This window comes from Erigeron canadensis, chromosome 8, assembly GCF_010389155.1.
Source record: "Erigeron canadensis isolate Cc75 chromosome 8, C_canadensis_v1, whole genome shotgun sequence".
Taxonomy (NCBI): Eukaryota; Viridiplantae; Streptophyta; class Magnoliopsida; order Asterales; family Asteraceae; genus Erigeron; species Erigeron canadensis.
Window position 1 is genome coordinate 44,515,101 of NC_057768.1, and position 142,646 is coordinate 44,657,746.

Consider the following 142,646-nt stretch of genomic DNA (forward strand, 5'->3'; position numbering starts at 1 on the left):
GTCAAATTAAATAAAGCTAGCTTAGTATATATGTATGGATAGCAACTTATACCACAGAGATGGGAGCATGGCTTTTCTGTTGCAACAAGTTGCAGGATCCTTCACAAGGCAATACTTTCTTAGAAAAGAAAGTATTATTTAAGGCTTCTCTTTAGACAAAAATGAGCTCTTTAAATGACACTTGTGAAGCTGACCCCATTGAGTTAAGACTCATAAGTTATTGTTTCCATATTAAGAAGGTGTTTGGGGTTCAATAATGTGCATATTATTGATCTAATGAGGTATCCTAGTAGCTGGCTAGATGCTCTTGGGGTTTGCAATTTGAAGTATATATGTTATCCGACTGATGATATTTAATTCGATATTTAAGAATATGACAAATGATTGACCAATCCTAGCCTGTGGTACCATTTGGAAGGCAAACCATACTTGTAATAATTAAAAACAAAAACATATTATACCAAATTATATGAAGACAAAATTGTAGCTAGTCCAAAATACTTGCTTTTAATTCACCAATATATAAACTTAGTTAGATCATAGTTGTGGATTTATTAAACTCTCAAATCGATTTACATACATAAAATAAAAAACGAGGCAACTCGCTAGATGAATTTTTTCCTCCTGATTCTTACTAGTCGCGATCTAAATTTAAACCGAGTCAATACGAGTCGTAAACGTATGATTGTTGTACCTAATTTGATACTTCCGTATGCCATGGATCCTTAAAACCGATCATGACACTGACATTGGAGATGGGCTCGTATATATAGTTTACCAAAGAGGTTAACACTTTGCTACAATGGGGTTGTGTGTGTGACATACAACTAGTAATATTGGGAACCAATTTGTACACCACCGTCAAAAGTCGGTACACCACTAAATATGCTTTACAAAGTTGTACTGTATTGCCAAAAACTTGTGGTGTACTAATCATTTCAACTAATGAGCTCGTTCAAGTCGGATATTTTTCACAATGTATGAAGCTCATTGATTTAAAGGAATATTATGTATATTGTTTGCCATATATGTAGAAATATATAACCTGTATGTATTAGTTCAATATCGTCGATAATTCCTTCTTCCGAATCTTAGATTTCTATGAACGAATTCTACAAAATTTATATTTTAAAAATATCCTGGCCAAGAGTATATTCAGGTGTTTCAGATGGATGATGAAAGTTATTTCGCCTCTAAAAACCCAAATAATGGCTCTTATGGTGGCATCATAAAAGTACTTCAACTTAGTAAGGATTGAGGTGAGATTGTAGAAATCGATAATTAGTTCTGGAATTGAGGTGAACACGGGCAAGAGAACTGTCTGTCACTTGAACACGAAGTCCCAAATATTTTTTTATGATCAGGCAATTGATGGATGAGAGGTGTTGTTCAGGTTCGTGATCATCGTCACAAAGCGGACATCCAAGGATACGGATATGGAGATCAACATTCTTCACATTGAAGTTGCAGACACCTAAAGGGAAGTCCTTTCTTTGATGCAATGCTCCAAATGAGGATGTTTGCTTTGATAGGTGAGAGGGGTTCCAAATGCGGTTCAAGATAAAATTTTGACGTTAATCATTCAGATGATTTAAAGTTGAAGTGGCTCATTTGAACTTTGATAGCTGTTACCATGTTCATTGTTTGTAGGTTATGTAGTTGGTTATAAGCAATGTTTTGCATCCTACATCTCATACACAAGGTTTGGCATTAAACATCACTTTTGTGGATAACTAGTTCACTCACTTACCCTTCAACATCCCTATGTCTACACAGAGAGTGGCTGTGGTTATACACCAGGGGATTCACTATGACTTATCAACCACTTGTTACTTTTGTTCTGTATAATTAATGTATTTATTTTGGGAAAATTTATTGGCCATGACCGGTGTTAAAATTTGAGGCTCACAAGTTCAGTGTATGTGAGGTGGATCGAGTGAGACAAGTTTCAGCCTAAAGCTCTATAACTTGTTTCGAGCTGGATTTTGATCTCATATTTCAATTGCACAACGTTGTCATGTAACTGATGATTGTGTAACCAATCTGTATCGTGGTATTTTGCCTCTCTCCAGTTTAGCATGACCATGAAAATTTGATAAAATACCTGTCAAAACATAAGGAGTGCGTCAGTATTCAAAAAACAAACGCAAACAAATGAACCAAAATGACACCTATTGCTCATTTTCTCAAAGTTCACTTTTAGAAGCAGTGAACAATTCAGCAAACAATGCATATAGAAACACTCCATATATAAAATGTAACAAAAAAATTAATTAATCAAGTATGGGTGATTTCTTCATTTTATAAGTTATATAACTTCACTCTTGATGGTTTACGATAGGTACACTTCCACACTAACCGTTTTAACCATCTGGCACACTGGGCATACACTCGCAAAACTATCACATTCTTTACACAAACTCAGGTGTCTACAAGGCATTACCAAAACCGACACCTCTTTTGCCCTGCATGCTTTACATATGGACTTTCCCACGACAGAGGTATTCAATCCAAGGAAATTTCTATGATCACTGGACGATACTTCATCCGTGTCTCCAAATCCTTCTTTAAGTTGGTTGTCGTTTCCATGAGCCAGTGCCTGCTGAAGGTTTGTTTTCAGTATATTGACCATTGACTCATTGTACTTCGCTCTGTATTGCCAATTCTGAGCTTCATTTGCCACCTGTTTAATTCTTTCCATAAGTTCCTTGTTTTTACTGTTCAAGGTTTCTATTTCGAGTTCTTTTTCACGTAGTTTATTGTCTACCCTTTTCTCAATAGCAGCCAAGAGAGAAGACATGTGTCTCTTCCTTATGTCCCTCATCCCTTTTAACATGTTTTCTTCCTGTCAAATGGCAGAGTAAAAATTAGACAACATTAGAGAAACCGGTAAAGCTGAAATTAATACAATAAACTTATCCATAACAGAATCAGATTAACTTTGAATATCCACCTTTCCTCAACTTTATATCATGGATAATCGTATTTTCTATGTCCTATGAAGGCTCTTTGTTCCCTCACCCGAGCTATTACTAGGAAAACGTTTGGCATAGCAATGCTCCAAAGAATAAGAATCGGCATCTTCATAGAAATTGTTTCCATTCTTCAAAACGTTTTGATACAAGGCATAACAATACTTTCAAAACGTTGGGCATAACAATACTTTCAAAACGTTTGGCATAACAATACTTTCAAAACGTTTGGCATAACAATACTTTCAAAACGTTTGGCATAACAATACTTTCAAAACGTTTTGATATAAGGCAGGGATCTTCAAAACCTTTCATTATGGATATCCAAACTTCCAAAATTTTCAACTTTAGGAGAGTGTCTCAAGAAATGAGCATTTTGTATCAATGCCCGGTTTTATCGAGTGTGTGCGTCAATTTTACCAGTGGGCGAAGATAGATATCTTTTAGGAAACAGAAAATACTACTTTTTATGGGTGGGTCAATTTTACCAGTTGGAAGTTTTTTAGGAAACTGAAAATAATATATTACTTTTTATGCTATTAGCCCAACTTTAGATGGAAAGCCTTTCCATAGAAATCTAATGACTAATAAGGTATAAATCAATAATGAACAATGAAATCCAATATAAATATGAGATACCCATAATGCATAATGACCTCCAGAGGTGAATTATAGTGACAATTAGTGTTTGCACAGATCTCATTTGTTGGGAGAATAAAAAAGTACCTGTATCATAACGTATCTTTCAAATTCTTCTTTGTGTCGATCAAGTTCAGTTGTCATGCTATCACCAAAAGAGGACATAATTGATGGTGTTAATGTCATACTTGCGCTTGCTGAAGTGATAGAGGAGTTCCGTTCCTCGTCGTCATATGATAACTTTAAACCAGTTGACACATGGTGTGGATTCAGGATGCTTGAAGGATAATCAGGATCCTCATGGTAATAGTTGTTATTCAATGAAATTTGAAGCTTTTTCTGCATACAATTATCCTCGGCTTCCCTTGGTCGTTTATTGGACTGAAAACCAGGACTACGATGTTCTCTTGCAGAATAATTTACTGGGTCAGCATTACAAGCAGCTGGTACTGTAACAACAATGACAATCCAACACATCAAGTTTCATATAAACGCAAAGCCTTTTTTATTCAAAAAGGTAATAAAAAAGCATGATTTGTATTACAAATTAACCAAACAGGCCGCGTGACACAGATTGTCAAAAGCAATACTAATGACAAACGGGAAAAGAAATACCAATATCAGATAAGATTATGAAACTGTAGAAACAAATTTTGTAAAATTCTATAACAAAAATTTAAACTTTTCCTTAGAAGTACAAAATTCTGAAACCAAATGTGAAATTTTGTGCTTGGTCAGAACACATATACATACATTGTTTTACCCACAACTTGATAACCGGCAACCCCAGCATCATATAATGCAAACCGATCAACTAGCATAAACAAAAGATACACCACAAGATCTCAGCAAAAGCAGCTTTCGAGGAGTAAATAAGGGCAAATAAAACGCTAACATAAAAATCAATATATATTATCAATGATGCAATGAGAAGAAGACCAACATAAGATATTTAACTTTAAATTCAGAAGGATGGGAACTCACCATTTGTGAATAGTTGCAACTGATTAGATGCATTTGAAGGGTATCGGAAAAGGTTCTCATCAACAAAGACAGGGACTGATGAATTGTTGTTACTTCCTCCCAACATCTCTTACAAAATGATTTATACAATGACGGTCCACCTACAAAGAATTTTGAAAAAAAATTTAAGAATTAGATTTTGAAAATGCTACAAGTTGCCGATGCCAAAAGTAATGCCTTTACACAACCATCCAACAATTTGTGCACCCAATCACATATGATTCCCAAGGAATATGTTTCCATATCAAAAATAGATATGCAATAATTTGAGCAATAATGCAAGTTATCCGTTCGGACATAATGCTATATTACGAAGATTTTCAAAGGATGCCAGGACAAGAATGGGAACAACAACGCAAGTTATTATCAATCGACATAATGTTGTATTTCATTGTATTCACGTGAGTGATGGAACGAAGACAACGTTACGTTTTTATGGAAATACATTTAGCACCAACGTGGCCAAAGTTTACAGTTTAGTACTGGCACAAATAGCAATGTGACATTTGCAAATAGTACGATGCATCCCAACACTTAATTGTCACCGGACTAAGAAACAAGGAATAACACGACCAAAAACTTTATCTTTTATCGCGGTTACGATGCTTCATCCAAGACCAAGACGGATGGAGCAAAATACATCAGCAAATGATGCTACACTCAGTTAGTCACAGCCCATTCTTTAGTTTCAATTAACCCAAAACTCGTATCAGTCAAGTCCTATCAAAAAAAGATGGTTTGTGAGACAACCCTGACCAGAGTCCATTTTGGAGTTTGGACCACTAAGGGGGGGTAGTAAACTAGAAATGAAACCAAAAACAAAGCATTTGTGCTGGGGAACGAATTCCTATCAGTCAAGTCCTCAACTATAATCTAAACTAAAGGGCAAATTTCACTAATTTTATCTACGGTGGGTCGAAAACTAACCGACCAATACATGATACATACACCACCAATCCATTACTGAATTGGTGTTGCATACAACATCAAAATAAAGCCCACTATATATATATATATATATATATATATATATATATATATATATAATTAAAATTTGAGAAACAGTTTTTTTTTTCTTATTACTTTAATAATATATAAAATGAAAAACCAATTATCAGTGAATAAGGAAAACACATAGCATAAGAATTTACCTGAACCCACAAGAAAAGTAATATCTTGAATCGATCCTGCAAATTTTCACAAAATAAATAAATATATATATATATATGTATGTATGAATACAGAAATGAAAATATTATGTATGTACCTGAAGATGAGAGAAAGTGGTTTTAGAATTATTATTATTATTATTATTATTAGAGAGATAAATGATGATGTGGGTGTGGGTGTAGTGTTAGATAGATGGACGTTGAGACATTAAATATTACTCGTATATGATTTCATTTCCATCTTCTTTCTTTCTTTCTTTCTACTGCTTCTTCTACTTCTTTTTATATATAAAACCCTTTTTTCTTTAATACTATTTTCTAAGTTTATTTTATTTTTTCTGACACGAGGGACAGAAATAAAAAATAATAATAATAACAATAATAAGAAAAGGCGTGAAAAATGGAAATGGGAGTAGGGGAGGGGGGAAACTCTCTAGACTGTGGGGCCCAAGGAACACGCGACCCAGCAAATTTCTGGAATCACGCTTCCTCCTCGATCCATCAGCTCCATCTTTCTTTACTCCACATTTCCAAATTATTACTCGTACTAGTTTTTTATAAATCGCAACTAGTATTACCCTAGAAAGCAAAAACCCTTATCAAAATAAATTAACCTCACAATTAAGGATACATATATTACGTGATCCTCCACCCCACTCATTTTTTTATTTTTTTTTTAAGGTGCGGATCATTTGCCCGCAACAGGGAATCTACTTTACGTTGTTTAACCGGGTCCGCAGTAGAGAGTCTCTCACTTAGTACCTAGTAGGAGGAGAAACCCTCAATTAAACCGTCCGAAAGCACGACATTTAATTGAGGTAAAACTTTGCCCCTTCTGCAGGACTCAAACATGTTTCACTGAGGGACTTTATTTGTGAAAATCTCTTAAATGTCTTTCCCGTGTTTCGAACTTGAGACCTGCAACATGTAAATCTGGTGCTCAACTATTAAACTATATGGGAAGGACACCCCATTCATTTTCTATTGGGAGTGATATGTGTACAACATTTTTTTGCCATCCACAACAAATGTACACGTTATACTGTACAATGTACAACTGTATAAAGCATGGATTGTTGTGAATGGCAAAATGTTGTAGATATATCACTTCCCATTTTCTATTATGAGTTTTGTAAATGTTAAAATTATATTTAAAGTATTTAAAATAGTTATACATCTATTATAAAAATTTAACTTTTGATATAAAAAATTAAATTTTTTTAATGCACATTATACACAGCTTTAATACCATATTATACTCTAGATTAAATCCAAAAAAACTTTTTAACTATGTGGTTTTTGTAATATTAACAAATTTTAGAGTTCCTTTTTATTAACATAACAAAATTGATTATATGCTTTAAGTGAGAATGCAAAACAAAAGTCCATCCTACAAAAATGAGATAATATCTTTTTCTTGAGTGATGGTTTTAATATCATAAAGTAGAGATATTGTTTTCAGATTTTAGTGTGTTATAAGTTAAAAAAAAACATCACAGAAGTCATGGGTGATCATTGGTCCGATGCTTCGGGCGGGAAAATGTTTAAAATCTTAACATTTGTTACAAAAGATAAAAGTATTAACTGCATAATCCAAATCAAAACTTACGACCCTATCCCTGATATTATGGCCATCTATCCCCATTTACCATTATGTCTAATGCTTCCAATCGGTAGCTTACGACATACTTCAATGCTTGAATTGGTAGGAATGAGTAGATAACTTGGTAGTTAAATTAATAATACTCCATGAGCATAGCATATATATTTTTCAAAAATTGTTGGACCCCCTCCGTTGGTCAAAATTGAAATTCCGGAGCCATCTGCCATTTCTTTCTTAATTGATTGGGACTTTTCTTTTGACTACACCCCATATTTATTTCTTCAACGTTCAACAATATATACGATTAGAATTACCTTTCCATGTTCTATTATTCATATTCTCTTATTATATATGCTGTATTTTAACTAATTATTATGCTATTTTAATTAAAAGAAAAACCAAAAAAAAACTATATCATGTGCTACGTACAATATACAATCTGTCATATATATTTCACTAGTGTAAGAAAACAATGTAACGTATGAAGTAATTTATGTACTGTACGAATCACTTTCTTATAATAAACCAAGAAAAATAATAATAAAATACTCCGTATCATTGTGGTACATCATGCTGTTTCTTGTTTACACGGAACATTCTCAAAATATACCATCAATCGAGGTCGCTACAAGAGTCTGAAAAGACATGGCGGAGAACAAGAGTTTGGTGACAAAAAGAAAAGTTTATATTGATTTGTGTTATTCATTTTTCAAATGGTAAAATTGGGTTGGAATATTGTCTTTGTCAATTGGCATCTTATCACACCATTCGGATGGTGCGTTACGCGTGATTTTAATAAATGGAATTTACTAGTATAATAATTGTCTATATAGTATATACACAAATTCGCATTTATACTTGAATTTATATCTCTATCGATATGAGTAATGTTGGCATATTGCCTCAAGTCTAGATACAAAGTTTTAGACGTTTCCTTTGTTTTGGTTGACGGTCATAAACAAATTAAACATATTTATCATATCACAAAGAGAATTTACATTCGGTATTAGGACATAGAAATAAACTTTAATACGTTTCCTAAACATTAGGATCAATGAGTGTTAGAGGATGATAAATGTATACCGATAATCTTTGGCGATTACGCTACTAAGTTTATATAAATAAGATTATTCTATATTCTATGTAGACCAAGTCACGTAATTCATAATACTCGTATAATATATAGGATTATTCAAACTTGCATTTATTATGAAAAATTTACAACTTCAAAATATTTTGTAAGTCAAAATAAAATTACGCGGATTATAATCTATACTATATTAATAAACAAATTACTCTCCCCTCATTTCAACTCTCTACCTTTAAAATACTCAAAATACCCTTAATTTTCAACGCATTCCTAACTCACACATAGGGATGGCAACGGGCCGGGTATGGTCCGGGTTTAAGCAATCCCGGACCCGGACCCGATTAAAAATCCTCGTCCCAAACCTGGACCCGGACCCGACGGGTCCCCGTTTACTTACTAACCATCGGGTAACGGATTTCCCCACGGGTAATCGAGGATCCGTTAATTTATATACATATAACATATCTATAAGTATAGTATCAACTGCTAAATTCCTTTATAATTGTGACAAGAGCTCTATTCTATTTCATTAACTAAATTTATGGTTATAGAGCTGAGTTGTGATATGCCAATTTCTTTGCAGCGAACTAAATTTAGGAGCATAGTCAAATATGCAGTTCCATTTAGTCAAGCTATTATTCAAGAAGCACAAGTTCTGTGATTAACTTTTAAATAATCTATAAGTATATTATACATTTAAATACCTACTGGAAATAAAAATACTAATATTATATTATATAATGTAAACTATACGGATTTGGTATACGGGTTTGGGTATACGGTTCGGGGCAGGTTTCGGGTATACGGGTCAGGTATGCGGGTTTAAATCAAAAACCATCCCCAGACCCGCAAGAAAATTTAATAGCATCCCCATACCCGGTCCAAGACCCGCATACCCGGACCCGGCCTAGATATGTCGGGTTTCAAATTTCACCATCAGGTATGGGTTTATTTGTCATCCCTACTCACACACTAAATCTACCTAATATATCCCAAAAATATTTTACACTCATATTTATCCAAACTATATATCTCCTTTATTAATTAATTTAAATATTTCCACCTAATATATCTATATAATATTTTTAATGAAATTATTTACAAAACATACATCCCTTAACCATAAAATACTACCATTTACATTAATTAATTTTAGGTTAATAACCATATCGTTACCACCACCGCAACTAGCACCACCCATTGCCGCCACCGCTGCCGCATTGCGCGGGTACCCATCTCGTCTATACTATATTAATAAAAAAACTACTCTCCCCTATTTTCAACTCTCTTACTTTAAAATATCCAAAATACCCTTAGTTTTCAACGTATTCCTAACTCACACACCAAATCTACCCAATATATCCTTACAATATTTTACACTCATATTTATCCAAACTATCTATCTCCTTTATTAATTAATTTTAAATATTTATACCTAATATCTCTATAATATTCTTAATAAAGTTATTTACAAAAGATACATCTCTTCACCATAAAATAACTACACTATCATTTACGTCAATTACTTTTATATTAATAACCGTATCGTTACCACCACCGCCACTAGTATCAACCGTTGCTGTCACCGCCGTCGCATTACACGGGTACCCATCTTGTATTATCCTATCGATCATTCATTTTTGAAAATAGAAATAAATATGTCGATTACAAGTATTAATAATTGTATCTATACCAAGAACCAACTTTTTTTTTTACAATTTTTTATGCATAACATACAACTATATATGCATATATAACATTCACCACTTTATCTTTTAACCCCTTAAAGTTATAACCTTTACATTTTTGGCTATGTAACTTTTACCTTTTTACCTTTTACCCCCCTAAAGTCTCAATCTCTTACATTTTTATCCATCAACTTTTACCTTTTTACCTTTTACCCCCCTAGAGTTTTAATTTTTTACACTTTTGTTCATGTAATTTTCACCTCTTTACCTTTTAACCCCCTAAAGTTTTAAGCGTTTACTTTTTTTCCCATCAGCTTTTATCTCTTTAACTTTTAACCTCCTAAAATTTTTATCTTCTATATTTTAGCCTATCAATATCATAAAGTATAACTATATTTAACTTTTGCTTCTTTATATTTTAACCCCTAAAATTTCTATATTATGTTCATATGCTTTTATTAAACAACTTTTATTAATACCTAACATTACACATTAACGGTTTTAATTACGTGAGAAGGTTTGTTTTTTTTTTGGAAAATTAGGTCATATTAGTTGTAACCCTGTTTGGTGCGTGTGGTGTAACGTTTATTTTCCTTTAAAGTGATCTTTAGCTATTTTGTCTATATTCTTATAATGTCAAATTAATGTTTGTTAGTGCCTTTACCAAATTTGTACTAAAATGAAACGACTAGACTCGATTTATAAAAGAAACGAGAAAAAAAAAATTTTTTCCAGAAAATACCCACTGCGCCGTAGTGGGAGCACCACACCCCGCAGACCCGAAGATCTCCACTACGCCGCAGTGGGAAGTAGCTGAACCATGATTGCCAAACTTCACTACTTAACACATAAACAACATACATAATACCAATTCATAAATCAGCCTTCCAAATACATCATTACTAGTTACCATCCAATTCAAAACACCTTTACAACATAATCAAAGTACCGATTTAAATCAACTGTCATAAACACCACAATATGGGTCATTTACCCATATTATCCAAGTTGTCAAAAAGCCCTTTTTGAACACCATACTAAATACAACCTTACAATTTTAGGAAATCATGACCCAAAAGTTGACATTACCAAACCTTCATACAAGAGAAACTACTATGTACCAAGAGCCAAAGCTAGGAGGGATGTCTAAGTCTCTAATCAAAAGTATGTCATTCTTCCATGAATGGCCACCTTCAAGATCAACTAGCAACTTCAAACCAATGCTTCCGATCAACTAAACCTAGTTCATTCTTCCAGAACTACCTATAACAAAATGGTAAACAACTGAAAAGTAAACGAATGCTTAGTGAATATGCTTGCATACAATCATATAAACGAAGGAGGGCAATGCACAAGGGATTGTTGCATATGGACTATGACACCGTCGTGTCATATCCATAATGCTCACCCTTGCACCAAGCATTACATGGATCCATATAAGCAAATGATTACAATAACAATAAATATCACAATAACAATGCTCCACATGAGCCTATGGCCACCAATTAGGTCTGTAATCAAACTCAACCATAAACATGGGACTAACGCCAAATCAATTACCACATATGGACACACCCAACATCGAATGGTAATTGACCCAACAAAAATACAAAGATATGCAAGTATACTCACATCCTTCGCGACACAATAAACAATTCAAGATAACCACAATAGCAACAATTCAAGCTTTCAACCTATCAACGTATCATAATGCATGAATTACCATAGTTGGAGTATACTCACTTCATTTAACTAGCCAAAACATCATTTTCATAGTTGGAGTTTCATTACCAACATTCTCATTATAAACAAATTTTAAATAATCAACTCAATAACTAAAACATGATATACATGAATTTGGGGAAATTCATACATAAACTCATCTCTAGCAAAAACTCCCAATTTACCCAAAACAAGAATCCCATTTCCTAGAAAAGAAAGAAATTAGGTTAAGAAATCAATACCTCAAGGGATTCAAGAACTTAATTTAAGACTTAGTTCACAATTTCTTCTTCCCCCCTTTTCTCTTGGATTTTCGGTCACCACCACTAACACCACAAACCCTAACTTCTCAATTTCTAATATAATTGGAGATGATTATTGTTATTATTCTTGGATGATTTGTTTGGATTGCATGAAAGGATAGGATTTAGATTGAATAAAATGTGAAGAAGGTTGGAGAAGAATTGAAAAAGAGAGTGGAATGGTGACCAAGTCAAAACAAATGTGGCTGGCATCTTCTTGTGATGCCACCCCCCCTTCCTTCACCTTTGGGTAATTTTTACCCGCTATCCGTTAAAGTTACAACTAAATTAACCTATATGTATAAAAAAATACTAGGAAATTAATTTAACGTCAAAACTATAAAAAGGGGTTAATTTCCTTACCTTAAAACTTTGGGGTGTTACATAAAACATTGTAATCTAAAAAACGTGTTCCACAACAATGCACGAGGTAAAATACTAGTTCATTTCTAATTTCTATAAAACTTGAACGAATTTGTGAAATTAGGCACAATGTATTATGATTATTACAAGTTTAAATGAAAACGCTTATACTGATAAGGACAAACTAGCATGGTACATGCGCAATACGACGTTGGTGTTGCAATTGTCTGGTGTTGTTGGTGACGGGTGGTGATAACGACGACTATTGGTGATGTTGACGGTGTTGAGTGGTGTAGGTTGATGTAGTATAAATGATGTAAAGGTGGTGGTGGAAATACCTGAGAAGATAGAAGAAACCGTGCAATGCGACAGTGATATGGTGGTGGCACCGACTGGTAGTGATGGTAGCGAGTGGTGATGTCAGTGGCGATGAGTGATGGAAGTAAATGATGTAAGGTAATTGATCTAAAGAGTTAGTGGGATATTATAAAAGATAAGGGACTCATGTTGCAAATTAATACATTAAGAATAAAATGATCATTTTGCAACTCTATTTTCAACAAGGATGCATAATCATTATATTATATAGAGGTATATATAGATTAGCCAAGGGCAATTATAGTTTGGGTTATATTTCCTTTAATTTAACGAGGGACCACTAATCAATTTAAAACAAATAAAAGAGTACGATTGCAAATTTTTAAAAATTGTGTACTATCATGCATCCTTTTAATTAATTATGATATCATCATATTTTATTAATTTAAATTTTAAAATATCCTTCATCTTTAAAATATATCTTATTAATATAAATTTTTATTAAATGCTCACACTAATATGTAAGATTTTAATCTTAGATTTTAAAATATCCCTCCTTTTTTAAATATATCTTATTAATATAAATTTTTATTAAATGCTCACACTATTATATAAGATTTTAATTATCTTTATATCTATATTTAAATTATGTTATAATTTTCGTCAGTTTTGGTAAAATTGATATTACCATAGTAATCAAACTATATAAAATAAAATATTATTATACTATTAATGATCTTTTACTTTTATTGTTTTTATCATTGTTGTTAATTAGATATAAATAATCATCTGCTATCCATAAAATCTCATTGAAACTTAAAAACTAATAATACATTTGTTACTGTTCGAAACAAGCATGCATATAACAAAAAGAAAATAACATATTTACATACATCAATGTCTTATTAGTTTTTAGGTAAAACTAATTATATTTGGGGAAGCATGTATATCAACTGTAATAATTAATTGAAAATTCAATTAATTATGTAATTAAGGTTAGATTAGAACATGTTTCCCTAAAAGCAACTATTTAAAATAAAAGAAAATTTCATTAGATCACCCTTTGGTTTACTGTATTATCATTTTTTTACCCTGTTGTTTTTTATTATTATTACTTCACCCTGTGGTGACTTTTTGTATCATTAGGCACACCTCCCTTTAACGGACGTTTACGTTTATCCGTTAAGCTCCACATTATGCACATGAGGGTAATTTTGTCTTTTTACCATCATCTTCATCTTCATATCCAAATCATCAACACCACCACCAGGTCATTCATCCATTCATTTCATATCTATATATTTACTTGCGAGTCTTCGTTCAGGCGGGTGTGCTTCACTGCTTTGATATGATTGGTAAATATCAAACCTTTATATCTATAAATAATTGATTGTGAATCTTCTGGTAATATGAAGTTTAAAAGGATAATGTCAAGAAAATTAAATTAAATGATTATGAGTATCTGTATCTATCTATACACAAACGTGTATATATAACTTATATACATATACATACATATATATAATCTAGATACACTATCACCGACCACCACCCAACCGCCCCTCTTACTAAATGACGAGAAACCCACCACTCCGGACGAAAAATCCAACACCACCTCCGCCATCTTCCATTGTTTGTTTTGACAAGATTTGAAATCAGTGAGATATCCGGGTAAAGCTAATAACCTAGCGCTCCATCATATGTGGGTTTTATAGATCTGGATCAAAAAATATTTATGTATGTCTTTACTGGCAGTGGTAGAGTGGTGGTGGTGTTGTTAGATCTTGAATATGTTTTCATATATGTATGTTTATGTGTATATATAATAATAGTGGATAGATTACGTATATGTATGTGTGTTATTGATGATGATGAAGAAATCAGATTCGATTTGAGTTTTGATGAAATTTTATATCTTTAAATTGAGTTTTGATCATTTGAAATTAGGTTTAAGTGTTGTAGATGAAAGAAAGAAATAGGCACATGAGGTCATGAGGTGGTTAACGGAGACACATTAATAGACGTTAAAAGCAGGGGTGCCTAATGATACAAAAAGTCACCACAGGGTGAAGTAATAATATAAAAAAATAACAGGGTAAAAAATTGATAAAACAGTAAGTCATATGGTGATCTAATGAAATTTTCTAATTAACTACACCACTTAATATGATTTTCGTACATGAACAAACTTCCCCAGATTGCTAAAAATTAACTCATTGAACATATAAAATAAATACACGGATAAAATAAATACACGGATGAACAACAGGACGGTAAGCCAAAAAACGGAATAACAAATGTCCTTTATAAACAAGTATTGCAAAAGATAAATGATGATATATGATTTGTTTTTTAAACTTTGATTTAATTTGACTTTTTTTTTTGTTATTACAGTTGAACACTTAATTTTATTTCAAAATGTCAAAAATCTTCTGTCTATTTGACATAGGTCAAAAGCCTATATTTACTAAAAAGCAACTGATCTAATAAATAAACACATGTCTAAGTTAATTTATGTTTTTTGGTTTTCCATCACAAATTTACAATTTAATCCAATTTAACCATTTTTTATGGTCTAATGTCTATCTAATAACGAAATACGACTATAATTAGTAACTGTAACCAGACTATAACAAGGATTATCATTTTAGTAATTGAATCAAACTATATTTAAAATACAAATTCTTCTTATATAAACCGAACTATACAAATAAAATCACAACACCCGAAATCATTAAAAACCGACGAACAAGTTGCTACTTATATTGTTCTTAACAACCATTGCTAATGAAAATAAAACTATTTTTTTGCAAGACATAAATAAGAACTCGGTCAATTGTGTAATCAAGATTAGGATATTGTTTCTCTGGAAGAGTTTGTATAAAAGAAACTCTGCTACGCCATCCAATCTTGATATGATTTAGCATTCGGTATTTACATTTGAATGTCTCAATTCTTTTTTAAGTATATTTTTACATTTTACATATAGGCGAATTTTTTGTTTCATAAACTAATTTTATTGATAATGTTGTAAAACCCGTGTATTTGACACGCTTCTAAGATCTAGTATGCTAATAATAGGAGTAACCTACAACTTTATATATGCCAAATTTTTATTTTTTTTTCAACGTGAGATATCCCTTATTTGTTATAAAATTATTAATGATGCCTTTTATTGTTGTAAAAATAACATAAATTTATTATTATCACGGAAAAAAAATAATAATTGATCTGTATATCTGGACAGTATAACACAACCAATTACCAAATACTAATAGTTCGATAACAAGACCATCCACCACTAGGGATGACAAAAATACCCGTACCCGATGGGGAATCCAATACCAAATTGTCTTTTGTTTGGTGGGGTTCCAAAAGAGTTGAAACCAAAATTGAACTCAAAATAATCAAACATTCAAAAAAGAAGTAGCTAAATAAAAAGAATGTCCAATCGATTTTAGCTTTTAAAAACTGAAATTTAGTCTGTGTAGGAAAATAAAAGGCCCAGCTCGATCAAACACGTTCATCTAAAATTTGTCAGACTAATTACTGTAAAAGCTAGCAAAGTAATGAGCAAACTTAACATTAGCTAAAAGAAAATTGGTTGAATACCCGCCCAAGATCAAAACTCTCGATGAACCTATATAAGTGAGTGAGTTTATTGGATAAAACACTGTATATATAGTAAGAAAACTATCTATCTTACTGGTTCTATAATTAAAATTTGGGGAAATTATGGGTATCGTAAAAACAGTACCCATATATGCACTGCAAAGAAAGAAATTTAAAAAGTAGTTACAGATTTAACCCTCAAGTATTTTAAATATTTAAAAATGCACCCTGAAAATGCACTTGGAGTACGAATAACCAAACATATGTAAAGCTGCAATACATATGTTAACCCCTTAAAATTCATGCCATTACAGCTTACAAGTATCAAATTTTGCGACTAGGAATTTACATATAATGTTTACCAGAAAAAAAAGCAGAGGAAAACCGAAAACTACAAAGCATGAAACATTCTCAGAGTAGTTGAATTTAGCATATAATGTTTACCAAATGGTATACAAAGCATACCAACAAACTACATATTCTAAAGACGACAAAAGAAAAAGGTTTAGTCTCTTGCAACTTCAGATAAAAGAATAATAACTTCCTAAAGACATACATGCAAATCCAGACAAACAAACAATGTATTCATTCAATTAGACACATCCATAACCTCTATATCAAAAGCAAAACATCTTTTCAAACAACAGTTTCCAAAACTACAGGTATCACTAGAAGGAGAAACCGCCCAAGATCCACCCTCGTAAAAAGAAACATCAATCAACGCCTTATGCCTGTAAAAAAAAAAGGCAACAAAAATTAGCATATAGAAAAATCAAAATGTGTACACATTACTTGCAAACAAAGAGAAATTGTAACCATTTCTTGCAGTATCACCAGACGATCATTGTAGATTTGGAAAAAAGATGTTTGTTTGGCATCTAGTGTAACATTTGACCACTCTACTATTAAGTTATTAACTACTTTTCAAATAAAATTAATTTATTAACTACTTTGCGTCAAAAAGTTAAACTGCTTTGGGGGTCAGTACATTCATAAAATGCAATAGTATTATTTACTCAAAAATACTTGCCTTGTTTGCTATGTTGTTGGAAAGCCAGTCCAATCCCTCATAAAGTCCCTCTCCAGAGGTTGCACAGGTGCTCTGGATGTACCTGAGCAAAAAAAAACAGCTGGTTAATGATAGAGTCAACAATTTCTTAAAATAACACGCTTCTCTAATGTTGTCTACGTGTAATCTGCAACAGAACTACATGAACCATGGTTAGATTTTGTCCAGTCCAAATAAGTTTGTGTTCCAATCATTCAATACAGAGGTTAGCTGGTAACCAAAATATAATGTGATAGTAGAAGTGTAGAACAATCTCAATAGCTTGAAATACTGTGAAACACAACTATACCGTTCGACATAAACTTTTCCTAATTATTACCAGTGGCGCTGTCGGAGTAGAAATGTAGAACTATCTCAGTAACTTGAAATACTGTGAAAACACAACTATATCATTCGATAGAAACTTTTCCTAATTATTACCAGTGGCGCTGTCGGAGGGAGTGGAGTCCAAGCTTGTCAGTGATTTCAGCAGCATTCATTGCATTGGGGAGATCTTGTTTGTTAGCAAATACAAGGAGAACTGCATCTCTTAACTCATCCTGAAACGGTACAAGTATCGCAATTTAGTCATTGTAGAACTGATCATAATATAAAGTTGTCTGCTCAAGTGCTCAGACCCAATTAAATGTACCAAAGAACTAAAGAAGTAGAACATTGTTCCAACAATTGCAGGAGTAGATGTTTATAAACTCAACTTGTAAACAATGTGAATCTATGTTCTGTTTAATAAATCTAAGTTAATAATTTTGGAAAATAATGACAAATAAAAACTATAAAATCATAATCCATTTATAACTGGGTCAAAATGTCAAATAAATCTAACAGCTCATTGACAGCCTCTTCGTGCAATATCTCATGTTATCAGATAATGTCCAAAAACGGCTATGCAATCTTCACATAATAGCGAACGAACTAGGAACATAATAACATCCAACTAATCAGAAGGCCAGGTTTTTTATGAAAAGAACTCTGTCGGTATAAAAAAAAATTGCAAAGTAGACTTTCTGGGATGGTTTGAGTGCTTCACACTAGATTTGAGCAGATATTAACTTAGTGACATTCTTAGAATGCTCTTCACAGGGAAGGGCAATGAAATTATGAAAGAAACAGTATATAACCAGCATTCAAAAAGTTTATAGCAGCTTTCTGTTTAAAAGTACAAAAAACCAGAGGATAATCATGTAATTGTTGACTACAACATGAATGTAAATTCATATAGAGCAAATACAGTATGGACCATGAGTGCTACACTTGCAAGCAAATTACATAACAAACAAGTTCAGAAAAAGGTTAACAGATGACAAGCCCATTTGCTTGGTAGTAAACCCAATACTTAAGTAACCTATGTCTTTAATGAAAGGCAAAGAAACAGTGGCAGTCGAAAAATGCAAACTTACCTCATTCAACATCCTGTGCAATTCATCTCTTGCCTCAACGACTCTGTCCCTGTCATTGCTATCAACCACGAAGATAAGACCTTGTGTATTTTGGAAATAGTGCCTCCATAGTGGACGGATCTGCAAAAACAACATACATAGTTACAATATGTAATGTATAGAAAAATCTTCCATTTATCCAGCCTTAAACAGACAATAATTTTGCTTCAAACACGATATTTTAAAAGACAGGAAGGTCTGCAAGATCAAAAATCATAAGTTGAACTACATTAGCTATTATTTCTACCTTGTCCTGACCCCCGACATCCCACACTGTGAAGCTAATGTTTTTGTACTCAACAGTCTCCACATTGAAACCTGAAACATATAAACAAATTTATTATTTACTAATTTTGCCTAGTCAAAAAGCATTCTACAATGTAACTCAATAACAGATTTTTGAAATATATAGAAGTATGACTACAGTACATGGTAAACAAACTGGCAATGTTAAAAGAAATGATATGCTTACCGATGGTAGGGATGGTGGTGACAATCTCACCGAGCTTGAGCTTATACAAAATGGTGGTCTTACCAGCCGCATCGAGACCCACCATCAATATACGCATCTCTTTCTTGGCAAAGAGCCGACTAAAAAGCTTGGTGAAAGTTAGCCCCATCCTCTTATACTATCGAGGATCCCTACAGCAAACAATAGCACGCAATTAAAAATGTAAGATCTAAAAAATGTTTGATCTGCATTTATAATTTGCTCTTTAAAAGCTAGCAGTAATACAATCTTAGCAGACCTACAGATTCCAGAAATCCCACAACCTATCTCTAAGGCTAACAGATAAACAATAAATCTGAAAAAAGTTGTTTTTTTAAAAATCATATCGATAAACTCGCCTAATCATCGTCCCTAATAAACATAATGCTGGGATCAAAACATATTACAACAAAATTCAAAGAATGCTGATCATGAAGTCAAAATGCATTTAGAATCCAATACATTTGCCATCAAGGCCATAACAAGACACCATTGAGGCACAGAAGATGAAAATAAAATGCGTTCGTATTTTATAGATCAAAGTCTCAATTTGCAGAAAAAAAAACAATGTCATGGTCTATGAAACTTTCGAGAAACTAATCACATAACAATCAAAATCTACAACCAGATTTAGATCTAACACAAAACAATTACATCATTATATATATATATATATATAGATACATAGATAGATATTCAGATCAGATCAAATCGGATAAAAAAAATCATGCGGAAATTGGGGAATTACATACAGTAATCATGCAAATAGTAAATTAGGTCATGACCTGATACACAAATTGGATGTGTGTATAGATACAGATATAGATATATGAAATTGACATACAAAAATGTTGAGATCTGTAAAAACAAAGAGATCTGGATCTACAGATTTACCTGAGAAAAAGATTTTTAGAGACGATCGATTTGAAGAGAGAGAGAGAAGGAGAGAATATGTGTGTGAAATTAAAGGGGGTGGGGCGAGAAATGCGATAATGAATATGAGGGGGTTATATAACACATCTACTCACTCCCCCGTTTATTTCTATTTACCATTAATTCTACTTACCACCACCTCTTTTCCAAATTAGATCCGACCCGAAATTCGATTTGAACCCATTTGGAAAAATCAAGTTAGAGTCTCTCTGTTTGCCAAGGGGTTTTTTAAGGGTTTTTAGGAGCTTAAAAGCCCCGAGCTTTCAAATATAAGTCCTTTTTAAAACTATAGCCTTGTTTGGAAAAACATTTGAAAAGCCTCTAAAAAGCTGTGAAAGGTTTTTGAAATAAAAACTTGTGTAGTAAGGGTTGAAATAGAAGCTCCAACCCCTAACTCTATTTCTAAACTCGAGCTCTAAGCCCCTAACTATAGCCTCAACTCAAAGCTTTTGTGTCAAACGTCGTAGTTCGTTGAACTGCCAACCAGAAAACTAAATTTTTTGGATCGGGTTCGAGTTGATCATTTGGTATAATACAATCAATTTGTTACTAAAAATATAATTTTATATATACTCTACAATTTATCTAATAGGTACACCTACCAATTTATTTATCATAATATAACTTGTCAAATTACAAACATGTTAACTCACTTGACCACTCGTTTTACCCATATAACTATAAATCAACGTATTGATATAGAACAATCTATAAAATTTACGAAGTTAAAAACAATTTGTTCTATCTTGTTTAATAGAAACTAACCATCAACTTAAACAATTTTTAATTTTCTTCTATTATATCAAATACATGTAAGTAATAAAATAAAAATAAAATAATTAATTCCTTTCCAAGATTGTACATTAATTTGACAGAGTGATAATGCTTAACAACAAAATAAAAATAACGGCGGAGATGGTGACGCCGTGACGGCGACGAATTTATTTACACTTTTTGCTTTGTTTTTGTTTTGATAAATTGTCAAAACTTAAAATTAAACAAAATGAAATTATAGATATAAATATTGCCACAACATTTTCAGTTGCAGATATCATTGCTAACAACCATTAGCAACAATTTTTGAATGTTTGGCAATGTTTCTTGGTAGCCGTTCCTGATGGCAGTTTCAGTTTTTCTAGCAATGACATGACTACATAAGACCCATTGCTTCAGCTTTATTGGTGTATTATCGACAAATAAATGGAGCATATGGTATTGATTTCATTAACCATTTACACTAAAAAACACCTTCACAGGAAATTGCAACCAACAATCAGTTGTAGTCAACTACAATATTGTTGCTTATAAATGAAGCACTTAATTCAGAATAAAAAGTGTAAATCCCACTGACCATTTCGACGTAAATAATGATAATCAAATATAATGAATCTCCAGAAAGTATGATTGATGTTTATCACACACCATAAGAAAATTTATGCAATCCAGCACCATTATATTCCTATTCTCAAATATATATTCATATATGGTGATAATTGACAAAACAAAAAGAAACCGAAAAGCTGTTAGAATATTGATGCAACCCCCATATATTTCAAGTCCTAATTCTTATCAATACAAGTATATAACCTATATACAAATCCCAATATTTTACAAAATAAACCGATCATATACTGTCAATATGAGTACTATATAGTATCTACAACTCTATACATATCTGTTTTTCCATAAGCCCTTTACAGCCTGAAGAAAGCAAAAAATTCAGATAATAAATCAAGGATTTGCACAAATATATACGTGTAAATAAGTAATTACATGGCCAATAATAAATCAAACCTGTGTGGATATGGAAACCCCAACGGGGAAGATTAAAATAGAACTATTAAAATGGCCTAAATTATTCATGATCATCTCCAGTATTGTGCCCAACGATGTATGGTCTCAACCATTTGCGGGAACAAAGCACTAACACTCTCGTTGATAAGATCCTGGAAGAAATGTATACACTCTTCATCATCCAAGTCCAGCCGAAATTTCTCTTGAAGCTATAAAAATCAACAAAGACTAAATTATACTCAAATAGTAATTAAAACAAAGTTCTCCTGCAACTGGTGTTTAATGGAAGTGGGCCCATATAAAGGAGAAAAATGGAACACGGTTCACCTTTAAAATTCCTTTCTCAGGATCAGATGCTATATCAGGGATGTTAGACCCCGCCATGAGGTGAAAGAGGTTTAATATTAAGTTGCTTGATTTCCGAAGGATGTTATATGCTTCACAACAGTAGGATTTGAACCTTGTATAATATTGGCTGCAGGGAACAGAAAGCAAGTCACAATAGGTCGCTAGGCGAGTACGTTGTAGGGTTAAACTTTCCTTAACATGAGTACGATAATACCTTTCTGCACCACCCATTGCCTCCACCATTTCTTTGCAAAGTTTCATAGGTGGAGGAAATGGCTTTGGATCACGACCCAATATGTAACCAAAATCAACATGAAAAAGGCGCCCATCATCCCTCAGTAGAAGATTGTCAAGGTGCCTGTACAGATTTAATGATAAGTAACAGTTTATAAAGACCTTAAACAAAAATCTGAAATATAGCAAGTGAATAATGCTGCATATCTAAAACATGAAGTATATAAAAGGGGAGAAAACTTGAAGCGGAAAATACACATATCTAAATCATAGTACTCACCTGTCTCCAATGCCAAGTATGTATGTGATCACTGAGTAGCCTGCACAACTTTTAATGAATGTCTCAAGACAAGTAGCTGTAATTCCAAAAGGTCCCTCCTCGTCCGGGTGAAACTTCTGTAAGTAGCTTGTGATACTTCGGTGCTCTGACAAGATCTGCAAACAAGAATTGATCAAATCTTGAATATTAAGAAAATGAAGCATAAGTAGAAAGTTTACAAACCTGGGCCAAAGATTTAGATGGGATGAATTCCAACATGCCCTCATCATGTCCTGTGGCCAACACTCCGTACGGAGTTAAATGTAGATCCAGATTCTCCAACTTAAGCAATCGATCCATTAGTGATACCATCTGAACAACCTATATGAACAACCAAATATGCATCAGTGTTTCTAATAGAGTGGGGAATTTTGATCCATTTGCCTATGAATGGGTTGATACGAGTCACATTTTATCACTGATGAGTAACAGGTAAAATCAACACATTAGCCATAAGAAAATAGGTCAAATGAGTTGAAAGAAGTCCAATGTGTATTTTTCATGCATATAAACTCGCAAATCATTTATGTAAGAAAACACATATATTATTAAAATACTACGTAGTATTTTTGTCGTCACACATTGTTGATTTATGACTCATGAGAAGTTTAGACAACTGTTTCAGGTAAAACCAAACCAACCCTACCATTTCAGATAACACCAAAAGTTGCATGTTTTGAGCCAATATCCGGCCCACCCAACTAGGCATCTCTACTTCCTATATGAAAAATTAAAAGAGACCCAACTATATTAAAGTTTTTCAGCTGAAAAGAGAAGAGATCAAAATACCATACCAACTGATCTTGTCGAAGATCATCCCCCTTCTTAAATATGATCTTTAGACATCCACCGTTGGAGGTTCTAAACGCTAGGCGCAAAGGATGTAATGCACTTTTGAATATCGTTGAATCTGATGGGATAATCCCAGTGATAAGAACAGTCGGTGCCAAAGGTGATCGTATAGGCTAAAAATGTTACCAATCAAGAATTTTGTAAGCACATCACCAACTAACATTTTAATTAATTGATAAGATGTTAAATTAGTACCTCCTCAAAGTATGTAAGTTCACTAAGAAGACCAGACAGCAGATGCCGAAGCTTTTCAATCTTTTTTTGAGTTCCCCCTCTTACATTACGAACATCTCTCATTATGGAGCACAGCTGTGCTGTCAATTCTGTTTGGCGAACCAGACTCTGCCACAACTTAATGCCATCTCCAGTATCTGCGGCCCCAATTCCCAACTGTGAAATCAAACATAAAGTATATATGTGATTTATTGATCAACAAAGTACTTTGAGGTTAGGCCAGATTCACATCCAATTTAAAGTTTAGGATATGCAGTTGTTAAATTTGATAAGAGGAAGGGTACAACTGAATCCGAATAACTAGACTTAAGACATATTTGAAAGATGGCAAATGAGCAGATCAGACAGATCGACCAGATCGAAACGGATTATTGTGGTATGGCTCAGGGAGTTGGCTTGACCCCGGAACCAGCTTTGTTCAAATAAACATAATAGAGTGTAAAATATCTTCGAAATGATCTAGTTTCTAATTCATAATGATTTGGGGTGTTTTACACTTTAGGGAGTTCCAACCATTTAACCCGTTTCCTTATTTACGATTTTTGTTTTACATGTGACCCGTTAAAACTAAATAAAAGCCAAATTGACCCATTCATGCATAAACTAGCCAAAATGGACACCTCTATCTTCTAAAGCCCAATGCAAGTCAATGATTAATCACCTGTGTGAACTACGTGATCAGATACTCATTGGACTACAGTGTTTACCCAACAGAACGCACCTTTATCATATTTTCTTCCAGTATCTCATAGGTAGAATAAAAACGTTTCGCATATGCAGGATCATGAAGTTCAACAGCGACGTACCACCGAAGAAAGCTAGCAAACTCAATGTTGGACAATGCTGCAAAAAGCAAAGAAAATGTTCAGATCAGGAGAACAAATTGAAGGCAACTCTAAGAGTCCTTTAGATGAAAATTATACAAGACATACATCGCTGCACAAGAAATTGAGAAAGACGAGATTTATCAGAGCGTTCAAATCGCAGAGCTTGAACCAGCTGAAGTAAATAACACTGGAGCTCTTCATCATCTGCTCTATCAAGGACATGGACAGCATGTGCACGAACCTGTGGATAAGTCGTAATCAATTGAGTGCCATCTAAAATGCGTTTTATCAAAATCATAAATAGGCTCAATTTCTCCTATAAATTATATTACATTATAGGGCAATCTCTTTCAATGTTTGGTAGTTCTTACATACAAAAGCTAGAGATGTGGTGATGTACATAACATAACAATAAAAAGGTTCCTAACGTTTACATTTCAAACAAAAAGGCTGGTATATTCTAGCTAGAAGGAGCTTTATAGAAGCGAATGCTTAATATTAACATATAACAGTGTGAAACTTATATTTCCCTTCTATGCATCAAGATTTATGAGGTTCAGTCTATTTGGATCACTTTTCATTTAAGAGTCTAACTATCAAATGATAAACTGTTGAAATGGACTCAGACGAAAGAGAAGATGGGCATATGCCTAATCGATTTAACCCCTAATAATACCAGAAATGTTCCATATACATAAAGTCAGTTGCTTTCATTTTTAAGACACTGGAATTACATGCTAGAAAAACTATTTTGTTAATTATCATTTTAACATAAAATCCAAAGCTGGACAACCTTGTATGGAACTAGATACAGCTTAACAAAATTAAGTGAATATTAAGTGTGCAGTTACACCGAACTCATATGGACGAGTGTGTGCATTCAACACATACCTCTTCACTCTCGAAAACTGGAGACAGAAGTTCTAATGCATCACATACGTCAATCATCTCCCACCTACCCATCAGTTCAATTGCCTGCTTTGCTTCCTGAAATACAGAAAAACTCATGTACGATTAACTGTCTTATGATAGATGTGAGACAACAAGATGAGTATGTATAAAGTAAACTACCTGAACATCACTCCATTCAACACAACGCAAAAACTTTGTTAAAGCTCTTTTTTCTGACATCAATGAGAATCGGAACTTCCACAACAACTGTCTCTCATCCCCACTCAAAGTTCGTGTTGGCGGATACTTTAGTATCCTTTGTATAGACCTAATAAGAAGAATACAAAGGATATAATAAGATTAAGGCACTAGCCTAGAAGTAAGTGGACTTCAAGCAAGTGTCAATATGCTTATACAACATATAGATAGCTTCATAATAGGACCAAATATTAAATTTGATTTCATTTAAGGAAAAACTCTCAGTTCTACTTATTGAAATAGATGCAGAACCCCACATCAAAGGGAAATGATCTCCTGAACAAGAATAAGGTGTGCTCCTCAGCGCAAAATTAAATAAGATAAATAAACACAGGATGTGATCTATAAAACAGCAAAGAAACTCTTCTACTTTCTAAAATTACATGACCACACATGACACATCCACCTCAACATTCATCTTGTTGAAATATTGTACTTACGTGGTGCATCTGTATATCCTCATTCCTCATCGCCAACTACTTCCCTTAGTGTATATTGCCTGCACATCTACCTTAACACCTGAATAGATCCTTCCGGTGAAAATGTTGTTTTCAGTGGCCTAACATTTATCCTTTAGCTTATCACAACAAACTCTAATCTGCTCGGCATATCTTTAACCCTATTCCTTTCCTATTTATTTTATGGTCTCTCCATGAATTTAAAGACAGCTATGCCACTGAATGTTGATTTCACATACAATATATAGAAAACATTAATCTTTGACGGAAAAGTTAATGAGAACCCACTCAGCATGCAATCACTCATACAAAAAGTGGATGTAGATATTAGTACATACAGTGAAAGAATTAATGATCAAATTATAAGCAAAACTTACTTCCTTTCTGTAGAACTGGGCTTGAGATCTCTATCAATTATACCACGATTCAAACTCCTAGCAAGTTTCAATTGTTTGTGCTCAGAGGGGTTAATTTTCCCCACTTCTGGATCCCATACAGTAACTAGCTCATTTGTTGAAGTTATAGATGCCGGTATTATTAAGTTTGGCCCAGATTCCTAACATATCAGAACAAACTAGTCACAACCGTATTGTTCTGCATATGATAGCTTCATAGCATCGACAATGTAAATCTTTCGATTAAAGAATCTAGTCGACTAGTCCGACGAAGAACATATTTCAAAATTTACATTTCAGCACATAAACAGACTACATAGTGTTGTAAAATAGCAAAAGAAAGCAAGGATGACTTTCAAAAGAGAATTGACAAAGACGCACCTGTAAAACAACTCGATGTTCAAAACTGCAGAAATCAACAAGCAGATACAAATGAGAACTCCCATTCTTACTGCTTTCAAGATCCTTGATTTTATCCATAGCTTTAAAAGCAAGGCGGTCCAACCAATCAACTCGCTGGATCAGCCCTCTCTCATACTTATTCACAAGCTTCTCTAAACGCTCCAGCTCCCCACGCTCCTCTTTAGGGACCTACACACATTAACAATGTGCAAACTGTAAGCAATGTAACCCTATAATTTTTAAAACATAATATGTGAAAAGGTCAAGGCAAGAGCCACAAAACCTTTCCAGGAGTAGTAGAGTGAATTGATCCATCTGCCTCCTTGCCTTGCCAAAGTCTAAGTTTGTGTTTCCCTGTCTTAAGTTGTTTTTTCATATTAAAGAAATGGATGGTTGCCCCGCCAATCAAACCCTCATTTTTTCCACACGAAACATCCCAAACCTAGAAAACAAACTTATTACAATAGATTGTATGGTAAACCAGTTTAACGACGTAACAGTCATACAAAATACATACAAAATTAACTTACGGTTATAGCGAGTTGAGAATTGGTAGTCAAGTCTCGATATTTGATACTCAACGTAACGAGTTCACCCCAGCAAAATGGCGGACCAGAAGACTCTAGCCTAATCGTAATTTCATAATTAACAAATAAAATACTAAAAACCATACGTATCAATCTCTCTCTGTGTGTAATGAAGGCTCAAGTGAAAACCACAAAAAGGTCAAGAACTGCGAGAACGTTAAAATCATGTGTTTGAGATATATCACATGTGATTAAGTCCATTCATATGTTAAAACTAACGAAATTTAAAACCATAAAAAAAACCCTAAAAAGCACGCAGTTAATTTTTAATTCAGATATAATTGAAATTGTTGATAATGTGACATTATATATTCATTTGAACATCTATCACTTTTTACACATGAATGAATATAACGCATGATTTTGCCGCTCTCGCAATCGATGAACTTTTTTCTTTTTTGTTGTGGCTTGGACCTGACCTCTATGTGTGTGTGTGTGTAAAGTAAAGGTTTTGCAGAAACCTAGTTCTCATGGGAAGACCAAACGGAGCACCGTCAATGTACAAGGCACTCTCCACATATAGCTCTGGTTTTTTCTCCTCAATAACATTGCCTATATCCGCAGCTGCATATTATAATCAACCAAATATATATAAATATAAACATTTTTAACGATGATGATGATGATATTAACGGGTAAAACTAGGGTTTCATGTATTACACTACAATTATTAATATTAATAGTAATGAAAATTGAAAGAAAAAAGGAATGAAGTAAACCTGGAAGAGAGGGATTAGAAGAAGAAGAAGAAGGAGGTAAATGGCCTTCTAATCTTTCGATTCTGAAAGTAACAGGAAGATTGATGTCGCATGATAAGAAGAATCTAAACTCGTTCCCTGTCATTTATTTGTTTGATGATTTAACTGGATACTTGAAATTAGGGCATGGAATTTGATATTATGTCATCGTGATTTTAAGGGAACTTGAGACTTTCGATTGATTGCGTGGCTTTCACTTGTACTATCTATGTTCTCAACTATGAATATGATTACTCTTTTTCTTTTTCTTTTTCTTTTTTGGCAGGATCTAAGGGGATGAAAAGCCCTATTATAATACTCCATGTGTTTGTGTACAACTTACGATAATTAATCTCTTATCTTAATTGTTAAAATCAGAAGTTATTTTAGGAAAATATTAATCCTCATTCTGTTAAAAATATATTACATTTAGACATAAAATGAAGAAATTAAAAAGATTAATATCAAAATAAACGTGTGATGTTCTCCAAGTTATTATTTTTTTTTAATGCATATTAGAGCTTTGTTAATGACATTCATATGGGTTGTTTTTAAAGGATATGCTTGATTATATATTTTGTTACTAGCGAATTTATCCGGGCGTTTTAATTAAAATTATAAAACTAAAAAATATGCATGTAATTTTTTTTAATTAATATAATATAAATCGATATGGAAACGATGAGTTGAATAACACAATACTTTATAAATTAAAGTACCTATTGCATTAACAAAACATAAAAAAATTCTACTATATAAAATAATTTTCTTTGTTTATAATAAAAGATTAAGAACTTTAAATAAGCATTTAGTGAGCTATATTTTTTATTTAAAAATATTGTAAATTGTTTATGACATCATAATTGAAATAAAGACATTCTAAGTAAAATTGTAGACTTGCCATATCATATTTTTTCTGAAAATAATTTTGAAAGACAATTATCTTTTATTTATTATAGAGATTAGATAGATTTAAGCTATCAGCTTTTTACATATAAGGTGCTAGTATTTTTGTTATGCATGTTATTGACAACCCGAAAATTATTAGAAAAATCGTTTGGCAATCTTGTAAGAAAAGTTTTTCAAAAAGACGATTACTATGATACGATGCTTCTGTTTCGTGTGTAGGTTTTACACAATAAGAGCCATGAAACCATACCAAAAACAAGTAAACAATTAACCCTATCATGTCTTAAAGGGCTCAGCAAATGTATTCAACTTATGCTACACATTTTGCTTATGTATACACAATACACTGGAAGCTATACAGAACGTCTTTATTTCAACGACATATTATTAAGTTTGTTTCTAATATTTACAAAGGGGACAACAATGAAATAATCTGACCTTGTATCTTGACACCAGGATGACTACTACGACACAAATTTTCTTTTGTGTACAAATTGACCCAATAAAAGCTATGTAATACACGAATAACAACCTATCCTATATACATGTATTCAGCGCTGAGATGGCTTCCTCGATCACTATGTGGAAGGGGAGCAATCACATAGACCCCACGCCTATACTTGCCAAAGTGTATCCAAGTTATTCTGCACACTGATAATTATCGAGATGCATATTGTTTGATGATTTGCTTTGTTGTAAACAATCAATCTTGGGAATGATGGGAGAGTTCAACTTTCCAAAAGCTTGCCAGCAAAATGGTTGAGACATTTCGTGACCGTTTGCCTTTGGCTTGAGTTCAATATTAGATAACTTTAAGTCCATACATGGCTTGCTATCACTGCATGATAAATGAACGGGTTGTATTGTATAGGTTCCCCATATATTTTCATATGCGATATTTGCTATACTAACAGCAGATGTTTGATTTTTGCAGGTGCTATGATCACAATAGTACTGATCAATCATGATTGGGATTTCAACTTCAGAAACTTGAATATTTGAGAACAACACTCCTCTCACCATCCCTTCTGCACCCTGCACAAAGTAATATTTTTGGCAAACTATTTATCTCTCTCGTAATCTAGAAATTTCATATCAATTTTCGATATTCATAATAATTTGTATGTTTTTTCTTTAATTTGCTATTAGTACCTGCCATGTCTTAATCCTAACTCCAGTCATTGTATCGTGGATTTTGACGTTCTTAACAGTGATGTTGGAAACACATGCTGTTGTGCCATCTATCCCCAAGCTCCCAATACTTATTCCATGCCCTGGTCCACAATTAACATCGTGCACAAGTACATTTTCGCATCCTGTTTGTATAGATATACAATCATCTCCTGCACACCACAAGAGTTCAGATAGCCAAACTAGTAGCTGTAGTCCTCGTACAAACTTGATTTTTTACTAAAATCGGTAACGGGTCAATATGGGGTCAGCTTAAGTCAGGTAATTTTTATTATGGGTCCAAATAGGTTGGTTGAATGCTAATTCTTGGAGAGATATCAAAGCTTAGTAGTTGTTTTACATGCTAACAAATAATGTTTAAACTTTAAACATAGAAAAGATAATTTACCACAAGCAAGGTCTGTATGGTGAATTATGACATTCTTGGAACTGCTTAAGTGGATTCCGTCTGTATTTGGACTATCAGCGGGAGATGAAATCCTGATATCAAATACTGTAACTCCATCACAGCTGTCGAATGTAAGGTGGAACTGGGGACTGTTTTGGATGGTTATTCCCGTGATTGTCACATCAGAACCCCCAACAAACCTCAAAGCCTATATGGAAAAGAATTTATCTAATTTTAGTTTTACACTCCACCAAATGGTTTACAAATACACTTCAACAATTACTTAGTCCTACCCATATTGAATAGCTGAGTAGGATTATGTTTTATCTCTAATGGGTCAACAGATAATAGCATTAAGGGAAACTGTGGTCAAACGGGTCTAACAAGTCAAATGGGTCAAAATTTGCCCAAAGCCTATTCAGTTTTTTCATTCAAAAACATTACTATTGGAAAAAAAATATATATATATCATAATTTACATACGATCAAAAATGTAAAGGGTCGAGACAAAAACTGTTTCGGGTTAACCCTACCTGACCACCCGTTTTGACATATATAACCAACCCACCCATTTTCCATCTATATTTGATTCTTACCACTGGCCTGGTTTTGGACACTTTCTCATCCAGTGCATTGCTTACCTGCCAATGGGAGAAAACTAATATCAAGAAATGAGAATGAAGGGAATTATATCCTGATAAACACAATAAAGTAAATTTACTTGTTGATCTTCTGTCTTTGTGATTTTGTCTAATGAAACTAATTTATCGTTGTTGTCAATAGAATCAAGCATAGATCTGGTCCACCAAACTGAGCCGCCTCCATCAATGGTGCCTTTCCCTTGGATCGTGAATCCTACAACTTCCGTAAATTCAAGCCATTGACCAAGTCCTGAACCCCATGCCTTGGAGTTTGTGGGAGCTAATATTGTACCATCAAGCTGCCAATATTATATATGTAGATGAGAGTGTTGATAATCATTGTTAAATTTATATCAATGAATTATCATAATCAAAATATATGCATGGTGTTTTTGAAAGTACTGTGAGTACTAAGTAGTTTGTTGAAGGTTGGTTGATATAGAAACCACATAAATAAGATTTACCTGAAAAATAATGTCTTTGTGACAGTTCGCACCAGAGAACGACATGGGTCCAACGAGGAACTTATAACCCGATGGAATGATCATCGTTGATGCGCCCGCTTTACAAATATCTGACCATGCAGCTTGAAACGCCTGTTTTATTCAAAACATTGGATCATACACCCACCTTTAGTTAGCAACATATACCTCATTTCTCTGTTAATCCTATACTATATCAGTAGATTGTCTTGTTAAACTTTCAAGGTTAACTTATTTGTCATATAATATATATAACATATTGGTAGCTAGTTTGCATTTTCTATACAATTATTGTTGGGAATCTGTACGTATTATGCAAACTGCCATATGTATGACATAAATAATGGTGTCTCCTAATTATTCTGCTATCTTTGCTACATAGGAGTATATAATACTATACACCTTGAATTAAACAAGTACATACTCTTCATTGATAGAAAGGATATAACACATAGAAAAAAACTTTTATACATCAAAAATGGCTAAGCAAAACTAACTATAATATTTTATAGTTAGTTTTGCTTAGCACATTGATAAGAAAAACGTATAGAACATCTTTATAACATGATATGATTAATAAGTAGCTCACCTTTATATCGTCGGATTTACCATCCCCTTTAGCTCCATAGTCGAGCACATTAAATTTCGAACCTCCTCCTTGATTTTGTTTATCAGCATTAACTTGGTATTGACCTCCTCCATGGTACTTAGAATCAAAGGAATGACCTATACTATGCCTCCAATGTTTGTCCCTTCTAGCATTGCTAGTTTCGGTACTTGAAAACCAAACAAGGGCTGCAATTAGAAGAGCAAATGTAATATTGTGATTGAAATTAGAACCAGTCATGTTTACAAGTATATTTGTGTATGTGTGTTTCTTGGAAAAATGAGATGCTCATTTGGGGTTTATATAGGCAAATGAAATCACCTCAATAGTAATTAATGAACCTATGTGTGTATCATCAGGCTAGCTAGCTAGCTAGGGGATTGTTTGTTGGTGCATGACATTCCTTTTTGATATGCTGACTCACATGCATCTCCTTAATTTCTATATATCTTTATTTTCTTTTATGGCAAATATATAGTAAATACTTTTTAGTCTTTTGTTATATCTGAGTCATAGTACTATTCATTATTGGAACAAAGAAAATTTACAACATTTTTTCTGTATAAGATAACAGGAGTTTTGGCACATGCCATTAGTTTTTTGTCATTTGAAATATGATCTGTTTAACAGAACTACTATAATTAGTATGACTGTAAATGTAAATTTATGCTATATATGTATGATTGTCTATATATATCCACATATATGGTCCCATTTTCACAAATGGAAAAATATAATTGCAAGTCAGTTACTTGGAACCTGATGAAGATCAAGCAAATTAATGTACGTACGTGGTTTGCTATATATTTCACTTGCCCAAGAAGCATTCATTAATTTAATATAATTAAATCTATCGATCCATTATTCATGGCCGGTGACTAAGTTTAACAAAATAGTTTCATATTACTATGATGCAATTTTACCCTCATTGGAAACCTTTAGCATGCAGTTGATAATTTGTTCACATATGAGACGGTCTTGCTAATTTGATCGAGTTGATATATACTTATCTATTACATTCCGTTAGTTAGTACCATCTCGATCTACACGGCCGGGGTCGAGTAATATAATGTACGCATCATTCATGAGACTAGTTTCTGATCGAGGTAATCATGCATAATGGTGGCCGAATTGTTAGCTCTGTAGCTAGTTTCATCTTATCATGAGCAACAAATTAAAGGCCGGGGTCCACTAGCCCCGTCATGCATCAAATAATATGTACTCGTACTAAAAAGTTTGATCAACCTTGTATGTGAAAAAATGATGATTTGATGATTAATTTTATCTTTGGCTTTATATATAGTATTATTGGTGTTGGTATGTTACGTGAACCCTTTAGCAATTCAGAGCTTGAACTCAAACAATGATAATATATAGTATGATTAATAATTTGATTACAATGATACGATATATATATATATATATATAATAGGGTCACACTCCGGTGAGGACACTTTTAAAATAAGAACGGTGTGAACACTTAAAAACATCATTTTGATGCATTAAAAGTCTATAAAACTAACATAGTGCATAACTAATTAGCATTACTCAAGTGTTTAACAACACATTAAAAGCACAATATTTCATTTTTATAGTGTAAAATGTGGGGATTATATCGTTCCAAAAAAAATGTGGGGATTATATGACATCTAGAAGACATATACTGATATACGTGTAATCACCCCCTTTCTTATATGTCTACAATATTCCTAAGTATTGGATTTAAATTGTTATTTAAGAAGTGAGTATGAGTTATGTACCTAGATAATTGTCTTGTCTATTTTAACAAATCTAAGAAATTTGTCCGGGAATGGAGATATAGTTATAACATACCAAAATTTTAGTTTAATATTTAAGAAACAAAATATACAAAATCATATGAAAGCTGTGTCTTGTCCGTTAGTATTGTTCATGTTTCTTCCAAACATGGTTATATTTTTGTTGTAGAGGTTTTTGTTAAAATACACAATCCCTTGCTTGCTAAACATGCTCTATAAATAAATTATTGAAATTAGTGTAGAAAATATGTGTAAATTAATACATGAATTTTATATTTTCTCTTTTGAAATATTGTATTTTTGATTAGTTTTTGTTGTGAAAAATGTCACCATTCCATTATTTTAACTCGTATATATGTAAATTGTATGTTAATTAAACTATATACAAAACGTATACTTTTTGTATAAAAGTCGACAAACATGTGTGTATAAGTTTTACAGAACTTGTGAAAGCTAAAGAAATGTATCCAATTAGCACATTAATTAATTAATTACTTCAGGGGGTTATTACTACTTTTGTACTAGAGGTAAATCCAAAGTTTTACCACATATACTTATTATTCGTATTCATTAAATTTCCGTCCAATTAATTAGCAAGATACTTAATCTACTTTGGATAAAACTTGTAATTAAGTGTAAGTTAAGAACACCGTTATATATACAAGATATACGAGTAGTAATTAATATATAGTCGTTTCATGCATTGGGATATTTCTCCTTACAGTTATTTTTACTGCTTACGTTAATATTCGTCCAAATAATTCTTTTACTTTTTCAAAAATGCATTAATATTCAAAACTTTTGAGTTATAATAGGTAAAAAAGACCCACACGTGTTGTCATGAATTATTGACTTTCATTGCATTTAGATGAATACAAGACACAAGTAATCGGGATGGAAAACCTTTTCAAAATTTACTTGATTTTCATGACCACACGAGTTTGGCTCATAACGGTCCTATTACCTATGATGGGTGCATTATTATGTTCCTTGACGCACATATATATGACATATATGCCGTACTTTGGTTCCTAAACCAAAAACCATTACCATATAGCATCTATCATATCGCGTATGCTTCATATCGTATTGTCATGCCTTTCATCCCACGGTAAGTAATGCATGATCAGGAGTAAAGAAATCTGAAAAGACGATTAAAATTAGCCCGCCCATGAACATTATTAGCATTGTAATAACGGGATTACATGTGTATTATAGTCACGGTTCAAGACATTGTTTAACTTAACGCAACCACTTACGCTAATTAGTATTGTTCAGTATATATGGAAAGTCGCCTATTTATGGACGTTAATTGGAACTTTGATGTTACTTCATATGTTCATGTTCTTACCTTTTTACATGTGAAAAGACATTAACCAAATATAACTCTGCAAGATTGTGTGGTGGACCATAATCAAAGACTATGACAATATATATCTTTTTGCTAAGTAACAGTCATATGGATAGATTAGAAATAGAATTATAATAGTGTACCACTTTAATACAATTTCTTTCCTACATGAATGACATCAATTGTCCATTGATGTAATTACTTAAGAAATGTTGGAAAGACTACCTCCAAGTTAAGAAAATTCAACTCATGAACACATGTTCAATAGAACGTAGTTAGTCATTGCTTAACTTTTTGTAACACTTGATATCTAAATATCTAATCAACTGTTAATTAAGGATGGTGGCTTGATGGAGACGGTTAATGCTAATCTGGCTGGTTAAGCAACCCCTGGCTATAACTGAAACAAAGAGGGGGGGCTTTTTAAGGCCTAAGCGGTTGTCAATAAAGCAGATGCGAGCAGCAACTTTGTACAAAATTATATACACTGAGGTTATAATTAGGGTATGCGCTATTGTTAACAAGCTTAATTCAGATATCGATGAACATTACAAATATATAATGTATTTGTGTTGAATTTATAAACATCAAATGTATGTAATAAGCGACTCAAGAATAAAAAGTATGTACATGAAGGAACTATTTATCTATTTAAAAGATGTCTTTGACTACAGATGTCAGCATCTAGTTATACTCATTAGTTGTTACAACTTGAAATGAATACCTTGTATACTCACACGACGCTCAAATGCTTAGATAATATTCAAACCTCTTGAGCAACTAACAAACTAAAGTTCAGTATGGATCAAAAACTCACTCCCGAGTTCATTTCCTTCAGATGGATTGTTGAACGAGTCATTAGAGGGCATCAAACAGTCTGCAGGAGGTTGAACATAGCCATAGATAAAGCCCTCAACAGAGTTGCAGAAAGTTGCAGCAGCTTTCCCATCAGTTCTCCGTAAGTTTATGTTATTGAGAACAATTTGTTTACAGGGAACCGAGTCACTGCAAGCAAATTTCATCGCATTTGGACTTTTTGACGTCCCACTGATGTTTTGATACATAATTTGACTTACCTCCACAGCTGAAGTCTGTACATATATATAAAAAAAGATGATTGTACCTTTGGCAACACTTGCTTTTCTTCTTGGAAACCTAATAAAAGTTGAGGTGATCATAAAATATAAAAGTGGTAACATGAGTGGGTTGGGTAACAGGTCTAAATACCCAATTTATTAGAATGGTCAAGTTGGGTTATGTCAAAAACAGAATTGTCCAGATTATCGTGTTTTCTAACAAATAATTTGGGTGTTACATAAATAACTTAATATCAGATATATTTCATTAGTATTTCTGTATGCAATGGTTTAAGAAGCTACCATTAAAAAACAATTTAGGAAACTTTCAACTGTGCTTCCTTGTAAGCTAATATGCGTATCTTATGAGTTTGACCAGTTAGAGATAAAGCATACCCCAATGGCCCAATGGAGCCATTATTAGTAAATGAGTTGAAATGGTCACCTAAAACTTCTATAGGTACAAAATTTGGTTGCAACCAAAATATTTATCAATTACATATTAACAATCAAAAAATTATTAGACTTGCATCATTTAGGTCTAACAAAGGTGGGATCCCATATACCATACACTTAATTTAGGCTTTGTTAACAGGTAATGACGTGCTTTCAACTTACCAACAACTTAAACTACTTCAATTTTGACTTCAACTTTTTAATCTGAATTACTATTAAGCTGCAACAATGTCATCAATGTGATTCTGCAAATCCATAATACAAATTGTATCTTAAAGTGACCTTTGAAAATAGCGTAAAAGATGGGTTATGAAGATGGTATGAAATTATATCAGAACTACATTCCAAACTATTTCATGAAACACTCATTCCCCATGATGTATTTCATTGGTCCACTTTCATTTCTTCTCACATCATAGAACCTGATCTTTTTCTCACGCCATATAAATAGGACCCATAAATGATCAACGTGATCATGATCCCACTAAAGTTGTGTTTGGTTTAAGAGTTTAGGAACAGAGCAATGGGAATGACAGTAAAACATGGTGTTTGTTTGAAAGGGTTATAGTAAACAAACTAGAGGGGTGGGTTTTACAAAACCACTTTACTATCAAAAACATATGCCCGTAGTATTTCCTATTACAAAACAAATGCCACAAAAGTATTTACAGGCGTGGACTATACCTGATTTTGACAGCTTTTAGGCGAATCGCAATAAAATTGATCGACAATAATGGGGTTAGCCACATCTACCATTTGAACGTTCTGGTAGCGAACAGCTCTAACGTAACCAGATCCTCCCTGTGTCAGAAACAAGTAAACATATGTTTGACAAAAAATCTAAAAATATTCTTCAGCAATGACAAGATAATGGATCTTAAATACCCAATTACATATTCACTTTTTTTTTGTGATCGTGGGATAATATGTAAATCTAAAGTGATACATAGCTAAAGAAAGAAGTGTTGCCGCTTTTAAAGGGCAAATGGTGTAAAACATATTCATCAAGTATTACAACATGGGGCAGAGATAAATCATATGTGCCACTAATGCAATAGTATCTGGGCTTGTGTCAACTTTCAAGAACCACTTGCACCTCAAATCCAATATAACGAGGACCACACATATTGATGAATAAATGATAACTTTCCAAGCAAGAAAGTTACCAATTTTATATGGTAACCCCTTGCCTTTGAGAACAAAGCCACAAAGGTCAAGGATTTGGATCATCAATCCTGGAAAATGGCCAGAAGTCCTCTGGAAGTTGTCTCTCTACCTTTGGGCAGGGTTAAGATGGTCTACATCTTACCTCCCCCATACCTCATGGAAGACAGGATTGGGTAACTATTGATTTGATTTTTTTTTCTAAGCAAAAAATAAGTACCTGCCATGTCTTAATCCTAAGGCCATTTGTAGTGCCTTTGAGGAATGCCGAATCCAAGACTACTGCTGTGACGAAACCCGTAGAGTTATTTTGTCCAAGGCTTCCTATACTGGCATAGCCAAAATGTGCCAAAACCCTGGGATGAGTTTCTGTGTTTGTCTACTATTCCTTATATATTGTTAGAAACCAATTATTCATTTTAAATATATAAATAGTAAGCACCTGATTCCATGACCAGGCCCACAATATATCGTCTTCATTTTGATATTAGAGCAACCACTCACGATTGAGACACAGTCATCACCTAAGTATCACATACAAGACTGATGTATCATTAATTTTTTCAACCCCCTTCATCTGTTTATTGTTGCAAAATCATCTTTCTTTGAGAAGATACCAAAACAATGACATTTCTTTTAACAGTGTTATATTACTGTAGGATATTAAATGTAGTCGTACTTGGCACGTTTTGTCCATAATAGTCGGCTGTTGAAACCTCTAGTGCTTTTTTGTGTAGTAACATGAATGGTGGTTTGGTTAGAAGAGTATTGTTTGACTTCTGAGGTCAAATCTACTACTTGTTGAAAAAGATGTAGTGATTCAATTAGAGTTTAGGGTTTTGACACCAACCTGTTACCATGGCAGTATGTTGTCCAAGGTTCATTGTGGTATAAAATGTGAATCATTCATTTCAAGTTTTGAATTACCTAGTATGCTTACACTTGGAATCAAATTGTACCCTTTTTCAAAAGAGTGGTTAGTATGGAATCCATTCTCATATTGCTTCTTTCAAGGTAAACAAGAATTTAATAAAAAAGAAAAAAAAAGAATAATTAAGAACCTGTCCCAATTTTAGTGTTCTGAATAACGACATTTTTAGATGCAGTAAGATGGATTCCGTCGGTGTTAGGACTGTCTTCAGGAGCCGAGACTACAACATTGAAGATGCGAATAGATTCAGAACGTGATATAGTAAAATGCATCTGTTGGCTGTTCTGGACAGTAAGACCATTCACTTCAATAGATGAACTTTGATCAATTGTTAGTGCCTGCATTAAGTCTTCCATTAAAAAAATTCATTGATAATTGATAGAATATTTAAGATAACTGTTAGCATATTCAAGAAACTAAGAAATTTCTTACCGTGGGAGCTCCTACACATGGCTGCAAAGGACCCCACAAACATTAGAAAGGAAAAATGATTAGTGTCAATATACTATTGATTAAGTTGGACATAACTAAAAATGATTCGGAATATTTATACATTTGTTTTGTTCTTTTTGCAAGATGCAGCCCACCATTTCTTCCCTGATCCATCAATAACTCCGTGTCCTTGGAAAAGGACTCCTGTGAGATTAGAAAAGTAGAGCCAAATTCTAGGGTTTCTAGGATCCCAGTTACTTGGTTCATTTGGTGCTACAATTGTCCCATCAATCTGTATCATGTCGATAGTAAATTGCCAGGAATGTTAATGATAAGAACACTTAAAAGCATACCACTTAGATTCTCGCAGCCATTGTCATCCAAATTGACATATCAAAACACAAAATTTAAAGAGTATTATGAATCTATATAAGAAAAGGTCATTGTTTGTGAACTAAAGCATAAAATATGAACTGTTGAACATCTGGATTTGGTACGTACCCTGAGTCAAATTTAAGTGATGTGTTAAATATGACTTTGATAATGCAAAAAATACAATTAAAGAATCTTTTATTACACATGCAAGTGAAAAGAAAAAGAATATGAAAGTTCAGTGATCATGTAATCGATTTTCTCAAGCTTAAATGTTTGATTAATTGTCAAAATGTAAGAAATTTGACGTATTACAATCTCTCTGAAATAATAATCCCAAAAGATGGAATGTTAACCAATTTAATGGGGCATCCGAAATAATATGTATCGCTAATTTAGCGAGACATGTGGGATATATTTTTTAAGATATGCAGAGGTATAAAGTGTAGATTACCTGAATGATTAAATTTTCTTCGCAGGGTCCTTTAAATCTTGTTGCATTAACTAGATAAGTGCTATCTGGAGGAACCAAAAGCACAGCTGATGGCGTAGAGCATGCTTGCTTCCATGCATTACCAAAGGCCTGTAATGCAAGACAGAAAGGAAAAAAAAAAAAAACAGATGTAATATCCTTAGTGAGTCATAAAACTCAAAATTCAGCATAACAACTTAGTTTATTACAGTCAAAGAATATCCTTAAGACTACAACTAATATCATATTCACCTTTGTGTCATCAGCTATGCCATCTCCAACAGCACCAAAACTATCAACATTCACGAGTACTTTGCTACCATGTTCACTTAAACATGAAGGTAAGTCAAATAACTCAATTTCACCTTCTATTTCCAGACTCCTGATCTTACCCGAGTAAAAAACCAATAACAGGACAACAAAAGAAATGCATAGGGTCTTGCTCATGATTTATGGATTCTAACAGCTTCAAGATACTGTTTGATATGTGTAAATCAAATGAATTCAAGAGATTTATATGTTAATATTAGTGCTAACATGGTCATTTTGATGGGTAATATATTTGGCTTGGCTTTAAAGTCCATGAAGGTGTAAGATCTTCCACACGAACAACACTTCAAATGTAAGAATATACATTTTTTAGATATCTTTGCTTCTCATCAAATACATGTTTTAGTGCAGCATGTCAAAAAGTGTCTCTTCTGTTGGCCCACGCTTAATCACAGCCTTTTTTTGCTGATAGTGATTGTTAACATTAGTTAAACAATAAGTATTTCACTTTGAATCTTTCTGGCTAGTGCAACATCTCTAGTATGTTTAGAGGTTTCATATTCCCCGATTTCTGAATAAAAGTTTGAAGCTTGTAACCAAGCTTCAGGGTTTGAGGGCTCAATCTTTATTAATAATTCTGCAATTCTCCTTCCTACTGCTTCATTTCGATGGACCCTACAATGGTGCAACAATGAACTCCATATGAAAGATTCATCACTAACTTGTGCTTGTTTTAGCAATACTTCGGCTTCTTCAAGTGAACCTTTGCACCCAAGAAGGTCAACCATGCAAGCCAAATGTTGACTGTCAGGGTCAACACCATGTACAGTCTTCATTGAGTCAAACACCATCTTTCCTTCTTGAACCATTCCAGAATGGTTGCAAGCTGTTAATACACATAGGAACATAACTTTATCTGGTTTTAGACCCTTGTTAATCATTTCTTCAAAAAATTTGAGACATTCTGTTCCCATTTTGTTGCGAGAATGTGCACTGATGATTGACGTAAAACAAATTACATTTGGTGAAGAAAGCTGTTTGAAAACCTTGCAAGACGACTTAACTTGTCCAAATCTTGAATAACTATCTATTAATGAACAGGAGACTGCAAGATCTTGATGAAAACCAGATTTCACAGCACAATTATGCAATGATTTACAGTTCGTCAAGCTGGCATAAGATGACCTTGACAATGCATTGATTGAGGTTGATAGACTAACTTCGTCAAACCCAATGTCTTCATCAAGCATCAAACCAAACAGCTCAATCACATCTTCCACAATGCCACACCTTGCTAATGACGTCATTAAGGAATTGCATACCTCAAGAGTTCTGGCAGGAACATTTTCATATATTGACACTGACCTATCTATCATACCACATTTTCCATACATATCAATCAAAGCAGATTGAATGTAACTACTACCAAGATCAAACCCTAGTTTCACGACGCAACAGTGTACCTGTTTTCCAAGAAGAATATCCGCATTCCCACTACACAAATTCAACAACCCCACAAACGAACGAATCGATGGCTTCTTTCCCCATACCTGCATCATAGAAAAGACCCCAACGGCATTGCCTCCAAGCCCATTATAAGCATAGACAGAAACTAAAGAATTCCAAGAAATCACATCGTCCATCGGAATAACCTCAAATGATCTTTCCGCATCACTTAAACTCCCACAAGCACTATAAAAATCGACCAAAGCATTCGAAACAAACACATCTGATGCAGGCCATCCCACCTTTATAGCATAACAATGCATCTCCTTCCCTTCATCAACAAACCTCTCATTCCCAAACCCACGAATCAAATAACAAAATGTGACAGGATTAGGCACCACACCTTCTCTTTTCATCCTAGAATACAATTCCAACTTCTCCGACATCCCAAACTTACAAAAACCTCTCAACAACTGATTCCACGTCGCAACATGCCTTTCGGGTAAATCATTAAACAATCTCAAAGCAACATCCAAACAACCCATACTAATATAAAGATCAATCAATGCAGTTCCAACATACACATTCAAACTCAACCCAAGAACAATCACTCTACTATGAACTCGAAGTCCTTCAAGATACAACCTTTCACAACTAAACATACCCAAAACAGTCGAAAACGTGGACGGGCTTTCGACAAATCCTTGTGAAACCATCTGGGTATATACAAACAATGCTTTTCTTGAAAACCCATTGAGCTTATAACCTGAAATAAGTATGTTCCATGTTATTACGTCACGTACAGACATTTCGTCGAACAGTTGGTGTGCGTGATCAACTGAGCCACATTTCATTAGACTTTCGATCTGTCGGTTACATGCATAAACTGTATCTCGAGGATTTGGTTCAAAGTAAGAGTCCGGGAAGAAGAAAGATGTCGTGGTTGATACGTTTCGGACAAACGTGGGACTGAAGTTTGAGATCAGTGGGGCAATAGCGACCAGTATTTTCCTCCGCATTTGTCACCTCTTTTTGATTGGAACGTACGCGAAGGTTCTCTAGGATTTTTTTTTTTTATTATTTTGAAAGGCGAAGCTTATTTGATGAGTACCACTAATTTTTATACGAGTTTTTTTTTTAAAAAAATGGGGTACTTTAACAAATGTTCTGTAAAATTAGGCTACTTTTATTTTCTTTTGCAAATATGGGTTTGTCTGACAAAGAGTGTCCCACCTATAATATTAAAATTTTCATTTACACCCTTTTATTTAGTATATATGTTTTTATTCTACATTTTATATTAGCTGAAAGTTTCATGACAAATGGTTTATATACTTATATGGCCACTGAGTAATAACAATGTATGAGAGAAAAACTATCAAAATTGACCAAGTTCCAAATAATCTTACTCTCCAACCAAACATTATATAATCTTAACCCATTCAAACATTAGCTACATAATATATACAGCGTAGCAACATACCAAGTTATAATAAAAGTTCATAAATATAAAAGTCATGTCTTTCATAATAAATAAAATAAGATTAATAGCTTCTACCGAAATAATAGATTAGTTAAAAAAAACCTTACATCTTTTACGTCTCGTTGAATCTTGGTTGAAAGTTCGAACAAGCATTCCTTTTATGGCCAGGTTGTTGGCACAATCCACACCTCCGAGGCTCATCAGGATGACGAACGTCCATTTCATTACGAATTCGGTTTGTACGCTTCCTTCCTCGACCAACCGAAACTTTTGAGTTATCTCCTTTAATCTTCCAGGTTGCAGGCAACCAATAATCAGGATGAGGAAGTGGTAAAAAATTTGATTGATACTGTTGTATGTAGGTTCTAGGAGTATACGCACTGTTGATGATGGTGAAAGGGTTATCTCCTCTGTGTCGACAAACAGGTAGAGCATGTGAACACGGAAACCTTTCCATTTGCCACTTACCACATGTACATGCTTGTTGAAAATAATGGACGGTGTGTGTATTTCCACCTGTACCATTTGTCCGTAACTTGGTGATGATTCTGTACACACCTTCAGTGTAGTTAAACTCTGAAAATTGATGGCTTTGTGCACGGGTGTCACGATTATTAAAAACGCGCCACATGCGAGATGGTAACGGTGTATTGCAGTTCATTGCAATCTCACTATGTTTTCTAAAAAGTTGCACAGTTCTGTTGAAGGTAAGGTTGATACAAGCCTTAATTGGTAACTGCCTGGCCCCTCGTAATGCATTGTTAATACTCTCAGATATATTTGTAGTGAGGCAACCCCATCGACGATTTTCATCGAATAAAAGACACCACTTGCTTTTATCAATCTGTTCAAGGTAATGCCAAGCTTCAAGATTGATTTCTTTTATTTGTCTCTTGTATCCAAGAAACTTCCTTTCTTGGGTGGTGCTGCCAATAGCCCAACAAAACCTTTTGAGGCTCAAGTTCTTGTACCTTTTCATAAAATTACTTCTTACATGCCTGAGACAAAAACGATGGTACGCTAAAGGCTCTTTCCACCCATCAAGATTCGTCATTGCATGAGCTATTCCTTTGTGTCTATCAGAAATCACACATAGTTGTCTATCGCGTGCAACAAAAAGTCTGAAATTATAGAGAAACCAACACCAACTGTGTGAAGTTTCCTCGTCAACAATCGCATAAGCAATTGGCAGTATATTGTTGTTAGCATCTTTTGTAACAGCAATTTCCCCTTATAAGAACCTTTCAAATGAGCACCATCTATAGAAATGATAGGCGGGCATAAATGGAACGCGTTGATAGCAGGTCCAAATGCCCAAAACACATATTTAAACGTCATAACATCTGGAGAGCTCTTTGGATCATGAAACCACTTCACAATTGTTGTAGGATTAGTCGATTAGATGCCTCTAAAGCTGCTATATATTTAGGAACTTCGGAAAAATTACTTTCCCAAGTTCCATAAAAAGTCTCTATTGATTTGCGTCTACCATGTCATGCCTTCCAGTAAGCAACATCAACATTCAAACTATTTTTGATATCTGCTTGAATATTTTTTTACCGGGTAATCGACATCCTTTTCAATCGAGTGAAGGATGTATGAAGAAATAGTTGCAAAGTTCAAGTTTCTATTGTTATTGCCGATACACACTCCAAAGCAGTTGTGCGTATCCACCCAACACGTAATCTCCCACATCTCGTGAGTCTTCCTTTTTATTGCACGAACATACCATTCACATATTGGCGCATAGTGAACGTTATCAGAACTTTCTGGTATATCTCTTTTGACACTCTTACATTGTGCTACCCATAACCTATCTTTACTTTCAAGAACTCTATATTCTCTATTTTTAGCTATCAACCAAAGTGTAACTGCCCTTTTGACTTGTTTTTTGCTTTCAAATTGCATCCCTTGTCGAATTTCATTTCTAGATTCGCTCCAAATATCAACACGAACATTATCTTCAAATACTTCAGTGTTATCGTCTCTTACATTGCCAACATCATTCATGAAATCCGTTACTCCTTGAGAGTACGGTTGAATCGGGACTTCACTGGCATCATCGGAGTCAGCCTCGATATCCTTCCCTGACTGACTACTATTTTCACTTTGTTGTGAGGCGTTTTCATCAAATCCAACATCATTTTTTTCATCAAATGTATGATTGTGAGGTAAAAAAGATGGGTCATTTAAGGTGTGGGGTTTGAAACTACAAAGGAGATCAACAAAGTTAGTATTTAATGAATGCATTTTTTTAAAAAAGAAAATTCACTATCATCAAAATAAATAAGAAAAAGAACTAAAAGGTTAAAAATCATGAAAGTTGAAAGACATTTTAAGTCTGGATATGATAATCATGGAATTTTTTTTCTGTGAAATGTAAAAGCAGATTCAAGAAAAAGAGTATTGGAAATTTGCTTATTAAGAAATGTGATATTGATAGCACTTGAATCAGTCTAAAATGAGTTGGTGATAAAATTTAATTGTAGTAAAGATGGTTGGTGGATGACTTGAAAATGTAAATACTTACTTAGTCAAGGGGTGTACATGAAAAACTTGTTAAATAGAAACGTTTCCTGGAAAAAAAAAAGGGTATATATGAAACATGTGGTATTGCATGTTGGTATATATGAAACATGTGGTATTGCATGTGGGGTACCTTTTGTCGGACAAACCTATTTTTGCAAAAGTAAAAAGAAGTATCCTAGTTTTACAAAGCATTTGTGAAAATAACCTATTTTTACAAAAAAAAAAAATCATTTTTATACACCATAACCATTTGTACAGTCAAATTATAAAACATGTATATTTATGATAAATTTATAAAAAACAGTGGTAGGTTTATCATTTTTCTTATCTTATTTTAGGTTTAAACTTATTTTTTGTTATTTTTTTTTGTTATTTTTTTAAAAATTATTTTTAACTTTTAACATTGTTTGATTTTCATAGGGTTTTTTTTGCAACTTATCGTTCACAAATTTTAAAAGAATTTAGGGTAAATTACAAAATCATACCTGAGGTATGTTCGAAACTACACTGATCATACCTACAATTTAAAAATTACGCGAGACATACCCATCGTTGTCAAAAACTTACACTGACCATACCTATCGCTGACGGTCGTCTATTTAGCCGTTAATTCAAATCACGTGTGGTGCATGTGAGGTATCAAAATCGTAATTTCGTGTATACTTCAGGTATCATCTTTGTAATTTTATCCTAATAAAAAAATTATAATATTTATAATTATTTCATTTATTCAAGTGGGTAGATATTCTATATTGACATTCATACACACACATATATGACTATTTCAAATTTAAAAAATAAAAAATTTTTAAAAGGATGTCATCAAACGTAAATAATAATAATAATAATAATAATAATAATAATAATAATAATAGTGATATAATTGAAAACTTTAGTGGTTTTCATGGTTTTCATCCGTGTTATATGTATTATACACATATAAAAAATAATAATCACATATGTATTCTGGTATCAATTATTTATCTCAATACATTTCTCTTAAAAAAAATTATTTTTTCATAATAAATCTTATCTTTTTTTTTTAATATCTACCCAACTTAATAATTGAAGTGTAAATAAATCTCTAAAATTTTTAATAATTTTTTATTAGGGTAAATTACACAAATGATACCTGAAGTATACACGAAATTACAATTTTGATACCTCACATGACGACATGTGGCTTGACTTAACGACCAAATAGACGACCGTCAGTGATAGGTATGATCAGTGTAAGTTTTTGACAACGATAGGTATGTCTCACGTAATTTTTAAATTGTAGGTATGACGAGTGTAGTTTCGAACAAACCTCAGGTATGATTATTGTAATTTACCCAAGAATTCAATATAAAGAAATTTGGGTTAAGAAATGTTAAGTTTGCAAACCAATTAAAAACTTACAAAAGTTTATGTGATAAATTAACTGAATCAATCACTTGTAAAAATATTTTATTTATTTTTAATTTTCTTTTTTTGTTTTATTAATTAAATATGAGTAATTTGTTTGTAATTAATTTGTTATTATAGAATTTACTGGTTTGGATTTACATTACAAATTTTGTGTTTTTTTTTTTATCAAAATTCATTAGAATTTGAATACTAATCCATTTTTAGAAAATCAGTTAATTGGAGTAATTTATCAAACTTTTTTTTTTCTCTCAATGTGAATATATGTTAAAATCAATCAAACAAATTACAATATTATTTCTTAACAGTTATTATCAATATGTAAGAATACAAATTTTACACCTAATTCAATAAAATAACAATTCATACTAAATACAATTCTCTTTCAAACCTATACAACCAATACTACAAAACACCCAACAACACCAGTGAACTAGTGAAGCCAACCAAAAGATTATCATTCACTATTATTGGTTTCACTCCTTAATTGTCAAAAAGTTCAATCACATTGTCAGTTCTACGCACCTTAAGGCCCATTAATCTCATCCTAATTTTTTTTACTAATTTTTATGAATGATGTGACTAATTTATACCCATTATCCACATCGTTATTGACCATTTTACTATATGTTTTAAGTCATTTTTGTATGCATTTGGCGCGTTTATGGTGTTTGTTAGTGTTTACAGGCTCTAAACAGGATGTGCGTTCATTTGGTACATTTTCGGATGATTATTGGCCCGGAAGTGCGTTATGATGATGAGAGTTGATTTGAGTGGAAGAGACGGCAGAGTTTGGCAAGTAATCGAGATCGAAAGAACTTGGCTCTGTACAAGTTTGTGACTGCGCCGCAGTCCTGATCCACGAAAATTAATGGACAAACCCCCACTACGCCGCAGTGAGGATGGCTAGGAGTTGACTGCGCTGCAGTCTGGTTAAGAAGAAAGGAAGCCGTGGAAACTGGCTGCGCCGCAGTGGTGGATATACGAGCCACTGCGCCGCAGTGAGGGAAGGCTCAACCCCACTGTGCCGCAGTAGGTGCACGGGAGAACCAGACTTGCCTTGTTTTTGCATCTGATTTTGGAGGAGTATATATAGCAAACCCTAGGTCGAAAATTAGGCATCAAAAATCTTTCTAGGAGCTGTTCTACAAGGGTTCTTCTTCCTCCAATCAAGATTATTTCTTAGGCGGATTCGTTGAAGATTCACGGGCACCTATCTAGATCGTATCTACTTATTGTCTTGCAATTTATTTTCATCAAATGATTGGTACATCATGTTTCTCTTCTATTTTATTTATTATTGTGGATTGATCATGAGTGACTAAACGTTTAATCATCCACCTTGATGAAACTAGACGGATAATGTGATTGCAATATTTTTAATTCAAAAGGGTTAATTTAATTATCGTTGTTTTGTGATCTTGATGATGTTAATTCTTTTTATTAATTAATTTTGATATTGGTTGCATATAATTCTTCGTTGGTGGTACCAGTTGAATGTGCATGTGATTTTAAAACGGTTACTTGTCTATAAGTAATTATCATTAGTTCATGGTATGATAGATAGTGAATATCATTTTATGAAAAGATTAATTTTGTCAACGTGATTGATATCGGTTGGTGGTACCATGTTATTGTCACATAGGTTCAATTGATAATTTAATGGTCAATAAAACTGATTATTAGAAGAATTGTCTTAGTTTTGGTGGTACCGGCTTGGGTAATTTAACTAGCATTTAGGTGATTCGGTATTTTGTTCACGGTTGGTGGTACCACGTGAGTATCTTAATCTTGTCACAATTATCTTTAAACTCTAGAGAATTTGTTCTTCATTAAATGCAATCACATCTGAAGTTGAGAGAAGTCAAGGTGGATGACTTTTAATTATATTGTCTGAAGTCTTTTTCAGTTTATGCAATTAATTTGCAAACCTATTTACTTTAATTGTCAAAAGGAATTTCAAAGAAACACCCGTTTTCCAAACCATTTCATAAGCAACTAATCATTTCCAATCCCTGAGAACGAACTCAGACTTATCTCTTAACTATATTATAAACGATCGGGTCCACTGCCCGTGAGTGCGTAGTAGTTAGTTTTTAGGTAGTTTTAGTTTTATAAATTTAAAGCTCGATTTTGCACATCAATGAACGACAAAGGTGAAGTATTATTAATAACGAAACACTAGCAATAAGCTAGCGTATATAAGATACCATACATGTGTAATACGAGTAATTAAGAAATGCTAGGTTTGTTACACCAACTATCCCAATCAAACTCCGTCTTTTTAGTTCTATTCAAAATCCAAAGATACGTCATAGCTCGAATCTCATTGAACATCCTGGAGGGAGACACGAAGTTCAGCATGTGAACGACATCATTCCTCGCTTTTCATAAACTCCAAATAGCAATAAGAATTATGGCGTTTATCATTTTCCTCCATTTTTTTGTCCCCAACTAGAGCATTATAAATGTTATGCAGATCATGAACATGGAATGCGAATAAGGGATTGACGTTACACCAAAAACCGATGAGAGCCCATACCTCCAAAGCAAAAGACAACCCGCGAGTAAATGGTCAATAGTTTCAACATGAGTTTTACACCAACCACATAGTAATGACACAGGAACAAGAGTTTTACACCAACCACATAGTAATGACACGGGAACAATGCCCCTTTTATTGAGTTGGAATAATGTGGGTAATCTATCTCGGCCCACTCTCTAGTTCCTTATGTTTACTTTCTTTAGGACCCAATTGTTCCAATGAAAGCTCTAATGCATATTTTGATTAGCACCGGTGTCAAATTTCAGCCTCACATCTGCCACTGTGAACTCACTTGCCCCAATAAATGGTTGTATATCAACACCTTTGTTGGAGAGCACAACTTTGACTTTGTATATCAAACCTGAATTTTCATGAATGGAAACAATTACCCGCCTCCATAGTTTATCAGTCTTATGCTTAAACCGCCACCACCATTTCACGAGTAAGGCAACATTTTCTCCTTTAAAAGAACCCAGGCCAAGCCCACCAGATTCTTAGGAGCCATAACATCATCCCAAGCCACCTAACCAATGAACTTGTGATCTTCATATTCGGCCCAAAAGAATCTCTTGTGAATCCTTTCTAATTGCTAGATGATTTTTTCAAGAGCTTTAAATAAAAAGAAAAAATATAGAGGAAGACTTGACAAAATCAGCCGAATCAAAGTCAACTAACCACTAATTAATAGGCTTTTTGATTTCCATTTCGTGAGATGTTTTTGGAATGTCTAAATAACGGGTTGCCGATAACGACATAAGTTCATATTAACGCCAAAAGGGAAGCCCAAATAATAAAGTGGAAACGAGCCTCGTTTTAGCCCTATGCGATTGGCAGCATAGTTAACCTCCGAGTTATTAATACCAACCCCAATCAAACTAGATTTTTGCATAATCATTTTTTAGCCAGAAACTAAACTGAAACATCTCATACTCCGGACGATATTCATCATGTTTTGAGTCGACCATGTATTTCTTGATGAACAGTCTCTTATTCCCTTTCTGCTAGATGTAATAAACACAAGCATTCAATATTAACTTCTCTATGACAAAACTTATTTAAACTCATAACATTCTATACATAAATATCCTAAAAAATATTTTATTTTATTTTATTAATTTTTTGGTATAGTGTTATCTTTTAACATTTTTAAGATTTATCTTTAAGTATTTTGCTAAACGGCTTTACAAAAACCAATCATATGTCTATGTAATGTAGCGGTGTAATGGCAGTGGCGTGATGATGATGACGATAACAGGTGGTAACGGCAGTAGCAGCGACAGTGATGGTTCGACGTGGTTATTAATGTTAAAGTAGTTATTATAAGTGTAGTTATTAAAAGTCGATGGATGTATGTATCAAATAATTTTATTAAGAGTAATATATGTTTATTAAATGAAGATATTTAAATTAATGTGTAACTTAGATAAAATTTTTTTTTTTTTTTATTTTTTGAAATAAGAGATGATTAGATCAAGTAGCTAGTTGGGTCTCCATTGATGAAACTGATGGAAGAGATGTTTGCATGGAGACTCGGGATAGAATCTTGATTTCCTATGGTTTCGGACATTTATTTTTTGAGCGTGTGTGCATACGTGTTATCACTTATGTGTATGCAGGAGTGCGGCGCTTTCAACGTCTAACAACCTTTCACTTTGGATGTTACTGCTAGGATTCGAATCATTAACATCTAACACTTGTGATGTTTTTTATAAAAATAGTATTTAATGTAGCTAAATATACGTTTAACTTTCATCTTGATCTTATGGGCGAACAAATAACACACCCAAAATAAACGAATATGAAAAAGAAAGAAACTTACAAAAACAAACAAAAACTAAAAGGAAAACGCACGAATTAGGTATCAATTAAAATATGATATGACATATCTATGATAACTGTCAGTCTTTTTACTTCAGAAATGTGAAAAGAATCTTTATACGATGCGAATTCACACGTCAACACGTGAATATTTGTTAGAGATTTAATATTTAAACTAATAAGTAAAAACCTTATATTCATTTTTCACAAATAGCTTATGTGAATTTTATCTGTTGTGTGTAAAAAAGAGACAGCTTGGAACTTTTCTTATTCTAAGAATAAATTAGTTTTATTGTCATTGTTTCTCACAATCTTTCTTTTTTAAAATAAGGTTGTCATACATTATTCTCTTTTCAAGATTTTAGCATCATCTATTACATCTACATATCTACTATAAATCTCTAACATTATATTCTTGAGTTTATTTAAAAAATATGATAACAACAACTTCAAAGGGTTGTGAATAATAACTTATCATATACTTAAAAACTAGTAAATTATATATTAAAGGCTAAAATGTAGATTAGTACCCTCAACTTGGTTGACTATATATTCTACTACCCTGTATTATTAAAGGTGTAGCATAGACACTAAACTTTGTTAACATTTTCTACCAACCTAGATTCATTAATGAATCTTTTAAAAATTTATATAAACTAATTAACTAATACATTATATTAAAATATATTTGATAAACCATAAGTAATCAAAGGCAGTAAGTATATGTTATCTTTAACATGATTATAAAATTTTAAAGTATCGACTTAAAAAAAAAGATATTTTAAAATTATAATAAATAGATATTAAAATTATACTATTATTAAAAACCTTGAAATTACAATTAAATATTTGCAAATTAATAGTCATATATATAATTAGGTTGTTTCATTACAAAAAAATACTTGTACAAAATAAATAATCACCTTCTTATTAAAGTTTTATTAACGGGTGTGATTAATCAAGTTAAAAAAAACTAAGCTATAAAATACAATAATATGTTCTATATTTGTTTTAAATTGTGATATAAGTATATAGTTTAAAAAACATTTAATATATATATAAACTTAATATTCTATATTGAACCATATTTTTAATTTTAATACGTTATTTATAATATTATACTTTTTGTTAACATAGTTTCAACATTTCTAACATTATTATTTTTAAAGTTACAATTTTGAACTTAAAAGTATTTTTTTAGAAAACCAGTGTATATATAAACAACATAAATTAAATTAGTAATTGATGTTATATCTTTAAAAGATTAGTGAGTTAGGGTATTAGAAAACCTTGTTAACCAAATCTAAGGTACTATACTACACCTTTAATAATTCAGGGTAGTAGAACACCTAGTCAACCAAGTTGAGGGTACTAAAACACATTTTAGCCTATATTAAAAAACATCACATTGAATTTCTCAATAGCAATGAACAAATTTTAATGTATCGGGTTAATTTTTACAGATAACCCAAAGCTATTATTAACAAAACCATTTTTTTTTATAAAAAAAAAAAAATAATGATAAAAAAATATACCCTGAAGTTTTATTTCTAGAAAAAAAATTGATTGGAAAAACTACTTTCCGTCCATACAATTCCAATTCCACATTGTTATTTTTCCACCAAGTCTTGGTCTTGGTCTTTATATTTATGGTCTTGGTCTTTATATTTATTACTTAAAAAAAAGTAACAGTAAATGTATTCATCCTTTGAATATTTTATTTTTAATCAATTTGTCATTAATAATTTCATATGTTTGTATAGTAATTGGGTTACTTAAGATAATTGTATATTAGAAATAAAGTAATCAGAAGACATTGAATTACTAAACAAGCGTAAAGTCGACTTCAAGCTTCTAAGACTCGCCATAAGAGATGAGGTTAAACTTTCCTTGTGAAACTTTATAACCAACAATGATTAAGCTTTGAAAAATAAATGAGCTGAGCTCAAGATTATGCATGTTCAAACTTGGCTTGATTTGTTTCAATCTTGATATGTATTTTCTAGTTTGTTTATTATAAAAAAGAAATGAAAAACATAGAGTGAATGGAAAAAAAACTATGCTTTATTTCTTTTAGGTCATATAAAAATTTTTTTACTAAAGTTTTAAAATTTTCAATTCTTTTCATCTCTTTTATTTTTCGATATAACATTTTTTAAGGTTTTTTTAATAAAATAAACGCAAAAATATAATGTAAAAATAATTCTAAGAGCATCTTTAACCGTTTATCATTTATAAATACATTTTGTCCCATTTCATCATTTTTTTTTTCATATTTAATCTTCACCTTCAAATCTAAAAGTAATTTTATCTCAAACCCACATAAACCTAATCAAAATAAAACAATAAATAAAACTTATTATTTAGAAAAAAAGAAGAAAAAAAATCCAGATTATTTACCTATCTCATCTCACTTTTTTAGGCATTTCCTAAGTCGTCGTTGTTGGAGGGTCTTGAGCTTGACTTGAGATGACATGATTGTTACCATCGTTTTTAATAGATATCACAATATAAAAGTTTAATGAATAATGATAAATCAACTTAATTTACATGCTGAAAAATCAACATAATAATAAAATGATGACATGTGAAAAAAGTAAGAAAAGAACTTAATAAAATCAACGTGTCAAAGTTTTAAAATTTTTGATTGATTTTTAAAATATAAATTAAATAGATTAATCATTTTACATACAAAATGTCGTACAATAAGAAAACGACGAATGCTCATTTCCATTTTAATAATGGACTCACATAAGTACAAAGCCGGGTCATTTTGCCAATACGAGTCGGGTGATGGTTCAATTACCTGGACAAAAAGAATATATATATATTTTTTTTAACGGTCAACAAAACCATTTTTATTCGTCACTACATCTACCGGGAAGGTAGATTATATTTTACACGTTACAACTTGCCTCATGCCTTTATAAACATACAATAAAAAACAAAGAATATATCTAGAATCATCTTTTATAAATGTCATAGTAAAAAGTGAATAATAAAGTATAGGGGGGTACTTTGCGTATTTTTGGTATAAAAAGCAGCTCCCCCTCTTCAAAACCTTACTCACATTGGTGTAATCGGACTTAATAACAATGGCGGATGATAATGTTTACGATGTTCAATCGCTCCTTTTTTCATCTGAAAGAAATTACCTTGTTCGCAACAACTCCGATCAGGTATATATCCATCCTTCTGTTTTTTTTTTTTTTTTCTTTTCTATATGAACCGAGTAATTAATCACATTTAGGTGAGGTAATTTTCATCAAAGATTTCTTAATTCTGCCCGGTGGTGTAACTGAAGAAATCTTTTTTTCTTTTTCCATTAAAACTAAGTGAAAAATAAGATTACTTCACCGAAAAGATGAAGATTTCTTACTCAGTTCATACTCGTGTCATAACTTCGACTTATTATAGAATATGCCACCCTTATTTTTTAGCCCTAGATATCATTCGGATCCCTGCACCGACCGAATGTATATACTTTAGTAATACTAGACAAATGACCTCAACGGTGGCCAAGGGTGGTGACGGGTGGTGGTGGTCGCGGTGGTGGGTAATCTAAAAGTGATTGATGTAAAACGGAGCGAGTTATTTTAAAGGTTGAAGGATGTATCTTGTAAATCCGAGGTTAAGGTTTATGTGTGTTGGTGTAAAACCCTTACATCTGTTTTTTTTTTAATCCATAAAAAATTATAGGGGCCAAACATTTATATATACTAGCACTGTACCCGCGCGATGCGGCGGCGGTTTGGTGGTGACGACGACCGGTGGTGGTGACGTCGGTCGTGGTGGTGACAAACTGTTATTGGTGGTAGGTGTAAGTAATTGATTTAATGTAATTGATGTAAAGGGGTAGTGGATATATTTTAGAAAATAAGGGATTGATGATGTAAATTAATTTATCAATGGTAAAATGGTAATTTTGCATTTAACATTTTTATGAGAGAGAGTAATAATTATTATAAGATAGTATATATATATATGTATATATTAAAATATTAGTATGTGAGATTGGGAGGGGTTTTACACCCAAGCTTGGGTGTCTAACAACCACATACTATGTTTTCTTTGTAAATAATTTCATTAAGGGTATTATAGGTATCTTAGATGAAGATGTTTAAATTAGTGAACAAAAGTTTGGTGTATTTTGGAGTTATCAACCACTTAGTTGAAAAAATTGAAAAGAACAAATATTTTATAATGCAGTAGAGATAGAGACTAGTATCGTTTTATGTGTGTGTGTATATATAAAGCAGCTGAGCAGGTAAGTATAGGGTACAATAATCTATGAATTTGTCTTTTATATATATATATATTATATATATATGTATTTTGGTTATGGTGCGAAGTGTGTTATCATGCGAAGTGTGATTTCCCACCGTTGACGGCGTCTCCCTCTTCCCACCACCCCGATCTTCTTTCCCGTTGTCACAACCACCGGGAACTGTGATTCAAAGCAGGTTCCACACTACTACTTTCGCTCCTAAGGGTATTAGATATTAATAAAGGGTAGCTGGTTGGATTGGTGATCCATGATAGGGGATCTACTTGACGAGCTCCGCCCTGTTGTTGTTATTGTTGTACATTGAGTTACTAAGATATATGTCAGTAAATCTTAACTATTACTAACATACAACTTAATTATTACCACTGATATACATTTTAGTTATTACTGATGTCGGTAATAGACTAATAGTTAAGTTTTAGTACTTTGCACGTTTCGTATTTTAAGACACTTCACACAATAACCCACAACGATAAAAGTCAAATACGCATGTCAAATTTTTATGGTATTAGGAAGATTATTAGGCTAAAGTTTTAGGAGGATCAAAAAATTTCCATATATATATATAAATTTTGGTATTAACAGTTGCGGTACCTCTACTGACTGTAGCCGAGATTTGTCGAGGCCATGTGTAAGTATTGAAGTCCTAATATAAAAAATGTTAACGACCCAAACCCTAAACCCAATGATGGTTGTGGAGTCCTAACTTAACTTTCAACAATCTAGATCAATTTTTTTAAAACTTAGACTTCAAAAAAGTTATGTGAATCTTTAATCTCTTTGAGCTTTCTATCTTGTAATACTTTATAACATATTTTCTCATTTTGGTATTGTTGTATATTTACTCATTGATTTTAGTTTGTTGTAGCTCACGTGTATGCTCTGTTATATAAATTTTGGTATATTTTGGAAAGTGAAATGATGGTCCCAAATTATGTCATTGACAGGTTGCAATTAGCACCTTGAGTGGAAAAAAGTTGGGCTTATACTTTTCTGCGTCTTGGTGTCCACCATGTCAAAGGTTTACACCAAATCTGGTGGATGTGTATAATGAACTAGCTGAAAAAGGTGATTTCGAGATTGTATTCATCTCAGCCGATGAAGATGAAGAATCCTTTGCTGGTTATTTTTCCAAAATGCCTTGGCTTGCTGTTCCATTCTCTGATTCCAAATTTCGTGAAGCTTTAGATGCATCTTTCAAGGTCAGTGGAATACCTCATCTCGTTTTCCTCGATGAAAATGGGAAACTGTTGAGTGATCGTGGGGTTGAAATTATTGGAGAATATGGAGCGGAAGGCTACCCGTTTACTCCTGAGCGAGTAAAAGAGATAAAAGACCAGGAAGCAGAATCAAGGAAGAATCAATCGTTGAGATCCATTCTCGAGACTCCATCTCGTGACTTCATCATCACAAGCAACGGCAACAAGGTGAGTCTAAGTTATCTTCCACTTTCATATATTGTATTATATTGTGTTGTGTTGTGATCTTATTAAGAGACTCTTTGCTTTTATGTAAGGTACTCATTGCTGACCTTGAAGGAAAGACGGTGGGTTTATATTTTATACTGTCTACATTTAAGAAATCTTCTGATTTTACTGGTACACTCGTGAAAGTTTACAATGAATTAAAAGCAAAAGAAGATAATTTTGAGATTGTAATGATTCCTCTTGATGATGATGAAGAATCATTCAAGAAAGAGCTTAGTACTGTCCCTTGGTTATCCCTTCCATTCAAAGACAAGAAATGTGAGAAACTAGTCCGGTATTTTGAGCTCTCAACACTTCCCACCTTGGTCATTCTTGGCCCTGATGGGAAAACTCTTCATCCCAATGTTGCTGATGCCATAGAAGAACATGGTGCATACGCGTACCCATTTACACCTGATAAGTTTTCTGAGCTTGAAAAGTTAGAGAAGGCCAGACATGAAGCACAAACGTTGGAGTCGGTATTGGTTTCAGGAGATCTTGATTTTGTAGTCGGAAAAGATGGTGTGAAGGTGCGCTCATATACTCACTTTGGATATATTTACTTTGTGTTTTAGTAGTTAAATCTTACGAAATATTGGGTTCGATAGGGTCACTGGTCATTGTTCGCATAGAGCGTAACGGGCAGGGCTGGACCAGGTTGACACACACTTTTTGTCCATTATGTGTACTTCGAAAATAATTAATGTGTAAACTATGATTGCAAAAACATTATTACAAGACCAAGGCCGCTTACAACTAGTTTCCCTTTTCGCTACATTATACTTACAAAAACAACATTTATTAGTTATCACAAATATAGACCAAGGGCCACTTCAAACCTGCTTGAACCATATAATCACAAAAACAAAGTTATTACAAATCTAGAACAAGGGCCATTTTAAACAATTAAACCTACTTGAACTGTATAATTACAAAAACAACTTTATTATGACCAAGGCCACTTTGATTAGCTTAACCTATAGTTTCAAGACCAACTTTATTACAAAATAGGCTATGTGCCACTTTTGAGCCGTTTTGCTCGTTTCCCCTTTAGTTTAAGTTTGTTTATTTGACCCGTTTAAGATAAACATATTCCAAAATTGACCCATTCAGGGGTGAAGCGGTCGAAATGGCTACATCTTGAAAATTTGAAAATTACATATTTCTATTGTTTTGACACTAACACTGAATTGTTTAAATTTAGATACCTGTGTCTGATTTAGTCGGAAAGTACATCCTACTATACTTCTCGGCACATTGGTGTCCACCTTGCCGTGCTTTTACACCTAAGCTCGTGGAAACATATCATGAGATCAAGGCTAAACATGATGCATTTGAAGTGATTTTTATCTCCAGCGACAGAGACCAGGCTTCGTTTGATGAGTATTATTCTAGTATGCCATGGCTGGCACTTCCCTTTGGGGATAAAAGAAAGCAATCATTGGGCCGCCTTTTTAAGGTCAATGGCATACCGTTGTTGGTTGCTTTAGGACCAACTGGAAAGACAATCACAACAGAAGCCAGAGGAGTCATCATGCTCCATGGTGCTGAGGCGTTCCCGTTCAGCGATGAACGCATGGCAGAGATTGAAGCTCGGTTTGCTGAAATGGCAAAAGGTTGGCCCAATCAAGTGAGGCATGCTTTACACGAAGAGCATGAACTTGTTCTCACTCGTTCACAGGTGTATACGTGTGATGGGTGTGACAAGGAGGGGACGGTTTGGGCTTATAATTGTGCAGACTGTAATTTTGATCTTCACCCTGAATGTGCTCTTAAAGAAACTAATGGGAAAGAGGAGGTGACCGAAGCTGTGGAGGAAGAGAATCAGAAAGATGGGTGGGTGTGTGAAGGAGATGTTTGCCGTAAAGCTCCATAAATAAGACGTGTTATATACGTACTGGATTTCAACTATATACTATAACTATATGAGTGTGTTTCTCTATATTGCAAGGTTTGCCGTGCTTTCTATGTATCTAGAAAAAGGCACTGATGTTATAGCTAGCTGAAAAGACTTCGAATGGGTTGTACTCTGGTTATCCAATAATCCTTTTCTTACATACTCGTTTAAGATTACTAGAATGGTACCCGCGCGATGTAGCGGGGCTTAAGTTAGTCACGGGTTGTTCCAAATCCATAAGCTTCATCAGTCCTGTTCTTTTAGTATATACCATAATGAGATTAATACCCAATATACATAACAAAATCAATGTAAGCTCACAAAACAGATTTGAAAGTTTTCGTAAGCATGCTAGGCATCCAACTAAAGAAGGTATCACACTATCACCTGCAAGATAATAAGACACATCAAGATTAAAAGGATATCAATTCATTAAGTTGATCTTTTGTAAAAGATATATCCATAACCACAAGCATGTACATCTTTTTACATTAATTGTCATACTAATTTTAACCATAATCCTGTCTTTTTATGTTGCTCAGATTTAGAAGAAAAAATTATCAGGTTCATTATATATTATCCATCTCATACTTTTAAAAGATCCATAGCCAATAAAACTAATAAACAAACATCAAATAATGGGTCTCCTGATATTAGTAAGCAGCAGTACTAATAAACAAACATAACCCCCGTATCATGATTCTGATCAACAAATAGCAATATAAAGAAATAAAAATATCGATGTTCGTAAATTGAGGAACTTTAAAAAAATATATGAAGGAAGTCCATAAAATAAAATTAGTTGGTGAAAAACTTAGTAAAAGAAACCTTCATATTAAGTAGTGAATATAGAATCCGCCGCTCCCATTGGGTGTTCAAAAAGTTACCAGAGCATGTCTACCAGACGAATAAATAATGGGAGGGGTGATGGCGGTGACAGATAAAGGGGTGGTGATGGTGGAGAGAAAAGGGAGTTGTAGTTTAATACATCAAAGAAAGGGAGAGTAGTGGTGGTGGTCGTGGTGATGGACGGGGGTGGTGGTGGTCGGTATTGACGATATTCAGATTGAAAGTATGGTGGTGATGATAGACATATGTGGTGTTTAGTGGTGATGATTTGTGAGATTCCGACGGCTATGGAGTTTGGTGATGATGACTGCTGTGATTCTGGCGGCCACAGGAAGAGAGAAAAGAGGGGGATTTGGCTATCAGGAGAGAGAGAATAGGGGGAAGGGAGGGGGGACCCTAAATTTTCGTGGTTTTGTAGGGTATAATTTGTTTTAAGGGTTATTAAGGTAATTCAGGAGTATATGTGTGGAGGTACCTGTATGTGTGAAGGATATATCCAGTATTTCAAAGGTAAGAAAAATTGAAAAAAAAAGTGACAGTTTGTTTATATAGGTAGTATAGATTAAATAGTATTGTGATGTTGTAAAAGTTTTCCGTAAGATTTATCTTCTAGTTATTAGCTAGATCTCCAATTATAGATTTGTAAACATACATTTTAATATACAATTAACAAATTAAAATTCTTACTAATTATACATGTTTGAACCTAAAGAATTATAATTATAATAATTTCAGTAAGCTTCTAAACCATACAACACTCCGGCATATTTTTCTGCCCCAATATCTACAAAATACACATCTCTAATCTTTTGAAACGCATGCCACGTCAACAAGCTATCCGAACCGGCCTGATGACATTTACCCACAACCCGGTTCACTTTTAATGTACTCGCAACCCGGTCCAACCCACCATACAACCGGGTCTGGCAAAACTTCATTAAATGCTTTACATCATATACATGATCCCCAAAAAACACTTTCAAACTCTCCAAAAAATCTACCAACGCGCTTGGCAAACTCCGGCGAGTGAGAATCTTCATCAAATACCCAAAATCATACGCGCTATGAAACGTCACCCAACTCACATTCTCATTACAGACCAACCCCGATGACATCATCAACTCAGCAAACTCGCCCGAGTCAACTCCGTCAGCTTTATTTTTCTCAAAATTAATCCCTTGTCTCTTCAACAAATCGATACTTTCCGGCGCGTGCGCGTCACGGGCCTCATCAAAATCGTTAAAATTAAACTGCCAGATAAACCGCTGATCCGTCGTCCCGTCGATTCGTGGTAAATTTCCATGCGCGTCAGAGAGCGTGAGACCGAGCTGGATGAGATTTAACGCGTCTACGTTAGCCTTAAGAAGCTTGTAGTGTTGTTCCGGCCGGCGGTGACTGTAGGATGATTTCACGGCTGCCGGAGATTGCCGGAAAACGACGCCGGGAAACTCCGTGTCCATTGAGATGTAAGGATATTGATCAATTAGTGATCGAATTATATCGAACTCGAATTGGAGATTGTGAGACCATACTTCTCGAATTGTTATTGTTTTATCAATACAATCTGACATTATTATTATTAAATTAAATAAATAAAGCACAAAGTCTAGAAAAACCCAATAATGAGTATAAATCTAATAATTTATAAATATTGTTGTGCGTGTGATAAATGAAAATTTGAAGACGATATATTTATAGACAGAGGTTATGATGGTGGATGGAAAGAGGGGATGAATTTATTTATTTTAGGAAATAAATAAAAAGAATGGCATGTCTAGATTCAGTCATGGCGTCCAGCTTCGTTTGACTTAATAATAATACAAGGAAAGATACAAGAACATGTCTTCCCTTTATTCATACTCAACTTGCCTTTTCCATACGCTAAATTTAAGAACATTTTTAGAATAAAAACGTTGAGAATACTTAAAAATGTTATTTTGATGTATTAAAAGTCCATAAAATTAATATAATGCATGACTACTCATCATTATTTAAGTGTTTAACAACATATTGATCCGTTAAAATCGAAAAAATCACGTTTTTTGTTGGATGCATCATTTTGATGAATATGCATCCAAGATGGATGCACAAAACAAAAAAACATGATTTTCTCGATTTTAACAGACTAATGTGTTGTTAAATATTTAAATAATGATAATTAGTTATACATTATATTAGTTTTATGGACTTTTAATGCATCAAAATGTAGTTTTTAAGTGTTCCCACCGTGTATTATTATTTGATTACCCCATACATATACATATGTGACAAATTGACAGTTTATCTTTTTATCTCTATCTCTTGTACATTATAAAGTATTTGTTCTCGTCAATTTTTTTTATAACTTTTAACCACTTATTTTCATCCGTCTCCTCAAATCTCAAGTTCTCAACCACTCATTTTTTCTCTCCTCCATAAATCTTTATAATCCTCTAATTTATTCAAAATCTTTTATCTCAAAAACTGTACATCGATAAATTATAAAACCTATATGGGTGTTTTTAAAACTTCATGCTCCTTCATTAGAGAAGTCATTCGATATACTTTCGACGGATTTTTAAATCCGAGACGGAGCTAACGCATTTAGTTATCACACTCTACGACTTATTATCTTCTATGACTTATCACACTCTATGGACTATCACCGCCGCAACGCACAGATACTTTCTCTCACATGACAATAGTGAATATAAGAATATATTAAACTTGAATATTACATCCATATATAGTCCTTCTAAATATAGACACAGTTTCAAAATTGTCAATTAAATAAGTTAATAAGTTATAAAGAGCAATGTGTGGGTGGGGGTTGGGGAGGGGGGGGGGGGGGGATGAATGACGAGTCTCAACATGGCATGTGACTACTAGCCAACCCTTCACCCGGGCTGCATTCGGCGCCACATCACCCTCGGGGTTTTGTGGATGCTCGGATTCTTTTTTCTTTCTTTTTACTGTTTTAATTGTTTGTATATGTACTTAAAAGTATATATATAGGGTAACACTCCGGTAAGAACAGTTTTAAAATAAGAACGGTGAGAACACTTAAAATCATCATTTTGATGCAATAAAAATCCATAAAACTAACATAGTGCATAACTAATTATCATTATTTAATTGTTTAACAATACATTGATCCGTCAAAATTTAAAAAATCACGTTTTTTGTTTTGTGATTCCATCTTGGATGCATATTCATCAAAATGATGCATTTAAAAAAAAACGAGATTTTTTCGATTTTGACGGATCAATGTGTTGTTAAACACTTAAATATTTAAATAATGATGTACTATGTCAGTTTTATGGACTTTTAATGCATCAAAATGTAGTTTTTAAGTGTTCGCACTATGTTCTTATTTTAAAATTCTGCTTATTTGATTGTCCCTTATATATATAGGGAAAAGTGAGTATGGGGCTGTTATGCATCAAACTTGCGTGAAAAACCCCTCACATACTAATTTTTTAATATTTGAATAAATACTTGGGCCCCATATTTTTTACCTTTTAAAAAAAAGTATGTGAGGGGTTTTTTTACCCAACTTAGATGCCTAACAGCCTCATATTCCCTTCCATATATATATTAATTCTCCTTATATATTTACATATAAAAACTCACCAACAAAAATACTAAATAAGTAGATGGTGATATGCTGATGGTTATCAGATCGCCAAGGTGATGGTGATTATCAAATCTTCATGGTGGTGGTTATCGGATCTTCACAATAACGCCACCATGAGGGGTTGGATAGGGATGGTATATGGTAATAATTATTATAGTAAAAATAGATGGTTAACAATGGTTGTGGGTGGCGGCAGTGCCGTAACTGTGAATGTTAGAAAACATAGTGGATTTTTTTATTAAAAAAATGTGAGGGAAATAAGGAATGAATCATAATTGTAAGTAAGGAAATGATTAATCCTTTTAAAAATACCTCTTAAAAATCATCACAACAATAGGATTGTGACATTTGATGAATTCAAATGATGAAATTAGAAGAGAGAATTAATGTAATACACTTAGTCAAGTGGTCATGATATTAAGAAAATTATTAGAAGAATTTTTAAGAGAATATATATATATATATATATATATATATTGTAAGTAAAGATAATAAACTTAAGTAGGTAATACCACATTTTCTAGTTTTTTAAGTCATGTATGGAATTTATTGATATATTTGTTCAAGGGCAATTAGGCCTCTCCTTATGAGGACTGAAGTCCTGGAGAGTCCTGACTGTCACGTCAGCAGGACTCCCCCAGGACTTTCCCTGCCTATAAGACAGCTTCTTTAGGACTTCTTCGTCACATCATCAATTCTTTTATCATTTATTTAATTAACAAAACACCATTCAAATATAATAAAAAAACACATTTTATTAATAACACACAAATTACATTACTTAAAAATAAAAGACAACACAAAATTAATAAAACATAGTACTAGATAAAAAAAAACACGAAATACATAATCATTAAAATTATTCTTCATCTTCATTATCTTTGATTGACATTTTCGTTGATTGATTGTTGTAAAATGATAAGGTTTAAATAGAAAAAAAAAATTTAATTCCTAAAACTAGCCGTTGGAAACAAATTTTAAAAAAATGTTTTTTTTTCCCTTCGTCTGCTCCCTCGGTCCCACGCCTGGTCGTCTTCAAGAGTCCTCGTGAGGACTGAAACCTGGGACGCAGCAAATTGGACGCTCGCTGCCTATGGTGTCCTGCGTCTTCGGCTCCAAGGACGCTCCAAGGACTCCCCTATAAGCAGGGGCCTTAGTATGATCAAATTTAGACTCCATGAAGAATACCCGAAATATCTGCTTGTATGCTACCATATTATTATTTTACAATTTATAAGGTATAAAGTTATATGAATATGTGAAATTTCGTTTGATAGGAATCGTACTAGAAAGTAAAACCAGAGTTACGGAAATGACCTGTTCAACCCTGCAAAGATGCTTATTTTCTGTTACTGCCGTTGGTACATTTTGAGCCCGGCCCCGCACCTTGTTTGCAGCCAAATAAACGGATTTCTCATTATAAACTTCAAACATGTGAACTGATCCGTAAGTCCATATTTTGTAGCCGCATTTCATCAAACATGATCGAATGTAGAAAAATATATATGTATATAAATGACATTAGACGAATGAACATAAATAACCAAAAGAATGATTGAATGTTTAAGGACATATCTATATATTATATTATAAAGCAAATTCATTTTTCAACTTTCAACATACAATTCAACAATATACACATATTAATACATAATGTACCATATATCAATGCATACAACTTTCTCTCTCCTTCATAAATCATTTTATTCCTCTAATTCTTTCAAAATCTTTTATCTCAAAAACCGTACATCGATAAATTATAAAAATTATATGGGTGTTCTTAAAATTTCATGCTCTTTCATCAGAGATGTCATTCGATATACTTTCGACGAATTTTTAAATCCGAGTGTGGAGCCCGTACGACTAAGACATTTGACTATGACACTTTATGACATATAACTTCCTATGACCTATTACCGCCGCAACGCGTGGGTACTTGCTCTCGTATAAATGAATAAACGGATATTTTTTGTTCATGTTCGTAAGTGAACGAACCTCCGACCAAACGGTTTGTACGTAAATGATCCATCGAAAGTTACAAAATTTTGTGGATTTTCGAATTTTGATTTTACACGAAGACATCTTTGGTGTCGATATATAGTAAGGTATTTAAGCATAGATCGATGAGCAATATTTTTTTTGGTCTTATTGGGTCAATATAATATCCACCCGGACCACCCAGTCCAACTAGTACACATACAGATACAACTATATATACAAAGAGATAGTACCAGATTCCTTCATACAAATATAAATTTATATTAGCAAGTATGTGAATGATACCCAATACTCACATTGTTCAATTGAAAGAAAATAAATCATGGCACTAGAGTTGCTAAGACCTTTTGTTGAAACAAAATCTTGGGATTACTGCATTGTTTGGCAGTTTGGCGATGATCCTTCTAGGTATATTTACTTTTGTGTATATATGTAAAAACACTACTCAACAACCTTAATTTTTTTAGTTTCAGTTAAAACAACAACTTTTGTCAGTGAAAATTTCAGGTACATCAAGTGGGTTGGTTGTTGTTGCATTGGCAGTAAAGGTGTTTGTAAAAATGTGAAACAGGAAATTGATCATCACCATTCTTCTCAACTATGTAGAGATACTTACACTAAGCACTCTTTGTATACTAATGCTTGTCAGAAACTAGCCATGCTTCCTTTCCATTTGCCACTGTATTCTGGGTACGTAATATAGTTTCTTTTCTATATATATCTACATATTTATATTTATACATATCGAATACTTTTTGAATTGTGATTTATTTGTTGAATGGATTCGCTTTGATGTATGAATTTTAACTAGGATTCATGGAGAAGTTGCAATGTCTACTCAACCATCTTGGAATCATGTAATATTCTAATTGCAATTATAGTGTGACGAGTTCATATGAATCCCACCTTTTAATGACTAAAGTAGTTTTTTGCGTTTACTTTTAGCAGGATTCTGTTGGAACTCAAGTTTTGATTCCTGTTGATGGTGGTCTGATTGAGCTTTACGGATTGAAACAAGTAAGACCCGTGTGTGTAACCAAAAGTTTAAAAGCGTTTTATACTATTCTAGTTTTCATGGATTTTTTTTGTTAATGTTTAAGGTGCCGAAAGATGAAGAGATGATAGAGACAATTATGGCACATTTCAATATATTTCCTCAACAAATAATGGTTCACCTTAAAACTGAAGGAATAGTAAATGCTTCAAACTCATCACTTGTTTCAGTGGGTTCAACTCAAGTTTCTCCAACTCAATCCATTGATAAGCCGAAACCTCGGAAGAAAAAGGGCCAAGAAGAACTCCAATCTAAGCATGTTTCGGCTGAACAGAGCAGAAGAAACCGAATCAAAGATGGTCTCTTTACTTTACGTGCTTTAGTTCCTAAGATTACAAAGGTTTGTTAATTACTACACCAGCTTTATTTATTTGATTTTTTTTTGTTTGAAATGTGAGATTTCGCCAATTTTTATTTAGTTTTAATTGTAGTATAATCTTACTTTATTGAGCATGCAGCTGGATAGAGTTTCCATACTTGGAGATGCAGCCGAGTATATAAAGGAGTTGCAAATTAATGTTCAATTACTTGAAGACGAGGTTAAGAGGTTGGATGATGCTGCTGCTGCTGCTGATGATGATTCCAAGTCCCATTTGGACGAAGTAGAGGTCTGCAAACCGAAAATATCATCATATCAACAACACTCAACTTTGAAAGGGCATAGCCGTCGTTCAACATCATCATGCAGAAAACCCGAGGTTGAATCTTGTTTTTGAGCAAAATATACTATGTTTAGTGAGAATGAGAATAGATTCTAAATCAATTACAGATTTGCTTATCTTTCTTGAAGGTTGAAGTAGAAGTACACCAAATTGGGCCTAAACATTTCTTGGTGAAACTAACTTGTGGCCAAAAGCGAGGGGCTTTTCAGAGGCTTATGGAGATCCTTAATTCCTTGGGCCTTCAAGTACTTGATGTCAATGTGACTACTTGTTATGGTCGTGTTCTGAACGTTCTTAAAGTTGAGGTATGATTTGACTGAAAAACATGTTTTTGATAACCAAAGGCGTCACACATAGCTATTGCAATGGGTAGTAGCTATTTGTATGTAGTAGTGATTGTGATAGTAAGTACGTGCATTTCTTGTTTGTCATCCCTGTTAAACAACTGATTGTTGATCTGTTTGTGAAGGCAAAAGAGAAAGGCGTTGCAGCCATGAGTTTGAGAGAGGTGTTGCTACATAGTTGGATGTCCAGTATACTTCTGGAGAACCCAACAAGGAGCGGTTGATGCGTAAATTTATCAACTTGGAGATATGAGTAGTTTAAGTATCTTTAATTTAACACATATGTTGAACGGAGAAACCAGTATTGTTGGCCTGCACGATGTCAATGGTCGTTTAATAGCATAAAGGTAATACTCGTAGTATCTATCTATCAGTTGTTATCCAGACATGTTTATTTTTAAGAATACGATTCAGTAGTTTTAGCACAAAGTGTTGCAAGTGAATTTTGTCATGATCTGTTGATGACTTGATGCTTATTTGATGCGATTGTCAAGGAACAGAGGAATTCAAGCAAATTGTTTTTTTTTTTTAGTGAAATATGTATGTAGATGAAATTCTTTGTAGTTGCAAACAGTTCCAAAGAGGCATGGATTGTGTGACGGCCAAACCTTCTTAAGACTTGATGAACCAATATAGGGCTAAAATAACTCATGGAAAGCTAATTAAAATTTTTCTTATACATTTTAGAATTTTGTCCCCCTTTGAAATTTTTCTTTTTTTCTTTTTTAAATTTTGTCCTCTATTATTTTATTTTATTTTTCTGGGTGTCTCTAGATATTGAGAGCCTAAAATAATCTTCTTATTAGGGACATACGTAGTACTATGACTTCTGTAAAATTTCAAAATAATACCATTATTTCAGAATTATCAATTGCTTTATAAGTTGAACATAAGAATAATTGGTTATGGTATAACTGTATAAGTAGGTTTGTGATTATATAATGGACGGTTAAACAATGACTTTGTATAAGTGGGTCCGACTCTATATAATACAACAACTATCATAGATTGGGTTTGCATGTATCACTAGTAGTCTTCAATGCTTCCCTTGTTTACTTTGTAATGTAGTTTGATTTGATATGTGTGTGCAAGTTGAACATTAAACAATGAGTTTATAACTTCATGTCTTCATGTGTTAAACAAAATGAATGGGCCGAGCTCATGTAAGAAACGATGGATCACAAAATTTAAGAAGGTAGATGGGCTTTTTAGTTAACACGAAGCCCAAACGCTATTTGAGTCCGTATTTGTTTTGTGGGCTACTTTTTTCTAACAAAAATAGAAGAAAAAAAAAGGATTAGGCTAAAGAAATTTCACTTTACTAGTTTATCATTGGACAAGTTCGTTTCATTTTGAAGTGTCATTTTAAGTCAGCCTATTTTTATCACACTCTGGACCTTTGGTTATACATTAACTGAGGATCGGAGTACTATTCATTTACATGCTATTGGCTACAAATATAACCATTAGTTATATGTAATTATATATTTGAGGTGATGTATCGTTGCAAAATACTTGATGTGTTTGCAAAAAGTGACAACTACGTCATGCTGTGGACGACATTGTCATTACTTAAAACTTGTTGACTTTCACGGTTTCACCTATTGTGACGACCGTTTTAAGTTGGTCCTATTAAAAAAAACTGGACTTATTTAACGATAGTCAGGATAAAAATGATTTTAAATGAATTCTACGTAAAGTAGTGGCGTGCTGTGCTTCTAGCCTTCTAGTTAGTTATACCAAACAAGCCCATGTGGCTTTTGAGTTTAATCACGTGGATAACATAATGTAATGTGTAGATATATTATTCCACTACCATAGTATAGTATAGTATAGTAGTTACATACTTTAAAAAAGTTTCCCCACTCCCCATGAATGTTGACCACCTTTGACACAAAAACAAAAACAACCACATTATCATTCCAATGTTTTTCTTCATCTGTCAAACTTGTTCTTCTTCTTGCTGTTTGTCCTTACTCTCTGATCCATTTCATCAAACTCAGTAAGTAAAGCCTTACTAATTACCTGGTCCATTTAGTTTTCAAGATTTTATAGAGACTTAATTTCTGTATATATATATATATTTATATTTGTAAAATCTTTGAGATGTACATATTGTGGGTATGTGTGAGTGTTGTTATAGTAATGGGGTATTCTGTACAAGCTCAGTTAAATTCCACTTGCAATTCCAATGATTCAATGGCATTGAAAGGTTTCATGGATGGAATGGAATCACCCATTGATGGGTGGAATTCAAACTCTTCAAATTGTTGTGATTGGGATGGAATTACTTGTGATTCTTTAGGTAAAGTTGTTAGCTTAGAATTATCAAAGAAAAGATTAGTTGGTAGTTTAGTTGATTCATTATCTAGTTTAGACCATCTTCAAACACTAAATCTGTCTAGGAATTTACTTAAAGGGGTCCTTCCAAAGTTAATCTTTCATTTGCCTTATTTACAAGTTCTTGATTTAAGTGCTAATGAGTTTTCGGGGTCTTTACCATTAGTCGTAAACCTGCCTTTGATTCAAGTTTTGGACCTTTCGGATAATAACTTGGTAGGTCCAATTTCATCAGGATTGTGTATGAACTCTATGGGGATTAGGGTACTTAAATTAGGGGTGAATTACTTTGATGGTGAAATTCCACTTGAATTCGAGAAATGTAGTTTCTTAGAACAACTTTCTCTAGATGCAAATCTTGTTTCTGGGATCATACCTGAATATCTATTCAAATTACCAAGATTGTATCGGTTGTCTCTTCAAGATAACATGTTAAGTGGTCAGCTTCAGAATAGTAATCCTTCGAGTCTTGTTTATTTAGATATTTCGTTGAACTGGATTTCGGGTAGTTTACCTGATTTTTTTGATACTTTCCCAAAGTTGAGTTATTTTGCTGCCCATTCGAACTTTCTTAATGGTAGCATACCTCCTACATTGTTGAATTCTGGCAGCATTTCTTCTCTAATCTTGAGAAACAATTCGCTTTCTGGCAAGATAGGTCTAAATTGCTCTCTCATGATAAACCTGAAGTTTCTTGATTTGGTTGATAATAAGTTTACAGGAGCCATTCCTGATAATTTCCCTTCATGCCCAGCCTTACAAGTCTTAGATCTCGGTGGAAACAATATCACGGGTCAGATCCCAGAAAGCTTCAAAAGATTTGATTCCTTGTCTTATCTTTCGCTCTCTATGTGCAACTTGAAGAACTTGTCCAGTTCACTTAATATTCTCCAACATTGCTCAAACCTTAGCACTTTGGTCCTTAGCCGAAGCTTTCAGAATGAAGAAATGCCGTCTGATGCTGATCTGCAGTTCAAGAATCTCAAGACTCTAGTAATTCCATCTTGCAAGCTCACGGGTGTCATCCCCGTTTGGTTGAATGGTTTAAAAATGCTCAGGATATTGGATTTGTCGTTAAACCAACTGACCGGAAGGATTCCGCCCTTTATAGGGAACCTGCCGTCTCTTGTTTATCTGGATTTGTCAAACAACTTTTTAGATGGTCGGATTCCAAAGAGCATAACCCAATTACCCGATCTGCAATTTCATGATATCTCATTAGGGGTTTCTTTAGAGTTCCCTATTTTCATGAAGAGGGGAATGAATGGAAGTGTGTTGATATATAGTTATGGCATTCGATTCCCGCCTACATTAGACCTTAGTAACAACTTTCTCAGAGGACCCATCTGGCCCGAGTTTGGAAATTTGATAAACTTACACGTTTTGAATCTAAAATACAACGAGTTATCAGGTACCATTCCAAGCAATTTGGGGAATTTATCATGCATAGAGAGTATAGATTTGTCTCATAACGACTTGTCAGGGGAAATACCTCCTTCTTTGGCAAGACTCGGGATGCTGTCAAAGTTTAGCGTGGCATACAATAATCTTTCAGGGATTATACCTTCTGGGGGCCAATTTACAACCTTCCCATCCTCTAGTTTCGAAGGAAACCCGGGTTTGTGTGGTGAGTTTGTTTTAAGTTGCCATAAAAACCATGACTCATTGCAAGCTCAATTATATGAGGATATGGAAGCCTCTATATTTAGTGTGCCTGTATGGACTGGTTTTGGAACCGGTTTCCTTATCGCTGTGATCTTCTTGCTTGTTTTTCCAAGATTCAGGGATACACAGGATATAGATAAATTTGAGTAGCTTAATTGGAGTGTGTTATATGTAATTATGTATGTAATGTGTATGTATTTGTTTCTAAATCATGTAGGCGACTTTCGAGTTATTTTTGGTGGCTTTCTATAAGCTATAGTTTAATTCCATGCCAAAGTTATACATACAGTACATCTTATATATATATATTCTAAAGTTTTAAGATTTAAATAAATGCTAAAGCTTAAGAATTGATTAGGGTTTTCTTTATTTTACTTGAAATTTAATTTAATGTGTTAATTTTCCTTCTTTATGAATGGTTCATGAATTATTAAGTGTCTTTTTAGATTTTGCAATTATTATTTGATGTACTCGTATATATATATATATATATATATATAAAGTAATAAAACTTGAACATTGATGACAATAATAATGAGGGTAAATGTTGAAGGTTTTTTACTTTGATGTTGATCGTGTTCGTGTTCATTGATGACAAATAACAGAGTGGAAGTAATGTATTCCTTCAAATTTCATTCGTTGATAATTAACACTGGAAGTGGAGAGGTTCCTCATTTATGATCCTATATATGTAGGTAATGAATTTTAAATATTTAGGTTGATAAATTTTGACAGGGTTTCTCATTTATAGTGTAAAGATTTAGAAAGAATCTAGCTTAAGAAGAAAAGATTCATTTTTAATTTTTTTTAGTTTTTTTTTTTAATTTTTATATTTATTTTTAACATAAACCCATTCAAAAAAAAAAAAAAATCAAAAAAATACAAGTTACAATATTTACATCTATATATGTGTAAGGTATAAAAACTTACATATGTGTAGAGGATTTTTTTTTTTTCTAATTTAATTTTGCAATGGGTTTTCACTAGAAAAAATCAATATATAAACAATTTAAAAATAAAAAATAAAAAAAAATTAATTTTTTCCCACTTCTCTTTAAGCAAACTTTTCATTTGATCTATTTCCCTTATTTCTATACATTCAATAATACGATAACACTTAAATGAATTATGAATTTTAAGTATTTGGTTTAGTGAAAAAAACTTTTTTGCAACCTAACTTTATGAGAATAATTAATGATTTAGATGTAATTTTGTTTGTCTGATATTGAGTTTGGTTGAATCAAGTTTTGTGTTGAATTATAATTCCGGGTCTCAATTGATAAAGAATCTGGTTTCAACTAATAGTTTTACAAAATTTGTAACATGTATTCTTACGATATAAGAGAAGATCGCCAATATGTTTATGTTGGTGTATTCCTCTGTTCATTTGGACTATTGTAATCAGCTTTTATAATATTTCATAAATATAAATAAGGGTATTATTTACTTTTATAGTAAATCTTTTTTCCTTTTGCTGTATGACCCGTGTATAATAAATGACATATGACGTCCGTATTTTTTAAACGCATTGTTGTATCCTATAATTATATGTACTTAACTACAATTAGACAATTACTTCTTATTGTTTGCTTTTAATATATTAGTAAACTCCTTAAAACTGTGGACTATAAGACTTCATCTTTGCTTTGAAATCGATCTCAAAATTGGTTACTGGACTTCGGAATTGGGAAGCAAAAGATGCGGAAGTAATACAGTTTAGGCAAAACCAAAATTTTAAAGCAAAACCAATGTAGAGTTTTTTACTTATTATAATGCACAAGGGTTGCCAATCTTTGTGGAACAATCATTTGCCCCGAAACTTTTAATTTTTTTTACTTATTATAATGTTTATTTATTTATAAGCTGATGAATAAATGGTTTTATGAAATAACTTTCATTAACTATTTAAAAAATCGACAACAAAATACATGCAAACAATAAATTTAAAACACGACGTGTGTAGCAAAGGCTTTTAAACCCTCGTATATGTAAAAAAGGAGGTTATTTAGCCCAACTGGACATTTAATGTCCCTTATGTCTTCTAGCCAAATGTTGGTCACGGGTTTAAAACCTTTGAAAGTCCAGAATGGTAGTGGGACTTCCACCTCCAGTCATGCACTCGAATTGACTGTGCTGGTGACATGGTCGATCTCTGCCGGACGATGAAAAGGAATACTGCTGAGTCCAATCACCACTGTTTTTTTAAAAAAAAAAAGAGGTATGTTTAGTTTTTATAAAATATATTGAACATGGTCTAATTTACTTACTTTTTGGCCGATTAGGCTTCTTTTTTTTTCCTTCTCCCTTTTGTTCTTGTAAATTCCTACATTATATAAATCTCACTTCAAAATTTGTTAGTTATTGCCTATGTGGCATGCTTAAAAATGCAAGAAAGCCCAAAAATCATTACAATATTGCTCCTTGGAAGGTCTACGGATTAGTTACTTTTATAAGAAGTTCAAATTTTCGAAAATGGATTAGTTATGCTTTCAAGAAGTTCAAATTTTTGAAAGTTTGAATATGTAACCGTTCGTGTATTGCTTGTGGCGGTTACTTCCTTGCATGTCTATGTCTATATAAGGTCACTTCCATTCAGTTTTAAGGCATTTCAAAACGTAAACACATAAGAGATCAATTTTAGCATGGTTTCACTAAACCATGTTTTAATTAGAAATTTGCGTCCAAATAATAAGCCAATGTACGATAACGGTTAGAATTTGCGGCTATGGAAGCAACCTCTATATGGAGATGTTAATAACATAGGTAGTATTGAGATGATCCTGATGGACGAGCATGTAAGTATTCATTGTTTGTGAATTTTTCTTTTTTGATTAGATTACTTTTTAACATAACTTTCTTTCGAATTTATAACTAGCTTTTTAACATTCTAATGTATAAACATTTTCATTTTGACAGTTTGATAAAGTGGTTGTTGTTGCAACAATCAGTTTTATTCCAACCGACCAGTTATGGTATTCAATGGAATGTGTGAACTGTTCTCAAGAAGTTTAGTTGACCGATCTCTACATGGATGCAGTCGACATTATTGATGCTTTAAGGGACAACAAAATGTGGATTTGTTGTTCATGTAATAAGGAAGGAGTTCCCATCAATCCTAGGTATATATTTATATTTCATATTAAAACTCTATAATCATTAAGTTGTGTGGTAAAATTATCTCTGTTTTTTTTTTTTTTTTGTAGGTTTAATGTGCAAGTTAGGATTGTAGATGCCACTGGTGCTATTGGAGTAAAAATGAATGATCAACAAATTTCAAATCTTATACAAAGAACAGCCTATCAAATTTGTGATGAAAATTATGAGGTATATTTGGTTTATTTTAATGCTAAATAAGACTTTTCTATGCATTTTAAGTCATTAATTTTTTTTAAAATGGTCATTAGTTGCAATAGGAGTACATTTACTTCGCTACATGCATGCTTGAACTGGTGTTAAAGAAATTATTTAAGGTTATAGCGCATCCGCGTGGGTCTATATATCAAAGTGAGGGAAAATTCATAATACCTATCACATCCAGGTAACCAACATAATCTTTATTATATGCGCCTACTATGGGCAATCAATTTTATAATTTCTCTCCGGCGTGCAATGTACGCGTTTTAAGCCCTCGTGTATCAATAATAAATCCCAAGGTATATATAGGATTCTTCTTCTTTAAATTAATCAACTCATAAAAATATTTTTATTATGTCCAACTCAGTTATATTTATTCATTGATACAATCTTAAAATAAAGTTTAAGAAAAATTATTTAGGGTTGTTCGTGCATCGCACGGGGTCTAAGCACTAGTTATTAATAAAAGTATGGTCTGTAGTTCCACATGATCTGTTAATGTGTTATAATATTAATAAACCACCATTAGATCTCTGGATAAAATTAATACGAGTACCTTATAATAAACAATGTATAAATATCAAAATTATACTATCACCGTTGTTATTAAGCAAAAGGTGGAGATGATTGCCAGACAGGATACTTGATCTAAACATTCCAAAACCACCAATCGTTGTACTCTAACAGGTAGGAGTCCAGTTCTTTGTCACCCAGATGCGATTGCACCATTTCCGAATGTATATTGGTACATATTCTAGGCATAAAATTCGTTTTTACCCCTGAAGTAAATAAGAATTAGAAGTAGTGATGAGAAATTGAGAACAATGGTTCCAACTCCCTAATGCCCCTCTAGGAATAGTTTCACGGTCAAAGTGTCATCCCTCACCATTATTTCAGGCCTTTTGATCCTTAAAATATTACACTTTAGTCTTGAACACATGGTTTGCCTGAATGGAATGGGTTTGGAATCGGTTTTCTTCTTACTTTCGTTTTATTGCTTGCTATCCCAACAGTTGGGGATTTTCAGAACGAAGTGATTTGAGTGACAATACCGCATGCTTTCTCATTGGGAATTTATTTTGTATGTAATGTGTGTTTCGTAATCAAATATAAATGCAGATAATTTAAAAGATAATTGACCCAAACTGGGTAGGGTGTGTTTTTGAATTTTGACATAAACTGAGTCTGTGACTCTGTATGATACCACCCGTCCATCCCTTTCTAGCACTAGCGAATCTAGAATTCCAACTTTCCAAGTCATGGGGGTCCTTTAAAGTTTCACTCTGTGACTTAGCTGAGGCGGAAAAAAAAAGGGAATTAAAATGGGTTTACAAATGGGTCGGGTCACTGGCCAGCTTACATTACAATTACGAATGCAAATATGACACATAAGTTCGATAGCACTATTCATAAGTTCGTCGTTGCTAAAAGTCAGACATACAGATTTGCACAATTAAAATTTGAAATTCGGTCCCTTTCAATCAAAATTCATAGGTAGTTTACTCAAATCCATTTTCAAATACTAACATACCTTCACAAAGTTCCAAGAGTAGCTTTTATTTAAACTAGTTTCCATTTATTTTTTGGGTAAAAGGGACTTTAAACCCTTGTTCATGTATATTAAATATAAAAAAAATCAGGCCTCTTGGCAGAAAGCCAAACAACAAATTCACAAAATTTTCCATGCACAACAGCACAGCACCAAACAACCATAAAAGTAACAAGCTACTTATATGGAAACCAAAGCACCATTACAATCAAGTAAAAAACCAAACTAGGAGGTCATGGAACATGAAAAAACATGCTGACACCAATGATTTGAAAAAGCCATTTATAAACTTCCTCGCTCGTATATTCTTTTGATATAGGCGTCGCTACGTCAACGTGATTTAAAGATAGGACTTGAGCCTGGGGGCAATGTCCCATGCAGTCAAAACGTCTTCCATACTCTTTGATTTCTTGAAGCTACAGGTCATTAGTCTTAATCGAACAGTAGCAACAATCTCGGTAGCCAGCTGATCCACCCTTTTCTTTTTGTTGGAAAATAATTTAGCATTTCTTTCTTGCCAAATAGAATAAACACTAGTTTCCATTTAACAATTCAAACAAATAAAACTCACACTTATAGTTCTATCTGTACATTTTGCTAATTCTCAATACGATTCTTTATCCTGCCATAGCACATTGAGTCATTGACTTATGACTTACAGAATAATTTATTAATGATTAGGTACTACTAATCTATCTAATAGGTTATAAAAGAATAAAAAAAGGAATCTAGCGTTACAATTATTTATATTATAACATTTGTTAATACTAGTTCATTGACCATTCCATTTCATAAACCTTAACCGCTGACTTTGTTTGATGTTTCAATCTCCCAGTCTGTATTTACCATAAAAAAGCAATGAACTTTTGAAACATTTTTTCGAGATCTTGTTGGGTACTTTTGTGTGTTTCAGTAGATATACAGAGATGGTAGTCGTATTGGACCTATGGGTATTAGTGATGGTTGTTCTGTTCTCTCTACGAGGTCAAGTTCTTGTGATATCACAGAATCTAACTTGCAATTCCGATGACCTGAAAGGGTTAAGGGGTTTCATGAATGGATTGGAATCACCAATCGAAGAGTGGTGGCCTACAAATTCACCATCTTCCAGTTGCTGCAACTGGGAAGGAATTACATGTAATTCCTTTTCTGGTAGGATTGTTAGATTAGAACTCCCGAATAAAAGCTTAACTGGTCATTTAACTGATTCTATATCTTATTTTGATCACCTTAGAACACTCAATCTTTCTCATAATTTTCTTTCAAGTCCTCTCTCAACTTCCCTTTTCCATCTTACACATTTGGAAGCAGTTGATTTAAGTAGTAATCATTTCTACGGGGTTTTACCAAAGAAAATAAATTTGCCTGCACTTCACGTATTAGGCATCTCGGATAATTCCTTTAGCGGTCCCCTTCCATCTGGTTTATGTGATAACTCCAGCAGAATTCGTGTTGTCAGCTTTTCTCTAAATAATTTCACAGGAATTATTCCGCCAGAGTTTAGGAATTGTATTTTTCTTGAACATATATATGCAGCTCATAATTTTCTTACAGGCGACATACCTGGCTTCTTATTCAGTTTACCCAGATTGCAGGAAATGGCTCTCGGGGACAATATGTTCACCACCATCACAGGAATTGGTAGTTCCTCTAGTCAACTGGTTCGTTTGGATGTTTCATTCAACCGACTCTCAGGGAACATACCTGATATTTTTCATAGCTTCCCCAACTTAAGCTATTTCTCGGCTAAATCAAATAATTTGTCTGGTGGAATACCCCCATCTTTATCAAATTCACGAACCATTTCTTATCTCAACTTGAGAAACAATTCTTTGAGTGGTTCAATAGACTTAAATTGTTCAATGATGGTTAATCTTACCTCACTTGATTTGGGCTTCAATAACTTTTCAGGCACAATACCTGCTAATCTTGCATCTTGCATCAAGTTAAAAGCTGTAAATCTTGCCAGAAACAAACTCATAGGCCCAGTCCCAGAAAGTTTCAAGAATTTTTCATCTCTTACTTATATCACTCTGTCCAATTGCAGCTTCAATAATCTGTCAACATCTCTTAGAATCCTCCAGCACTGCCCTAATCTAACAGTGCTAATTCTTAGCATGAATTTTTACAGTGAACAGCTGCCATCTGATAAAGATCTGCAATTCAAATCACTCAAGGCTCTTGCCTTGGCCGATTGCAGCCTCACAGGGAGCATTCCTTCATGGCTAAAAGGTCTAACACAGTTGCAGTTGTTGGATTTGTCATGGAACCGCTTGACAGGATCAGTCCCGGCTTATTTGGGTGAATTTACCACTCTGTTTTACTTGGACTTGGCAAACAATTCATTGTCAGGAGAGATACCCAAGAATCTAACACACTTACAGAGCCTGGTTTCAAGTGATATCTCACATGAAGATACGTCCCAGGATTTCCCGTTATATATGAATCGAAACACAGGAAGTAGAGAATCCACGTTGCAGTACAATCAGATACAGAGATTGCCACCACTAATTGATCTCAGTAGGAACCTCCTGACGGGCCCAATCTGGCCAGAGTTTGGGAACCTGAAAAGGCTACATGTTTTGGATCTGAAACACAATACTTTGTCAGGAAGGATTCCAAGTTCTTTATCAGGTATGATGAGCATAGAGACGCTGGACTTGTCATTTAATAGGCTAACAGGGACAATCCCTCCATCTTTGAAGAGACTAAGTTTTTTGTCTAAGTTTAGTGTTGCTAACAATAATCTAACAGGGACTATTCCTTATGGAGGCCAACTTTCGACGTTTTCCATCTCTAGCTATGAAGGAAACCCCTATTTATGTGGCAATTACTTCTTGAACTGTCGAAACAATCAAGACATGTTGCCACATCCAGCATCCAAGGAAGAGGATGAGGATTTCCCCATCCTTCATTTGGTTGTAATCACTGGGTTTGTAACCGGCTTTCTTGTCACAGTTACCTCATCACTAGGTGTCCCAAGAATTTGGGATTCACACAGAACTTAAACCTGAGTAGCGTCAGTTCCCGTCTCCCATGACAGGATTTAAGTAGAGTTAACAGAGTTACATAGTAGCAGCTTCCGTAAAGTGGCACCATGTTGAGTTTTTCATTAACATGTAATAGGATGAGACATGTATAATTATGTCCACATGATATTGATGGCATGATAGTTACCGTGTAAGTTATGTGTCTACATATAGAGCTCATTGTAAATTTGTAATTAACTTAAGATTGAGCAGAATGATACAAGGTCTGTTTCTATTGGGGATTTTCGTGCGTAAGAGTAAAGATATTAACCTGGATATATCTTTGAATCATGGTATCACTTTCCTACCCTATATGTCGTTACACGAATATTATTTTGGGATGATACAAAGACTCATATTTTTTATTTTATGCACTTTGCTAGAGAGTCTTTCTTGTTGTGCCTGTTTCATCTCATGCATCATGTCTCTTTATATAAAGAACACTCGAATGTGACAGAATTGACTGTCAATTGTGTTCTTTTATAGGTGACAAGTGGTTACAAGACCTAGGCATTATGGCCATTAAACCACATTCACAACTGCCCATTAAATGTTGCTGGACGGTTCAGGCGGTTGCAAAGTTCGTGGGCTGCATTTCCAGCAAAGTCACTGATGACAAGCTAAATCCCTGATCAGCATGGTCACAAATTAGGGTAGTCACTTACGACTTGTTGACTGATCAGCTAAGTCATTGATTATTAAAGTCGCTGACCTTGCTAATTTCACTGATCATCGAAGTCACTGACCTAGCTGATTTCAATCATCACAAGGGTGGATGCCCCTATACCCTGTTATCTGGGTTCGGGAAATCATAGACTTAATCGGCATAAACTCTGTACCACAACCCATTTCCAAATTATATTGAAATATCCCTCAATTGCACTAAACTTCTAACACTCTTTCTCAATAGAGTTCTCTGTCGAGATCTAGTTATGTTGAAGACAAAGACTACAAGGACCTCCTCTACAACACCAATTTCTAGTGCCGGTCTTTCAAAAACATATGTTTCAGTGAGAGATACAAGCTATTAAACAATGGCAGAAGAATGACAGCTATTTTTATTAAAGAATGTATGTTACAAGAGAATATACAAGAAATGTGTCGGCTATATATCATTAATTCATCATCTACCATAGCACATCAATCACTTTAGTTCTCATAGCGGAAAAAATATCGTCAAAAACACTAGAAAATCCCTTTTTACACCAAGCAGATCATGGAAGCCATACCTGAGATCGCGATTGCAGTCAATATCTCTCGAAAGATTCACAATCAATGACTATTATCCGTGTTATATATTTCCGAAACAGGAAACAGCTCCAGCATCAATAACCATATATATCCCTGTTAAACATGTATGCACAAAACACATTATTATCGACTGCCACTTTGCCCACGACAACATCAAAACATTGCCCGTTTAAATTTTTTTTTTTTTATAAAAAAATTTATCCTTTTCCATTAGTCAAGTTGCCTATATCCTCCAAGAGACCTCATCAGTCATCATATGCCCGTACTTCCAAGTTTTGTATATGTCACCCATACACATTGCACGGCTAATATGCTACAGTATATTTAGGATGTTGTTAGCCAGAACTTTGACCTTTACTGTTTGACTTTTGTTCATGTGTATATATATAACAGGATAGGATTTATTATTCAAAGGATATATAGTATATGATTATGAATAATAATATGCAAAAATATTAAGTTTGATTAAATTAGATTATTGGATGTATAGAGATTAAAAATAAATCAGAGAGACAAACTTACCTGCAACAAAGGTGGTGAATTGATTAGCGCTCTTTTCTTTTCCGGCTAACCCTAACTTCATATTATTTTATTTTTTTACGCAGCAGCGGAGGAGGATGTTTTCCATATGGGAATGAATATCTGTAAAATTTGTGTATGTCAATTAGTTCAAGTGGTGGTTATGTTACAAGTTTTCAGACTTCCCAATGGCAATAGAGGGTTTTTTTTTTTACTTCAATCGTATATCCGCTGCTTGATTGATTGTATGCCTTTTCTTTTTATTTATTTATTTTTTTATACTACACATTCTGTTTTTATTTTGGATTTCATGGATTTCTGTTTTTATTTTTGTTTTATACCACTAAAATTCGTTTCATGGATTCCTGTTTTACCACTCGAATTTGTCTCCATCATATCCTTTTATTTAATTTACACATACATTAATAGTTTAATACACTCGAGGAATACCCACAAAATACGATAACGGTGACGACAACGATGAGGGGTGGTGCCAGCAATAATAACGACGACGGAAAGTTGTATAGGCAATTGATGTAATTGATCAAAAGAGGACAGCGGAAATATTTTGAAAGATAAGTAGCTATAGAAACTACCATTTTATATAAATTTTGTATCCTGATACCTCAACGGAATATGAAGAAAGGTTAAAATGAATATAAAAATTGATATAAAAACTCAATCTAAAGATTCTAAAAACCATCTATTGTTGTACATGGAGTCCAGTTCTTTATTGTAAACAAAAAATCAAATCAGTGATGAGAACTTGAGATCAATGGTCCCAAGTCCCAAATGCCCACTATGAATAGTGTCACGGTCAAAGTATGTCACCCCTCACCATTATTTTTTACATTTTAGTCATGAACACATACACACGCGTGTGATATGCATATAACTTCGGCCTTCAACTCTCCACCCCATTATTTATATTCCACTAATGATATTTATTCCTATGTCATAATGTCATATAACTGTAACCTTTTTGGAATCTTTAACATGTTACTTTCAGTGTTGTACAACAGCTACAGTCTCTCGACAAATGATGCCGGTGACATCTGGAATTATATATATATTTTTGGTAACATGTCACCGAATTAACAAACGTTACGTCTGTTAAGGCAACGCCCAGATAACATAACTAGTCTATATTTCTAATTTCTAAATATAAAAAATAAGTATTTTTTTATAATATATTTTTTCCAACATTGTGCGTCTGTGTCCTCGAATTAAATTTACGGAAAAAAAGAAAGTAAGTGAAAATAAATAATAAAATTTGGAATTCTTGATTTTTGTTATGCAATGGAAGAAAAATTGATTGTCAAGGAATTTGATAGCTCTTCCCACAGTCTTCTCATCCTCTCTGGCATGATTGAAAAGAAAATCATCATTTCTTGAACACAAAAAGTTCTATCTTCACTTATTTTACTTTCATTTTCATAAAACTTAAGAACATAAATTATAAAGGATCTTTCATCTTTCATCTCTTATCTTTTTTTTTTTTTTTATCTTCATTTTAATTCAAATCTTTTCCTTTTTTTTAAAAAAAAATAATAATTCGAAAACACGGTGTAAAAAATTACTCGTACATCTGATCTAACCATTATCCTAAAAATTACACTTATATGCATTTCATATCTTATCAAAAATTAGTTTTAAAAGATGAATAATGATCATAGAAAAAATTAGTTTTCTTTATAAATTTCTCTAAATATAAAGGATCCGTTGCAGATGGTTTTTTAATCCTCGCTCTTTTTATTCAAAGATAGAAGAGGTTATAGTCTTATATGTAGAAAATATATTTGGAGATAACGTACATAACAGTATTGGCAAACTTTAAAAAGTAGTTCTAGAAAGTGGTCAACTCAAAACTCAAATTGAAAACATGATCTCAAATTCGTTTTGGATTTTGGTGATGTGTAACTAGACGTGGGCAAAAGACCAGAACCGGTGGAACCGGTTCCCGTCAACGTGACGAAGAACCGGTTCTTGGTTAAAGTTTGGTCGCTTTTTTCGGGTTTTTTTTTTGTCCAAGAACCGATTTGGAGCCGATTTTTAGATCCGAAAGTAGAACTGGTTCCTATCTATCGGTTTTTGAGGAACCGGTTCCGATACCTAGATAATCTAAATCAGATGTAATAAGTTTATAAAAATATCACTATAATCAACGACTTCATTAGGCCACTACTGACTCGGGATAGGGCCATTGTATTTGCACGAAACTTTTATCGTTCAAATTAAGCAAAGCGAGTTGTCATATCAATACGTGTATCGTTTTCTAATTATATAAGTGTACTTTCATTAATATAAATTTGATCGAATAATATATCATATATAAAAGAAAACAAACACATATAGTATCAAACTTAATGAAAAAACACCCAGAAGGCCAGAATCATACCAAAACATTTTAAGTTTACGACGGAAAAGTATTAATTATGCCACTTTGATATTATTCAAGGCATGATTGTAAACCCCGTTTTTCAGGATAGAACGTATTTCGTACTCGGGTCGTGTATCCTAAAAAGTTATACAACGTTTTCGGATTGTCACAAAACTCTAGTTTATACTTGGATTTTAGTTTATACTTCGATTTTAATTAGTTTGCAATTTCATTTATATTATATTTTGACATACAAAATTTCAACTACCATATATAGATGGTTAAAAAGACTTGAATGTCACATCAAATTTCAATTTCTTGGTGCCAATAATGGTACTTCTCACTTTGTCTAAAAAATCATCAAAACCATCTTATGGCTCCTATAAATTTCCACAACGTACGTACATTCTTCTGGGATGTACACTACTTTATAAAACTTTGTTCCAAAAAGAAGAATGTATTCGCAATATTTGTGACTGCCAATATTGTACAATGGGGTTTTATGTAAAAGCTCATGTGAATGTCACCTGCAATTCCAATGATTCCATGGTACTGAAACATTTCATTAATGGAATGGAACACGGTCACCTATAGCTGGGTGGACCTCAGATTCTTCCGGCTGTTGCAATTGGGCCGGCATTACTTGCGATTTGCAAGGTAAGGTTGTTAAGTTAGAACTCTCAAGTAAAAGATTAGTAGGTACCTTGCATGATTCGCTGACAAATTTAAACCATCTAGAAACATTAAATCTTTCTGTTAACTCACTAAAAGGCCCTCTTCCCGTCTCGGTTTTCCAGTTTTCACATCTACAGATTCTTGATTTGAGTAGAAATGAATTTTCCGGGTCTTTGCCATTAAGTGTAAACTTGCCTTCAATCGAGTTTCTAGACATTTCTGACAACAACTTTAGAGGTCCAATCGCGTCAGGCTTTTGCATCAATTCCACCGGAATAAAGGTTCTTAACTTAGGGGTGAATTACTTTGATGGAGAGATTCCACCTGAATTTGGGACTTGTAGTTCTTTGGAACAACTTTCTCTTAATGAAAATGATGTTTCTGGCATCATACCAGAATATCTATACAGCTTACCAAAATTGTCACACTTGTATCTTCAAGATAACAATCTAGTCGGTCAACCTCATGATGATAGTAACCCCTCGAAGCTTGTTTATTTGGATATTTCGTTAAATATAGGATTTCAGGGAATATACCTGATTACTTTCATAGATTTCCGAATTTAACTTATTTTGCTGCTTATTTAAACTATCTTTATGGTGAGATGCCCTCTTCGTTGTTGAACTCTCCCAGCATTTCTTCGTTGATCTTGAGAAACAATTCGCTTTTTGGATCAATTGATCTAAATTGCTCAGCAATGAGAAACCTTGAGCTTCTTGACTTGTCCCATAATATGTTTCTTGGGGCCATTCCCGACAATCTTCCTTCTTGTATGGCATTGAAATTCATATATTTTGATGGTAACAACCTCACGGGACAAATCCCAGAAAGCTTCGAGAAATTTAGATCTTTATCCCTTCTTTCCCTTATGAGGTGCAACTTGAAGAACCTTTCTGTTTCACTCGACGTTCTCCAACACTGCACGAATCTTACCACTTTGGTCCTTACGTCAAACTTTCACAACGAAGAAATGCCATCCATTGCCAATCTACATTTCAAAGTGCTTGAGAATCTTTTTCTCCGAAATTCCAATCTCAGCGGTAGGATTCCCGTGTGGTTAAGCGGTTCAACAAAACTCAAGATTTTGGATTTGTCATGTAACCAACTAAAAGGACAGATTCCACCCTATTTAGGAGATTTATCGTCACTTCTTTACTTGAATCTGTCAAACAACTTTTTAAGTGCAGGGATTCCAAAGAGCCTCACTCGATTACCGTGTCTTCAGATCCTTGATATCTCATTATGTGTTCCCATGGACATGCCTGCTTTCAAAAGGAGAGGAATGAGCGGAAGATTGGTGCCACAAAGTTATGGCATTGAACCTCCACGAACATTAGACCTCAGCAACAACTCTCTCGCGGGACCAATCTGGCCTGAATTCGGAGATCTTACAAACTTACAAGTTTTGAACCTAAACTACAACAATTTGTCAGGATATATTCCAAGCAATTTGGCGGGGTTATCCTCGATACAGACTCTGGATTTTTCTCATAATAACTTGTCAGGACGGATTCCTCATTCTTTAGTGAGGCTCAACTTCTTGTCAGAGTTTAGTGTAGCGTACAATAGCCTGACGGGAACTATTCCTTCTGGAGGCCAATTTTCGACCTTTTCAGACTCCAGCTTCGAAGGAAACCCTGGTTTATGTGGTGAACTTGTTTTAAAATGTGACAAACATCAGGACTTGTTGCAAACTCCAGAACCTGAAAATAAGGAACACCCTATCCTTGGTTTGCCTGAAAGGATTGGGTTTGGAATCGGTTTTCTGCTTACTTTCATTGTATTGCTTGTTGTTCCAGCAGTTAGAGATTTTCAGAACTAGCTAGGTGATTTGAGTAACAATATCTCATGCTTTCTCATTATTGGGTATTCTATATGTAATGTGTGTTTCGTAATCAAATATATATGCGCATAATTTAAAAGAGGAATTGAATCACACCACCTGATAAAACTAGTATGTCTTTACTAAGCCTTAGGGTAGGGTAAGCCTTTTACGACATGTGCTTTCGCCCAAAGTGGGTATAGTATGTGGCTCTGTATAATACCACCAGTACGTTCATCCCTTTCTAGTAATGACGAATCTAAGTCATGGGAGTCTTTTGAGAGTTTCACTCAACGACTTAGCTGAGATGAGAAAAGAAAAAAACTAACATGGGTTTTACAAATGGTTCGAGTCGACTGATGAGATTATATTACAACTAAATTAAATTACATTACATTACAAATGCAAACATAAATACTTAAATAAACTTATATGAAATTACAAAAATATGGTCAAAGTGCTTTGCACATACTGTATTTTATTAATGTAAAATAAAATGTCCCTTGCTTTTCAAAATTACGCCGCTGGTTAATTTACCACATGATTTGTATCTTTAACTCATACGAGAAGCCAAAATTCAAACGGGGCGTTGATCAAAATTAATTAGACGGAAAGCAACAAGTCAAAAACTTAACCGGAAACAAAACGAAAACGAATACCAACCCCAAAACATTTGGCCAGAAAACAAAACGAAAACGGACGTACGAACCCAAAACTTCACTAGAAACCCAAACCAAAACCCAAAATCCATCACAGGGAACTCAAACCAACATCCAAAACCCAATTCCGGAAACCAAACCGAACCCCAAAACCCGATCGAAAGAGTGGCGGAAAAAATGAAAACCCTAAAATAATAACATAACATTAACATTTGAGTTAATATTGCCATTTGAGCTTTGACTGGAAAGAGTTTCACCATTTGAGTATCGTTAGTTGGTGATTGTACGTTGTTTGCTTCAAATACAATAGATTTGAGGTAAACCAATTATTGAATTATTACTAGTCTTCTGAATATTGTTTCCTTTATGCCAAAAATTCATCAACTGATGTTATCTCGATCTCTGCTTTTAGTTTCAATCATTTGTTGAATTAATATAATAATTTATATTTGAGCAACATGCAAATTCTGATCAATTCGGGCTTACGGGTTATTGAGTTAATTAATAACTTTCCTCATATATACGAGTAATTAGTAAATCTTTTTTCAATAGATCATACTGTCATTTGTGAAAAGCATGATCGATAATACTCATAAAGTCTTCCTACATAATTCATTATTCGTCTTATAAATTACAAACTAATTATAAGTTTCCGCCACAAAAACCTCTTTAATCACTTGAAGCACTCCTCTACTACTATGGTTTGAGGAGATGGATAAGCTTCACACAACGAAGAAGGCTCTATATTCCATTCGCCTATTCGGCACAATATACCATGTCTGATTCTACGTCCGATGTATCACTATAGGAAATGGTACGACACTTCCAATCACGCATCTTAAACAAATTTAAAATTACTAGACTACACTAAGGTCGGTATTTTGTGCTGTACGTTTTCACTAGATGCCTCATTTGTGAAGTAGGACCTGATCGAAGGGACGTAATTAATTAAGTCCATCACAACTAGACAGATAGATACTCACCAAAACAAGACTTGGAACTTTCAGCACCACCAATGTTGACTTAATACTACCTTCCTCCTGATCCATACATCCCTTATTAATAACCCCCTGCCTAGCTCCCCCAACATATGTCAAGCTGAATGTGATTAAAAAGTAAAAGCTGTGTGACTGACTATCAATTTCATGACTTAGGTTTCTTTGACTACTACTAATCATATATCTTGAAGGATTAGGATGGAGGGATTGTACCGGCATCATATGGCTCGTATGGGGTGAGTATCCAATTGTGGTACCGGGGCTAGGGTTCCCTCCATTACCCTTTTTTTTCTAATCATATATCTTGGATACTGTTTATAGACCATAATTTGAATGTCAAAGGAAAAGTCTGGAGACTTTGATTTTCCTTCGGAAAGAAAAACCAAGTACGTACTTTATATGATTATTCATTTAACGTAACTTAAGAAGCCATAGTAATAAGTCAATATTATAAACTTCTTTTCTGAAATGACTGATGTGGTACTACTTGTGGTTATTCTTCTTTTCTGTCTACAATTACGTCAGGTTCTTGTGATTTCACAGAATGTGACATGCAATTCCAGTGACTTGATAGGAATGCTAGGTTTTAACAAAGGATTGGAATCTCCAGTTGAAGGATGGTTTTTGTCTGCAAATTTATCTTATTGTTATAACTTGTAAGTGGGCCGGTCTTACTCACTTGTTAGAATTGTTGAGTCACAACTTTCAAAGAAAAGATTGAGTGGTAATTTATCTGATTCTTTTTCTTCTTTCAATCGGCTAAAGAGCCTCAATCTTTCATATAATTCCCTTAAAGGCCCTCTTCCAGTCTCCCTTTTTCATCTTGGTTATTTGGAAGCAGTTAATTTGAGTAGTAATTACTTCACTGGAGTTTTACGACTTAGCAATCCTATCAAGTCACTGGAAGCATAAATCTGCCTAAACTTCAAGTATTAGATATCTCTGATAACACTTTTAATGGTCCCTTTCCATCTGATTTATGTCTGAACTCTACCAGAATTCGTATTCTTAGTTTTGCTAGGAATCACTTCAATGGAAGAATTCCAACTCAATTCGAGAAATATATGCGGTTTTCTTTAATATTTGTCTGTTGCTTCAATTTATGAGATTTCCGCCACAACTAGACCTTAGTGGAAATCTCCTCACCGGCCCAATATGGCCAGAGTTCGGGAACTTAAAAAGGCTGCATATTTTGGGTCTGAAACACAACAATTTATCTGGCATGCTTCCGAGTTCTTTATCAAAGATGAGGAGCATAGAGACTTTGGATTTATCACACAATAGACTAACTGGAACAATCCCTTCCTCTTTGGCTAGATTAAGCTTTTTGTCCAACTTTAGTGTCGTTTATAATAACCTGACGGGGGATATTCCTTCTGGGGGCCAATTTTTTAACTTTTTCTAACTCTAGCTTTGAAGGAAACCCAAGTTTATGTGGTGATTTTGTTATGAACTGTCAGAGAAATCAAGACTTGGGGGCTGGGGCAATTACCTCCAGCAACATCTGATGATGATGAATTCCCCGTCCTTCGTATGCTTGTAATAGTTGGCTTTGAAACTGGTTTTCTTGTCACTATCATCTCATTACTAGTTGTTTCAAGAATTAGTCACTCTCACTCACAAGACACAAATTTGAGTAACATCATATCGGTGCATGTTCTTCCACAGCAGCACATTAAAAGTTCAGTTCACTTAGGTACATAACCACCCCAATATTAGCAACAGCTAGCTAGCAGAAAGTGACAGGGTGAGATATATGTATAGCAACATTGTGCTGATGTCCATGTCATCGATATTACATTAGTTGCATGACAGTTACTTTGTAAGTTATACTGTTATACAAATGTGTCTATATATTTTATTTATATGCATGTTACGAATTTTTTTACGGATGCGACATTTTTCGAGGCATGTGGTGCAACTAGGAACTTTTAAAGTAGAAATTGTAAAACTACGAAAACCGGTGTCAACACCGGTCTTAGTGTTAAAATTGTCAAATTAATTGTCTTACTTAAGTTATTGTTTTGTAGGAAAAATGGACCTTGGGTGTTACTTGAAGATGCAGGAAGGACTGATGCTGTCAAGATTGTAAAGTATCAAGTGAAAGGACCAAACAACGGTGACTAATTCTAGAGGGACCAAAGATGTAAATGTTCTTAGGGTTCGAGTATAAAACCTAACCAATGGCCACTGTAGCAAAATACCACGACTGCAGCCTTCCTCTTTTCTTATCGTTTGGAAAACCCCTTATTATTTTCGATGTAATTTTTTTAATATTTGTTCTTGTTTTTTGATACAAAAACTGAGATTCAATCTATGACTAATATGTTCTATATTCCTGGCTGTGTCGTGTGTCTATATTACATATTTATTTATCTATATTTTTCTACATGGTATCAGAGCTTAGGCTCAAATCGTATATGTTTTTTGAATCAAATCTTCAAAAATTGTTATTTATTTATATATACATTTATCTCAAGATATCTTTATTTTTTAGATCGGGTAACTTTTTTGATCAAAACCCTATTTTTTTTTTTCTTTTCTTTTTCATTGTCTGTGATTGCTCGTGTGTAGGGTTTGATTCTTTTAGAATTTTAACCTTGCCACTTGTAGCGGTATATTACAAGATCTTATACTCGGCACAATCTTTCTAGATTTGTGTTGATACTAATGCCACACCTAATGATAACTTTGATAATTCTGAGGGTAATCCTGATATTGTTGAATCTGTTCAATTGAATGACAATCCTACTACCTTAAGAAGGTCAAACAGAGTTGGTAGAACTCCTAAGAAGTATGCTGATTATGTGTTAAATACCAAAACCAAACACAACATCTCTAATTATGTGAATTATTCCAAGTTGAATTCTGATAGGATGTGCTTTGTATTTAATTTGAATAAACAATGTGAACCTACTTGCTTCTTTGATGCCTGCAAAAACCCTCTATGGGTTGATGCTATGAATGCTGAAATGGAGGCCTTGAATAAATATGGGACTTGGATTTTGACTGATCTTCCACCTGATAGAAAACCCATTGGTTCTAAATGGGTTTACAAAATCAAATACAAGTCCAATGGGGACATTGATAGGTATAAAGCCAGACTTGTGGCCAAGGGCTACAGTCAAAGAGATGACATTGACTATGAAGAGACTTTTTCTCTTGTGGTTAAAGTTGTTACCATTAGATGTTTGATAACTATTGTTGTCAATAATAATTGACCTATCTTTCAACTTGATATTAATAATGCATTTTTGTATGGTGAAATTGTGGAAGATGTTTATATGACACCACCACCAGGTTATTTCTCTCCTAATGATACTAGAGTTTGTAAACTTGTGAAATCTCTCTATGGTCTTAAGTAGGCTCCTAGAAAATGGTATGAAAAACTGACTTCAGCTTTTGTTGACTTTGGTTTCTGCCAAAGTAAAAGTGACTATTCTCTTTATATAAAGTCTTTAAATGGTGTATTTATATTCTCTTTATATAAAGTCTTTAAATGGTGTAATTTATGGCTCTTCTTGTTTATGTAGATGATATGGTTATAACTGGAAATTCTGTTAGTGAGATTAACAAATGCAAGGAATTCTTGCAATCTAAGTTTTCAATAAAAGACCTTGGCAAACTTAGATATATCTTAGGTATAGAAATCCATGATATTGATGATGGGGTTTGTATGACCCAAAGAAAGTATTGTCTTGACATTATCACTTAATATGGTCTTCTTGGATGCAAACCTTGTCAAACTCCAATTATATATATATAGTCCTTCCGGCAATTCCGTTACAATCGAAGTGTACGTGTTGATTAACATACGTAATCGGTGTGCTTTATTATTTTTGATTATTTAAATTCCAATCAGAGAGTCTTAGGGTTCAATCTCATATATTCATGTAATTAAAACTAGAGTATAATACTTTGTCGTTTATATATTAATTGTGTGTTTTTTGGCCCAATTAAGTTGGACCGAATTGCAAAAGTTTAGCTGTTTAGACCCCTTTGAAGTTTGAACTATTCCTACATTTCAAGTTTTCAACTATATATTTGTCGATTTGACATTGGAACCTGGTTATGTCCACATACTTTTTCAAACTTTACGATATTTACCAAAGATACCAAATAAACGCCTATGCCTAGAAAGATCACATAAAATGAAGCCGCATAAGAATTTGTGTAGTACAAGTGAGGTGCAAGAAGCGGTTAACCAATTTTGATTATTTTTTGAAATATTAATAACCGGTTATGATTATTTTGTACTAGTTAATAACCGGTTTCTACGTTTTAAAACTGGAACCTATCTAACCGATTTCGATTAATAATAACCGGTTAACCGATACCAATTAACCTATTTGCTTTTTTTTAACCGCACATTATAATATTGAGAAATTGGTGAACAATGGGGAAAAACAATCATTTCTGACAAGTCTAAGCGACGAACCCATATTCCAAAAAAAAAAAATCATATTCCAAATAAACATCATTTTTTAAATACAAAACAAAATTCATCATCACAAATCTAAAAAAAACCAAAAATTGATGTTGGATCTGATGAAATAAGCATTAATCTATATATAGTATAGATATATTGAAAGCTTACGAAATCATTTCATGGGGCGATCTTTCCGGTTATATATCAGTGTATGTATATAATATGATTTTTATATATATATAATATGTGATTAACCGGTTAATCGGTTAGTATTTGGAATAGTTAACCTATTATAGGTTAACTGGTTAATAATCGGTTTTGGTTTTGAAACGAGTAATCGGTTAGTAACCGACGGTTTCTGATAACCTATAGTCGGTTTTTACTATTTTGGTTATTAACCGGTTTCGATTACTGGTTACAAATCGGTTCGCGGTTCGGTTTGGTTAATCGGTTTTTTCTGACACCTCTAAGTACAAGTGTACAACATCTATTTACCCCTCTTCCTATTAGTATCTTGTCACATGTAAAACAAACTTTTATTGCACTTTTTGTGTATGAAGTTAAACTTTATCAGCCTAGGAAAAAAAATAATAATAAATGAAAATAAACTTTATCTTGTCAAAATTTTACCACTTTTTTACCAATTAAGTTACTAACTTTTGCTAATTTAGTTCACATGTTCTGTCGAGTCAGTTTACCAATTTACAATTGAAGCCTGGTTGCATACAAGGCACCGCTTTTAATAAAATTTGGCAACGACATCCGTTAGGCCTTATCCAATAGGAACTTTCTTCACACATCTCCCACACTACAATATTATCTTTTTTCTCTGCTCATCCACCTCTTCCATACTCACTACCAATAACACTTCTTCCTCAACTTTTTATTTTATTAATCCAGATTAAATAAGCTATTTTTATTAATAACTAAAACTGTTATATTAACTTTAACATAATATAGTTATATTTAGAAACTTTTTTTTTAAAGCAAATGGTGAATTTGTATTAATTATCAAAAAATATGTACAAGTCATCATAGAAATAAACTTGGACATCCCCAATCAATACATCAGTATACAACAACAATCAACATAACTAATACAAAGCAAACCACAATTCATCCCATTATTATACCAAATAAATATTCCCAACTACTTCTCATTTCAAATCTCTATCAAGTCATGTAAAAGCATAAAACTCTTTGTAGTGCTAAAAGAGGACCAAGTAGCATCATATATCTTTCACGACTTACTATTCCAATTCGCATACACTACACAACCATTCTCAAAAACTTCTACAAACAAAATCACCAACTGCTTTGATATGTCCTTTCAGTATCTAATTGATTCACAACCATATATTTAAATCTTTTGAAAACCTTAAAACTAAATTATAAATAAGTTAATATTTTGGGGACTAAATTAAAATTTTTTTTAATATATAAAAATCATATGTAAAATAATAGGGACTAAAAGTGTTAATTTTTGAAATTTGTGTCTTCTTCCTTGTAATTACCTGGCTAGGGGTGTAAGAAATGAACCGAAAAACCGAAAAACCAGTCTGAACCGCGTGATCCGAAACTGAAAAAACCGAAAACAAAAAAACCGATGTGTAACGGTTCGGTTACGGTTTTCAATATTCATTACCGCGGTTACGGTTTTCAATATTCCTTACCGTGGTTAACCGAACCGAACCAATTTTGATATATACCTACATATAATCATATATATGTGTATTTACACATATGTATCACATGAATACATCATTTACATATTTATTTAGCTAATTTTTTGTATTTGTTGCATAAAATATTAACAATTTTACTTTCTTTCACAATTTATGATTAGTTTTGGATATTTTAAGTAATTTTCTTATATATATATATATATACTCTTGTTAAAAAAAGTTCTTAACTTTGTTTAATATTTATCATAAATATTAGTAATAGCATATAAAAGACATTTTAAATAGTAAATCATGATACTCTTAAATAAAAACTTGCACTGCATAAATATAACCTTAGAAAAAAGTAACTTAAAATTAGATGTAATGTATATTTATTATAAAAGAAAATATTAATATAGCTAACTAATTGTTATACTTAGAAAAATTAATTAATATAATGTAAAGTGACTATTATAATTGAAAACTTAAACTATATAATAGCATAATTTTAATAAATGGTTAACCGAAATAACTGACTTTGATTGGCGGGTAACCGAAACTAACGGTTCAAAATTTTCAACTAACCGAACCGAGCCGAAACCTTAAAAAACAGTTCGAAATTTCTAGCTAACCGAACCGAACCGTTTACAACCCTATTACCTACACACACACACACACACATATATAATTATACACACAGATTAAAAAAAATACACAACTGGCCCACATCCTCCCACTCTCTTTCTCGTCATTGCTCTTCTATCCATCGATGGTCGGGGACGAAGACACCCATCGACGAGGGTGCTACCAATAGGGTCTACGTCGACAAGCCCATCAATGGGCGGTCGACGACCTTATTGGATCCGGCCTTAGAACACCAAAATTTTCTAATTGTTTACGAATGGCATTTCAACTTACTATTGCCATTCAAAATAGACCGCATTATTTTAATCAGACTTGTATTACTGCATAATAACGTTTTCTATAGAAAATTCTACTGACATATCAACTACAACAGAATGAACCCATAACATATGAAAAAAACCCCGAATACATTCACCGGCCAACATGACTCCATTTACTTGTTGCATTTATTTGGTTTTTCTAAGAGCTTATACTGGTAATTTAATTATTAACCAAAAAATTGATAATATTACTGTATCAAGTACAAAACATAACATATTTTTAATTGATTAATTGTTCTCTAGTTTTACAAATTAAATAAACCAAGATAAAGTCATAAAACAGTGTGTGGTGTGCATTTGGGGAAAAGATTTGTATATAGAAAAAGAAAGTAAAACCGTGACCTGTATTTTCAAGTCGTACATATGATTTAATATATTTAATTTTGTTGTAACCAAAATCTTTGACTTTTGTTTTTTCGATATATCATATTTATTTATATTTAATTCTGTCATTTGTCAAAAGTCCAGCTAGATTTGTGGTCCCAGTTTATTACCAATTTGGTTCAACTGTTTGGCAGATTCGTACTAATATGAATATATGATACCCAGATTGAATAAAATTAAGAAATTTTTTCTTATCGATTGATTTTTTTAGAACTGTTAATTAAAACTTTTAATGTTTTATTTAACGTGTATAAAAAATATTATATTTTTTCATATTATCATATAAATTTTATAATTAATAAAGGTACAATATTTAATACATCTTGACAATAACCTTTATTTTTTTTAACATTGAAAATGCTAATTGATTTTAAGTTCTATCTATGACCATCTTATATATTTTTTGTGTTCAAGTCTCCTAATAAATCTTTTATAAAAGGGTGAATGGGTGAAAACCATGTGGTCCGATGTACCGTCTTGGTACCTAGAGTGCACATCACATAAAACTCATGTCCGGTAAGTCACCATCCTCACACATGGATTACAATTTATAGTTTATTCACATACCTTTGACAAGTTTTAAACGTGTGACTTCTACCCTTAAACAAATGTGATCTTATGATGACGATACCACCGAGGTTTCACTCATTGGTTAATAATAAATCTTTTATTTAAACACATCTTTAAAAAAAAACTTTTATAGAAATGTGTTTTCTTTTTATATATATTGATGATTGAAGACCTCCATATACTCTCAATTCGAGTTGCATAACTATATATCATTCTAAATTAAAACTTTTAATGCACAAATATCATACTTTTAAAAGTATGCTTTTCGATTTATAAAATGATGATTGCATTTTTAATATTAAGTTTCAGCTCAACTTACATTGGCTATTCATATATCCAATTTTCTTTTCAAAATAAGCTCATTCTCTAAAACTTTCATATTAAGATTATTTGAACATCAAACTTATAAATTTCAGATTCACAGATTCCAAATCAAAGAAAATAGGACCATAGAAAACATCTAATATTCTAAATACACAAGTCGATGATCGAACTAAAAAACTAGACTTTTTCTTTTTGAAAAACATAAAATCAGTGTATATTTATTTATTTTTGGATGGATGAGCATTTATTAATGATTCATCTACTTCCTAATTCTAGATAGTGGATACCACCTGTGTATGTGTGTGTTTGACACACTTCAGCAGTTAAAACCTCTCACTAAAAATAGAAATCTTTTAAAGAAAAACCCAAAATCTTGCAAATACCAAACAAACCCCATCTCTCTGAAAGTCAATTTAGTACCTCTCTATTTCTCGATCTGTGTTTTTGTTCTATATTATCTCCCTGCTATTTTTATTCCTCAAAAACAAGTCCATTTTGTTGTTATATTCTTCATTCTTACAACACCCATTTCCCCTTTTCACTTCAAAAATTGAAACCCATATCAAGAAATCTCATTTCTGAAATGGGTTTTGTCTCAAATCTCTAAAATCATATCAAAGTTTTAATCTTTTTTTGTTTTCTTGTTCTTGGGTTTTCGTGTATATATTACACATTAAAATAAAATGGTTTTTCAGTTGGAGATATGGCTAAGTTTGATAGTTATTGTGGTTTCTATACAAAATCAGGTTCTTGTGATTTCACAAAACCTGACATGCAATTCCAATGACTTGAAAGGATTACAAGGTTTTATTAATGTAATGGAAGCACCAATTGAAGGATGGTTTGGTTCTACAAATTTATCTGATTGCTGTAAATGGGCTGGTGTTACTTGTAATTCATCTTCAGGCAGGATTGTGAAATTACAGCTGTCAAATAAAAGATTAACTGGTAATTTATCTGATTCTTTTTCTTTTTTAGATCAGTTAAAAAGCCTTAATCTTTCACATAATTTTCTTAGAGGCCCTCTTCCTTTTTCACTTTTCCACCTTGGTAATTTGGAAGTAATTGATTTGAGTAGTAATAAGTTTAATGGGGTTTTACCAGTTAGTATAAATCTGCCTAAGCTTCAAGTTTTGGATGTTTCTGATAATGCCTTGAATGGTGCACTTCCATCTGGTTTATGCATTAACTCAACCCAAATTCGTATTCTTAAATTTGCTGTTAATTACTTCACTGGGACTATTCCACCTGAATTTGGTAACTGTAGTTTTCTTGAACATTTGTGTTTGGCTTCTAATTTTCATTATGGAGAAATTCCAGAATTCTTGTTTGGGTTACCAAGTTTGAGAGAATTGGCTCTCCAGGATAATACCTTTACTACTCTTCCGGGAATTAGTATCCCCTCTAGTCGTTTGGTTCGTTTGGATGTTTCGTCCAATAGAATTTCAGGAGAGATACCTGATTTCTTTGGTAGCTTTCCGTATTTAAATTATTTCATAGCTCATTCGAATAATCTTTCTGGTCGGATACCTCGATCGTTGTCTAACTCACCAACCATTTCTTCTGTTAATTTGAGAAATAACTCTTTAGATGGTTCGATAGATTTTAACTGTTTGACTATGGTTAATCTTAGCTCACTTGATCTCGGGACTAATAACTTTTCGGGTACAATACCTGCAAATCTTGCATCGTGTCAAAAGTTAAAGGCTTTAAATTTTGCAAGAAACAGACTCAGAGGTCAAATCCCGGAAAGTTTCAAGAACTTTCAGTCTCTTTCGTACCTTTCACTTTCTAACTGCAGCTTCAATAACCTCTCGTCATCTCTAGAAATCCTCCAGCACTGCCCTAATCTAACCGTTTTAGTTCTCACCATGAACTTTCACACCGAACAGTTGCCACCTAATGATCATTTACAGTTTAAAGCACTCAAAGCTCTTGTAATCGCCAATTGCAAGCTCACAGGTAGTATTCCTTCGTGGCTAAATGGGTTAACACAGTTGCAGCTGTTGGATTTGTCATGGAACCAGTTGACCGGATCCATTCCATCCTATTTGGGTGATTTCAAGAATTTATTTTATTTGGACTTGTCCAACAACTCATTGTCGGGAGAGATACCCAAGAGTCTAACACAGTTACAGAGTTTGATTTCAAGAGATATCTCATTAGAAGAACCATCACCGGATTTTGCATTCTTTAAGAAACTAAACATCAGTGGCAGAGGGATCGCGAAACAATACAATCAGATCATGAGCTTTCCACCATCAATTGATCTCAGTAGCAACCTCTTTACTGGTCCCATCTGGCCGGAGTTTGGCAACCTGAGAAAGTTGCATGTTTTGGATTTGAAACACAACAGTTTATCAGGTCTGATTCCCAGTTCTTTGTCGGGCATGAGAAGCATAGAGACTCTGGATTTGTCATATAATAGTTTAACAGGAACAATTCCTCCATCTTTGGTGGGTCTAAGTTTCTTGTCAAAGTTTAGTGTTGCATACAATAATCTGACGGGGGTTATTCCTTCTGGAGGTCAATTTACAACTTTTATGAACTCAAGTTTTGAGGGAAACCAAGGTTTATGTGGTGGTGGACATGTGATATCCACTTGTGAAAGCAAAATGTATCCCTGGTCAACAGTCAAGATATCCAAGAAAAATGTTGGGAAAATTGTCGGAATTGCGATTGGGATTTGTTTCGGAGTGTTATTGATTCTTGCTTTGGTGTTCATGGGGGTTATTCGTGCAACCACCCGACGAGTAGTTGATCCTGAACAAGAAGATGGTTTTGCTGATGAGAATATTAGCAAGAAGACTGATGAACTTGAGTCAAAATTGGTCCTTTTCCACAACAACAAAGAGCTATCAATCAAAGATCTTTTGAAGTCAACCAACAGTTTTGATCAAGCAAACATAATTGGGTGTGGTGGGTTTGGTCTAGTCTTCAAAGCCACACTTCCTGATAACCAAAAAGTTGCCATCAAACGGCTCTCTGGTGACTGCGGTCAAGTGGACCGGGAGTTTCAAGCCGAAGTCGAAACACTCTCACGAGCTCAGCATCCGAACCTAGTCCTCCTTCAAGGTTATTGCAAACACAAGAATGAAAGGCTGCTTATTTATTCATTCATGGAAAATGGGAGCCTAGACTATTGGCTACACGAGAAACCAGATGGACGGTCCAAACTTGACTGGACGACACGGTTACGTATAGCTCAAGGAGCCATCCGAGGTCTCGCTTACCTGCACCAATCTTGTGATCCCCATATACTTCATCGTGATATAAAATCAAGCAATATTCTTCTAGACGAGCATTTTGAAGCTCATTTAGCCGATTTTGGTCTTGCCAGACTTATTTTACCCTATGACACTCATGTGACAACTGATCTCGTCGGGACATTAGGTTACATTCCACCAGAATATGGTCTAGCTTCCGTTGCATCATACAAAGGAGACATTTACAGTTTTGGCGTCGTTCTTCTGGAGCTTTTGACAGGTAAGAGACCAATGGATATGTGCAAACCTAAAGGCAGTAGAGATTTGATCTCATGGGTAATGCAAATGAAGATCGAAAAAAGAGAGACTGAAGTTATCGATTCATTAATCTTTGACAAAGATCGTGCAAAAGAGATGTTGTTGGTTCTTGAAATCGCGTGTGTTTGTTTGAATGAGTCTCCTAAGTTAAGACCTTCGACTCACGAGCTACTTACTTGGCTCGATAAAATCGGTGTCGAGTCATAGTCATCCAATTTCTTGGTTCTTTCGTTGGTTGGTTGTAAATAGATGAATACATGGGAATACAATTGTTTTGAGCATAAGTTCAAAGATGTTAAGCTGATTTTGTTAGACTTTAGATTATATTGTTTTTTTTTAGTGATTAATAAGTAAATAATAGGGTATTGAACTATTGATTAATGTCCCTTTTATTAATTTGTTGGTTGATGAACAAAATAAAGTCAAACTTTTCACGAGGTGGCGGGTCAACGCTTCCAGCCTGGTTTGGCGGAAACCAACCAATTTTAAACTTTTCAATGAAAAGAGTCACATGCAAACTTTCAATTATCTACTACCATCCACACAACTAAATACATATAAATTATATTATATATACAATATTATCCGGATTGGAAAATGAACAGTAAAATACTAAAATTACTGTTTGGGCAATTAAGCCGTTGCTGCTATTGGGCCCTAATTAGAATTTTTCAATAAATTTTTACAATCTATATAAGTGGCTATATTACAATTGGGCTAACTTTGTATAATTAAAATTTAATTATATTTTTATTCTTTTAAATTTTATTCTTTTATAAATTAAATATTCAAATATTAAATACTTTATCAATAGGTCACCAACATTATATATGATATGACAAAGTTTTTAACATGGTAATGATATTATCTTTAGGTAGACTTATATTTACATATTTCGTAAAATTATTTTATCAACGGGTCACTAACAAATTGACATTATATTATCTATTTATTTATATTTGAAATGATAAAAAAAATTCGGACGTGATTATGGTACTATCTTTAGGTATACATATATTTACATATATCATATTGTAAACTTTTTTTTACATGATTGTTGTATTTCTTTTAAATATTATTTTTAAATATATCTATATAAACATTTAAACGTAGTTGTGGACGCAAACACGATAATTGAATCCCGTATTGTGAGCTTTTAAATCCACTAGTTTAGATGATACGAATACTAAATTGGTTATTTTAAGTTTTAATTTTGATGATAGCTTTTTCATGAAAAAACTGACATATGATCTATTCTTTAATAATAAGCTTTTGTTTAAGTTAAAGCCAACGGAATATATACATATTTAATAACCTTTTCATAACTTAGGGGGGTTTTTAGTTTCAACAAAAAGTCACATATAATCAATTTTTATGTTTAAATATATTTTTTGATTATCTGCGTTTATAAAGGCAATAGTTAGATAGTTTTTCCAAAATATACGAGATAGTGAAGTATAGGATTGTATCTACTAATGCTGAATATAGAGGTAGGCTATAGAATTAGTTTTTGGACAATCTCGTCACATCATTTTTTTCTTTCGTGACATTCATACGTTGTTGTTCTCTTAAACGTTGACACATAAGCTTCCACGTTGTATTCATTCATCATCTTTATAATGGTTAGATAGTTTTTCCAAAAGATACGAGATAGTGAAGTATAGGATTGTATCTACTAATGCTGAATATAGAGGTAGGCTATAGAATTAGTTTTTGGACAATCTCGTCACATCATCTTTTTCCTACGTGGCATTGTCCACATCATATTTTTCCTACGTGACATTCATGAGTTGTTGTTCTCTTAAACGTTGACACATAAGCTTCACGTTGTATTCATTCATCATCTTTATTATTATTATAATAACTAGCACGGTACCCGCGCTATGCGGCGGTGTTCGTGGCGATGACGGTATTCGTGGGGGACGACTGTTGATGGTAGAGGCGGCATCGAGTGATATAGATAATTGATGTAAAAGTAATTAATGTAAAAAGTTAATTGAGACACTTTAAAAAATTAAGGACTAATAATGTAATATATTATTAAGGGTATTTTAGACATTTTCCCTATGTAACTTTCAACATTACGAGAGGAAAGTACGAAACGGGCTTCGAACCTCCGACTTTAGTTTAATTATCATGGATAGTTACCAATTGAACTAAATTATATTATGTTAACTAATTCGAATCCCACAAGTAATAAACGAATGTGCATGTTTGCTTTTGAACTAATAGTATTCAAACGTATTTTATTGTTATTTTAGAGACAATTTATTATTTTCCATGATTTTTTGTTAAAGTATATATATGTTGTATTCATTTCCCATTATATATCAACTTTTTATTTATTGTCAAATAAATAATCGTTATCATTTTTTAATATCTTTGTCAACTAAAGACCCTAAAATTTGTGACGTAGACAACAACAACAAAAATAAATACAACATGCGGCGGGAAGCGGATGTGATAGCGACAGTAGCGACGGTATTGTCCGTAGTGGTGGTGGTGATGGTGGTGGGGCGACAGTGGGGGCGATGGTGGAGCGACGATGAAGATGAATGTAAAAGTAATTGATTTTGATGTTTAAAGGCGGTAGCGTAGTAATTTTAAAGGTTGAAATATCTACATTATAAATTATTTCATTAAAAGTATTATAGATATATTAGGTGGAGATGATTAAATTAGTGATTTTAGGAAGTGGTTAAGACAACGTAAGCTAAATCCCCTATTGTGAGCAAATGATCCACACCTTTTAAAAAAAAAGAAGAGTATTTTTTTATGCTTCAAAGGCTGAAAGTTTAAGAAAAAAAAGAAACAATATATAGCCAATGTGGTTGGTGGTTTATTGGTAAGGTTTTTGATCTTAGAAGGGTCCATCTGGGTTCGAGTCTCACTTCCCATATTTGTAAGAATGGATTAATAGAGAATCCTGATTTCAGACATAAGATTAATTTAGGAGTAGAAGTAGGATAGAATGCCGCTCAAAAAAAAAAAAAGATAGTATACATAATAAGGTGATATTATCTTAATATAAACGAATACAACAAGTTCATGTGCTTTGTTTGTGTGTAACAAGCGGTGAAATAACTAATTAGTTGTTTGTAATCTCTATATTATTATATATTCATCACATTGGGGAAAAAACGACATACCTCAATGTTTTTGTTTAAAACATATAATTTATTATGCGACTCTCTTGATATTGTGATGGAAAAACCATTAATGAATGTTGACGTCCTCATGATGAGTTTAACCAGATTTTTGCACATTAATCTATATAGATGAGTTTTTGCTCTTAAATCTACAATGACGTTTATTTTATAATATGTAATCAATCACTTCAACTTTTACAACTGTTTTTACTCTAAAACTTACAATAACTTTCAAGAAATAATATGAAATGAGATATAAACGTGCAATGCACGGGTCTAATCTAGTTATACATAAAGATGAATGTATATATGTAAAATTTGGGCCTGTCCAAAATGCAAACTCCAAACATCATACAGCAGAGACATTATCATATGAAAAGGCTTATAATGAAACCGGACATATAAAGATTTATATCTGCATCACATGTCAAAGTATCTACTTTTAATTCAAAATAATATAAGACTAAGGAAATGATCTAGAAAAAAAAAACTTTAGATGCTTTTAAAAATGAGTTTTAACTTGTTAAACAAAGCAATTCATTAATAAGTTGTATACTTACCCAAATTTTTAAAGAATGTGTTTTTGATATGAAAAGTATAAAATTTTATACACGTTAAATTCAAATTTAAGGGCTACATTTAACATTTTCTTAAAAAAAATTGTGCTAAAATTTAGCAACCCCAAATTAACCCCCTTACGATCATTAGTTAAAAAAAAAATAGGTTTTAAATACAATTTTTTATTAGGTTGTTATTAGTTACTGCAAACAGTAGACCATTTTGGACCTTTTAGTGTGAAGGTGTGACCATCACTACTTACTAACACTCTTATATGTGTATGAATACAACACTTTTGTTTGGTGGCACTAGCCACACTCAATTGTTATTCAGCATCTACCCATACTAGTTATACATTCTTGAAATTGTGTATAAAATTTATTGTGTACATTTATTTTGAGATACATAGACGACAGGAAGAATCATGTATGAAAGGGGTGGAATTTAAGTTTTTGTCTATTGAAATGGGTCTTTAGGTGATTCAAATGAGAATTTCTATACAAATACCTTTTTTTTCATCACACAAAACAGAAAAAAAAAAAAAAAAAAAAAAAACCCTTCCCTGGATACTTTGAACACATTCACGAATTCAACTTCCTGTAATCACACGAAAAAAAAAAAAGAAAAAGAAAAAAAGGAAACGCCATGTCATTTTTTTTGTTTAACATAACAAGTAGGATCAAGAGTTCTATTGATCAGCAGCAGCATCATCTTCGAGTTCATAAACGGCTTGAAGCGGACCACATCCAAGAACAGACCCTTCATTCTCTGAATAATTGCCATCCAAACCACTCTTTCCAAATAAACACATTTGTGGCTCTATCTCGTTTAAGCGCTTGTATTCATCATCCGACAAACTCCAGCTGAATATATCGATGTTCTTCCTAATTCTATCAGGATTCACACTACATGGTAGTACACTTGTCCCTCTTTGTAAACCCCACCTCAAGATAACCTGAATATATATAAATGCACAAAACCATTATATACTATATAGTTCATATTATCGATCTAGTCTAAGAATTTTGTGTGCCTTCTTATGGTATGAATTCATGCGATGGAACATGATCAAAGAAAGTAAAGATTTGAGAATTTACCTGTTCAGGGGTCTTTCTATGCCTATCTGCTATATCTGCAACTACTGATAACTTAAGCATTGGTGCGTGGACTGATCTTGACCTTCTAAACGACATATGAGGGGTTCCAGTTTCATACTCGCTTGAATCACTGTTTGTTGATGATGCAGAATTACTGGTTGGTACTCCTAGTGGTGTGTGAGCAGATACATGGATTGAGTTTGACTGACAAAACTTCACTAGCTCATCTTGTCTCCAAAAAGGATGCAACTCTACCTGAAAATGATTTCACCATATATATATAGTCACATATATCTTCACAAAATGATGATAACCGGCAACGTTGACAAGCCCAAATGCCTACCCAAAGACAATATGTGAAAGACAACGTGCAGATTGAGTCGGTCTGTTCATATAGTGTTCCGTCCCAAGAACAATTTATGTGACTAAATGTTCAAATAACATAGTGACATATACAAGCATCATATATGTATGTATAAACTGAAGAATCCGCCGATGCTTTTTAGACAAAAACAATATATACAAAAAGTCTTGGGACATTAGTGTGTGAGTTTGTTGTTTTAGAAACATTAGGTATATTAGAACATCAAGATCTAACCTGGACTTTGCTGAAAAAAGGTAAATCTAACCAAAAGTAGACCAGACCAAAACCAGGACATGGAAAAAAGTCTGTTTTCTAAGGGTATAGATGGTGTTGTCAAATCACTAGTCACTAACAAGGTGACCTTCTATATAACAAGTCTCAGGTTCAAATCTTCTTAGATAATCTCGGTGGTTGTCAGGACTGTGGTCAAAAACAGTCATGGGATAACCAGATCAGGCATCGTATATATGAGTAAAAAGACTCGTCATCCCCCAGTAATCCGAATAGGAAAAAACCTCATCCGTTTACTAGGACTGGTGTTGTTACAGGCTTGTCCCCTAAAAAAAAAGTCATTTATACATGTTTATTGTTTTAGGTTTCCTCTGAATAATAAATTTTGGCATCGCCCCTAGTAGATGGGTCAGTGGGTGTAGATATGTTCAAAGTTTTGGTTCGGTACAGTCCGGTTTGGGTTGCTGGTCAGAGATAAATATGTTAAGGTGTAACAAAAAAAAAAGAAAACAAAAAGTCAAACCTGATTAACAGCAGGTACAATCTTAGCAAACTTAAGCAGCTCTTTAATCTGCAGAACATCAAAATTACTCAAACCAATAGCCCGAACAAGACCCAACTCAACTAACCTTTCCATTGTTTTCCATGTTGTTTTCAACTTACTCATGAACTGTCTATTCTCACTACCCGAATTCGCAGGAGGGTCTGTTGCATCACCAAAACCCGAACTCTCTGGCCAATGCATTAAATAAAGATCCAGATATGACACTCCAAGATTCTTTAAAGAAACTCTAACAGAATTCTCAATCTTGTTTATAGAATTCATAGTACAATACAACTTTGAGGTCAAAAAGATATCTTCTCTTTTTAATGTTTTGTTAATAACTTGTGACAATGCTTCCCCTACTTCTGCTTCGTTACCGTATAGATGGGCACAATCTACGTGACGATACCCGACTGATATTGCTGTTTTTACTGCATCGACGCAGAACCCACCGCCACTTTGCCATGTTCCTAGACCGATGGCTGGAATTTTCGCGCCTGTGTTTAATGTAAAGTATGTTCCTGGTGACCCATGTTTCCCTTTCATGTCACAAATGATGGTGATCAAAATGTTACAAATGTGTACTTGATGAAATGTTTATAAGGTTTAAAGATATATCAAGAGTTTTACCCTTTTTTAATGAAATTTGATTGGGAAATATATATATAAAGAAACTGAAATGTGGCTCTTGAGAAAATGAAAGAGTTGAAAAATAATGACAAAAAAGTTGAATTAGGAAAGGGAATCGTCAACTAAATGCACCTGTATATTGGAACTATACGTATAAGATATAGGAATTGGGTCAATAAGAATGGGCAAGAAAAAGACATGATGGAAAACAAAACAGTTTGTTTTGTTTGTCAAGATATAAAATTATGTGATTAGTATGTATTATATTGCACCTCGTGGGAATAGAAAGGACAAAGTTTGACATGTATAATAATGTATTAGAGCGACTTTTTTTATTGGTTTAGCTGTTTAACTTAGTGATGAGATATAAACCCGAGGACTAAAAACCGCTTGACCAACTGAGCACCATTTGTCCGGTCTTCGGTCATACGATTTTTCAATGAATAATTATAAAATCATCACAAATATTTTTTTTCATACACCCACATGTTAATGTATAATTAGAGAAAGATACCCGCACGTTGCGACGATGATGGAGGTAATGGCGGGGTGGTGATTAATGGTGGTGGCGGTAGTGGCGGTGATGGGGTGATCTACCAGACGAGCTTTGTCTTTTACCTTACGGGTTCCGCCTTCGGATTTATATTTTCGCCGATAGTATATCAAATGACCTCTCTAATAAAAGAGCATGAAATTTTAATAATGCCCATATAATTTATATAATTTATCGATGAACGATTTTTTAGATAAAAGATTTTGAATGAATTAAAAGAATAAAATGATTCATGGAAGGAGAGAAAAAAGATGAGTGATTGAGATTTGAGAAGAGAGAAAGAGTATTATAGTTATTTTAGGTAAATATAAAATAGATAAAAGGAACATTTTGGATAAGTAAATGTTAAAACTTAAAATGTTAGACATGGCTATTTGCTTTATAATATACGAGAACGGTACCCGTGCGTTGCGGCGGCGATAGAGGTGATAGCGGGGCGGTGATGTAATGGCGGCGAAGGTGGTGGCGGTGATGAGGTGATCTACATGACGGGGTCTGTCTTTAGCCGTACGTGCTCCGCTATTCGATTTAAAAATTCGTCAAAAGTATTTCGAATGACTACTCTAATGAAAGAACATAAATTTTAAGAACACCCATATAATTTTTGTAATTTATCGATGTACAGATCTTGTAATAAAAGATTTTGAATGAATTAGAAGAATAAAATGATTTATGAAGGAGAGAGATAGAAAATGATTAGTTGAATTTTGAGCAGAGAACAAGGTTATTATAGTTATTTTATGTAAATATAGAATAGATAGGAGTGACATTTTAGAAAGTACTTAAAATCAATATTGAAAATTTAAGTTCAATGTTGAAAATCTATAGAAAATTTGCTTTATAATCTTAATATATACTATAAACATTTGAACTAATGACTTATTAACCAATCAAATATTTCGATTTCATCAAATTGACTCTCGCTTATTGATAATATTAATAATATAATACACCCTGTGTGTAGTATTGGACACGGATATAAAATCTGGTATAGATAGATAACGATTCAAAACAATGATTGTTATTATGTGACAAAAAATTGTAATGAAACTTCGTATCACTCATTTTCAATATTTTGGTCCAAACGTTGGTTCTGTCCTGTCAAAACCCGATAAATTCCAGACTAGTACCCAAAACATCAAGGGTTCTTTTGGGATTTTCAATTCTAGAATTTCTATATTTGAATTTAAATAGCTAATATTCTAATATATTTTTTTTCGAACTTGAAGCTTCTAATTTTTAATGCCACCAATATAAATGCTAACCATTACTTTATTTCAAATTTAAAGCTTCTAATTTTCAGATTTAATAAGTTGTTTTTTTTAGAACCGTAAGTATTAGGGTATGTTTGGTAAAACTTGATGATAGCTGATAGCTGGAAGCTAGTAGCTGATAGCTGGTAGCTGTAGTTAAAAGCTGGTAGTTGTAGTTGAAAGCTGGTAGTTGAAGCTTTTTATATATATTTTCATGTTTGGCAGAATAGCTGTAACTTTTACCAATATATATAAAATGACAAAAATAGACATCAAGTATAAAATACTTATAGTAATATTGTGCTGTTAATATTTTATATCATACTGATAAATTATATTACTCTCTGTATAATGATTTATACTTAAGAAAAAAAGCATGATTTTTAACATATACAATGATAGCATGTTTAAGCTTGAATCTTGTACGTGTTATGCACTCGACCCTACTTCCCATTTACATTCTTACAATCCTAATATATCTAACAATAAAATATAAAATAAAATATATATTAATAAATCTCGAAGGCCAGCTGATCACGGTCAAACATCATCCATATAACTTGGCTAATAAATATTGATGGATATATAAGTAATTTTGTAATTCAAAAGCTTTCAGCTTTGTTAAACGCTAAGGATAGTAGCGTTGAGAAAACTAGCTTTTTCATCAAATTTAAAAGTTTGAAGCTCCTTTAACCAAACGAGACTTTTTATTAATATGGAGTTTTTTCCTAAAAGCTTGAAGCCCTTAAAAGCTCCTTGCCAAACACACCCTTAGATATTAATAATTTGAACCACAACAGTGACATCTAATATAGGTAGTACATCGGAAATTGTAACTCACACAATCCTGCAAAACAGAAGTGATAACACGTATATCTACACTTAAAAAGTAAATGTCTGAAACTATAAGAAATCAAGATTTGATCCCATAGCTCCAAACCAACATTTCATCTGCCAATTTCCTTAAAGAAGGTCCATCTCCACTTGATCAAAGACAAGTGGTTAAGGTTTGGCTGATAACAACCTTAATGGTTGTCAATAATATATTGGAACATACATCAAAAAATAATATCATATGTATAAAACATAACAAAAGTAAACCGATTTTTGTGTATACTAAATACAACTCATAAACCTGTCAATTTATTTATTGTAACTTGTATACAAAATGATAACTTATAGAAACACTGGGTCTAAAAATTTAAATAAGATTAAGTTTTTATATTAGCTTATGATTAACATGTTGTTAATAGATAAAAAAAACCCAAATAACTCCCTTTCCGTGAATTTTGAGCCCCAATATCTCGACGGTGTATGAGGGAGGTTAAGTTGTAGGCAAACATTACCTCTACCTAAGTAGAGAGACTGCTTACATGTTCTACATGAATGATAGAAAATGCCCTCTAACTTTTGTATGGATGAGGATCGAACCGCTTATTCAACCACTGATTGTTTACCACTGATTCAACCGCTTAATGAATAATAATTTTTATAAAGATGAAATAACTAATAAATAAATGAGAGATGTAAAGATGTAAAACGTTGGCATTCTTTAGATAGACTTCGATTAAACTCATGGGAGCATTTATTTTAAAATAATACAAAAATAAATATATTTCATAAAAAAATTGTAGGTCCAAATTGTGCTACTAGAAACTATGCTTGGTAGATACATTGTATTATTGAAAACCAATAAGTGTATTTTTATTGACATGTGAAAAATTGTAATCTCTATACCATAACTTTTGAATAGTCGATTCTTAAACCGATAAATGTATTTATATTTCTATTTTTTGTGTGTGTTTAAAAGGCAAAATTTTATTGCCTTGAAATAAATTTAGAAATTAGAACGAATCAAGACAAGACCGGGCCGGGTTGACCCATAACATCTCTGGCCAAGCTTGTGTTTTTTTACCCGCTTGACTTGTTTAATATAGAAAGAAAAGGAAAAACACATAACCCATATACATAAGCGTTCAAATGGGCTGAAATAGGCATTTCCACTACCAACATAACAAAAGCCACAACACTGGCCAATGGACATTACATTTGATCCTCCTGCATATTCAGGTAGTGAATATGGGTTAAGTTGAAAATAACAATGGCACGATCAGCTGTTGAAATGGTCTTGTCCATGCTACTAGATTCATAGAGGAACAATGAGATACAAGTATTATTATTCGTACAAGGGTACAACAGATAAAAGGATTGCTTAAACTTATATTTTGAAGACTTCACTTCACAAATAATGAGCATTGATTAACATCTTGAATGGCAGAGAAATGAATACAATGACAATATATTATGAACATTGAACTATAGATATCACTTCTGCTGGAGGACTTAAGAATTCTTTGGACTCCGTGTGGACTAGGCTCCTCTATTCTTTCTTTCTTCTAATTCGCTCAACCATTGAATAGGTTATCTAGTTCCGTGATCAAGGGTTACTTTTTGCAAGCAATATATTCTTATCGACATGCTATTCTCCTCAACGGACATTGTGATATTGATTTATTCCTCTTTTAGGAGGTAACTTCTTCAAAATAAAGAGAACCAGTGCCGATGGTAGTATCTCCACCAACTGCACAAAGAGAAGTTAGTTATATTAGATCATCACTGCTACTTGAAATATGTGTGCGAATTCGAATAGTGAGTTGTGAAAGATGAAACTACTTGGTCCAATTCTAGCATATTTTGAGTTTAGTTGCAGTTTTTTAATGTGGTTTGGAGGGAATGTTTTCTGGTTCTGGAATGGCTGCTGGTGTGCTGAAGCATGTTGGTGTTTTTGGATTGTTTTTTAAAATTTGTTTCATAGCATTGGATGTCTTAGCTTGGATGTTTTTTAGTTTGTATGTACTGTATTTGTTGTAAATATTTTGATATCAATACAATTTCACACGTTTAATTAAAGAAAAAAAAAGTCAATATGCACATAAAGCATTTTTGATCGGCACCTCCATTTAGACCAGTATCAAAACATTCTATTTTTATGTGTTACCCAATGTGCCTAACCAGCCCATTTTGCCTGTCATTAGTTATCACACATAAAACATACTAATCACAACTGTTACAATATGCAGCAAAAATCTGCAACTGCAAGCCTCAAAGGCTCGGTTTATATTAGCTAAATTAAGCTTATACTTTACCAGTAGGTCGAAAAACATGACAAATTTCTCAGAGGATGTAAAAATACACGCATCAAGTTAAGGCAAGGAAGTTTAATTACCAAGTAGTATATGAAGATCAGAACAGGATGTTCTAGCACATCCAAGTTGGCAGCAGTATTGAACGCGTTCATGCACATCTAACCGTAAAACCCAATAGTAATAAAATAAGATAAAACTAATTAAAAAAGCTAAAGGTTAATCATCATGAATAATTTATTAATGACGAAAAAGAGACTTACCATCACACATCTTGTGAGGAAACATGTAAAGCAGATACTTGTCACATATCCAACCTGCATCAAGAATATAAATTGACATATCAACATAAAAATATATGCCAAGTCAATCAAAAATGAAGATCCATATATGGTATTATAAATAATTAACATACCTCTTTCAACTTCTTCCGCCGGCCTTTTGATTCAACAGGAAATCGTTGCAACATTAGAAAGAGTCTGCACATATACACAAATTAAGTATGAAATTATACATTTTTAAGGGAATTTCTACTGAGTTAGAAGTATAAGTTAAAGTACCTTACACCATATACCAGAAAGCCCAAGGCAGCAAACAAAGACACCCCTGCAAAGAACATCTTGGAGAGGATCACTGTAACACGGACCGGCTTCCACCAGATTACTAACCACAAAGATATCTGCTTATAATAAATCAAAAGAATATATACTTTAACTACTAGTTTAATACTTGATGTAGTTTTTTCACTCAAAAATAATATAAGTACGTCTTACCTGAATTGCATAGATTATTCCATTGATGATAAAGAAAGTGGGCCGAAGACCATCAGTTGAAACACCGCGTGCCTGTCAGAGGTTAATTACATTGCCAGGAATCAGCACCCTGGTAAATATAAAACATAGTAAGCAAATGATCGAGCAAAACATATTAGCAAAACCTGGTAGTAGATTTCTGCCCAGAATAGGACCAAGAGAGCGTAGGTAGTGAAAAACGCAAGACTTGGCACATCAAGCAAGATATGTTGAACAATCTGATAAAAGAAACCGGTCAAAGCTAGGCCTATATATTATTTAAGCAAATTAATTATGCCATATCTTGTGATCGATGGTTGAAATTGAGAAGATTAGTTCTAACCTCGGGCTTCAAGTGTTGAATATCACGGCGAAAAATAAATAGGAAACATCTAACTGCAAAAGTAATATTATTATTACAACTGCATGCTAAAGATTAGGTAAGAAAATGTTTATGTAGAATTTGTATATAAGAAAAAGAAGACTTTAACATATAATTAAACTGACCTGCATTAACCAAGAAATTGAGAAAATGAAAGACTTTCTGGGTGGTCCAACCGTACTCTGGCACTCTTTGTTGTATTCGAATCAATTGCATCTACAATAAATAATAATAGTGGTCACATATATATATAAATTATAATCACTCATTTATCATAACTAATCACTCATTTACGTATATATATAGTCGATTCAAAAAAGCCTCACACTCATGCATAGAGCCCTCATCATCATGACAATGTTGACAGAAAAGAGATTACAGTTCTTAATATCATACATAAAATGAAAATGAAACTGTCAACGTACCAATACACAAACAACACCCGAAAAAAAAAAAAAACTTATATCAACAATAACATAACATGCAACGTGTAACAAAGAATTAATACCATTGCGACGATTGCAACGAGGCCATAAAGAGCGGCAATAGTGTGAAATAATCGATCCTGCCATACGACGGTGTCGTTTAAGACATGCCACCAATCAGAAGCATCTTTAAGGGTGTACATCATTATCACCGTGTTTTCAAACGGGGCTACCAACACCCTATACATATTTCGCCGGATATTTAATTATATTTTTGTACGTTGGTCGGACGGTTATTATATTGGCGACGGTTAATTAATTATATGTTGGCTGTTTTTTTTTTTATTTAAAATTATGGTTAACTGGAAGTTGAAATTTGGCCTACACGCGTGTGAAGGATGACGAACACGCGCGTACATTGGGTGCGTGATGGATCGATGTAAAAAGTGTATTATAGCCTTACTTCGTATACAAACAAACTACTATACTAATTTTTGTTATAAAACAAGTATTAAAAGTAAAATAGATAAAGACTAGAAACATGATAAAACAATTCCTAAAATGTTCATCAAGCACAAATATATACACTATAATTTACAATGATTTTCAGTTAAAAAAAATTGTTTTATGTCTTATTTTAATACTTGTTTTATTTCAATTAGAACCAGTTTATTTTTTTTTTAACGGAAATTTTGGGTTTGGTGACAACCTCTTCAAATACTCAACTTCAATTATAAAGAAAATCCATTTTTGAGAATGATAGTAGAAACTTAAAAAGGATAAATAGTTACAATATCACATTAGAGTTCAAACCGTAACTTAGACTAAGAAGAGTGGGAAGAAAAAGAGGGAGGGGTGACTTGCACCATGTGTCATGTGGTGTAAGAAGAGTTGCCTTTAAAAAAAGGTGGAAATGAGTGGATTTTGAAGAGTGGGGCGACTTGTGGCATGTGGGGTAGGAGAGTGTTGTATGTAAAAAAAGTAAAAATGGGTGTATTTAGGAGAAGTCGGCCGGGGGGGGGGGGGGGGGGGGGGGGAGTGGTGGTGTTCAGGGCGACTTTGGCTGACTTTGGATCACAAAGGGGCGAGCTGTGGAGGTCGGGCAAAACACAAGTTGGGCAAGGGGGGTGGTGTGGTGGTGTTCAGGGCGACTTTGACTGACTTTGGATCACAAAGGGGCGAGCTGTGGAGGTCGGGCAAAACACAAGTCGGGCAAGGGGGTGGTGTGGGGGGTGACTTATGGTGACTTGGGACGAGAGTCGGCCAAAGTTGGCACCACTCCTTTCAATCTTAGACTGCCTTGTTAAAAACCTCAGTATTGAAAATATCAAAGGGAAAAAACTTTAGCTAAGGGAAAAGAAGTGTGGTATACACTTGACCCCCCCGCACATTAAGATAACACATTTCAAAGTCATATTCATGTTTTCTGAAAATTGTTATAGGAAACGCGTTTGTGGAAAGATCCACCGAGTCGTTGCTGGATTGAACGTGTTTCATTTTCAATTTGGTTTTTCTTTATGAGGTCTTGAGTGTATGAGAAAAAACTTGGAGGTATATGTTTTGTTATGTCACTCTTGATGTATCCTTCTTTCATCTATGCGACACAAGCTGCATTATCTTGTAAATAGGAGTTGGGACTTTTTCATATTCCAGCCCACAATAATACAAAATTAGTTTGACGATGGAGTGCAATGATTTCGGCATGGTTTGACGATGTTGCAACGAATGTTTGCTTTTGAGAACGCCATGAAATAGCAGTACCTCCATCTCTTGATATGATGATTTAATAAGATCGACTCCTATCAATAGAAGCCTATTAATCAAACTCCTGAGAAGTCAAAAATATACGATAATATCTTTAGCTAATTATATACCTACACATACCGTGTTTATAACCATAGTAAAAAATATTTTTTGTATTTTTTCCTTTTTCTCTATCATGGAGATATGTGAAGGTAAAATTCTTGTACTGTTTATTTTATCATTAACAAAACCTAGTAAAGAAAAACACTTCTATAAAGCACGAGTAAGTAGTTGTATACTTGTATAGTTGTATTATTATGTTTAATCTGAAAGTAATTATGCTATAGACACACATATAACTTACATTGTACAGTAATTTGTAGCCATCCTGCAAGTAATATAACCAAGAGATTGCAATATATACATATCTCCTCCTATCGCTTTGGCGTAATGGTGTTCACTTTTACAGTCCTGTAACTCGAACTTGAAATAAAACTCGAGTCCCAAATTCAACTGATTTATCTGTCTTTGCAAGAAGCCCGGATATCACAAATTCTCGAGGGCAAGCCCACAACATCGTCCAGCAATATGCTTTCCAGTTTGCTTTTGATATTTAGGGCAAGTTTTATCTTCTGCAAACACGTTTTGTTGCAATAGATCCCAACTTCTCTCAGTTAAAAAACAAAGCAAATGAGACGAACTGTCTGGTTTCATATCCAAGGCCGCATTCATTAGTTGGCTAGTTAACAAAACTCTGCATCCAAGGTCATCACCGGGCAAACAGATCCTTACATCGTTCCAAACCTCTACATCTCATATATCATCAATGAGAATAAGATAACGCTTCCCTTTGACCATTTGTACTTCATGCAACTTTTCAGTGCTCATGCCTTCATCTTTATCCATGACCGAAAGAAAACTGCATATGCTAGGCAACAAATCCCTCTTCTGATACGTTTGACAAACCATAACCCAACCACGATTATAAAAGTGGCATACTACATAAGTTTCATAATAAAGTCTCTTAGCAAGAGTCGTCTTACCAAGTCCTCCCATGCCAACGCTAGAGATAACATCTAGTCGCTTTTGATCTCCTACAAGTCTATCAAGTAATTCTCGTACCTTTAAATCAAACCCAACACTCTTATCTTCTTTTGGTACTACTGATGTATTATTCTAAAATGTCCTCTTTTAATGTCCCGGATCTTTTGTATAACATTATCACGCTCTAAACGATGTTCGTGGTCTAAAACGTTTGTATCTTTAACCACAAAGGTAGCAAAGAGTGAGTCAAACACACCTTTAATCTCAGTCGCAGCGTCTATAATCCTTATCACCAGATCAGCTTTTACTTTTTCAATGGTGTTAAAAGTTATTTCTGAATGAGAGCGGAAGGTTCTTAACAACATCAGGCCATCGGGAATCAATTAACTTGTTCCCTCATGTTAAGAAGGAATGGACTACTGGAAACGTGTTATGGGTAGCTGGTTCAAGGTGTCTGTTAGACAATCCAAATACTGACAATTAGTATATAATGATGAATTTAAACAATTGATATGGAAGAAATGAAGGGATTTATTACCTCTGGGTTCGGGCTTGGGGGTACTGCAAATTTCAAGGTCAATCAACGGTCATTGTGTGATAGATTGGCCCAAATGCACTTTATTCATGACAACTCAGTTGTACTGAGTTGCCAAATTTAACTAATACAGAACACATATAATCCTCCTAAAACTATAAAATGGTGATATGTGGATTCCACTAATTCTCTTTTCTGATCTTATCTTTTGATTTTACCACTTGTCATCATCTTATGATTAGGAGGACTCTTAGGCTATTTGGTTAGAAGGATTAATAATTTCTCAATAACTATCATATGGCAGGTTGGCCCAAATCATATTGTGCCTTTATATTGAATACTTATATTATGATGATAATAATGATACTTATAAACAAATCATAATTAAAAAGTACCCCTAGCAAGTTTTATAATTTGAGAATTACAGAATTGTAGTAATGACCTTCAAAAAATCTAGGTTCAAAGAAGTCAAAATGAAATTCTTGAATAATTTAAAACTGCAAACTAATTTTAGCCAGCAGGTCTATAACAGAGACCTATTCTCCATGTTCAGGGTTTTCTAAGGCAGTTACAGGGTGGACCAATCTCGGTCATTTAATCCTTTAAGCATCTCGTGTTCAAATATTTATAGTTCCTACCAAATAACTCGAGATGGAACACAACAAAAGATTACAAGCTTAAAACCCACTACTCAGATCTATCACAATTATACAACTATACATACAAACTCTGTTACCATATATGGTTTAGCCTCCCCTGCAATAACACAAAAAGACAATGCAGACACGTATAAATTTTTCTAAGCAAGTAATTAAGAGGCAAAATTACAAAAGAATGCACATAACTTAACTTACAATGGTTGTATAAATAAACTGATAGAACAGACATACACAAATGTAGCTCATCATATTCCTAGCCTCTTTGTACCACATTCTGAGCAGAACTTGGAAGTCTCACGCATATACGGAGTACCACATTCATCACAGAACTTAGCAAGGCTTGTTGGCTATAACAAAAACAGTTCACGAATTAAGATGAGTGAAGGAAGCCCTCAATTTATTGATAGAGAATGATCCTAATTCAAATATTGAACTCAGAGTTATAGAACATAATATATTATAGAAACATCACCAGTACATGCAAGCGCCCTCCAAGGTGACTGAGTGGTTGTAAACAAGCCATCTGTTGAGAAAGGGAAGCAGAACCCTGAGTGTGCCCAATTTCAGGAAGGTGTGACGACGAACCACATTGGTTGTGATGAGAATACTGACCACTTTGACCGTGACTCATAGATTGATGGTTCTGGTTCACAATATCAAATTGACCTTGGTGTGGAAGACTTGGAATATGCTGTTTTGATAATGTCTGCTGCTGAATAAAATCGTTCACAAAAGATTAAAAAAACAAAAACAAAACACATAACTTTATGATAAATGAACCAATCCATATTTCCATAAATGTTTTTATATATAAATGAAGGAATGAATCTTACTTCAGTAAGAGACCGATATCCTTGATTTATTGACATCGGAGAAGAATTATCAGCATCAGGGAAAGTCTAAATGACGTGTCGAGAGATATATTAGCATTTACCTTAGACATTAGAAGGATACAAATCAAGTCAAGACGTTATTACAATAAGTAGAGGTGGCGATTCAAACCCATATACTTATGAATGGATTTACATTATGTTTTATCTCTAATGGGAGGACCATTAAAGAATTAGCCTGAAAGGTAATGGGTCAACGGGTTGATCATTTTAATGAATAAAACTGCGTTAATCATTTTATTCAAAATATTATTTGGACAGACTATTTATTTATATAAATTTGGACAGACGATGTCTTGGTTAATCCCAAATTACCTATTTTGGGCCAACTCTTTTTTACCCCTTACCCAACCCACTGCCACCTCTAACTACAGCATTGAACTTACAGGAAAACCAGGAACACTTGAACCAGAGGTTGATCCAGAACGCCTATACTTGTGTCTCGGAGCATAAAACTTGTAGTCACAAGGAGAGACAGTTACATCACCTCGACCAGTCAACCTCTTGAACCTACATTCAATCACAATTACTTGAATCACATAATGAAATTACAATCTTAGATTTTGAGCCTCATTTCTAAATGTTAATGATAATTACTTGAAAAAACTACAGTAGTTAACTTTTACCACTCTGCATCATCTATATTTGCAATAGTCGGTTTCTCGATAATAGCCAAACCATTGACCACAATAAATCGAATTCGCTTCTCCTCCTGTATCACTAGTTCAGGAAATCTAGACCTTGTTTCAAAAGACGTTGCTAGTTCCCGTCTTTTGAATGAACATGAGCCTGCTCTCCATGAATTGATAAGTTTCTGTTACTAAGTATTTACAAACTAAAGAACACCAAAATAAATAGATAAAAAATATGAACACCTTTTTTTGGAAATTTTTTTGCAAGTTTCCTATACAAACCACCTGCAGCTTCAAGTCCTACTCCAAATGATTTTTCACGCCAGCCATTCAATGTAAGAAGTCTCACATTTACTTCATTAACCAAAGTGTCATACATATTTGCCACATACATCAATGGCAGGACAAACTGCGGATCGCCTTCATATCGAACATCTTGTCCTTTCCTCTTGCAAACTTTCTCTTCCATGGGTTGTGATATACCATCAGTCTCAGACTCAGTAGCTTCAACTACATGAGTGCTAATGAAATTATCGACAATGAAATCCATAAATCTTGCTTTTGCAGTTTCTATCGGTGAAATATCTACAAAAAACAAAGCAGCCAGATAAAACTTTTTGACTCGTTTAATCACATTTTGCATAAGGCAAACACAAGTTACAGCTTGAGATTACCATTTATCAAAGGCCCGTTAGTAAGAAGGCTCGAATGACCTCCATCCACCCCTACATTATGAAGTGGCATAGTATTCTGGTAGCTTTCGTGCATACGTTCCTACATTACGAAAAACAAACTCAGAAATTTGTTTATCTTACATATTAACGTATTAATCAAAAGTTAACGTCCAACAACATACTTTTCCCCATCTCTCTTTTGAAACAATGCATTATTTTATCCTTAAAAAACACAATCAAAGACTAAAAGTTGGCTTTTAATTCCCTTTATAACAATTTTAACTTATAAATATGTTGTTATTCTATCCACATTAATCATATCAATTATATCAAATGGAGATATTTGAAACTCACAGCAGTAGCAGAGTCAACTTCATTGTCTAGGTTATCATCGGTAATAGTATCGCGGTCAACCATGGGTTCGATAATCTCACCGGAACGTCCATCAACAGTATTGAGATCATCATGTAAAGAAGAAGTATCATCAGGATGGTCTATATATGAATCAGCTGATCTCAGATTATATTGTTGAACTGGAACCCTACTTCCCATCTATCAAAATTCCAACAAAGATCTTCACTTTTAACATATAATAAGAAATGAAAAAGCCCCCAAATTTACCAACAAAACCCTAATAAATCTTGCTGTAATGCATCAAGGTCAAAGATTTGACTAAAATAATGAATATGAGAATGCATAAATGAATCAACGAAAAAGATTGTGTTATTAATATGATGGGGTTTAGGAAAAATGGTAACTTTTTTTTGAATTGAATTTGAAATGGATACATATATATATATACACACACTTTTGAGGAACAGGGAGGGGGAAAGTCCAAACCTGAGGCTGAGGTTGAGCTTTAGAAATGGGATTTTCCGAGCCTGTGACTGTTCTCCTTACCGTTTCCCAAACCAGCACAGACCAGACCGACCAACTACTTTTGTTGGGGTATCAGTACTTCTGAATTTACAGATTTACCCTTTTGCTGACATCTATTAAGTCTCGATGGATGAAATGAAAGTCATTCCAAGTTAGGGGTGTTTGGTCAAGTTTAAAAAAGACTTTTAGGGCGCGTTTGGTTCACAGAATGTTTTGGGAAGGAATGAAATTTTTCAAATGAATTGGAATTTGACGGAATATTTTTGATTTTTTAAAAATTCAAGTGATGTTCCTTCCTCCATCCCCAAGGAATGGAGATTCCATCAAATGATGGAATGTTTACATTCCTATGGAATGAGATTCCATCTTCTTTGTGCAACCAAACGCACTAAGGAATGGAATTCAATTCCAATTCCATCAAATTCTGTGAACCAAACGCGACCTTAGTTTTTAGGGTATATTACACTTTTCGTCCTTGAAGTTGTCAGGTTTTTCACTTTTCATCCTAAATGTTAAAAAAGTTACAATTTTAACCTTAAAGTTGGAAACATTTTGCAATCAAGGTCCTTCCCTTAGACGGCGTTTATTTTTTGCCGTTAACATACGCACGTGCTAAACACGTGAGGGTATTAATGTCATTTGCCCGTGCCAACTTCAGGAACGGAAAGTGAAAAAACGTGCCAACTTCAGGGACGATAAATGTAATTTACTCTATATTTTTACTTTTTATAATATAAATTTAAAAAATAAATATATATAATAAATAATTTTTTTCTTCTACAATCTTTACCCTGCAATTTGAAAAAATTTGTGGTATATCTTCTTTTTGGAGTCCAAAAAACAAATACTTTTCTTTACTTTTTCTCATTTAATTTGATAATCTGGTCAAACTCGAGCTTGAAAGTGACTCAGCTCGTAACAAATTTTGGACCATATTTTCATATGGAAAATCCACTACAAAATTTACAACTTAAAAAAGTTTTAAGCATATTAGTCTTCAATCAGAAAATTTTTTAGTTAATAGAAATATCACGCAATACACTTGATATCTATTTTTAAAAAAATTGCAACGCAAGACGAGTTTGGAAAAAGAAAAGATGCACCCTAACTCACACACGTTTTGAAAGATTCATCAATCCTAATCTTGAAACTTCTTGAATGCGAAAACCATGTGAACTTTTCAATATATGTTTATCTTCAGAAACAGGAAATATATGAAGCATTCATATGAATCTTAACTTTCCATTTTCATATAGCTGTGAATCTCTGTAATGTAATCTACTTTTCCAAATGATTTATTTCATGGCCATAAAAACAAAAACGTGACTGAAGACTTTCCCACCAAGTTGAGAAGAAAACCAACCATGAAGCATTTTCAATGATCAGTGGGCTTGGATCCCTAAATGGCTAATCTTCAGACAACCACTGCAAGTCCCGACAGTAGAATCATATGGCATGGCAATGATTCCTTTTATTTCCGATAGCAACAAATCATTTAGCTGCCAAAAGCCCAAAACCTTCCTGATTGCACTCAGGAAGGTATCATATGCCATTGTTTTGATTTCCCTCCAGCATGAGCTTCACAGATACCTAAGACCACAAATAAACTCACAATGTTTAAATTATTTTTAGCAGACAGCATCAGACGCTACTGATTTGGCTTGACACATGGTTCGACCCTTTGATTATTTCAAGCAATTAAATTCCTCTTCAACAAAGACTAATAAGAAACTGTTTACAACCCAAACCAGTCATGGGCTATCTATTTTAAGTTTGATGAGACAATAGACAAATAATTGTAACCTTAAAGCCTTTTCAAAGAAGAAAATGTATGTATATTGTATATATATACACACAAACACACACACACACACATATGAATGTATATTGAAACTAATACATACCAGATCCCAAAATGGGTTATATGCCAAAGAATAATGAATGCCAATTAGGTTGAATAGAAGCTTCAATTTTTACACTGCAGACATAAGAAATCACTTTGATTAGAAAAAATTTCCATGTTTTGTGTTCAAGAACATTATAATAAACTTAAAGCGAATTCAAAAGAATCAACATCACGTATTCATTGTCAGGATTTAGACAGGGCACTTAGGGCATCTTAGTTGAAAATTAAGATAGCAAGGTCGACCCATATTTAAACCATTATAGAAAACGTTTATCTTGTGGGGCCATTCCTATTTGAAGAAAAGCCAAAAGGGTCTTAAAATTATGAAGATGAGATTTGAGCTCTTGGATCCTTCCTCGCTTTGATCACAACCCTTAATTCCATTCAAACCCACAACCAAACAATCCCTCATTCTTCCTCTTACTACATCAAAAAGAGCGAAATCATACATAGCTAATTCAGGGTTACAAGACCAGTAAAATAAAATGAGCCTATTTAACCCATGGTTTTTAAAATTTGGGTCGTTATGGGTAGCACAAACATGACCAAGGACTAAATAGGTTGATAGTTGGGTATTACGATTTACGACCCAATAGGTCAAACAATCCCAACCCAACCTTTTTATATCCATGACCTACTTGACCAATTCTACAAATATAAAGAAACCATGCTCAACCATTACCCATGTCAGCTCACTAAGCAATCCAACCCACCCCAACTATTTGCCACTTTTACTTAAAGGTTAAAAAGAATCTTGCAATTAATATGCGCCCTTAACATGGAGACGTTGCAGCACTCCACGTAATGAAGTACATAGCATTATGGTAAACTTGCCCTATGTTTGCAAAGAAAAGACTAAATCTACAATAGCATCACACTATGAAACATACTAGCCATGCACCAAATGTTTTTAAAACCAGATAGTGAGAATCACTATATAAATCCATTAAGCAGTGCTTGATTTCATTTCTTTATTACTTTGTATTTTTTACCATCCTTAACTGCTGGTCAATCCAGCAGTTAACAGCTTAGGAAGAGCTATACTTCAAGCATTCTAGAATATACCCGCCATGTAGATTGAAGTGAAAACCATGGTTCACAAGCATACTGGAAATGTTCTAAAGAATTTCCGTTTTGTTTTCCCTCGTATTCTTAAGAGGATGTAACATAGTATCCATATTTATGTATGTGCTATTATGTATGAATTCCTTGGTATTCAAGTCCTAAATCTAACATTGTCCATTCTTGGTCGCAACTGTATTTATGAACAATACGAATAAATCCAGAATCACAATTAATGATTTAATGGTAGGCCAAGGGACTGCTGGGTGGGTACAAATGAATACAGCTCTTAAAAAAAATAACAGGGCAACACTGTTAGCAAAGAAGAAAGAGCCTTGACCAAATGGCTTAGTTCTATACGTTTTAAAGAAAAGGAACTGCCCACTGCCATCTTCCATGGGTTTGGGGCCCCAATACCTTGACGGTGTATAGGGGAGGTTAAGATGTAGATAGACCTTACCTCTACCTAGTTTTGGGGCTTAGGTCTATACGTTTTAATGATACTAAAAGGATTTGTTTTCTGTGCGCTTCACTTATCTCTAAGGATTGTATAATACTACAGTAACTGAACTACCTGATTCTTCTACATTGGCTGTTCGACAGAAAATTACTATAAAGGTTGCTTATTTACTCTGTATAGTAGCAAATAATAACTTCATTTCAGTTACATACAGTAAAACTTCTGTCAATTAGTATATGTCCTTCAGAAAACACAATACTTACTAACTAACAAAAACATTTGTCTTTTCGTATGGCAGGATTAAAGAGACAGAATAACATATAGCCAGATCTGAAAGAGTTATAATGATACGGTATACAGATTGGTTCACAGAACACCTCAATTTGCTAATCGCTCAAGTCATTAAATAATGACAGCCAAAGCCAATATTCTTCGGTTCACCCATACAAAGTTACAAGCAGAACTAATTGAGCAGGCAAATAATTTAACAAGTGACATAAATTCACCTGTTAATCAGTGGGATTCGGGGCACCTCTTTCCAGACAAATTCAGTAGCTATGTGCCTATGTGATAAAAAGAGATACAGAGTTTTCAGTAAATATTCACAAAAGAAACTCACAAGTCCCAGAAGGCTCAAAAAATTAGGTAAATTTCAAAAACCTTCCACTAATCCACTCTGACTTGTTACTAATAAAGGATGAGAACATGATTACTACCATACCTTAGTTGAGGGCCGAAGAAGGCTTGATCCAAAGTTATACGACTCCAATCTGTATAAATCAGGTTTCCATATGTCCAAATTTGAATTTTTATTCCAAATATCATTGCCTATGACTGAAGTCAATAGCAGATTTTCCATAAGCCAACATATGGATTTGAATTCAGATATCATGACACCCACACGTGCCAAGCTGCAAGCAACGAAATATTTCCCAAATTTTTTATATCATATTCGTGATCATCCTAGTCACTAACACCATTCATAACTTGCCTTCCAACCATCTTATTATGTAATTCTTCGGCTTCTCTTGTATCACCAAGTTCATAGTATTTCTTTACAAGACACCCATAGATAATAATATCCGGATGAACACCATTTGTGATCATCTCATCAAAATAAATTCTTGCTTCCACCACTCGGCCACATCTACAAAGGCCACAAATCAACGAAGTATATGCATAAAGATCAAACTGTATACCGCTTTCTACCATTCTGTTCCTCAAATCGAGAGCTTCATCAACATTCCCATGTTTTAAGTTCCCATCAATCAAGCACGTGTAAGCAGTTATATCTGGAATCAAACCCTTTCCCAACATTCCATCAAACAATTTCACAGCCAACTCTAGTTTATCAGATTTACAAAGGCCATCAATTAGAGCTGTATAAACAATCGTATTTGGTTCCAATCCAAGATCCGTCATCTTATAAAAATGGTCTAGACCCTCTTGGACATAACCAAGTTTGCACAAACCATCAATTAACACACAGTATGTCACAACCGATGGGCTTGTGCCCATGTCATTCATCTCTTGAAGCAAATTAAGAGCTTCTGTTCGTTGTCCAGATTTAAAATATGCATCCATAACTGTTGTGTACATCACAAAGTTAGCATCAGTACCACTTTTCTTCATTTTCTCAAGAAGAACCTTAGCATCTTCAAATTTTTTGTCATTGCAGAGTCTTAAAATAATTGTACCGTATAGCAACAAGTCTGGCTTGAAGTTTTCGGTTTCCATTTGTTCCCAAACATCCATAGCCTTACTTATATTTTTGGATTTAATGTACCCATGAAGAAGGGTAGTATAGCTTATTAAATTAGGGGACACACCTGTCCTCAGCATTTCTGTAAATAATTCCTCCGCTTCTTTCATTTTACCTTCTTTACAGAGCCCATCAAGCAACGCTGTACATGTAACTGTATTAATTGTAATACCTGCCTCAGACATCTCCTTAATCAACTTTACAGCCTCCTCCATACGACCCGCTTTACTATTTGCATCAACTAACGAGGTATACGTGAATTCATTAGGAATAAGACCAACACGTCTCATATCCATGAAAAATTTGATTGCTTCTTGCATCATTCCTTCTTTGCAGAAAGCATCAATAAAGGTACTGTAAGTTACAACATTCGGTTTTAGGCCGCTTTTCTTCATAGAATGAAGAAACTCAAAAGCTTGTGGCATTTTCCCAAACTTACAAAAGCAATTTATCAACGCATTGTATGTGATCACATCTGGAAAGCAGCCGATGTTTATCATATCATTATATATACAAATTGATTCATCTAACTGCCCAAGCTTACCATGCCCGTCAATAAGTGAATTATAAGTAACAACATCCGGTGTAATGTTCAACACTTTCATATCAGCATAAAGCCTTTGTGCACCTTCCATGTCACCCTCTTTACACAAATAATCAATCATAATATTATAAGTAAATACTGAAGGCTTAATACCAGCCCCCATCATTTCCTTAAAGAACTTTCTCGATCCCTCCCCGTTGCCCATTTTAGTCAATCTACCTAAAAGTAAATTACAAGAACGTGCTTTCGGAAGAACTCTAAACGTTCTCATTTTCAAAAAACACTCGTTTGCATCCTCAAATCTCCCTAACTCAACTAACACATTAAACAATGTATCAAAAACTCCCCAACCATACCGACAAGTATTCCTAGTCTCCCACATTACATCAAACACATCATGACCGGGCAAACATCGACTCAATTTAACCAAATCTCTCAAAACACAATAAGCATCACTATAAAACCTATGAAAAAACAAAATGTGAGCAAGAATACAATACCCTTCACTGGTATGACGAAAATTCGGTCTACTGCTTTCGGCCCATTTAAACAACTTCAAAGCTAATAAAGGCTCATCCTTTAACTGAACCAACATTTTTGAAACCCAAATTGGGGCTAAATCAGAACCCAACAATTTATTGATCCTAAAATCATCCCATCTCTCATTTTTCACAATATCACAAACAGATTCTTGATCGATACCATGCCCGGTATCGTCCCACGCCTTACTTGAATACGGGCACCGAAATAAACATAAAAAACCAGTAACACAAAACAAGAAAGTGTAAGATGATGATTGCAATGATGAAGAATTGGTAAAGATAAAATCTTTATGAGAAAATAGAGATGTTTTAGATGAAGATAATAAAAGGCTTACATTATTATTATTATAGCTGTAATTATAATTAATGAGAGTTGGGTTTCTTAGTTTTCTGCCCATCATAACAAGATTGCGAGAAATGATGAACATCGTCCGGGCGAAATACTATGAAAGTGGGCTATCATTCATTCTTATTTTCAAGCTGTAAAAATGGTGGCTTTTTTGTTGGGGGTGATAGTTAGGGTTTAGGGGCCAAGGGTTCAAGAAGACAAGCGGCAAACTGTCTTGTGTTGTTAGTTACTGTAAATATCGGTCGGGTTTTGGTTTTGACCCGTTTTGATGGGATGGGTAATTGGGCTAATTTGATAATTGTGGGTCCAAAATGATATGGAAGGTTGAATACTTGATGGGCTATTTATTCACTCCGGTTTTATAGCGATTTTCCTTTTACTAATTAAAGGGGAGTGATAAATCTACAACAGGTTTTTGTCATCTACAACAATGCACGCTTTATATAGTTGTACACTATGCAGTATAATATGTACGTTTGTTGTAGATAGCAAAAAATTGATTTAGATATATCATTCTGCTAATTAAAATGGTGCCTGTTTGGGATCGGTGTAAAATACTTGTGTTGAGAAAAGCTTGGGTAATTGGGTTGAAGAAATGAGAACCCGAACTCTCAAAATACAGCAAGACAATTTTGTCATTTTTCCCAAACAATGTGGCTTTGTTTTTTATTACTTAATTAACCCGGGTTCAACCTGGATATTTTTTAATAATTATTTTTTACTCGTAATATTTACTTGATTTGACCTAATAATAAGTAATGAATTTTCGTTGCCACCTCTATGAGACTAATTTTTTTTATACATATTGAAAAAAAATAGGTAAATATTAAATACACATTAAGAAAACAAATCTTCAAATGACATTAGAAAAAACAACCCTTTAAATCTAACAAGTATATGATAACGATTAAAGAATTATACTCCGTATGTGGGAGTGGGAGTGGGAGAGGGAAAGAACAAAAGAGAGAAAGAAATAAAAAAATAAACCAGTCTGTTCTATAAGGTTAACCAAATTACATTCAAAATATATACTCATATGTAAAGTTTAGTCATTATTCTCTCGCATATCCCGCATAATTTAATAAAAAATACTGAAATTTTTTTTGTCAAGTGCTTAAAAATAGTCATCATGTATAACCATTATATAAGTTAATGCACATGACAACGACAATAAGAACAATAAACCATAAAAATTAAGGTTCAAGAACATATCTAGTAAAACTTTGCTAAAAAGGAGATAGATCAAATGAAGTGCAATTCCTACTGATCATAGTACTCTATATATCCTTTAATTTTACATGAAATATTGTGTGAACTCGATCTCTTCGCCCAATCTTCAGCAACCCTGAAAAATGCATGATACTAGTTATGGCTTTCGTTTAATTAGAATGAGACAGTACCTAAATTTAATTGATGAACATGTATGGTTGGTTACAGGAACATACGTCGTGTTGAGAGCAGATGTTTGTCGAGTATTTCTGTTACTTGAAGTTGGCGAGAGTATTCTGTTCTCTGTTGAGTAGGCAAGTTTTTCAATAACAATATGATCTGTATCTCCTTTGAATGAATGGCTTCAGAGTTCTTGTAAACTTGCTGATACAAATTATACAGGCTCCTCACACAGGTCTGGATACTCGCTGTCAGTCGAGCCAGTTCTGCCTCAATTTGAACAGTACTCTTATTGGAAGCTGTTTGCATCATTTTTTTCTTTCTCATTAATATCGGTAGTAGTTCTGCCACAAGGTTCCCAAACAATGCTTTGGTTTGTTCCATGGCAGGCTTTCTCGTAAAATGTTGCCAATTTTCCTGCTGAACAGAGGTCTGCCATTCCTTCATTCGACTTGTTATTTCTGCAATCAGTTTGGCTTTCTGCTCTGAAGCCTCTTTCTCCAACATTTCTTTTGCAGGTGGTTCCTGGAAAGTAGTCAGGGAAAAATGCATGGTTTGAAATTTACAATGAGCTAGATGATATCAAATACTCGATCACCAGCCTTTTGTTATTATAAATTATTTAGGAGTTCCCACGCTTCTTACAAAATAAAAGTTGTCGAAACAAGGAAAGTCTATATACCTCTGTGATGAATGTGGCATTCGGAGAGTTCTCAAGCAGGTAGTTTATAACTTCAGAGTACCATTTTACTTTGAAAGCTTCCTCCCTGCTGGAGTCTATTTTCAAGCAAATTAAGTTGCTAAAAGGTGAAGGATGTTGCGAAACTAGGTCCAGAAATGAGAAAAGGCACTGCAGAAAATGAATATATACGTTAATCAAACATGTATGCATATAATTAAGCAAATTATGTGGATATTTGTTCGCCATTAATTTACTGAGTTAAATCTGGCATTTATATGAATATATTGGTTTGATAGAAGCTTCTAATTAACTCAAGGTTTGCCCTTTTTGTAAAACTATTAGGGTGCTTCAGAGTGTAGGATATATATGATGATACCTAATTAAAATGACTGATAATTAATTAGTACAAATATATAGCAACATACATATATACCTCAACAATGTCCAAGTAAAGCGTGAGAAATCTGGCACTGTGGAGCTTCTGAAGCATGTTAATAGTCGCACATGCATCTTTCAGCTTATACGACATCTTTGAACCACTTAACTTTAAAATCAGAATCACTTTGTTAAGAGAGTGAAAACAATGTTCAGGTAACTGCAGTAATGGATGAGCATTTTCGTAACAAAAGTTATTTGAAATTACTGGAGGTGCATTCAAGCACTTGATTGAACTATTGATCACAGTGAGATTCTTGAGTTGAGGTGAAATAACATTGACAACGTCGACATGAGCATACAAGCAGTCAATAAGCATGAGGTTTTCAAGTCGAGGGGTTATGATGTCAAATACTGCCGCATAGTTACATATGAAACGAGTCAAAGTTAGGTCCTTTAAGTTCACGCACTTGGAGAAAAGATCAACAGACTGTCCTTTGTAATTGGCATGCAATGTAACTTTACTGAGATGCAAAGTAGCCAAAACTGGAAATTCCCAAGGCGTTTTGGGTGTATGGAAAAATGCAGAAAAAGCTAAACTACTAAAGCTAAAATGTTTAAGAGACAGGGAGCCCCTAACGAGGCAGAGAGGAGACTGCCCATGTTGGTTTCCGGACTGACAATTAGTTCTTGGACTTTGTGTTTAGACGCGTAACGTGCAATCCTTTTCACGAAAACCTGACTACATGCCCTATCAAAACTTAACTTTACCGAACACACATCTATCTATCTGATGGTTACGACGAGACAGAACTTTGGTAATGAATTTTGAAAACTTGGGTAATGAAGCAAATTCCTGACTTAAAAGCGTGAGATATGGCATGGATCTCCAGAAAAGCTTCCATCTCGAAGACAACAACATGTTTGAACAACACATTTAGTGTCGATACAAGAGAAGATCTGATGAAGAAGCTCGTCTGGCAAACCGCTCAATCTGTCTTCATCATTTACCATTAATAATGGTCTTTTATTAACCTTATTGCGATCAAAGTCGTCCATAGCCTTATTAATACTTCTCTTTCAGCTCTGCAATTAATTAGTTACAGACCCGAATCAAGTTACACAAGAGAAGGTCAACTAATATATTTGGATGTATTGAGAGAATATATGGACGTACCTTTAATTTCTTATTATTTAATTGTCAGTTGGCTCAAATCATTCGATTGACCATATATTGTGCCTGGTTTCTCCCCCTTTTTATAAGAGAAATTTGTGTGTGCATCAGTGTATGTATATCAGTATGTAATATGTGTATGCATTGTGTAAGTGGGAGAAAGAGAACCAACGAGTGCAAGGAAGAAAGAAAGAGAGAAACGACTAATCTCTCTTCCCTATTTTTACTTTTATTTACTCTATTTTTTTAATTTTTAAAGTTTAACTTACCTCACTTAATATATTTTTGTCTATTAATAACTAAAATATGTACTCCGTATCAATTATCTTTTTTAATTACCTTAATTGATGGTTTATCTTAAAAATATAAAAATAGGACTTGCGAATTGATCAAACTACCCTTAATGAATTGAATCACCATAAACCTTAATATTAGATTACACCATCAGTTTCTTATATTATAAAATATCTCAATTTCCCTTTTTAAATCAAACCTCTTTACATCAATTTCTTACACCGTTTGACGCTGCCCCACCATAACCATCCGTCGTCATCACCACCGCATTGTGCGGCTACCATGTTAGTGTTTTCCATGTTTTCTATTTTTTTTTTATTGTTGGCGGTGAGTTCCTTTTCTTTCTCGTTTTTTGTCGATTTGGTGCCTTTTTTGGTGCCATCACAAGACAGAAACATTGTTCTTTTGTGTGTTTCAACATGCCACACTCATCACAGTTGAGGTGAGATTTATCCTCTTTGTTCAGCCACTTTTTTTGTGCCGTCGAAAGGGCAAGATCCCTTTGATATGAATCTGCTTCCTTCAATTTCTCTGGTGAGCAAACCGGAAGCTATGCCCGACTCATTGGTTGTTGCTCCTAGAATGTGCTGGTGTGTAACACCCCAACAAGGCGGAATAATGGGATGCCACAAGAAAAGCACAACACGACATGGAAATTAAGTAGAGACAAACCTAGATGCATTATATGGATTGGAAATCCACACATGTTAATCAAGTTACAATTCCGAGACCATACAAAAATGCATAAGGAGCACGACCATCAAACGTTTACAAAAGAGAGGACAAAAGATGGTATATGATCCTAAGCATAACCCATAAGCGGGAATGGTGAATCACGGATCCACAGTAAGGTCCAAGTCCAACCCTAGCATGCAAACAATCAGTCATCATCCAACATGTCTTTGATTCACCTGTTCACCTGAAAAGTGTACTAAAAACAGTCAACATAAAGTTGGTGAGTTTGTAGGTTTAAGTAAGGAGAATCAAGTGTGTCGGGTTAACAACCGTTAACGTTATACGAGGATTATTAACGTTCAATAACGCGGGCTCCACAACCCAATACGTGAGTATATAGATACCCATAACGTGAGTATAAAGATACCCAAAACGTGGATCTAACAATCCATAACGTGAGTTTAACAACCCATAACGTGAGTATAGAAATACCCATAACGTGGATTCAACAATCCATTACGTGAGCATATATATGTAATAAACGTTTCAATAACACGTATCACAAGCAAACAATTAGGGAGTTATCATCTCGCTCAATATAATAATCAATCGTATCAACCGACAAGTATTTAACAAACGAGTACACTCTCCACCCCAAATAAAGTAAACGTAGGGGCTACGAAACTCACATTTGCCTCGTATTGTCAAATAAATGTTGGATTATAAATACTTGATAAGTTATGAGTATCCGAAAATCTTCAACGATCACGACCTATATTTACATCCATATAATTCGTGTATTAATACAAATGCGTTATTTAGGTTTATATATATATAGATTCACTTATATATACATATGCATATATATATATACATAAGTCTATATATATATACGTATATTACCTTAACGTTTATCCATTACAAATAAAATTAGGTTCTTTTTCTCGATTTTTATATTAACGTGAGTATGGTATATGTATATAACTCTTCATATATATATACCTATGTACGTATGCATACGACTCGACCCATTAAACGACCCAAACTAGATCCTCAATGGATCAGTGTCCCAATTCAAGAGTTAGCCCAATCGGCCCAAAGAGGAAGCCCAACTCAAAGTAGAAACCGAAATGAAATAAAAAGGAAAGAAAAGAAGCAGATACACGTATAGATATATATATATATACTCAAATTGTTCAATTTTTCTTTAGTCAACAAAACAGTTTTTGGGTTCTTCCTCCACGCCACCCCACAGCTCACGACTCCAGCAGAGACAGAGGGGCCCACATGGGACTGCGCGAGACGCAAGAAGAGAGGGAGAAGCTAGAAGAGAAGACTGAAAATCGGCCTCAACAAGGCGGCGTAACTTACGGTCCTACCACCGTAAGTTACGGTGGTTATAGTTCTGACCAGCGTAATCTACGGCCAGACCACCGTAGGTTACGGTGGCCTGGATCTTCAGGGTTTTTGGCGTCCAGAGTGGCGTAAACAGGGGGTTTCAAGCGTAATGTTCAAATCAAAGATGGAGAGGGGCGTAAGGTACGCTTAATTGGGGCGTATTTACGCTGGTGCAGGGTTAAGGGGGCGTAAAGGGCGCCCAGAATGGCGTAATGTACGCTGGTTCAAAACAGGGACGATCTGGGTAACATTCTGGGCAGAACAATGAAGAACACCACCAGTTGACTTTTAGTCAACTTTGACTTTCATGCTACAAACCCTAAATTCGAGCTAAGGGATCGATTTGAGGCATTCAGAAACATGATTTTGTGCTTAAGAACTTAAATGAACGCTAGCCATTCCAAATCCCCAATCAGAATCGATCAGATTCATAGATTTGCAAAAATTCTCTATTTTGACCTATTCTATTTTATTTTATTTTTTATAAACCAAAACCCTAATTTTCAGTTTTAGTATGAATTGGCCCGAAACTTGACCATGAGCCACTTGTATTAGACTAGAAACGTGTTTTCAAAGATATCCGCTACAAAAATTTGACCCATAACATCATTTGGGTATAAAACCCGGTTTTGACCCACTTTGTCCATAAGAACCCTAATTTTTACCCCTTTAATTGTTTGACTTGGAATTTGACTCGATATTGCTCATATATGACTAGAAATGAGTTTATAAACATGAAATGATGAATTCAAGACTAGGCTAACTTACCGAATCCTCCAACAAGCTCAAAAACCCGAATTCTTGCTATATTACCCAATTTCTTGCACTTAGACTTTTGATCTTTGAATATGATTGTTAAATAATGATGAAGATGATGAATTTATGACTAATGTAGTTAGAACAACATTTAATGATGATGATTTGCTAGAGAGAGGGAGACATGAAAACCTTGCATTAAGTGTGTGTGTGAGAGAGAGAGATAGGTGGATGGAAGGATTGAATGAATGGATGAGGGTGGAAGGAGTTGATTGGGTAGGTGGATAGGGTTGGTTCATGGGTCATGGGTTGACCCATGGATCACCCGACCACATTACTAGTTATCAATTAAATCATTTCACGTTCTAACCCGATCAATACATTCACATGATCTCGTTTGGCATAAAAGCACGTCATAAATTCATTTTCAAATGAATTAATTATTTAAACTACTAGAGAAATTTGCCATTCAACACATTAGGTCAACGGTTCAGGAATTAATTAATCACGTTAAATCACGTTTAATAAAAGATAAACGGGTCTAATTTTTACAAATGTTACATGGTGAGTGGCTTCCTTGCGTATGGTGGCGTAGGCGGCTTCGACGGTAGGAAGTTGGTCGACCCGAAGAATTTCCCGTTTAACGGATTCGAATTTACGAACTAATCCGTTTAAAAAGTGGAAATAGTTTATGTTCGGATCTAAAGTTGGCATATATTTTAGGGTTAAATATATAAAAAGGTTCATAATTCCTAACAAAGGGAATGTATTTAAGTTTTGATTTTTAAAAGAACTACATTCTCAAATAGTTTTCAATAAAGGAAATATCGTTAGTTTTTAACGTCAGACATCCGTTAACTACCAATGTGACTTAACGTGTCATTAAAATGTTCATGTTGACTGCTTATGTGGATTCCTTATCATCAGCATCCTTATCATCTTCATGTACTAAATCTTGGTATTAATCTGAAAGATCTAACCATGGATATATCTCATTAAAAAAAACAATCTTTATTACTGCAATTACAACATAAAGTTTCTTAAATTTTTAAAACCTATTATTTGGTCCATCCATGGATACGCATATTCAACATATGAAAATTTGGAATTTAAAGCATATCAAATTACATCATAATTGTTTCTTTATTTCGATTGGCTTTGGCAAAGATCAGGTTGGCGATACCACCGCTAGGTGCTACGGATGACGACTATAACATTTCAATCGGCATCAACTTCGACAACCATCACATCGGCATCTTCAGGATGTGGAGAAGGAGAGGTGGAGGAGGGGGATGGTGGTTGGCCGAAGATGGTGGTGGTGGTGAGACTTGAGAATGGTTTTTAAATTTTAAGTGATTGATAGATAGTGGGTTTTGAAAGAGCCATGATTTTGATGGGAAAAAAAACTCTGATAAACTGTACCTATGAATCTATGATAATGAAGAAACCGCAAATGTGAAATTTTGGTTTTATGGAGCCTGGGAATGACCGAATGAAGTTGGGATAAAGATCCAAAGAAAAAATAAAATATAAATTACAAAATTGATGAATTACGCCTACTCAGCAAGCGGACCCCTAGCCAGCTTTCAAAGTTAGAATTCACTTAGCTAATACGAGTACCGCGTGGACGTCAACATTGACATTTTAACGACGAAGCATGTAATATTGACAGTTGACGGATATCTGACGTTAAGAATTAAAGATGTTCCTTTATTGATTAGTATTATTTCTCCCCATACGCCTTGAAGAGAAATCCAGAACTCTTCAAGAGTTTTTTCATGTTTTTTGAGATCGTTGGCTTTGACATGGAGATTAAAGGCTTGTAATTTATCTTTGCCACTACTATATGTGGTTGCCAAAGCGTCCCACCAGTTCCTTTGATGTGGAAAATTCAGTAAGGTTTTCGGCTAAAGTTTGTTCAATGTTCTAAATCAAATCTTCTTGCTCCCATGTATCATATTTTTCTGATGGTGTTTTTTCTAGGGAATTTTTGGTTAAATGATTAAGTAAGAGTTTCGGATTTTCCACCTATGGAAACTCGGATCATCCGAGTCCATAAGGTATAGTTTTGACTGTTTAATTTATTATCTGAAAATTATCAGAAAGTTTTGGAATTTGTGGTTGTTGATTAACATTATTTTGCAAAAAGTTGGCTAAATGTGATGGTGTACGTCACCCTTCGTGATGGAACATGACCTTCGTGACAGAACCGATCCTGCGTGATGAAAGTACCCGCTGTAACCCTTATCTAAATATGGAAGAGATTATCTAAATCCCTTCTTCCTAAATTAAGGAGATTTGATCTTATCACTTCTGGCCATATTAAATATCAAGATTTGGCATATTATTTCCCTAAATCCTAAACTTATTCTCCAAGATTTCCATCCCTATATATATATGGATAAGTCTAAGCCTAAATTCTCATTCTCCTTCTCTCCAGAAAACACATACACAGATCTGGACGTCCTCTTTTCTTCATAAGAGATGCTCCAGCAACCTACAACAATATACTCACATATCAACAACGTGCTGCGAGACGATGACTCTCCGTCCTGAAGCTTCCACAACCTACGATGATTAGGCAAAAGCATCCTTGGATATCGGGATATGATAATATCCTTCCATGAGCATGCTAAACACGGTCGAACAGATCTAAAACACAATAGCACGATCTCAATCGGCTAACAATCAAACCATAATTGATTGGCGTAAAGAGATCAAAACTCTACCTTCGAGGAATCGCCAACAAACAACCAAAAACACCTGTCATCCCCTCTTCTAAACCTAATCTCGGTTTGGTGTACAATCAAAATGCAAAGCCAATTCGGAACCAAAGTTACCGGCATCTTTTGCCATGGCAGCCTAGGTGGGGTTTACGGTGATTGGCGAATTCCAATGAGTATATGATGAACCGAAAGCTACCGGTTCTGATACCATGTGAAGAGATTGAATTGAAATTGTATTGATTTGTTATGATATAACAATTTCCTTGACCATCTATTTATACATTGTTTAGACTAGATAAATAAGGAAACAATATAAATGTCTTAATTCTTGGCTTGTTCACGACGACGTAATCTTATATTCCGGAAGTGATGATAATTTCTGATCATGTACACTTTTAATTTCTGACAACTTGGCGCCAATTCAGCTTTAATTTAAGCACTCTTATTGGAATGATCAGTATGCATCTTTTTCTCCAAGCCCAATGCCTTTCGTAGTAATGCCATAAGTTTCCACATGCATGCTTTGGTAAAATGCACAATTTCCTGTTTTTTTGAAAAGGTCTGCAATTCCATCATATGAGCACGCTTAACATCGTAGTCTGCAATCAGTTTGGCTTTCTTCTCTGTAATCACTTTCTCTAACATTTCTTTAGTAGATGGTTCCTGCGAATCAGCGATAATGCTTTTAGTTAACGTTGAAATATTATCAGATAATTAATACCATCTGTATGGAAGTACGTACCTCGGGTAAATCTGTAATGAGAGTGGCGCTTGGGGAGTTGTCAAGCAAGAAGCCTCTCGTTGCAATGGACATTTCAACTTTGTATGCTTCCTTTCTGCTGGAGTCTATATTTAAGCAAACTAAGTTGCTAAAAGGTGAAGGATGTTGCGAAACTAGATCCGGAAATGAAGAAAGACACTGCAGAAATTATATGATCATTTGTTCATGGTTTTTATACATTTATATGATCATTTGTCACACTATAAGCTAGGGTGCTTCAGCCGCCTCAAGGAAAGTGACACCTAATAATATATATGATTGATAATTAGAAATATACCAACGTAACATACCTCAACAATGTCCGAGTTAAGCATGAGAAATCTGGCATTGTGTAGATTTTGAAGCATGCTAATAGCGTCACGTGCATGTTGCTCCCAGTACGGCATGTTTAAAGGATTCAACGTGATACTCGCTTTGTTGAGAGAATGAAAAGAATATTTTGGCAGCTCCAGTAAAGAACGAAAATGATCATATTTGTAACAAAAACTTGAAATTCCTGGAGGTGCATTCAAGTACTTGATTGTACAGTTGATTACAGTGAGATTCTCAAGTTGAGGTGCAACCACATTGACGACATTATCAGTATATGAGCAATTAACAAGCATGAGATTCTCAAGTCGAGGGGTAATGATGTCAAATACCTTCCCATACCAAACACTGAAACTCTTCAAAGTGAGGTTCTTTAGGTTGGCGCACTTTGAGAAAAGATCAATAATAGAGTCCCCGGTGTCGTTGCCGCCACGCAATACTATAACATTACTGAGATGCAAAGTAGTCAAAACCGGAAAGTCCCAAGGCGTTTTGGGTGTATGGATATTTGCAGATAAACCTAAACTACTAAAGCTAAAATGTTTAAGAGACAGGGAGCCCCTCACGAGGCAGAGAGGAAGCTGCCCATATTCGTTTCCGGGGGTACTATTGACAATTAGTTCTTGGACGTTGTGTTTAAATGCGTAACCTGCAATCCTTTTCACAAAAGCCCAGCTACCTGCTCCACGGAAACTTAGCTTCATCAACAAAAGCCCAGCTACCTGCTCCACGGAAACTTAGCTTCATCAAAGACACATCTACCTGTTTGTTGCGACAATGCAGAACTTTGGTTACGAATTTTGAAAACTGAGGTAATGAATCAAATTCCTGACTTGAAAGAGTGAGATACGGCATGGACCTCCATAACATCTTCCATCTCGGAGACAGCAGCAAACATGTTTGGACAACGAATTTAGTATCGAAACAAGACAAGATTTGATGAAGAAGCTCGTCTGGCAAACCGCTCAATCTATCTTCATTTAGCATTGGTCTTTTATTATTGCCGTCCATAGTCCTTGATTAATACTGTAATTCTCTCTGCAAAAAATTGGTTACAAACCCAAATCTTGGTTATTAATTTATATGTAGCATATGTTATCTTTGTAACTTTGTTTGAAAAGTGAATCACTCTTTTTTTTTATATACAATGATGAAGAAACCTGGTAAAGTTAAGAACTTAAGATTGTTAATTGTGTTAAGGTGATCACTCTTTCAAAACATGGCCGGATGGGTTTTTATATATGTTCTGTTAATAAAACAAAATTCCACATCCGACATATTCCATGAAGATCCGAACAAGTTTTGTTATTTAAGAGAATAAGTACCTTGAATATATAGTACTACTCGTATACTGATATCAATCAACTACTTTATTATAATTAAGGATCAATATATAGTACTACTCGTATTATTTAAGAGAATAAGTCCTTGAATTTCTTATTTGATGATATATAGTACGTCAGTCAATTGGCTCCGATCATACGGAAAGTAATAATGAATATATATTGTGTTTGGTTTATCTCCGTTTTTATAATCAAGAGAAACTTGTGTACAGGGCGAAGACTTACGGGTTTTGGTAGAGCCTAAAAAAAAGCCCACAAGAAACTCAACAAATTGGTAATTTCTAAAAATCAAATATTAAAGTTAAATAAATAAAATTTAAAAACATTAATAAAATTTTCATAAGTTCAAAACTACATAAAATTTGGATTGATAGATGACAAATCAAAAAGTTTATGCTACTGTTTTGTTTAACAGATACTCATATTAGAGTTGTATTCATATGAATCCTTTAAAAATGATGGAAACCAAGGGATTAATCTCAGCCCTTGGATCAACCATCATCAAAATCTCATCAAACATGATTGGTTACTCTAGTGAATTACTCCGGCGACTGTGCAAGCATATTTGATTGGTCTAGCCAATCAAGCTTGATTGGTTACTCCGGCGGATTACTCCGGCGACATTGTCCAATCATATTTGATTGGTCAAGCCAATCAAGCTTGATTGGTTACTCCGGTGAATTACTCCGGCGACATTGTCCAATCATATTTGATTGGTCAAACCAATCAAACTTGATTGGTTACTCCGGCAAATTACTCCGGCGACATTGTCAAATCATCTTTGATTGGTCAAGCCAAATCAAGCTTGATTGGTAATCACTAAGACACTAACGTCGTCGAATCTTCTCCGGCGACACTGTGATTTTTTCGGCGAGCTCAAAAACAGTGTTTATTGGCTAGGGTTTGTGCGAAATGTGTTTCTGAGTGATTTGGTGCAAGTTTCATGCGTTAATTCGAAGAAACAACAAAGCTATAGCGTTTTTAAGTTTTCCGGTGAGTTTTTCAAGTTTTCCGGCGAGTGTAGATCGGATTAAATTCTGGTCAGGGTTTGTTCACGGTGTGATTGTGAGTGTTTTGGTGTAAGTGTGATGTTCTAATTCGAAGGAACGAAGGTTTTATCGGCGTTTGAAGTTTTTCGGCGAAGTTGTTGCATTTTCCGGCGGTTGTATCGCCTGAGAAGAAGGAGGAGGAGTTGGTCGCCGTCACCGGTCAGAGATAAAGGTGGAGATGGCCGTGGTTCAAGATCCGGTAGCCGAAGCCGTTGCCGGAAAAACGGGGGAGAAAGAGAGAATCTATGTGTGTGTTTGTGTTTGTGTGTGTGTGTGTGTGTGGTGGGAGGAAGGAGACGACGGGAAAGGGAGATATCAAGGGTTGGGATTTATTTTTTAGGGGATAATCCAATGGTCAAGATTTGTCCCCTAGTTTCCAAAGAAAATTTAGGCCTCAAATGAACAAAACACTACTCATACTAATACTAAAAAATAATAAACGATAATGTTTATCTATACTAAACAATAAATAGAATTATAAAAGATCATCATCACCTTCAAAATAAATGAAAGGTGGAGAAAATTGATAAATTGAAATTGTGAAACTTTGAATGCACCTCTTAGACTTCGAAGAAGCGGACAAGTGACAAACCTTTTCTTTCCGCGCGTTGCAGTGACAACACACTGTTGTAATATATCGAAAAAGGGGGGGGGGTTAGAAGTATGTAAATTGAAATAGGGTATACTTAGGTGGTATAGATAAGCCGCTTATAAGTTTTTAGTTATAGAAAAGGGTGGATTCTCTTTATTAGGTAGTTTAGACTATTCAAAGACAGAAATAAAAAAAGGTGATTGACTAAGTTAGAAAAACATCATACAATAGACACCTGAAACACTTTTCTTCAAAAACCAAGTTACATAAGATCCATATTTTTCATAAGCATAAATATTAAGAATAAAGTTTGACATATAAACTAAAGTATTGTTGATCATAACTCTTCCAAAGTTTCAATTTGGTATAACACCTTAAGTTGTATACTAGAATTATTCTGACCTGCAAAATTTCTAACCGTGGGTTATGCCTTTTCCATATAGAAGATACATCTTGCGTGAGTTATGAGTTTTTTTCAGTTTTGTCACCTGAAATTCGGTACTAGTCAGGATTTGGTACCGAAGTCCCGGTCTCGTACCGGCTCGGTACCAGTCCCGTACCGATTTATATGGGATCGGGATCGGTACCCACTTTTAATCAAATTCGGGATCGGTATCGTCGGTACCGGGACCAGTACGGGATGGTATCAGTCCCATGTCCATCCCTATATTACACTGGAGAGAAACGGGTAATTAAATGTTATAGAAGTTATCTAATTTAAATTTAAAATAAACTCATCATGTGTAAGTTTAGTAATAACATTTACTTAATTTTTCTAAAAACAAAATACATTAATTTTTTTAAAAAAAGATTGGACATTATCCTGATCGCCATCCCAAAGCCAATGTTCCAGAGCCTAGGCTAGCTGATGTAGATTTGTTTCCATGCACCGTGAAACATTCACATTAGTGTGCGAAAGGTAAATGATTTTGTTCAAACAATTCCCACTGCTTTTAAATCACCATTGATTCAACAAAAACTATTTCAAAAAGAAATATCGTGTTTAAAGTCAAAGTGGAATGAAACATTTTCGGATACACAACTTAAAAGTACTTTTTAAAAATGTCAAAGACCATTAGACTCTGGCTATGTTTGGCAAGAGCTTTTCAAGAGCTTTTGAGGAGTTTTAGCTTTTAATTTTGAACAAAAAGCTCCTCTTGTGTTAAAAACTTTGTTTGGATGCAACTAGCTTTAGTTTTTATTTGAAAGAAAAAGCTCCAAAATGAAACGCTTCTTGAAGTAGCGTTTCAGGAGCTTTAGCTTTTCGATGAAGCTTTTTGTCATTAAAAGTGCACAAATTCATCTTAAAGCTGCAGCTACAGCTATCATACCAAACAATTTTAAAAAGTGAAAGCTCTAGCTAACAGCTTTGCTTAAAAGCTACAGCTTACAGCTCCAACTAAAAGTTACAGTTACTAGCTACAACTACTTTTGCCAACCATACCCTCATTCTCAAATGAATAAACGTTGTCTAAAAATAATTTGATTCAAGGTGACTTGTACACACCTTCTAA

At 33.8% G+C, this 142,646-nt stretch overlaps 18 protein-coding genes, 2 long non-coding RNA genes and 1 pseudogene across 25 annotated transcripts; 7 read left to right on the forward strand and 14 right to left on the reverse strand.

Annotated features, from left to right (window-relative positions):
- Positions 1–2,251: 2,251 nt before the first annotated feature.
- LOC122580448 (BOI-related E3 ubiquitin-protein ligase 1-like) lies at positions 2,252–6,066 on the reverse strand. The gene is made up of 5 exons (XM_043752718.1): positions 5,902–6,066; positions 5,786–5,821; positions 4,596–4,735; positions 3,699–4,060; positions 2,252–2,845 (listed from the first exon to the last, which is right to left on the reverse strand). Exons 3-5 carry the CDS (start codon positions 4,699–4,701, stop codon positions 2,333–2,335), a joined length of 981 nt encoding a protein of 326 aa, XP_043608653.1. The 5' UTR covers positions 4,702–4,735; positions 5,786–5,821; positions 5,902–6,066; the 3' UTR covers positions 2,252–2,332.
- A 10,827-nt stretch (positions 6,067–16,893) lies between these two features.
- On the reverse strand, positions 16,894–20,497 carry LOC122610058 (ADP-ribosylation factor 2). Its single transcript, XM_043783041.1, has 7 exons — positions 20,391–20,497; positions 19,479–19,648; positions 19,254–19,324; positions 18,968–19,087; positions 17,991–18,109; positions 17,532–17,613; positions 16,894–17,232 (listed from the first exon to the last, which is right to left on the reverse strand). Exons 2-7 carry the CDS (start codon positions 19,624–19,626, stop codon positions 17,227–17,229), a joined length of 546 nt encoding a protein of 181 aa, XP_043638976.1. The 5' UTR covers positions 19,627–19,648; positions 20,391–20,497; the 3' UTR covers positions 16,894–17,226.
- Positions 20,498–21,960: 1,463 nt separating this feature from the next.
- LOC122579052 (phosphatidylinositol 3-kinase, root isoform) lies at positions 21,961–29,032 on the reverse strand. 2 transcript variants are annotated; one of them, XR_006320586.1, is made up of 18 exons: positions 28,748–29,032; positions 28,490–28,592; positions 27,972–28,068; positions 27,725–27,883; positions 27,421–27,630; positions 27,022–27,200; positions 26,109–26,256; positions 25,929–26,024; positions 25,143–25,278; positions 24,932–25,053; positions 24,172–24,366; positions 23,919–24,089; positions 23,308–23,445; positions 23,086–23,240; positions 22,786–22,929; positions 22,551–22,698; positions 22,224–22,432; positions 21,961–22,130 (listed from the first exon to the last, which is right to left on the reverse strand). XR_006320586.1 is itself a non-coding variant. In XM_043751142.1 (17 exons), exons 1-17 carry the CDS (start codon positions 28,869–28,871, stop codon positions 22,295–22,297), a joined length of 2,463 nt encoding a protein of 820 aa, XP_043607077.1. In that variant the 5' UTR covers positions 28,872–29,032; the 3' UTR covers positions 22,132–22,294. The 2 variants fall into 2 exon arrangements, 1 of the variants encoding a protein (XP_043607077.1); XM_043751142.1 differs by lacking the exon at positions 21,961–22,130 and having other exon boundaries at positions 22,132–22,432.
- A 1,281-nt stretch (positions 29,033–30,313) lies between these two features.
- Positions 30,314–33,223, reverse strand: LOC122610941 (polygalacturonase At1g48100-like). Its single transcript, XM_043783891.1, has 7 exons — positions 32,966–33,223; positions 32,359–32,490; positions 31,975–32,193; positions 31,850–31,894; positions 31,254–31,461; positions 30,827–31,017; positions 30,314–30,709 (listed from the first exon to the last, which is right to left on the reverse strand). The coding sequence occupies exons 1-7, from the start codon at positions 33,221–33,223 to the stop codon at positions 30,314–30,316; spliced, it is 1,449 nt and encodes a 482-aa protein (XP_043639826.1).
- Positions 33,224–36,667: 3,444 nt separating this feature from the next.
- Positions 36,668–41,561, reverse strand: LOC122609743 (probable polygalacturonase At1g80170). The gene is made up of 9 exons (XM_043782690.1): positions 41,268–41,561; positions 40,998–41,126; positions 40,293–40,463; positions 40,172–40,192; positions 39,870–40,077; positions 39,251–39,332; positions 39,029–39,137; positions 38,329–38,445; positions 36,668–37,203 (listed from the first exon to the last, which is right to left on the reverse strand). The coding sequence occupies exons 1-9, from the start codon at positions 41,460–41,462 to the stop codon at positions 36,901–36,903; spliced, it is 1,335 nt and encodes a 444-aa protein (XP_043638625.1). The 5' UTR covers positions 41,463–41,561; the 3' UTR covers positions 36,668–36,900.
- Positions 41,562–41,636: 75 nt separating this feature from the next.
- LOC122609742 (pentatricopeptide repeat-containing protein At2g33680) lies at positions 41,637–43,828 on the reverse strand. Its single transcript, XM_043782689.1, has one exon. The coding sequence runs from the start codon at positions 43,748–43,750 to the stop codon at positions 41,774–41,776; it is 1,977 nt and encodes a 658-aa protein (XP_043638624.1). The 5' UTR covers positions 43,751–43,828; the 3' UTR covers positions 41,637–41,773.
- A 498-nt stretch (positions 43,829–44,326) lies between these two features.
- LOC122610942 lies at positions 44,327–45,268 on the reverse strand. Its single transcript, XM_043783893.1, has one exon. The coding sequence runs from the start codon at positions 45,266–45,268 to the stop codon at positions 44,327–44,329; it is 942 nt and encodes a 313-aa protein (XP_043639828.1).
- A 10,284-nt stretch (positions 45,269–55,552) lies between these two features.
- Positions 55,553–60,322, forward strand: LOC122578654 (probable nucleoredoxin 1). The gene is made up of 4 exons (XM_043750662.1): positions 55,553–55,692; positions 57,749–58,228; positions 58,318–58,797; positions 59,472–60,322. Exons 1-4 carry the CDS (start codon positions 55,609–55,611, stop codon positions 60,141–60,143), a joined length of 1,716 nt encoding a protein of 571 aa, XP_043606597.1. The 5' UTR covers positions 55,553–55,608; the 3' UTR covers positions 60,144–60,322.
- A 1,390-nt stretch (positions 60,323–61,712) lies between these two features.
- On the reverse strand, positions 61,713–62,692 carry LOC122578329 (probable CCR4-associated factor 1 homolog 11). Its single transcript, XM_043750267.1, has one exon. It carries the CDS (start codon positions 62,582–62,584, stop codon positions 61,745–61,747), a length of 840 nt encoding a protein of 279 aa, XP_043606202.1. The 5' UTR covers positions 62,585–62,692; the 3' UTR covers positions 61,713–61,744.
- Positions 62,693–66,949: 4,257 nt separating this feature from the next.
- Positions 66,950–69,175, forward strand: LOC122610943 (transcription factor bHLH90-like). The gene is made up of 8 exons (XM_043783894.1): positions 66,950–67,035; positions 67,135–67,317; positions 67,439–67,484; positions 67,576–67,644; positions 67,728–68,021; positions 68,140–68,379; positions 68,472–68,648; positions 68,813–69,175. The coding sequence occupies exons 1-8, from the start codon at positions 66,950–66,952 to the stop codon at positions 68,909–68,911; spliced, it is 1,194 nt and encodes a 397-aa protein (XP_043639829.1). The 3' UTR covers positions 68,912–69,175.
- A 1,657-nt stretch (positions 69,176–70,832) lies between these two features.
- LOC122610944 (phytosulfokine receptor 1-like) lies at positions 70,833–72,842 on the forward strand. Its single transcript, XM_043783895.1, has one exon. It carries the CDS (start codon positions 70,833–70,835, stop codon positions 72,840–72,842), a length of 2,010 nt encoding a protein of 669 aa, XP_043639830.1.
- Positions 72,843–79,665: 6,823 nt separating this feature from the next.
- Positions 79,666–80,890, forward strand: LOC122579943 (phytosulfokine receptor 1-like). Its single transcript, XM_043752210.1, has 2 exons — positions 79,666–80,229; positions 80,350–80,890. The coding sequence occupies exons 1-2, from the start codon at positions 79,713–79,715 to the stop codon at positions 80,601–80,603; spliced, it is 771 nt and encodes a 256-aa protein (XP_043608145.1). The 5' UTR covers positions 79,666–79,712; the 3' UTR covers positions 80,604–80,890.
- A 769-nt stretch (positions 80,891–81,659) lies between these two features.
- On the reverse strand, positions 81,660–82,639 carry LOC122580230. The gene is made up of 2 exons (XR_006320759.1): positions 82,398–82,639; positions 81,660–81,968 (listed from the first exon to the last, which is right to left on the reverse strand). It is a non-coding gene; the product is annotated as an uncharacterized LOC122580230 (long non-coding RNA).
- A 2,627-nt stretch (positions 82,640–85,266) lies between these two features.
- Positions 85,267–87,271, forward strand: LOC122610945 (phytosulfokine receptor 1-like). Its single transcript, XM_043783896.1, has 4 exons — positions 85,267–85,323; positions 85,369–85,431; positions 85,587–85,879; positions 85,969–87,271. The coding sequence occupies exons 1-4, from the start codon at positions 85,267–85,269 to the stop codon at positions 87,269–87,271; spliced, it is 1,716 nt and encodes a 571-aa protein (XP_043639831.1).
- A 577-nt stretch (positions 87,272–87,848) lies between these two features.
- On the forward strand, positions 87,849–91,263 carry LOC122579896. Its single transcript, XR_006320709.1, has 2 exons — positions 87,849–88,247; positions 90,959–91,263. It is a non-coding gene; the product is annotated as an uncharacterized LOC122579896 (long non-coding RNA).
- A 6,661-nt stretch (positions 91,264–97,924) lies between these two features.
- On the forward strand, positions 97,925–101,161 carry LOC122609705 (phytosulfokine receptor 1). The gene has a single exon (XM_043782652.1). The coding sequence runs from the start codon at positions 97,948–97,950 to the stop codon at positions 100,993–100,995; it is 3,048 nt and encodes a 1,015-aa protein (XP_043638587.1). The 5' UTR covers positions 97,925–97,947; the 3' UTR covers positions 100,996–101,161.
- A 3,897-nt stretch (positions 101,162–105,058) lies between these two features.
- On the reverse strand, positions 105,059–107,406 carry LOC122579202 (NADPH-dependent aldo-keto reductase, chloroplastic-like). Its single transcript, XM_043751317.1, has 3 exons — positions 106,711–107,406; positions 105,593–105,847; positions 105,059–105,450 (listed from the first exon to the last, which is right to left on the reverse strand). Exons 1-3 carry the CDS (start codon positions 107,275–107,277, stop codon positions 105,184–105,186), a joined length of 1,089 nt encoding a protein of 362 aa, XP_043607252.1. The 5' UTR covers positions 107,278–107,406; the 3' UTR covers positions 105,059–105,183.
- Positions 107,407–111,365: 3,959 nt separating this feature from the next.
- LOC122610946 (tobamovirus multiplication protein 3-like) lies at positions 111,366–114,156 on the reverse strand. Its single transcript, XM_043783897.1, has 10 exons — positions 113,992–114,156; positions 113,609–113,699; positions 113,445–113,497; positions 113,248–113,340; positions 113,084–113,155; positions 112,871–112,989; positions 112,726–112,789; positions 112,574–112,627; positions 112,394–112,471; positions 111,366–111,748 (listed from the first exon to the last, which is right to left on the reverse strand). The coding sequence occupies exons 1-10, from the start codon at positions 114,154–114,156 to the stop codon at positions 111,656–111,658; spliced, it is 882 nt and encodes a 293-aa protein (XP_043639832.1). The 3' UTR covers positions 111,366–111,655.
- Positions 114,157–115,442: 1,286 nt separating this feature from the next.
- LOC122611222 (uncharacterized protein At2g02148) lies at positions 115,443–121,024 on the reverse strand. Of its 5 annotated transcripts, XR_006325483.1 has the most exons (12): positions 120,926–121,021; positions 120,440–120,637; positions 120,086–120,185; positions 119,655–119,996; positions 119,406–119,568; positions 119,166–119,289; positions 118,723–118,788; positions 118,362–118,601; positions 118,085–118,236; positions 117,234–117,986; positions 116,016–117,149; positions 115,443–115,707 (listed from the first exon to the last, which is right to left on the reverse strand). XR_006325483.1 is itself a non-coding variant. In XM_043784207.1 (9 exons), exons 2-9 carry the CDS (start codon positions 120,635–120,637, stop codon positions 118,135–118,137), a joined length of 1,335 nt encoding a protein of 444 aa, XP_043640142.1. In that variant the 5' UTR covers positions 120,926–121,021; the 3' UTR covers positions 118,076–118,134. The 5 variants fall into 5 exon arrangements, 1 of the variants encoding a protein (XP_043640142.1); XR_006325485.1 differs by lacking the exon at positions 115,443–115,707 and having other exon boundaries at positions 115,907–117,149; positions 118,368–118,601; positions 120,926–121,024; XR_006325482.1 differs by lacking the exon at positions 115,443–115,707 and having other exon boundaries at positions 115,907–117,149.
- On the reverse strand, positions 115,907–117,060 carry LOC122610947 (annotated as a pseudogene).
- A 1,117-nt stretch (positions 121,025–122,141) lies between the features above and the next one.
- LOC122611221 (putative pentatricopeptide repeat-containing protein At2g02150) lies at positions 122,142–127,764 on the reverse strand. The gene is made up of 4 exons (XM_043784206.1): positions 125,114–127,764; positions 124,899–124,955; positions 122,869–122,942; positions 122,142–122,554 (listed from the first exon to the last, which is right to left on the reverse strand). Exon 1 carries the CDS (start codon positions 127,666–127,668, stop codon positions 125,356–125,358), a length of 2,313 nt encoding a protein of 770 aa, XP_043640141.1. The 5' UTR covers positions 127,669–127,764; the 3' UTR covers positions 122,142–122,554; positions 122,869–122,942; positions 124,899–124,955; positions 125,114–125,355.
- Between the last annotated feature and the right edge of the window lie 14,882 nt (positions 127,765–142,646).

What these genes read in the sequence shown, in the direction of transcription:
- LOC122610946 (XM_043783897.1), bottom strand. Translation starts at nt 114,156, where the DNA reads ATGTATAGGGTGTTGGTAGCCCCGTTTGAAAACACGGTGATAATGATG. An exon ending in CAATTTCTTGGTTAATGCAG is followed by an intron (nt 113,498 to 113,608) that starts GTCAGTTTAATT and finishes TTACTTTTGCAG; the next exon opens with TTAGATGTTTCCTATTTATT. An exon ending in TTTCTGGTATATGGTGTAAG is followed by an intron (nt 112,790 to 112,870) that starts GTACTTTAACTT and finishes GTATATGTGCAG; the next exon opens with ACTCTTTCTAATGTTGCAAC.
- LOC122578329 (XM_043750267.1), bottom strand. Translation starts at nt 62,584, where the DNA reads ATGTCAGATTGTATTGATAAAACAATAACAATTCGAGAAGTATGGTCT.
- LOC122609743 (XM_043782690.1), bottom strand. Translation starts at nt 41,462, where the DNA reads ATGAGCAAGACCCTATGCATTTCTTTTGTTGTCCTGTTATTGGTTTTT. An exon ending in GCATAGCTGATGACACAAAG is followed by an intron (nt 41,127 to 41,267) that starts GTGAATATGATA and finishes CTTGCATTACAG; the next exon opens with GCCTTTGGTAATGCATGGAA. An exon ending in CTAAAAGCTGTCAAAATCAG is followed by an intron (nt 37,204 to 38,328) that starts GTATAGTCCACG and finishes ATATATGTACAG; the next exon opens with ACTTCAGCTGTGGAGGTAAG.
- LOC122579202 (XM_043751317.1), bottom strand. Translation starts at nt 107,277, where the DNA reads ATGAAAGGGAAACATGGGTCACCAGGAACATACTTTACATTAAACACA. An exon ending in TTGTACCTGCTGTTAATCAG is followed by an intron (nt 105,848 to 106,710) that starts GTTTGACTTTTT and finishes AATCATTTTCAG; the next exon opens with GTAGAGTTGCATCCTTTTTG. An exon ending in ATAGAAAGACCCCTGAACAG is followed by an intron (nt 105,451 to 105,592) that starts GTAAATTCTCAA and finishes ATATATATTCAG; the next exon opens with GTTATCTTGAGGTGGGGTTT.
- LOC122610942 (XM_043783893.1), bottom strand. Translation starts at nt 45,268, where the DNA reads ATGACGAATCTTGATGGGTGGAAAGAGCCTTTAGCGTACCATCGTTTT.
- LOC122579943 (XM_043752210.1), top strand. Translation starts at nt 79,713, where the DNA reads ATGAATTTTTACAGTGAACAGCTGCCATCTGATAAAGATCTGCAATTC. An exon ending in GATTCCAAGTTCTTTATCAG is followed by an intron (nt 80,230 to 80,349) that starts GTATGATGAGCA and finishes ATAATCTAACAG; the next exon opens with GGACTATTCCTTATGGAGGC.
- LOC122610944 (XM_043783895.1), top strand. Translation starts at nt 70,833, where the DNA reads ATGGGGTATTCTGTACAAGCTCAGTTAAATTCCACTTGCAATTCCAAT.
- LOC122609742 (XM_043782689.1), bottom strand. Translation starts at nt 43,750, where the DNA reads ATGCGGAGGAAAATACTGGTCGCTATTGCCCCACTGATCTCAAACTTC.
- LOC122611222 (XM_043784207.1), bottom strand. Translation starts at nt 120,637, where the DNA reads ATGGGAAGTAGGGTTCCAGTTCAACAATATAATCTGAGATCAGCTGAT. An exon ending in GATATCGGTCTCTTACTGAA is followed by an intron (nt 118,602 to 118,722) that starts GTAAGATTCATT and finishes GATTTTATTCAG; the next exon opens with CAGCAGACATTATCAAAACA. An exon ending in GAGGGCGCTTGCATGTACTG is followed by an intron (nt 118,237 to 118,361) that starts GTGATGTTTCTA and finishes TTTTTGTTATAG; the next exon opens with CCAACAAGCCTTGCTAAGTT.
- LOC122609705 (XM_043782652.1), top strand. Translation starts at nt 97,948, where the DNA reads ATGGTTTTTCAGTTGGAGATATGGCTAAGTTTGATAGTTATTGTGGTT.
- LOC122580448 (XM_043752718.1), bottom strand. Translation starts at nt 4,701, where the DNA reads ATGTTGGGAGGAAGTAACAACAATTCATCAGTCCCTGTCTTTGTTGAT. An exon ending in GTTGCAACTATTCACAAATG is followed by an intron (nt 4,061 to 4,595) that starts GTGAGTTCCCAT and finishes TTGTTGTTACAG; the next exon opens with TACCAGCTGCTTGTAATGCT. An exon ending in AAAGATACGTTATGATACAG is followed by an intron (nt 2,846 to 3,698) that starts GTACTTTTTTAT and finishes GCCATTTGACAG; the next exon opens with GAAGAAAACATGTTAAAAGG.
- LOC122610945 (XM_043783896.1), top strand. Translation starts at nt 85,267, where the DNA reads ATGGGGTTTTATGTAAAAGCTCATGTGAATGTCACCTGCAATTCCAAT. An exon ending in CATTACTTGCGATTTGCAAG is followed by an intron (nt 85,432 to 85,586) that starts GTAAGGTTGTTA and finishes TCACATCTACAG; the next exon opens with ATTCTTGATTTGAGTAGAAA. An exon ending in TTACCAAAATTGTCACACTT is followed by an intron (nt 85,880 to 85,968) that starts GTATCTTCAAGA and finishes CGTTAAATATAG; the next exon opens with GATTTCAGGGAATATACCTG.
- LOC122611221 (XM_043784206.1), bottom strand. Translation starts at nt 127,668, where the DNA reads ATGTTCATCATTTCTCGCAATCTTGTTATGATGGGCAGAAAACTAAGA.
- LOC122610943 (XM_043783894.1), top strand. Translation starts at nt 66,950, where the DNA reads ATGGCACTAGAGTTGCTAAGACCTTTTGTTGAAACAAAATCTTGGGAT. An exon ending in TTTGGCGATGATCCTTCTAG is followed by an intron (nt 67,036 to 67,134) that starts GTATATTTACTT and finishes TGAAAATTTCAG; the next exon opens with GTACATCAAGTGGGTTGGTT. An exon ending in TGAACGTTCTTAAAGTTGAG is followed by an intron (nt 68,649 to 68,812) that starts GTATGATTTGAC and finishes CTGTTTGTGAAG; the next exon opens with GCAAAAGAGAAAGGCGTTGC.
- LOC122579052 (XM_043751142.1), bottom strand. Translation starts at nt 28,871, where the DNA reads ATGACAGGGAACGAGTTTAGATTCTTCTTATCATGCGACATCAATCTT. An exon ending in CCCAGTTCTACAGAAAGGAA is followed by an intron (nt 26,257 to 27,021) that starts GTAAGTTTTGCT and finishes TCTTCTTATTAG; the next exon opens with GTCTATACAAAGGATACTAA. An exon ending in CTGAGAAAGGAATTTTAAAG is followed by an intron (nt 22,433 to 22,550) that starts GTGAACCGTGTT and finishes TGATTTTTATAG; the next exon opens with CTTCAAGAGAAATTTCGGCT.
- LOC122610058 (XM_043783041.1), bottom strand. Translation starts at nt 19,626, where the DNA reads ATGGGGCTAACTTTCACCAAGCTTTTTAGTCGGCTCTTTGCCAAGAAA. An exon ending in CACCACCATCCCTACCATCG is followed by an intron (nt 19,325 to 19,478) that starts GTAAGCATATCA and finishes TATATGTTTCAG; the next exon opens with GTTTCAATGTGGAGACTGTT. An exon ending in TGCACAGGATGTTGAATGAG is followed by an intron (nt 18,110 to 18,967) that starts GTAAGTTTGCAT and finishes GTACCGTTTCAG; the next exon opens with GATGAGTTAAGAGATGCAGT.
- LOC122610941 (XM_043783891.1), bottom strand. Translation starts at nt 33,223, where the DNA reads ATGACTGGTTCTAATTTCAATCACAATATTACATTTGCTCTTCTAATT. An exon ending in CAAAGACAGAAGATCAACAA is followed by an intron (nt 31,895 to 31,974) that starts GTAAATTTACTT and finishes TCCCATTGGCAG; the next exon opens with GTAAGCAATGCACTGGATGA. An exon ending in TGTCCAAAACCAGGCCAGTG is followed by an intron (nt 31,462 to 31,849) that starts GTAAGAATCAAA and finishes TTTTCCATATAG; the next exon opens with GCTTTGAGGTTTGTTGGGGG.
- LOC122578654 (XM_043750662.1), top strand. Translation starts at nt 55,609, where the DNA reads ATGGCGGATGATAATGTTTACGATGTTCAATCGCTCCTTTTTTCATCT. An exon ending in TTCGCAACAACTCCGATCAG is followed by an intron (nt 55,693 to 57,748) that starts GTATATATCCAT and finishes TGTCATTGACAG; the next exon opens with GTTGCAATTAGCACCTTGAG. An exon ending in TCACAAGCAACGGCAACAAG is followed by an intron (nt 58,229 to 58,317) that starts GTGAGTCTAAGT and finishes CTTTTATGTAAG; the next exon opens with GTACTCATTGCTGACCTTGA.